Consider the following 121,896-nt stretch of genomic DNA (forward strand, 5'->3'; position numbering starts at 1 on the left):
CACTGGTGCAGCCCTTTGTGTGGACTTGCCTATTCTGGTTTAAGGGCAATGTGACCAGGTTTGCCTCTGCAGCGCCCCCTTGTGACCTATTTTGGCATGACTCAGCCAGCCACAGGTCTCTGCTGGTAGGGTCTCTTGCAAGGCCCAGCGCAGCATTGTTTGAGCCCTCCAGCCCAGTCCCTTCTGGAGTATTAATGTCCACAGAAATCTGGACAAACCGCCACTCAAACAAGGTCTTCTAAGGAACTTTTGGCAGGATGCCCCCTTCTAGAAGGGCTTTACAGAACCAGTACTTTGACTGGCTGCCAGGGTCTGGGTCAATCCCTTCCCCAGGAGGCTTGTCCACCCAGCAAACGGTCACAGCCTCTGTGCAAACAGGCTTCTGCAGAGCTCTGTTCTCATCCCTGCTTCACCCTGAACTGGGCTAGGTCTCGTCCTTCGCTGCAGGTGTAGCAGGGTGGGTCCTCAGGCTCTCATTAACCCTCTCCGTGCCAGTGTGGAGCCCTGACTGCCCCATCAAACGCAATTTAAGTTTAGCTTAAACATGTTCCCAGTGGATTTAAGTTAAACTGAACTAAGTCTGGTTTTAGGGAAATAAGAGCATCATAGAATCTCAGGGTTGGAAGGGACTTCAGGAGGTCATCTAGTCCCATCCCCTGCTCAAAGCAGGACCAATCCCCAATTTTTGCCCCAGATCCCTAAATGTCCCCCTCAAGGATTGAACTCACAAGCCTGGGTTTCACAAGCCAATGCTCAAACCACCAAGCTATCCCTCCCCTGTCTCCACACAGCCCTTTGTATTGGTTTCATTATGTTAGTTTTAAACACACACCTGTGGTTAAGCTGGCACCCTGTCATGTAGGCAAGCCCTTTGCATCATTTTCTAGCCCTACCAAGGAACACAGTCAGAAAATTAGCTGGGAAGGTGAAGGCTTCAAGAGCAAGAAAGAAAAGAAAGTGGAGGCAAGAAGTCTCTTCCTAGAGACAAAGGCAATGAAATAGTCATGGCCAAGATCTAATCTCTCTTTTGGCATTTTTCATACAATTTCATTTCTATAAAGTCTCCATCTGCCTTTGCTGTGATCACTGATGCTGATACACAAAGTTTGCAGCAGAGTGGCATATCAAGGGTAGCGATGGAGGAACCAGCTGCTGGAGTTCCATCTTCCTTTGAAGCAGACTGGGTCTTTGAAGCTGGAGGAAGAGTTCACCTGGTACAAAGATTGGCTTTCATCTACAAGTCAGAGTTCAAGTACCCTTCCCACAACCTATCAACTCCTTACCCTGTAGATTTCCCATTCCATGCTACTGGCTCCGAGCTTCATTGCAAACCAAGCGCAAGGCCTTGTCTGCACTAACAAACAGAAATGTTTGTAGTCAAACCAAACTGGTTTAAGCACCAATAGTTAAGTGCATTCACACTAGCCATGCTGAATCAGTGTCAGTTTTGAGCCTTGCCATGCTGGTGGTATCCAGAATCGCTTCAGCTGCAATCTGGGTACCTGTCCCACCAGTTTCCCAGCCAGTCTCCCAGAAGCAATGCATTATGGGAGATTTCAAAAGGCCACTGGTGTGCTCGGAGAGGATGAATTGAACTATATCAGCTTGTCTGTGTCTGCACTGGCCCTACATTAGTTCAGACTGAAGCAGCTCAGCTTTAACTGGCTATTGAAAGATCTTTTGGCATATATTTGTGGGTTCTAGGCGCTTCACTGGATTCATTTTTTTAGGATAGACCAGGCCCAAGGGTTGGACCCTTACTTTCCACTAGTAAAATCCTATTCAGTTATTTTCATAATAGACAAAGTTCTTTTCCCACATATTTTTCAACAGTTAAATTTAGCCCAGATGGTTTCTTCTGCTCAGTTCTTAGGCTGGTGTTTCCACAGGACAGCAGGTGTCTAATGAATACAATGTGTGACCATCTGGGAGCAAGGCAAAGCCATGGTGGGAGCAGAGATGAAGCAGGGATTGGGCCAAATCCATCCCTCTCTTGACTTCATCAGTGTCAAGAGGTGAATTTGGACCAGTGTTTCCCTCCAGAAGGAGCTATTATTACAGATACTGTGGGCCACCCTGCCTTGTTAGAGATGAAGTCGCAGAACATTCTGGGCTTCAGGCTGCGTTAGGTCAGCCCAGCTTTGTAACCAGGCCATTTACAATGTGAGGAGGTTTTGACTGTTCATTTCCTTGCCTGGACATTCTGCCAACCCTGCACTCAGAACATGACGACACAGATCCTGGAGCCAGCTGGAAACTGGGCCAGTCCCCAATGTAAATTAGAGCAGCCTCAGAGCTGTTCTAATTTACCCCAGCTACCAATAGCCCTGAAGGGGTCACTCTAGGGATCACAGGGAATAGGGACATCCTGGCCTTACCCCTGCACCGGAGACAAGAGGGGTGAAAAACAATAACAGAAAATGCAGAAATGGGAGAAGTGCTAAATTACATTTTTGTTTCAGTTTTCACCAAAAAGATTAGTAGCGACTGGACGTCTAACAAAGTGAATATCAGTGAAAATGAGGTGGGATCAGAGGCAAAAATAGGGAAAGAGCAAGTTAAAAATTAGTTAGACAAGTTAGATGTCTTCAAGTCCCCAGGGCCTGATGAAAAGCATCCTAGAATACTCAAGGAGCTGACTGAGGAGATCTCTGCCATTAGCGATTATCTTCAAAAAGTCATGGAAGACGAGGGAGATTCCAGAGGACAAGAAAGGGCAACTATAGTGCCAATCTATAAACAGGGAAATAAGGACAATCCAGGGAATTACAGAATCCTAGAGTATCAGGGTTGGAAGGGACCTCAGAAGGTCATCTAGTCCAACCCCCTGCTCAAAGCAGGACCAATCCCCAAATGAATCATCCCAGCCAGGACTTTGTCAAGCCTGACCTTAAAAACCTCTAAGGAAGGAGATTCCACCACCTCCCTAGGTAACGCCTTTCAGTGCTTCACCACCCTCCTAGTGAAATAGTGTTTCCTAATATCCAACCTAAACCTCCCGCACTGCAACTTGAGACCATTACTCCTCATTCTGTCATCTGCTACCACTGAGAACAGTCCAGATCCATCCTCTTTAGAACCCCCTTTCAGGTAGTTGAAAGCAGCTATCAAATCCCCCCTCTTTCTTCTCTTCCGCAGACTAAATAATCCCAATTCCTTCAGCCTCTCCTCATAAATCATGTGTTTCAGGCCCCTAATCATTTTTGTTGCCCTCCGCTGGACTCTTTCCAATTTTTCCACATCCTTCTTGTAGTGTGGGGCCCAAAACTGGACACAGTACTCCAGGTCGAATAGAGGGGAACGATCACGTCCATAGATCTGCTGGCAATGCTCCTACTTATACAGCCCAGAATGCCGTTAGCCTTCTTGGCAACAAGGGAACACTGTTGACTCATATCCAACTTCTCGTCCACTGTAACTCCTAGGTCCTTTTCTGCACAACTGCTGCCTAGCCACTTGGTCCCTAGACTGTAGCAGTGCATGGGATTCTTCCGTCCTAAGTGTAGGACTCTGCACTTGTCCTTGTTGAACCTCATCAGATTTCTTTTGGCCCAATCCTCCAATTTGTTTAGGTCCCTCTGTATCCTATCCCTACCCTCCAGCGTATCTACCACTCCTCCCAGTTTAGTGTCATCTGCAAACTTGCTGAGGGTGCAATCCACACCATCCTCCAGATCATTTATGAAGCTTTTGAACAAAACTGGCGCCAGGACCAACCCTTGGGGCACTCCGCTTGATACCGGCTGCCAACTAGACATCGAGCCATTGATCACAACCCGTTGAGCCCGATGATCTAGCCAGCTTTCTATCCACCTTATAGTCCATACTTCTTTAACTTGCTGGCAAGAACACTGTGGGAGACCATATCAAAAGGTTTGCTAAAGTCAAGGAATAACACGTCCACTGCTTTCCCCTCATCCACAGAGCCAGTTATCTCGTCATAGAAGGCAATTAGATTAGTCAGGCATGACTTGCCCTTGGTGAATCCATGCTGACTGTTCCTGATCACTTTCCTCTCCTCTAAGTGCTTCAGAATTGATTCCTTGAGGACCTGCTCCATGATTTTTCCAGGGACTGAGGTGAGGCTGACTGGCCTGTAGTTCCCAGGATCCTCCTTCTTCCCTTTTTTAAAGATGAGCACTACATTAGCCTTTTTCCAGTCGTCCGGGACTTCCCCCGATCGCCATGAGTTTTCAAAGATAATGGCCAAGGGCTCTGCAATCACATCCGCCAACTCCTTTAGCACTCTCGGATGCAGGGCATTCGGCTCCATGGACTTGTGCTCGTCCAGCTTTTCTAAATAATCCTGAACCAATTCTTTCTCCACAGAGGGCTGGTCACCTCCTCCCCATGCTGTGCTGCCCAGTGCAGTAGTCTGGGAGCTGACCTTGTTCGTGAAGACAGAGGCAAAAAAAGCATTGAGTACATTAGCTTTTTCCACATCCTCTGTCACTAGGTTGCCTCCCTCATTCAGTAAGGGGCCCACACTCTCCTTGACTTTCTTCTCGTTGCTAACATACCTGAAGAAACCCTTCTTGTTACTCTTAACATCCCTTGCTAGCTGCAACTCCAGGTGTGATTTGGCCTTCCTGATTTCACTCCTGCAAACCTGAGCAATATTTTTATATTCCTCCCTGGTCATTTGTCCAAGCTTCCAATTCTTGTAAGCTTCTTTTTTGTGTTTAAGATCAGCAAGGATTTCACTGTTAAGCCAAGCTGGTCACCTGCCATATTTACTGTTCTTTCTACACATCGGGATGGTTTGTCCCTGTAACCTCAATAAGGATTCTTTAAAATACAGCCAGCTCTCCTGGACTCCTTTCCCACTCATGTTGTTCTGCCAGGGGATCCTGCCCATCAGTTTCCTGAGGGAGTCAAAGTCTGCTTTTCTGAAGACCAGGGTCCATATTCTGCTGCCCTTTCTTCCTTGTGTCAGGATCCTGAACTCGACCATCTCATGGTCACTGCCTCCCAGGTTCCCATCCACTTTTGCTTCCCCTACTAATTCTTCCCGGTTTGTGAGCAGCAGGTCAAGAAGAGCTCTGCCCCTAGTTGGTTCCTCCAGCACTTGCATCAGGAAATTGTCCCCTACCGTTTCCAAAAACTTCCTGGATTGTCTATGCACCGCTGTATTGCTCTCCCATCAGATATTGGGGTGACTGAAGTCCCCCATGAGAACCAGGGCCTGCAATCTAGTAACTTCTGTTAGTTGCCGGAAGAAAGCCTCGTCCACCTCATCCCCCTGGTCCGGTGTTCTATAGCAGACTCCCACCACGACATCACCCTTGTTGCTCACGCTTCTAAACTTAATCCAGAGACACTCAGGTTTTTCTGCAGTTTCATACCGGAGCTCTGAGCAGTCATACTGCTCCCTTACATACAATGCAACTCCTCCACCTTTTCTGCACTGCGTGTCCTTCCTGAACAGTTTATATCCATCTATGACAGTACTCCAGTCATGTGAGTTATCCCACCCAGTCTCTGTTATTCCAATCACTTCATAATTCCTTGACTGTGCCAGGACTTCCAGCTCTCCCTGCTTATTTCCCAGGCTTCTTGCATTTGTGTATAGGCACATGAGATAACTTGCTGATCATCCTGCTTTCTCAGGAAAGCTTAACTCTGTACCAGTCAGCTTAACTTTTGTACCCAGAAAGATAATGGAGCAAATAATTAAGCAACCAATTTGCAGACACCTAAAAGATAAGGTAATAAATAACCGTCAGCATGGATTTGTCAAGAACAAATCATGTCAAACCAACCTGATAGCTTGTGAATAGGGGGGATGTGATATATCTTGACTTCAGTAAGCCTTGTGATACTGTCTCGCATGACCTTCTCATAAAGAAACTAGGGAAATACAACCTAGACAGAGCTACTATAAGGTGGCTGCATAACTGGTTGGAAAACTGTTCCCAGAGATTTCAGAGTAGCAGCTGTGTTAGTCTGCATCCGTAAAAAGAAAAGGAGGACTTGTGGCACCTTGGAGACTAACAAATTTATTTGAGCATGAGCTTTCGTGAGCTACAGCTCACTTCATCGGATGCAACTGCAGCTCACGAAAGCTTATGCTCAAATAAATTTGTTAGTCTCTAAGGTGCCATAAATCCTCCTTTTCTTGTTCCCAGAGAGTTATCAGTGGTTCACAGTCATGCTGGAAGGGCATAACGAGTGAGGTCCCACAGAGATCGGTTTTGGGTCTGGTTCTGTTCAATATCTTCATCAATGATTTAGATAATGGCATAGAGAGTACACTTATAAAGTTTGTGGATGATACCAAGATGGGAGGGGTTGAAAAAGCTTTGGATGATAGGATTAAAATTCAAAATGATCTGGACAAACTGAAGAAATGGTCTGAAGTAAATAGGCTGAAATTCAATGAGGACAAATGCAAAGTACTCCACTTAGGAAGGAACAATCAGTTGCATGCATACAAAATGGGAAATGACTGCCTAGGAAGGAGTACTGCGGAAAGAGATCTGGGGCTCACAAGGTAAATATGAGTCTATATAATAAGCGGGGGGGGGGGGGGGGGAGAGCTTGATTCACAGCCCAGAGCAGCTAGTAACAGCATCCTTACAACGATGACCTCTCTGCTGTGCAGTGAAATCATGACCTCATTGAAGTCGATGGGAGTGGTTCTACTGGACTTCAGTGGGGCCAGGGTTACACCCAGCCCTGAAACATTACACTAGTCAGGGATGTCTAGTGCAACACTACAGGACTGTGCGGTTCCATCTGGGACTCTTGGAGCGGCTGGCAAACAAGGATCCACACAGGCTCCCCTTGCAAGTGGCAAAGCAGATGCCTCATTTCACAGCTGGCAATATTATGGCACCTCTCCTAGCTAGAATTGCTCACCATACAATGAGGCTCTTTCATGAATAATTTTCAAAAATGTGCATTTTTTGACCATTTTTCCACAACAAATTCCAAAATAGTCCCATTTTTCAATGCAAAAAAATGAATCCCCCTTTTTTCTCATTCCCCCCACCCTTCTCTGACTTTTCCCCTCCTTTTTTGCCTCTTTCCAGTGGAAAAGTGGAAAAAGAGAGAAATGGGTGGGGAAAGAACCCCAGAAAAAATTTTCAGGTTTGATTTTTTGGGGGTCAAAATAACAGAAAATTTTAACAGGACAATTTTTCATTTTTGTAAAAAGGTTGGTTTTTTTGTTGACAAAAGTTTCAAACACAAAATTGATCAGTTGCGTTCCTAGTGAACCATCCATCAAGACTGGGAGGCTCCGAAGAGAAGTGGGGGTGTCCCTCCACACCTAGAGGGTGCTAGAGGGGAGAAAAGACTGAGTGATCCCAAAAGGGCTACCCACATCCAAATTATAGGATAGAATATCAGGGTTGGAAGAGACCTCAGGAGGTCATCTAGTCCAACCCCCTGCTCAAAGCAGGACCAATCCCCAACTAAATCATCCCAGCCAGGGCTTTGTCAAGCCTGACCTTAAAAACCTCTAAGGAGGGAGATTCCACCACCTCCCTAGGTAACCCATTCCAGTGCTTCACCACCCTCCTAGTGAAAAAGTTTTTCCTAATATCCAACCTAAACCTCCCCCACTGCAACTTGAGACAATTTCCCCTTGTTCTGTCATCGGCCACCACTGAGAACAGCCGGGCTCCATCCCCTCTGGACCCCCCGCTGCACCCCACACCCTTCAGGAAATTGAAGGCTGCTATCAAATCCCCCCTCACTCTTCTTTTCTGCAGACTAAATAAACCCAGTTCCCTCAGCCTCTCCTCGTAAGTCATGTGCCCCAGCCCCCTGATCATTTTTGTTTCCCTCTGCTGGACTCTCTCCAATTTGTCCACATCCCTTCTGTAGTGGGGGGCCCAAAACTGGACACAGTACTCCAGATTGTACTAGAAACACTGAAGCAAAGAAAACCTTGGACCAACAAGCCATGTTTAATTTCAATCACAAAAGGGAAAAATGTGAGTTTGAATATGCTGACAGCATTTCTCAGACCCATGAAGGAATGATCATTTATGCTGTCTGCGCATGTTTCTTTGTGCATACACGCATGTGGGCATGGGCATCTGCTTATGTTTGTGTGCAGGCATAGGTGTTTGCATGTCAGTGCATGTGTGGATCTGTGTGCGCCTGCCTGTGTGTGCCTGTGTCTACGTGGACATGTCTATGGTTGCATGTTTCTGTGTGTGCAGATGTCCCCGCACTTCAGGGCTTTGACTCTTGCTTTTGATTTCTAAGAGGCAGAGGAGATGTTTGGCAGCTGTTTCTTGACACCTGCCCTCAGTGCAGCCTCCAGCCAGACAGTAACCACAACCCTGATGATCTAGCAGACACTTCCCTCAGGGCTTTCCAACGGTGTTGCTAGTTTCTTAGAAACAAATGATATATTAACAGTAATAAATGTCACAAGAGCAACAACTGGCTTTACATGTGTCTGGGAAAACTCCCCCTCCAGAGGCATTTTCAGGAGAGGATGTTTATAAGCAATGTGCAACATGCAGGGGAAGCCGACACAAGGGAAAGGTGGTGCAGACTCAGGAACAATGCACAATAGAAATGGGCCAAATCCCATGGTAAGGTTTGGCCAGGCACTCACAGCAATTTAGGTGGGTAGTGGCAGAAATCTGGCAGAGGGTTGGGCGGACACTGGCAGAGACTCAGGCCAGCAATAGCCAAGTAGATCACACCTTTCTTACAGCAGAGGATCCACGTGAGCAGAGACGAAAGGAAAGGAATCAATCAACTTCCAGTATTCCAACACAGGGCCATAACCAGCAGGGCCTGCCTCAATCTGTGAGAAAGCCAGTGTTGCAGGTGCTACGAGCAAGGGATAGAGACGCTAATCATTCTTTTGGCCATTGACTTCAAAATGTCTGCTCATGACAACAAAGGAGGAAGGCAGCCAGGGAGACAAAACATACCGAGGGTGTCATTGGAAATGACAAAATTTTGTTTCAAACCACAATATGAATCTATCATCCATACCCCTCTATTTCCCCCCCACACTCATCTAGATTCATAGATACTAAGGTCAGAAGGGACCATTATGATCATCTAGTCTGACCTCCTGCACAACGCAGGCCACAGAATCTCACCCACCCACCCCTGCGAAAAACCTCTCACCTATGTCTGCGCTACTGAAGTCCTCAAATCGTGGTTTAAAAGTGCCAAGAATACTCCAGCAAGTGACCCATGCTACAGAGGAAGGGGAAAAACCTCCAGGGCCTCTTCCAATCTGCCCTGGAGGAAAATTCCTTCCCGACCCCAAATATGGCAATCAGCTAAACCCTGAGCATATGGGCAAGATTCACCAGCCAGATACCCAGGAAAGAATTTTCTGTAGTAATTCAGATCCCACCCCACCAGATCCCATCCCATCCCAATGATCTTGTCATTCCTCATGCTGCTTCCTCCCACATCCGTGCAGATGAGATTCCCTGATCTTTGTACTCCTCTGGGCCACTGGAAGAACATTTGTGCTCAAAGAGCTCGCATCATAGGAGATACTTTGTATGTTGAGGCTCTATCCTTCATCACTGTAGTACGTGAGCACCTCCAGTTAAAATTGAACAGTCCCCTCTCTCTTTCCTACCAGCAAGATACAGGCCTATGGCTTTAAATCAGTGAGAACGGGGACATTATTAAGCAAAAGCTTGGCAAATAAGTAGGTTTCAACCCTTGCAATATGAAATTGGGGAAGGCTGTAGACCTCATTGTGTATGTCTGCACTGCAAAAAAACAAACCACCACCCAAAACACAATCCCCCCACAAAATCACAGCAGAGTCTCAGAGGCCAGGTTGACTAACTGGAGCTTGCAGGGCTCACACTACTAGTCAGGGATGTCTTAGCAGCATCCAGAGGGGCCTGGCTCTATCAGTGGCAGCCCGCATGCGGACCAGCATGGTGCTTGGCACAGCTCCTTACCTGAAGGCAAAGCAGGGAAAACAAGAGAGCAGGGCACATTTTAGTTCCTACCCCTGACTCACTCCCATTTGATCGATCAGCAATTTGCCTAAAGCTTCCTCCCCTCACCCACCCTCTGTGCGACAGGGTCACCCCTGGGTGTGGATGTGGAGCTGCACCTTCCTTGCCTCGGAGCAAAAGGGGACAGAAACATAGTTGCTGGGCTCTCAGCAGGGTGCATGGCTGAGAGTAGCTCTGCCCCCGCGGAGAGGAAGTGCCGATAGCCTAGTCTAGAGGGACTTTCATGGAGCAGAAGGGGTGTAAGGGACAGGATGGTCTGGCCCCCTATGTGTAGGAGAGAGTTGTTTTTTGACCACAGCCTCAGAAACCCCCAATGGTTGAATGCTCCTTCTGGATATTCACGGGAAGGCCTTGCATCTTCTTCGCGCAAACATGCACAGTGGCGTCAAGTTTGTTTCAGAGTCGCAGCGGAGTTAGTCTGCATCTGCAAAAAGAAAAGGAGGGCTTGTGGCACCTCAGAGACTAACAAATTTATTTGAGCATAAGCTTTTGTGAGCTACAGCTCACTTCATCAGATGCATACCATGGAAAATACACAGTGGGGAGATTTTATATACAGAGAACATGAAACAATGGGTGTTACCATACAGACTGTAAGGAGAATGATCAGGTAAGGTGAGCTATTACCAGCAGGAGAGGAAAAAAACCTTTTGTAGTGATAATCAAGGTGGGCCATTTCCAGCAGTTGACAAGAACGTCTGAGGAACAGTGAGGGTGTGTGTGTGTGTGTAGAATAAACATGGAGAAATAGTTTTACTTTGTGTAACGACACATCCACTCCCAGTCTCTATTCAAGCCTAAGTTAATTGTATCCAGTTTGCAAATTAATTCCAATTCAGCAGTCTCTCGCTGGAGTCTGTTTTTGAAGTTTTTTTGCTGAAAAATTGCTACTTTTAGGTCTGTAATCGAGTGACCAAAGAGATTGAAGTGTTCTCCAACTAGTTTTTGAATGTTAGAATTCTTGACGTCTGATTTGTGTCCATTTATTCCAGTTTAAGTTTATTTCAGACTCTGAAGTAGCCAGTGGGGTCCGACAGTGAGTCTTACACTGAAGCATAGTGCATCCAGGTCAAATTACCAGCACCTTCCTGACACTGGAGGTTTTTAAATACAGGTTGGACAAACCCATCTCAGGTTACAAGGTCCTGCCTCAATGTAGGGGGGTGGGACTCTATGACCTTGCAGAGTTCCTTCCAGGCTGATGTTTCTATGATATAGAGTGATGCCTCTATTGGAGCAGTTCAGCTGGAAGTCTTTTTGCTTCCAGCAATGTGATTCGTACAACAATACCATAGAACAGCTCTACTGGCTGGATTCTTCCCCCCCGAGCAAACGGTTTGGTTTTGGCAGTGCCGGATGTTTCCTGGGCTCCTGAGAACAATTTTTTGGGAAGGGATATTAAACTGCCTGCTCGAGGGCTTAAGCTGATCTCCAACTATTAGAGCTCAGGATGAAACCAAGCGTGGAGGCAGATTACCCCACATCTGCTACTGTGGGGTTCCTCTGGCAGATTTGGTACTGGCCACTGTCAGGGTCAGACTAATGGACCTTGGGTTGGATCCACCCCAGCAGTTCCTATATTCCCTTTTTAATTTCCTAACTGGCCTCGGAGGAAATTTTCCTCCAAGAACAGACTTGCCTTGCCGAATCCAGCATCCTTCCCCTGCTTTAGAATTTACTCTTACTCAGCAGTTATCAAGGACTTCCTTGTCTTCTAAATAGCGCTTTGTCTCACAGCGGAGCCCAGAGCTGGCTGGGCCTCACTCCCCTCCCACAAGGAGCTGTGCTCTTTGCAAAGAGTTGCCTAGTCATGTGCTTTCTTTGATTGCAGCCGAGGTGCGAGGTGCGTTCCTTGGGTGTGGGAACAGGCGAAATAGCTGGCGGGTCCTTGGAGGTCAAGGAGCCTTTCCCCCCCGCCCCTCCTTCTCCTGTCCAAGTAGGCCAGTCCAGCTCCTTCATATTTTATACCTAGCAGTCTAAATTCTGGTCCCACTGAAGTCAATCACAACATTCTCATCTGGCTTCAATCAAACCAGAAGTGTATTACAACGCTGCTGCGAGCAGGTCTTCATTCACCAGATATGAAAAAAAAGTTACCAGATACCCACAGACCTAGCTAAAGGAGTAGCCCTGCTAGCCAGCAGTTGATAGGAAAGAAGAAGCTGGGAACCCAACAAGGTCCGGGTCAATGCTAATGAAATGCCCACGCTCAGTTGCTGAGAAGGGGGAAGGTGCTGGGATTCCTGCAAAGGCACTGTCTTTTGCATCAGCCTCTGATGTCAGATAAGTTTGATGCCCCCACTCCTGTTGGCCAGTGCTAATGAAAGAAAGAGGAGCTAAGCCAGGTTGGGGGAAAAAAAATTACCCCAGAAAATTTCAAGTTTTTGTTGAAAAATCCCAAACCAATAGATGTAAGATTCTGATACGTCACTATGGTGCCTCATGGGAGTTGTAGTTCAGATGTCTCATGTCCCCATTCTCCTCTATGGTCTCAACTCCTTGGTTGGACTACATTGCCCATGATGCATCACGGTCTCCTCGGTTGGTGGGAGGAGGCATTGCATCATGGCAGTGCTGTATAATGGGAGATGTTGTGTGAACGGGAAGCCCTGCCCATAACAGAGAATGGGGATCATGCGACAACTATAATGCCCATGAGGATCTATGACGACATATCACATTCTAAATATTTTGGGCTTCAGTTCTTCTAAAAAAAAAAAAAATTCACAACCTGCCTCTTCCCAGTATCTAAGGCAGCCTGGGGGTCATGGGAAGCATCATTCCCACCCCCAAAGTCTGGGGCACAAAGCTGGGAGTTATGGGACTTGCAGCTGGGTGGGGACTGCTGCAGGGGTGGAGCATTCAGCCGCTAACGCAGTGTTTTTCAATCAGTGTTTTGCAGAGCCTTCAGGCTTAGGCAGCCATGAAGGTCACACAGTAAATGAATGCCAGGCCAGTTACAAGCCCTGTCTCCCTCCTAGTTTCTAGCCACTGATGCCTCCCTGCACTGTCCATGTGCCTGATTAATCCTTTTCCACCACACTTTGCTTGCAAAGCTCTTCATACCATACAAAGTTTTTTCAACACGCATGTTCACTTGTTCCTCATTATATTATGTGCCAAGTGGGATCTTTTCTCAACTCCCCAGCAGTTCTTTCCCACACTCAGAGCTCTCAAGGCAACTGTGAAACAGGTAAGTTGCTTTATTTCTGGGGGTAGGCAGAGAGATGGTGGCCTATCCGTACTCCATGTGGAATGCTGTATGTATTGAGGGATGTATATGGATCAACTCTTTACACTCCACTCTTATGAAACCCAAGGAAAATACCCTCTGTTTCTCAAAGGACTGCAGAAGTACTGAGCGTCAGCGAAATTTTCATCTCCAGTGAGATTAGCTAGTGATGCATAAACATTTGTTTGACTTCCGGTCTGACCCATCTGGTCTATCTACTCCAGTATCCCATCTCCAACAGTGGCCAGCACCAGAAGCTTCAGAGAAAAGATACAAGCAGCTCACAGGAAAATGTGGGCTAATCTGCACCACATTTAGGTCCCTGTGGCTTTTGCAAATATATAAGATAGAGTCCACTGATGGAGAAAGGTGCGGATATTAAAATAGCATGGCCTAGTGGTTAGGGAGGAAGATTAGGACTCAGGAAACAATGGTTCAATTCCTGGTTCTAACTCCAGTTTGTTGAGTGACTTTGGGCAAGTCCCTTCCCCACACCTTAGTTTCCCCTTCTGCAAAATGAGACAAAGTGCTTTGAAAACGACAGGTGATATAGGGGCTAGGTATTATTACAAAAGCTCTACAGCAGGAATTCCTTTTGCTTATTCTGCAACTGTTTTGTCACTCTTTGTGACCGGTCCAGATTTGAAATGCAGCCAGAATATACAACAGAGATTCAGACTAAAGATAAGAGACAGTGCAGACCAGAATTGTGCCCTATAAATAGAAATGCTGCCTTCAAAGAAAGGAATCACATCTTCCCAGAGCCCATTTCACAAGGCTCTCCTAGTATTTTAATGGTAGATTAAATTCTAAACAGGGTTATGTTAGTACAAACTCCAGACAAGTTTCCAACAGAACACTAAAGATGGGGTTCTATTCTTGGGCCCATCACTGATGGGATGTATGATCTCAGGCAAGTCACTGCCTAGTTCAGTGTCTCAGTTTCTCCATTTGTAAAATGGGGATGACACTTACCCTCCTGTACAAAGTACTTTGAGACCTATAGATGAACAGGGAAGTGTTAAGGATTATAATGATCAGACAGGAGAGGAAATATCAAAGAATTAAAAGCCTGTGAAAATTCCAAATTTACACAGAAACAAAACTTCCTGCCATCAAAAAGCATGAAGCATCAAAGTATGACTGAGAAAAGACCCTGGATGTAATGAATCTGAATCACTCAGCAATGGGCTGTCTGCATGTTGCTCTAAGATCACTACATGCCCTAGCAAGGCCTGAAGTTTTCTGCCAACAACAACAGCCACAACCACACGCAACAGACCACTGGAGTTTCCTTAGTGCTGAAGGAAACTGAACAGCAAACAGTTCACAGACGGAGACTTCAAAGACATCCTTGCATCAGCAAACCCACCCTTTACATTTCCGTCTAGATGTATTGCAGGTTTATGGAGTTTCACACTCTACTTGAGAGGCAAAGCATTTGAGTCATGAGACGTCTCACTGACCGTTACTCCCTTTGTCCAATAGGGAAGATTGCCAGGGGCAGAAATATCTTTGCAAGTGCCGACTGCGGCACACATTGGCACCACTGAAACATTCTCACTCGAGTCCATAATCAGGGCTTACAGTATGCTCCCGTTGCTAGGCTCTGGGGAGTGTGTGTTTGGGACCCTTGACGTGATCTTTTTCAGACTGAAAATCCTGACTCATGAAGCCATGACGTGGAAGAGCTTGCTGTGTAAGCATGATCGAATTAGTAACATGACACTGGCTTGCTCCCAGGAAGCTGGAGGAAAGTAAATTTGTGTTTTGAGACATTTGTGAGACCCGAGTATTTTTTTTACTGCTCTTAAGTGAAAGGGGAAGAACAAAACCCTCCGCAATGCCTCAGTAATAAATATCACCCCATTACAGACAATGTCTCCCTGTTTAGAGCAAAATGAAGTGAAAGGAGAACTGGAAAGTGTGTTTTCCCTTTTGTGTTGCAATCAGTGGCTAATCCACTCATCCTCCTCTCTGATGAGCAGCTGCCAATTGAACAGAGAAACGAGGACTTCCCGTTTCTGGGAGCCAAATATATTGGCTCCCAAGATCAGCCTAGGAAAGAGAATAAGGCCAGCTAGCCATGTGATTCCTGTTAAAGCAGCAGGTACCTAAACTTTGAGACTGCAACTTGCCACTGGGCCAAAAATTGCCTGTGAGTTAACATTGTTCTTTAAAACCAAAAATAGATGCACAGAAGTAGAATGTTTCTGCCTTCCTTCCCAGAGATATTGCCTGCTGATTGCGGGTCAGATGTTCAAGAATGCCTGAGGGACTTCAGAGCCTCCCACCCAGAGTTCATCAGCAGCAAGCACTGGTGGATGACCTCTCTTAGGCTCACCCAGCAGTTGCAGAATGGCTGGAGGACTGACCATATTTGGTACTCAGAACCCATTTCAGACACTTCTGCCCCAGAATCACTGGCAAAACCTTCATGGAGTACTTTGAAAATGGAAAAGTGCGTGGTCCGGGATATCAGGCCAAATTTTGTTCTCAGTTACCCCAGTGCAATCCCATTGCACCTCCAGTAAAGAAACCTGGGTAACGGGAAGAGAACACAACATGGAATATTTGTGAAGGCAACAGTGATGTTGTGCTCACAGACCACTACACTTTGACTATACATAGTTCTTTCAGGATCTTTTCTGGGGCAGATCTTGGGCCTGATTCTCTCCAGTTTTACACTGGAACACCACCATTGGCATCCATGGAGACACCCCAGATTTACACCAGGGTAAATAGGAGCAGAATTTGGATTGTTGACCCTGCTCCTGGGCCACACTGCAGTCTCCATGTACTGCTCTGTGGGCAAAAAGTGTCTCCAGTTTCAGTTGATCTAGCCTCCCTTGCATAGGGGAATCTTCAGGTAGCATACAGATGTTGTATGCCACCCACCTCCCAGCTCTGTGCAGGGAGCATGGTCAGGGCTTTCCTATGCCCTGGGGATCCCTTAGTGCAATAGCCCCATGGAGATGACCATTAGCCACTGGCACATGTTTGAGCAGCCTTCATTTATTAATTTGCAGTCAGTCACACTTTTACAAACCCAGTGAAGATAATGGGACTGAAAAGGAGTCACCAAGGGAAGGGTGTGATCTGCATAACTTTTACTCTTTTACCATCGAGATAGCCTTTGAGTGCTCCTTTAGCATAAGGCCATTGCGTAGAAACTAAATGAATTCTTTGCATCGGTCTTCATGGTTGAGGATGTGAGGGAGATTCCTAAATCTGAGCCATTCTTTTCCGGTGACAAATCTGAGGAACCGTCCCAGATTGAGGTGTCATTAGGGGAGGTTTTGGAACAAACTGATTAACTAAACAGTTATAAGTCACCAGGACCAGACGGTGTTCACCCAAGAGTTCTGAAGGAACTCAAATGTGAAATTACAAGACTATTAAGTGCAGTTTGTAACCTATCATTTAAATCAGCTTCTGTACCAAATGACTGGAGGATAGCTAATGTGACGCCAATTTTTTTTTAAAAAGGGGCTCCAGAGGTGAGCCCGGCAATTATAGGCCTGAATACGGTACCGGGCAAACTATTTGAAACTATAGTAAAGAACAAAATGATCAGACACAGAGATGGACATGATTTGTTGGGGAAGAGTCAACATATTTTTTGTTAAGGGAAATCCTGCCTCACCAATCTGCTAGAATTCTTTGAGGGGGTCCATAAGCATGTGGGCAAGGGGGATCCAGGGGATATAGCGACTTAGCGTTTCAGAAAGTCTTTGACAAGTTTCCTCACCAAAGGCTCTTAAGCGAAGTAAGCTGCCATGGGATAAGAGGGAAGGTCCTTGCATGGATTAGTAACTGGTTAAAAGATAGGAAACAAAGGATAGGAATAAATGGTCAGTTTTCAGACTGGAGAGGTAAATAGTGGTGTCCCCCAGGGATCTGTACTGGGCCCAGTCCTATTCAACATATTCATAAATGATCTGGAAAAAGGGGTAAACAGTGAGGTGACAAAATTTGCAGATGATACTAAACTTCTCAAGATAAATCCCAGGCAGACTGCGAAGAACTAACTATAAAAGAATCTCTCAAAACTTGGTGACTGGGCAACAAAATGGCAGAGGACATTCAGTGTTGATAAATGCAAAGTAATGCACATTGGAAAACAATCCCAACTGTACATATAAAATGATGGGGTCTAAATTAGCTGTTACCACTCAAGAAAGATCTTGGAGTCATTGTGGATAGTTCTCTGAAAACATCCACTCAATGTGCAGCAGCAGTAAAAAAAGCCAACAGAATGTTGGGAATCATTAAGAAAGGAATAGATAATAAGATAGAAAATATCATATTGCCTCTATATAAATCCATGGTATGTCCACAGCTTGAATGGTACATGCAGATGTGGTTGTTCCCATCTCAAAAGAGATATATTGGAATTGGAAAAAGATTCGGAAAAGGGAACAAAAATAATTAGGGGTATGGAATGGCTTCCATAGGAGGAGAGCTTAATAAGACTGGGACTTTTTAGCTTGGAAAAGAGATGACTAAGGGTGAATATAAAATCATGACTGGTGTGGAGAAAGTAAATAAGGAAGTGTTATTTACTCCTCATAACAAGAACTAGATGTCACCCAATGAAATTAATAGGCAGCAGGTTTAAAAAAAAAAGGAAGTATTTCTTCACACAACGCACAGTCAACCTGTGGAACTCCTTGCTAGAGGATGTTGTGAAGGCCAAGACCATAACAGGGTTCAAATAAGAACTAGATAAATTTATAGAGGATAGGTCCATCAATGGCTAATAGCCAGGATGGGCAGGGATGGTGTCACTAGCCTCTGTTTGCCAGAAGCTGGGAATGGGCGACAGGTGGTGTATCACTTGATGATTACCTGTTCTGTTCATTCCCTCTGGGGCACCTGGCATTGGCCACTGCTGGAAGACAGGATACTGGGCTAGATGGACCTTTGGTCTGAGCCAGCATGGCCGTTCTTAAGTTCTTATGTACTAGAGTTGATGATTTGAGAAGTTAAGAGCCCAGCTCAATTCTCAAAGCCCACAGAGACTAGGTAAGGGGGAAGAGTCAGTTGCTCCCTCCATTGTGTGTGAGACAGATAGATATAAATGGAGCTCATTTGCTCTGGAATCATTGCTAAACATGGAAACCTATGATGCCATTTTATCATCATCAATATTGAGGTAGCTCCTAGAGGCCTCAATGAAGGTCAGAGTCTCACTGTGCTAGGTACCTGTAGCAGGGTGAGTACCCTGCTCCTGCCCTGAAGGGGTTAAAGCAGCCCAGGAGAGGGCTGAGAGTGGGAAAAGCAGGCTGATTGGGAAAGCAGCCACAGCTGTGGCCAGCTTAATCAGGGTCCACCTGGCCCTTTAAGAGGGCTGTGGGCCAGAAGTGAAGACAGACACTCTCACTAGCTTCTGAGAGAGAGAGAAAGCTTCCCAGGCAGCCAGGCCCTTCTAAGAAGGGTTCCTAGGGTGGAGCAGTGCTGGGGAAGGGCAGAGGGAGCTGGGGAGCTCTAGCCTAGCAAAGGCCCAGGCTGCAGGCCTAGTGAAAGGCCTATAAAAGGTACTGGGGCTGCAGAGGGGCAGCCCAGAGCTAGGCAGAGGCAGCTGGTCCAACCCCCCTTGCCGATGAGGAGTGGTTCATAGACTGCAGTCTGCCCCGGGGAGCGGGGGCTAGATTGTGACTGGCAGTGGCAGGTGAGGGTTGGGGGTTGCCCTGGGTGGGGAGACTCAGATTGTGGGTTACTGCTGGGGCGGAACCCTGATGAGGAGGGCACCGGGGTCCAGGAGGGACATGGGGGCTAGCAGCAGGCGAGACACCAGCCTGCAGAGGGTGCTCCTGGCCAGAAGAGCTAATTCCCAGGATGACAGACAGGAGGCGCTGCACCAGTGAGCTGTTGCCCAGAAACAGCACCACACAAACACATGGTGGCAGATGGTCCCTGCCCCAAAGAGCCTGCAGTGTAAATAGGCGCAACAGCCAAAGCATGAGAGTGGAAGTGATTCACTCGAGGTCACTGCAATGGGGTGCACTCACCTCGTGAGCACCCCCATTTCAGTGCCTGCACTCTCTTGCTCTGTTTGTGGTGGGTCTTTGGCAACTCAGCCCTCCAGCTGACTCTCACACAGTCTGTCTGAGATAAAAGCAAAGCAAACCCCTTCCAGGGTACAAGTCCAACTGGGACCTCTCTCACTGCCATGTGTCTCCCTCAAGCTGTCCCTGCTCAGGTATAGAGTGGTGCCCCAGCTTTCCCTCCCTGGAGGCAATGTCTTTGCCCTCTCATGGCCTTTCTGGCTGCAGCTCTCCAACTGGACCGCTACAGTTAAGTTTCCCTTTTGGGGTGTCTCCATATTCAGGCCACTTTCCCAGTGGCTGGTGGGGGGGTCCCAACCCAGGGACCCTATAGTTAGCAGCTGTCCACTGTGTCCCTTTAAATCAGGGGTGGGCAAACTTTTTGACCTGAGGGCCACATTGGGGTTCCAAAACTGTATGGAGGGCTGGGTAGGGAAGGCTGTGCCTCCTCAAAGAGCCTACCCCCCCATCTGCCCCCTGACTGCCCCCCCTCAGAACTCATCACCCATCCAAACCCCTCTGCTCCTTGTTCTGACTGCCCCCTCCAAGGACCCCCTGCCCCAACCACCCTCCCAGGACCCCACCCCCCCCATCCACCATCCCCTGCTCAGTCTTCCCACCCCCATCCACACCCCTGCCAGGTCCTCTGGGACTACCACACCTATCTAACCCCTGATTTCCCATCCCCTGACCGCCCCCCCCCACAACCTCCACCCCATCCAACCGCCCCATCCCCTGACTTCTCCCCTGCCCCTTATCCAACCCCTGCACTCCCTGCCCCCTTACCATGCTGCTCAGAGCGGCATGTCTGGCAGCCGTGCCGCCTGGCTGGAGCCAACCATGCCGCTGTGCTGCCCGGCAGGAGCTTGCAACCCCGCTGCCCAGGGCACTGCAGCACAGCAAGCTTGTGGGAGGAGGGACAGCAGGGTAGAGGCCGGGGGCTAGCCTCCCCGGCCAGGAGGCCAAGGGCCAGGCAGGGTGGTCCCACAGGCTGGATGTGGCCAGCGGGCCATAGTTTGCCCACCTCTACTTTAAATACACTCCACTACTGCTACAATTCCCTGGGCTACTTCCCTGTACCTCCAACACATTCTTCACCTTTACCTGAGGGCCGTGTCCTGGTGGCATTCCAGCAACCAGCCTGGAGCACCATCCACTCTTCTCCAGCTCTAGCGAGGAACTGAGCTCACTCTGGCCCTGCAGCTCTTCTTATACTGACCTGCTGGGCCCTGATTGGCTGCTTCCCACACAGCTGCTTTAGGCAGCCTGGGGACTCCTCTACTGCTGGTTCCTGGGGAGGGTGTGGCAGGGCCACAAGGCCTCCAACAGGGGGCCTCAGGGCCTAGTCCACTATCACACCCCTCCTCTTTCAGGCAAGATTGAGGGGATGCTCTTGCAGATACGGTCTCTGCTTACCCAGTCTTTTGCCCTAGTTTAGCAGGGTATTTACTCTCTCCAACCTTTCCTGTCAGGAGAGTTCCTTTGCACATGGCCCCATTTGTCAGGGCTCTCCCTCCCTGGCCTCTCTTACTCAGGGAGCTTTAGTAGTCCTTGCCCTCGTTTCCCTGCTAGGCCTCTCTGCCTGGAGAGATTTGGCACTCTCACCCCAGTGGATCGGTCTTCTCCCTCAGGCCTTTCTACCTGGAGATCTTTTATAATCATTGCCCCTTTCTGATCAGGGTTCCCACCCAGGCCTCTCTTATCTGAAGAGATTTTCAAGTTCAGGCTCCTTCCTTAAGTAGCTCTGGGACAGGTCTTCTACTAATTTTGCCTTGCTTCCTCAGGGTACTTCTCTCCCAGGTCTCTCTACATGGAGAGCTTTTAACAGTCCCCTTGCTGCAGTTAGTCAGGGTTCCTCTCAGACCTATTTGTCTGAAGAGGTTTTCATTGTTCAGGCTCCCTGGGAGCTCCTTCTATTCAGGGCCAACCTATCTCAAATTGAGCTCAATCAAAGTTACTGTTTGGCCATGTACCTCAGCCAAGGGAGGTGGTCTTGTTTGTCTGACATTAGGAAGTCCCACCAGGTCAATATGAAGTGATCACAGCCTGGGGTCCCCATTTTTGTAGGTAGCCCAAATGGTGCATATAACCCTCCATAGTCACTGGATCTCACTGTGCTCAATTTACAAAGTCAATTCTTGAGGGAAGACCTGCCCTGTTAAACAAAAATACACAAGGAAAACATCTTTTCAGCAGCAGCTCCCTGGCTCCCCGGGGGGTCTCATGGCTAAGGTATTAGATCTTTAATTTAGTACCACTGGCTCTGGATGCTTGAGCAAACGGGACATTCATGGATTGGATACCAGTCACAGGTCTAAGAAGATAATAGCTGAATTTAAAATACCAAATTTCCTATTGATACTATTTTCCTCTGAGCATTTTCAGCTGTCTTAGCCTGGGTATATCAGTGAAAGAGTGTGTGAGATCTGAGGCCGCTTCATTATATCAAGGACTTTGATTTCCTGTTGACAAGCCTAAACTTTCATCAGCACAAATAACCCCCCCGGCGCCTCCCATAAAACACCTGAGTATCAAGAAGAGAACAGGTCATGAAATGTTTGTGAAGGAAACAACCACGTTGCGCTTATAAACCACAGTGGTCTGACCTTATGTGAGTCTGGCCCTTAGGGCAGATCCTGTGTTGGAAAGAGTGGTAATAAATGTTAACTCTAGTGACTATATATTTATGGGTGCATGCTCTCAGAGGCACCTCATCCAGGAAAGAATCCATTAAATACAAGAGGTGTTTTAACTGCATTAGCTGGGCAGACGGAAGTGTGTTTAGAACACAGGCCTTGGAGACCAGAGAAAGCATTCTCCCTTTCCAAGAGAAGCCAGGGTTAACTGTACCATGAGTGCATCCTTATTATATATTATGATTTGTATTACAGTATCACTTAGAGTACACTACTGCAATTGTACTAAGTCAATGGAAAATTTTGTATACGAAAAGATTGCCCTAAAAGTCTTTATTTAGCATGAAAGCAATGTGCCTCATTAAAGGATATTTAGAAGACATCATGTTATGTTTGCTGGACTCTAAATGAGCTCCATAGGAAGTTACTGATGCCCAGGGAAATTATAATTTATTTATATATACACATACATACACACTGTCGTATACATTCAAGGTGAGATTTTAAACAGGCATCCAAATCCATTACATGGCTTTAAAAATTTTAGCCCATTTAAAGGAAGGGTATACTTGGCCACTTGACATGAATCAGCCTTGTAAACAGGTCATGGAAAAAGTACCATCTAAGATACAAAACCCACTCCTGACCTGTACCATGACAGTGAGAAATCTAATGTTACTTTGCTTAGCCTCCAAAAAAATATGAATTCACTTTAGTCAAGGATGTGTGTGGTCTTTTGATAGGGTAACTATGCTTCACTGTAGGAGACCTTGATCCTAAAACTTCAAGAATGCCAACCCAGTCGGGCACAACTCAGGGATGCAGTATACAGCAGCAGGCCACAATTGTCTATATTAACTTCTGATTGGAAAGGAAAGATGAAGGGCACTGGAAATTAAAGTACCATTCAAAATACAGAGATGGACAAGGAACATAGTTCTTGAGACACAATTTTATCAGTTGAACTGTACTGATGAAAGACATAGGGGGAATTCTGATCTCATTTACATTCGTGTAAATCTAGAGGAATCGCTAGATATCCTCTAGATGTTCACCAGAGGAAAGGAGAGCAGAGTTTAGTCCTTGATTAATTACTCAGGCACTATGGTGATCTGGTTTGTACTGCCACCTATGATAGTACTGTGCTTGGTAATAAAGAGCTCTGTCAAGTTCCCATTGAAATCAATGGCAAAGCTCTCATTCTCCTGTTCACTTCAATGAGAGCAGGATCTAAGTCTAAAGCATCAGCTTCTCTTACTTACAGGAGGTTAAATTTCGTTTCTTCTTGCTAGTCTATTTTGAAAGACTGAAGTGATCAGATTAGAGAAGCTTTTTTTTCCCCTTCCTCTCCAGACTTACTCCCATGGAGCTGTGGAAATCCCTAAAATTTATTCAGTTTTCTTCCGTTGAAAACCACACATTTATACCTGCTGTATTTCTACTCTGTGACGCTGCAAGTAGGTGTATTTTGTTACTGAGTGCTAACTATGCGTTATGATTAGCAGGGTCTCAAACCACATCCTTACACATATTCAGCTTGACTTCCTGGCTAAGTCACACAAAGATGGTATTCTTCTTGTTAAATGCTACCCGAATTAGAGAGTGATTTTTAGAATCACCGAGGACTCAGACGTGGCTCCCACAGGTGAAGGATTTCCACACTCACTTGGTTAAAAGGCCTGTGGTCATGACAGACCAAAAAGGGTTACCACTACTCACCAACTTTCTGAAAACCCTGTAGGAAATAGTCACTTTCACCCTACTGCACTTTCCCAATACATTGGTTTTCTAAAATAACTGGTTTGTAACATTCACTAGAATTTGTAGCTCTTTGACAAATCAAAGGGAGGATGTTATCTCTGATTCTCTGTATTACTCATAGGGTTACTAGCATGGAAGTTACCCCGTAAGCCAAAATACCAGAAAATGTACTAGTCTCCTCTCACTGCACACACAGCCTCTTTTAGCATTCATGGGGTTTATTAAATGCTGCCTAGGAGAGAAGAGACCCTTTGGAGCAAACTGTTACAGGGTAAAAAGAAAAGGAGTACTTGTGGCACCTTAGAGACTAACCAATTTATTTGAGCATGAGCTTTCGTGAGCTACAGCTCACTTCATCGGAGCATCCAATGAAGTGAGCTGTAGCTCACGAAAGCTCATGCTCAAATAAATTGGTTAGTCTCTAAGGTGCCACAAGTACTCCTTTTCTTTTTGCAAAGACAGACTAACACGGCTGTTACTCTGAAAGCTGTTACAGGGTAGTTTAGTTCATGAAGAGTCATGGACCTGGTACTACTAAGGAACTAGTTTTATGTTGGGGTGTAACACAGTTGATGACAACTAACGTAGCATATTAAAATCAGTGATGGATCATTTAACTAGAAATGTGGTTGAAATAAGCACAAGAGAAGAGAGGTTTTAGCTTTAACGGGCATGACAAATTTTCTAATGAATAAAAATATATACATTGAATCACAAAGTTCCAAGCCTGTATTGGCAGGTCCCACGCTTCTGGGCAGATTCAGTGGCCTCAAACTCGATAAGACCCCAGCATGACCTCCCTTTCTCAGTGTAGCAGCAAGGGTCACAGCCCCTTGAGTTATCTTCATCACCAGCCAGCATGGGAGATGGGAAGGGGGAATATCCCACAGTCTCTGTTTCTCCTTAGAGCTCAGGGAGTGCAGTTCAGCCTCCTGCCTAGACTGAGAGGGGAAGCAGGACTCAAGGGGATCTCCTGAAAGTAGGGGATGGAGGGGAACCCAGACTCACCCTCTACTCTGGGCTCCAGCCCAGGGACCTGAATGGTAGTAGCTGTTGGTGCCTTTCCCTTCACCACTGACACAACTTTGATTCCCTGGGCCACTTCCCCAGGGAATCAAAGGTCTCCTTTTCCTAGCTTCACCTTACCTCAGGATTCAGCAATGTTTCTTCTCCTCCAGCTCCTTTCACCTGAGCTCTCAAAAGAGAGAGAGAGCAGTGGAAAGAAGAGCTTTTAAGCAGTATGAGTGGGACTGAAATTGGTTCCAGCTGTCTCCATTAACCTAAGGGCCTTAACTGACCCTTTGCCAGTTAACTGGGGTCAGATGCTGGCATTAGCCTAATGACCTTAACTGGTTAATTGGTGTCAGCTGTCTTGATTGGCTATCCAGGGACCTGCTCCTGCCCTGGCTGCTCGCCCTGCCTTCCCCTCTGGCCTGGAGAAAGGGAGGTAGGAGGCTCCTGCTCCAGCTCCTTGCTGGGCCCTTGCTGTTGCTCCTCCCTCTCTGCTACCTGGTTGCTGGCTGGTGGATGCCCCCCGTCGGGTTATGGCTGCTCCTGCTGCAGCCCCTTGGGGGGTGGGGGCTGCTGGCCCACTCCCTGGGAGAGGGGAGTGAGGGATCCCAGCCCCAGCTGGTGCTGCTGCTGCGGACACTGACACCAACACCACCACCACCCCCTGCGGAGGGTCCCTCGTGCCTGGCCACCAGGCTGCCTGCTGGAGCCACGACTGCTGGGCTTGCTGCCTGGGAGCTGCTGGAACCTCAAGCTGGGGAAGAAGAGGATTGTTCGCCCCTTTCCCCTCCTCCCGCTCTGGTGTTTTCCCCTCCATCCCTGCTCACTATGGCTGGGAACAAGGCGGGTGCATTACCCTACAGGGGAGGCCTGGTGCTACCTCTGCTGGGTGATGGGGTACGTCTGGAGGGACTGCCCCTTGGCCCGGCATGGGGGAACGTCCAGGAGCTTGCTGGAGGAGGTGGGCTTTGTGGCATCCTTCCAGGAGTTTTGGCTGGCCTGGCGCAGGCAGAGACGGGCCTTTCCCTCAGTGCAATGGTGGTGGGATGTGGGGAAGGTTCACTGCCGACTCTGCCATAGCTACACCCAGGGCGCCAGCCAGCGGAGGGATATGGCGATAGAGCAGTTCAAACGGGAGGTCTTAGAGCTGGAGAGGCATCTGGCTGCCAGCCCTGGGGATCCATCCCTCTGGTGCTTGCTGGGAGAAGCGGGAGAAGCTCCAGGCCCTTGACGAATTCCGGGGCCCGGGATGCCTTTGTTCAATCTCACATCCATCTCCTGCGGCAGATGGATCGCGGCTCCTGCTTCTTCTACGCCCTGGAGAAAGAGGGGGGCGAAAAAGCACATCCTCTGCCTTTTGGCACTCCCCTCACGGATCCAGTGGAGACGCCAAAAGGGCCAGGGCCAGGAGGGCCAGGGACTTTCATGCTGGTCTTTTCTCCTCGAATCCAACCAAAGCCGATGCCTGTGGGGTGCTTTGGGACGAACTCCCAGCAGTCAGCGCAGGCAACCGGGACTGCTAGAGCTGCCTCTCACTCTGGCCAAGTTCTTGGAAGCCCTCCACCACATGCCCATGAACAAATCTCCAGGCATGGACAGGCTGACTATGGAGTTCTACAGCGTGTTCTGGGCCGTCCTCGGCCTGGACCTTGCCATCTTCTGGGCCGAGTCCTTGGGGAGCAGGGTCCTCCCTCTGTCATACAGGCGAGCAGTGCTCGCCCTGCTTCCAAAGAAGTGGGACCTCTGCGACCTTAGGCATTGGAGTCCTGTCCCACTCATCAGCACGGACTATAAGGTCATGGCGAAGGCCATCTCGCTGCGACTGGAGTCCATGCTGGCAGATGTGGTCCATCCTGACCAGACCTACACCATCCTGGGCCATACCATTTTCAAAAATCTTTATTTGGTCCGGTATCTCCTTGAGCTTGGGTGTAGGGATGGTCTGTCGTTCACCCTCCTTTCCCTGGATCAGGAGAAGGCGTTGGACCGGATGGACCACGGGTATCTCCTGGGCACTCTGCAGGCAGTTGGCTTTGGGCCCTGTTTCATGGGTTTTCTCCAGGTGCTGTATGCTTCCACGGAGTGCTTGGTCAGGCTCAACTGGAGCCTGACTGCACCTGTCAGCTTCGGGCAAGGAGTGCATCAAGGCTGTCCGCTGTCAGGCCAATTGTATACTCTGGCCATTGATCCCTTCCTCCATCTCCTCCGGAAGAGGTTGACTGGGTTGGTGCTCTGTGAGCCAGGGATGTGGCTGGTCCTGTCAGTGTACGCTGATGACATGCTCCTTGTGGTGCAGGACCCAGGTGATCTGGTGCAGGTGGAGGCATGCCAAGCTGTGTACTCGGCAGCCTCCTCTGCCCGGGTCAACTGGGTCAAGAGCTCTGGGCTGATAGTTGGGCCTGTGTGGCAGGCGAGCTCTCTCCCACCCGCGCTTCAGGCCATTCGGTGGCGCATGGGTTCAGTGCTGTATCTTGGTGTTTATCTTTCTGCCATGCATTAGTCTCCGTCGGAACTGGCATGATTTGGAGGGCAGGGTGGTTGAGCGGCTGCAGAGATAGGCAGGATTGCTCTGGTGCCTCTCTCTTCAGGGGAGGGCACTGGTGCTTAATCAGCTAGTTGAGCCAGTGGCATGGACAGAACACCCTGTGCCCAGCCCCGGGATTCCTGGCCCGGCTCCAGATTTTGGGCTGGGGCTGCACTGGGTCTCTGCGGGAATTTTGCATCTTCTTCTGGAGAAGGGAGGACAGGGCCTGACGTGCTTGTGCACACAGGTCCACGTCTTTCACCTCCAGGCCCTGCAGAGACTCCTTTATGGTGCAGGTGGCTCGGCGTGGAGTACGTTAGCACACACCTTCCTCCGCTGCCTCAGAGGGCTCCGATATGACCAACAACTCCTTTATCTCCATCCGAGAGGTCTTCCGCGAGACCTCTCCGGGCTGCCGGTCTTCTACCAGGACCTTCTCCAGACCTGGAAGCTGGTCTCGGTGACCAGGTCCATGGTGGCCACTGTGTGTGGGGGGGAACCTCCTCACAGAGCCCCTGCTACACAATCCCCAACTCCGTGTGCAGGTGGCGGAGTCCCCCTCGGTGTGACAGAGGTTGGTCCTGGCGGAAGCTACCAGGATCGGAGACCTCCTGCGCTACAACCTGGGGGGACTGGGTGGCTCCCTATACGGTAGACGCATGGGGCTCTCCACCCTTAGCACCCCGGCACTTACTTCAGGAGGTGGAGGCAGCCTTATTGCCCACTTCTCGGTTTTTCCTTGAGCGGGTCCTGCGAGAGGGTATCCCCCGCCCGCTGAATCTCTTCATCGGGCCTCTGCCCCATGAGCCTTCAAGACCCCAACCCCTTTGTACCCTGAGCTGGCTGCGCGATTTGCGGCCTGTTCACTTCCGAATGGCGCCATAGGACCATCTCTATACGCTCATGCTCCATGCTCTTCATTTCCCCACCCTCGTGTCCCACCCCGATACTAAGTGGTGGGACTTTTTACTAGCTGAAGGGGGTGAGGGACCCCAGTGGGCCAGCCTGTGTTCCACCTTGGTTCCACGGCCCACCAGGGACATTATTTGGCAGCTCCTTCATGGAGCCGTGAGCACTGGCGTATACCTGGCACGGTTCACCCCTCTTCCCGACGCCCTTTTTGCGGTGTGCGGGAGACCTTGGCACATGTCTATTTACAGTGAGTCAAGTTGCAGCTCCTCTTCCGGCCCCTCCAGAACCTCTTGTTGAGGTTCTGGCTGCACTTTTCCCCGCACCTTTTTCTATATGCACACCCCATCCATGGCCCCAAAGTCGCAGGACCACTTCATCAACCTCCTCCTAGCCAGAGCCAAAGTGGCCATTTATAACACCAGGGAGAGGAGGTCGGCTGAGGGGGGTGGCCTGCGACTGGGGGGCCTGTTTTCGTTCTTTGATCAGTTCCCTAGTTATGGCCCTTTGGCCCCCACACCCATCCTGTTTTCTTCCTTCGTTGTCTCACAACTCTAGCTGAGGTCTGGGCTCAGTAGAATCATAGAATATCAGGGTTGGAAAGGACTTCAGGAGGTCATCTAGTCCAACCCCCTGCTCAAAGCAGGGCCGATCCCCAACTAAATCATCCCAGCCAGGGCTTTGTCAAGCCTGACCTTGAAAACCTCTAAGGAAGGAGATTCTACCACCTCCCTAGGTCACCCATTCCCTTCACCACCTTCCTAGTGAAAATTTTTCCTAACATCCAACCTAAACCTCCCCCACTGCAACTTGAGACCTTTACTCCTTATTCTGTCATCAGCTACCACTGAGAACAGTCTAGATCCATCCTCTTTGGAATCCCCTTTCAGGTAGCTGAAAGCTATCAAATCCCCCGTCAGTCTTCTCTTCCACAGACTAAACAATCTGAGTTCCCTCAGCCTCTCCTCATAAGTCATGTGTTTTAGCCCCCTAATCATTTTTGTTGCCCTCTGCTGGACTCTTTCCAATTTTTCCACATCCTTCTTTTAGTGTGGAGCCCAAAACTGGACACAGTACTCCAGATGAGGCCTCACCAATGTTGAATAGAGGGGAATGGGGCCTTTAGCTGTGCCCACCCATTTCCCAGTACTCAATAGGACTAATCTCATATATATTGTGATAGACCAGAAGGATATAAGTGGCTTGGATAACTGCAACTTGCAGTAGAAAGTCATTGTTCTCGAATTTGATGGTAATCAGTGGTTTGTGGGGAAAAAGAGAATCAGATAATACTGTGGAAATTAATCAAGAGATACATTATTTCTTATCTAGCCTAGATCAGCGGGGACCAAAAGTCATTACCATGTAATAACTGATTAGGAGCCTATGTGAAATGAGTCAGTGAGTCTCAGTTCAAGTTTGTTGTGGTCAAGTCTCCACATCACAAAAACACAGCCCCGTAACTGCTCCCTGGGCTGACAGGGAGGCCAAGGACTGAATAGAGAAGGAGAGTGATGAATTCTACTGACTTTAGTGTCAAAACTTCCAGGTTGACACATTGGTGGAACCCATGTTATAATTGCCCTGTGGAGAAACGAAGGACTCCAGTTAAAGTGTGTGTGTGTGTGTTTGGTTAGTGGGCGTGATGGGTTGGGTCACAGAAACCCCCTTTGGGACTGCCACCTGATGTGTTGAGACTACCTCTGACCCCGTTTTCCCTGGCACCTTGGGACTTCGGTGCCCTGCCTGGTTGTGCCAGACATGCTAGCCTGCTACCCAGGTCTGAACCACGTCTTCCAAAAGCTGCAGACTTAACTGAAAACAGCTTAAGAAGTGCTCCTGTCTCTAGCACTGAGATACCCAACTCCCAATAGGGTCCAAAACCCAAATAAATCCATTTTACCCTGTATAAAGCTTATACAGGGTAAACTCATAAGTTGCTCGCCCTCTATAACACTGTGATGGGGTTGGGACTCACCACCGCAGCGCCTCCTGCTGTTCACTCTGGGAATTAGCTCAGTTCATGCAGAGTGCCCTCTGCCGGTGGCATCCCATCCATCTCTCGCCCTAGATTGGGGTATCAACCCGCACTGCTCCCAGCTTGTGGCGTCCTCTTCAGGACACTGCCCTCCAGCAGTGCCCACTGCTCCAGTCTCGCCCCCTTCCGGGGTGTTATCAGCAGTCCTTCTCTTCGCCCCAGCCACAATGGCCAACCACACCCCAAAATCTAACCCCTTTTGGCAGGGGTCTGGTGAAGTCCGTGATGGCCACTCCTAACAGCCAGGTGGAAGTGCAAGGGGGAAGCGGGGGGACCCAGGCCCACCCTCTACTCTGGGTCCTGACCCAGGGACCCTTTTGTGGCCTTCCTGCCTGCCCTCCTTCTCTCTCTCTCCCTGGGCCGTTTCCCCTTCGGCCCCTTTGCACCGGCTAGGCCCTTCTTCTCTGGGCCCGCAGCCCAGCAGGTACCAGGCGGGAGTTCCCTTCTGCTCCGCCCGCCCGCGTTGCGCTGTCCCTGGTGCTAGTCTCCTCATGCAGGAGATTGACCTTCACCCTCTGAAGGCCTGGGCGAGACTGCCTGCTCCCTTCCTGGGCAGCCTTTATATAGGGCCTAGCCTAGCCCTGATTGGCTCTCTAACAGGCCCTCCCTGATTGGCTGCCACCTTTCGCAGCTGCTCTGGCCTGTTGTAGGCCAATCTGGCCTGGGGGTGGGGCACTGCCCCACCACAAACACCGCTAGAGAGATATGCACAGCTGTTTGCCCCCCCCCCACGGTATTAATACATACTCTGGGTTAATTAATGAGTAAAAAGTGATTTTATTAAATATAAAAAGTAGCATTTAAGTGGTTCTAAGTAATAACAGACAAAGTAAATCACCAAGTAAAATAAAACACGGAAGTCTAAGCCTAATACAGTAAGAAAACTGAATACAGATAGAAGCTTATTGAAACATCTCTGAGGGTAAGATTTTATCACAGACTGGATGCCTTCCTAGTCTGGGCCTAATCCTTTCCCAGGTACAATTCTTGTTCCAGCTCAGGTGGTAGCTAGGGAATTTTTCATGACTGCAGCCCCCTTTGTTCTGTTCCACCCTCTTGTATATCTTTTGCACAAGGCAGGAATCCTTTGTCCCTCTCTAGGTTCCCACCCCTCCTTCTAAATGGAAAAGCACCAGGTTAAAGATGGATTCCAGTTCAGGTGATATGATCACATGGCACTGTAGGACTTCATTACCCAATAGCCAGGATACAGGTACACAGGAAGACTTACAAGTAAATAGAGCCATCTACAGTCAATTGTCCTGGTTAATGGGATCCATCAAAATTCCAAGCCACAATTAACAATGGCCCACACTTTGCATCATTACCATAGGACCTCAGAGTTATATTTCATATTTCTAGTTTCAGATACAAGAATGATACATACATACATACAAGTAGGATGACCACACTCAGTAGCTTATAAGCTTTGTAATGATACCTTACAAGAGACCTTTTGCATGAAGCATATTCCAATTACATTATATTCACACTCATTAGCATGTTTTCATTACATCACATAGAGTGCAACGTCACAGTGGGCAAATCAGCTAATTACAAACAAGTGCAAAGTTACAGCCACAATACAGAAGGCCAGACAAAAATTTAGGTCCTTCAGATTTCTATGGTGGCATGTCTCTTGGATTAGGCATCAGTCAGTAAAACCCAGTTGGATGCTGTTGCAGGTTCACCAATGCCTGGTATCAGCAGGCTTCTCTGTAGTCCACCTACCTTGTACAGAAGCAAGTGGAAAGAGGGATGTGATACCATCCCGTTTGTAATGCATGACTCAGCTAGCTGTGGAGATGAGTTCAGTGGAGTACTCAGTATGTTCAATTTCAGATGCCCTTCTACTCCAGTCTGTACATTCCAGTCTAGCTTCTGGCTCTTCTCGAGGATATACTGGTCAGGCCATGCAAGATCTCTTGCTGGGTTTAAATGAGAGTCAGCTGGCCAGTTTGGTCAGACTGGATTTCCCAGCAGATTTGTATATGACCAATCAAAGGTTGCTTTGGCAATTAAAAGAGGTTGCTGGATGTTTGGAACAGCTCGCAGTGGTTCCAGCAGTAGAGTCAGTTGACGGTGATGGACAATTGTGTGTCTTTGGCGAGGGAGTGGATAGGTGAGGTCCCTCACACATATGTCCCTTCTCCACTGGTCAACATACAGAAGGATGACTTCTAAACACTATGGACCAGATCCTCAGCTAGTGTAAACTGGAGTAGCACCATTGACTTTCATGGAGCCACACTTATTTACACAAGCTGAGAAATGAGCCCTGTTGCCCTGGATTTGAGGGGTGTATATACCCCAGAATGTGATCCAGCCAATTGCAACCATATTATGTGCACTCAGCCACTAAACATTAATAAAATAAAACACCACATAGTTACAAGTTAATTTAAAAACAGGCTTTCGAAAGCAAGGTCATAACTATTAGCAGTTTTGCTAATCAATATTAAAAAAAACCCCTAAAAATAAAAAAAACCCTATAAATAAATAGCCTTAAGTCTAAATGCTTCTAATAATAAACATTTAAAATTAATAAAGTAATAATTTAATAAAATTGTTAGAACCCATGTGTTTAATAAAAATTAATTATAAAAAGTTTAAATAATAAAGTGTACTTAAGCAGATCTCAGAAGCTATCCTGGCAAAGACGTTTTCCTAACATCTTTACTCCCTGGCAAGGAGGCGTTTGGCCAGAGCTAACCTGTCGTTAATTACTCAATACCCTGTCAAAATATAGGTAAATATCTAAAATGTTCTAAACCAGGGGTCTCAAACTCAAATGACCACAAGGACCACATGAGGACTAGTGCATTGGCCCGAGGGCCGCATCACTGACACGCCCCCCCTTGCTGCCCCCAGCCACGCCCCCACTCCACCCCTTCCATGAGGCCCCACCCCTGCCCAGCCTCTTCCCACCCCTTCCCTGCCCTCATTCCAACCCCTTCCCCGAAGTCCCCACCCCAACTCTGCCCCCTCCCTGCCCCCAGGGGATGGTGCAGGAGGGGTGCGGGGTGTGGTGGGGGCTCAGGGCAGGGAGTTGAGGTGCAGGAGGTGTGCAGGGTATGGCAGGGAGCTCAGGGCAGGGAGTTGGGGTGTGGGGTGCAGGAGGGGGCTCAGGGCAAGGAGTGCAGGAGGTGTGCAGGGTGTGGCAGGGGGCTCAGGGCAGGGAGTTGGGGTGTGGGGTGCAGGGGGGTGAGCGGTGCAGCGGGGGGTCGGGGTGCAGGGTGTGGCAGGGGGCTCTGTGCAGGGGGTTGGGGTGCAGGGTGCAGCAGGGGGCAGGCAGGGAGTTGGAGTGCAGGGGGCAGGAGGAATGTGGGGTGAAGGAGAGGTGTGGGGTGCAGGAGGGGGCTCAGGGCAGGGAGTTGGGGTGTGGGGTGCAGGGGGTGAGCGGTGCAGCAGGGGGTTGGGGTGCAGGGTGTGGCAGGGGGCGGGCAGGGAGTTGGGGTGCAGGGGGCAGGAGGGGTGTGGGGTGCACGCCGCAGGGACATGGTTCCAGCCGCTTCAGGGAGCAGCGCGGGGCTCGCGGCACAACGGGATAGGCAGAGGGGCAGGGGGGAGCGCGGGGGGGGGGGGGCGCAGGGAGCTTGGCGGACCCCACGAAAGAACCCCGCGGGCCACGTGTTTGAGACCCCTGTTCTAAACCTATTGCTTATGTCTATGTGTGCTTAAATCTAATAAACTGCAGTGTTAAACAAGAGCATGTTTACTTACATTACTCCTTAATTAGACAAAATCACTAAGTTCCTCTTAATTTATTCCTTACACTGCCTAAAGTAAAATAGTTAAGTTGCCCCTGTTGGGGGTTCTGACAACCCCGGGTAACAGCTCTACATTCGAGACCTTACCCTCCCCTGATAGCTGAAAGGCAGGTGGGGTGTGAGCTATCCTACATTGACTGGCATTAGACTGTGCTCATCACTATGGTATCTGAGCCGTTAAGTGGAATCTTTGCTGTGGTGGGTCCTTGGTTCTTGTCTCCATTGCTATCCATCCTAGTCTCTCTTGCTCCCCACCATGATTATAAACTGATTTAAAACCTTTTCCCCAGAAGGTGTTTTTTTTTTTAAATCGGTATGATCAGGACTGACCTCCGCTATTACATTCCTCTCCCCCCTCTATTATCTATTCATAGATTCCAGCACCAGAAGGGACCATTGTGATCATCCTAGACTGACCTCTTGTATAACACAGGCCAGAGAACATCCCTAAATTAATGTTCAGCATTGACAATGAACTCAGGGCTGTACAAGACACAAAATACAGACTCCTTACCCCAAAGAGCACAGAAACCACTTTGTATTGCTTTGGATCCTCTTACATTTGATTTGAATTGTAACCAGGGAGGCTTTTTATCATAGGAATGTTTTAAGTGTGCTATATTTCAAAATGGTTTACATCACATAACAGCCTAAGCTTCTTGGTATGAGGTGGGGTGATGCTTTAGAAATAAATTGATCATATAACTATAGCAACACTATTTGCAGAGTCAGAAGAAATTACTCAGTGGCATAAAATGTCTAGATAATTTATTTCCACAGATAATACAGATAGATAAAAACCCTCTTTTGAAAAACAAACCAGAACTATTCTCCGGAAATGGCAGGTCTGATGCAGTTAGATACAAACACTGAACCATACGACTTGTGCTACTTGCAGACGCTGGCACCTTAGAGAGATCATCCTGAAATACTGCCATTGATGCTGGGGGCCAGGTTAGAGAGTGAGAAGGAACACAGTCAGTGTGGGAATGAAACCCAGAGAAGCTGCCCAGGAGAGATCACTGGTCCTCAGCTTTAGAGCATCCAACAAGTATCTCTAATCTACAGCGCTCTGACAGTAACTTTGTTGTTATCTCTATTCAATAAAAGGTTTAAAACCAGAAGAGAGAGAGATAATCTATGTAAAAATAGAAATATGTACACTGCCTAGAGAGTTAAATATGAAGAGAAAAGATCAGTCATCTCTAAAAGAATGCATAAGGTGTGTTATAATCCAAATCAGCACATTCTAAAATATCCTATATGCCACAGAAGCCATCAGTTCCTGCCTGCTGGAAGCAGCTGCACTGGCTCACTGACCTTCCTCTTCTTCCTTGGCCCCATCGTCTCTTCCTGGCTAAATGCAAGGTCCAGGGTGTATGTCTGCAAGAACCACCAGAAAAGGAGGTCATGCTCATAGCACAGACTGCTGGGTGGTTTCTAAGCAAAATATGAGACAAGAAAACCAAACTTCAAATCCCACATCTTACTTCAGGGATCCTTTTGGTTTGGCTAGTTCAGCCTTGCTCTCTAGAAAGGAAATCGGGCAGGGAATCAAAACTAGGGTCCTGAACAACCTGGGCTGGTTGCTTTGTGAAGGCAGGAGGCTCAGCCTCACAGAGAGGGAGCACATCTGGTAGCTCCTAGGAGCAGCATCCATTCCTCACTGCTGAAAGAAGATACAGGTACCAGAGAACTTTTCAGGGAGCTGATTAGCGTTTGGGGTAAAAACTCTTGTCACCAAATTCATCTAGCCATTCAAACAAAGAGCAGAAGGATGCAGGGCCAGTGCAAGGATGTTTTGAGCCCTAGGCAAAACTTCCACTTTGCGCCCGTCCCCCCCCCAGCCCTGCAGCAGCTCTCCACCCCCCCTCGCCCTGAGGCGCTCCCCCGCGGCAGCTCCGTGCCCCCCACTCCGCCCTGAGGCGCCCCCCTGCGGCAGCTCCCCGCCACCCCCTCCCTCGGCCCGGGGAGCTGCGTGCGGCAACTCCCCGCCCCAGCTCACCTCTGCTCCGCCTCCTCCCCAAACATGCTGCTGCTTCTCCCGCCTACCAGGCTTGCGGCACCAATCAGCTGTTTGGCGTGCACTCCTGGGCAGGAGAGAAGCAGAGTGGGGTGGCATGGTCGGGGAGGATGCAGAGCAGAGGTGAGCTGGGGCGGGGAGTGGTTCTCCTGTGCGCCTCCCCCCCCATTACTTGCTGTAGGTGGCCCTTCCCGCGCCCCCCTGCCCAGCTCACCTCCGCTCCACCGCCTCCCCAGAGCACGCTTTTGGCCATCCCCAACCACTTGGCGCCCTAGGCGACCGCCTAGTTCGCCTAGTGGTTGCACCAGCCCTGGAAGGATGGTATTCTTTATGTCTGCATGACTAAACAAAAGGCAGCTGGAAACTGGTTCTTAGCAGGAGACATAGGGTATGTCTACATTGCAGTTAAACACCTGGCAGCTAGCCCGTGTCAGCTGACTCGGGCTCGTGGGGCTCAGGCTGCAGGGCTATTACACTTCAGTGTAGACATCTGGAATGACGCTGAGGATACCTAGACACCATACATACTGGAATCAAAATACCATGGGGATTGCTGTAGACAGAGACAGACAAACCAAAAACTTCCTTACTCATTTTCAGTTGCACTAGACACTTCAGTTGTACTTTTCAGAATAATGATCTCGCTTTGCACTCTCAGCTGCTTATGTAATTGTCCCTCATTGCCGATGTAAAGTGCACTCTTTAGTAATCTAGCCCTTACTGCTAGGAACTGAAGGGATGCTCCCAATACAACACATATTCAAGGCCACTAGTTGGCATGATGTGATCATTGCAGAATTTCTCAGTCATATCATCAAGACTTTCTATCTAGCCCATGTGGCTTTGGAACAGAGATTCGTAACATGTAGGTATCTATGGTCTTTCAAACACATGAAATACACAGATTACAGGTAGCATAAAATAGTCCAAACTTTCCCCCACTCCATAATTCAGTCAGTTTTTAACTTGTTTCTCTTTCCTCCTCTTCATTACCTAGCAAAGCAGAGACACACTTGCTAACAACTTCCTTTCTTAATTCAAGAATGGAAAAAACCAGAACCACAAAGTGAGGCAGGCACGCTCTAGGCCAGCAAAACTTCCACTGAAATCAAAAGGAAGTTTTTGCATAAGAAGGGAGCAATGATAGGGTTGCCAAGTTTGGTTGGAGGTATTCCTGGAGGTTTCATCAAAATGACATAATCTTTAATTCCTGGAGACTCCAGGACAATCCTGGAGGGTTGGCAACCCTAAGCAATGAACAGATCTTGAGCTTCTTAACCCCTTACAGGTAAAGAGGAATTTTAGGCTACCCTTATGGTTATGACACATACAGAGGGAAACTATTGGGTTAGTACATTCTCCCACTAGCCAGATGATGAATCAAAGGCGAGATTCCCAGTTGGCGGTGTAGGGAGACCCTCCTTCTGTGCTGCTCTTGCCATGGCAGGAATAGGAGTCACATCACTGCTGACTGGTAGATCACAAGCGTGTTGTATTCCCTTCAGCAGAACCACAAAGCATACAGGGGGAGTCAAGTTACTTCACCCAACATTAACTCTCTGCTGATCTCTGTTGCATCTGAAGAAGTGGTTTTTTTACCTATAAAAGCTTATGCCCAAATAAATCTGTTAGTCTTTGAGGCGCCACAGGACTCCTTGTTGTCTCTGCCGATCTGCGCATCTTCTTGTTGGTCCTGAGGCAGAGCAAGCTGGTTAGTGAAACTCTTCCCACTTCTCTGATCCCACCTAGATTTCCCATGTCGCCTGGACTATTTTTAGGTGGAAGAAAATGGACAGGGAGAGGAGTGTCCATGGGAGAATCCCAATGACTCCGTGCAGCTGATTTTGTCTTTACAGAGACCAGTGCAGCTTTGTTCCCTTTCACAACAGATAGCATGGGCAGCATAAGGATCTGAGTATGGAACTATAAAGATCTTTGCAACACCCCCAGAAGACAGACAAGTATTAACCCCATCCTTTAAAATGTGGAAATTAAATCCTAGTAAGGAAAATAGAAAGAAGCATAAACTCTGGAAAATGAAGTGTAAAAATATAATTAGAAAGGCCAAAAAAGAATTTGAAGAACAGCTAGCCAAAAACTCAAAAAATAATAGCACAATTTTTTTTTTAAATACATCAGAAGCAGGAAGCCTGCTAAACAACCAGTGGGGCCACTGGACGATCGAGATGCTAAAGGAGCACTCAAAGACGATAAGGCCATTGCGGAGAAACTAAATGAATTCTTTGCGTTGGTCTTCACGGCTCAGGATGTGACGGAGAGTCCCAAATCTGAGCATTCTTTTTAGGTGACAAATCTGAGGAACTGTCCCAGATTGAGGGGTCATTAGAGACGGTTTTGGAACAAATTGATAAATTAAACAGTAATAAGTCACCAGGACCAGATGGTATCACCCAAGAGTTCTGAAGGAACTCAAATATGAAATTGCAGGACTACTAACTGTGATATGTAACCTATCATTTAAATCAGCTTCTGTACCAAATGACTGGAGGATAGCTAATGTGACACCAATTTTTTAAAAGGGCTCCAGAGCTGATCCCAGCAATTACAGGCCGGTAAGCCTGACTTCAGTACCGGCCAAACTGGTTGAAACTATAGTAAAGAACAAAATTGTCAGACACATAGATAAACATAATTTGTTGGGGAAGAGTAAACATAGTTTTTGTAAAGGGAAATCATGCCTCATCAATCTACTAGAATTCTTTGAGGGGATCAACAAGCATGTGGGCAAGTGGGATCCAGGGGATATAGTGTACTAAGATTTTCAGAAAGCCTTTGACAAGATCCCTCACCAAAGGCTCTTAAGCAAAGTAAGCTGTCATGGGATAAGAGGGAAGGTCCTCTCATGGAACTCTTTGCCAGAGGATGTTGTGAAGGCCAAGACTATAACAGGGTTCAAAAAAGAACTAGATAAATTCATGGAGGAGAGGTCCATCAGTGGCTATTAGCCAGATGGTGTCTCTAGCCTTTGTTTACCAGAAGCTTGGAATAAGCGACAGGGAAAGGATCACTTGATGATTACCTGTTCTGTTCATTCCCTCTGGGGCACCTGGCATTGACCACTGTCAAAAGACAGGATACTGGGCTAGATGGACCTTTGATCTGACCCAGTATGGCTGTTCTTATATTCATTTACCAGAGGAGGTTAAGAGTAAGATCTTGGAAAGTGCTGTGAATCTGTTGCTCACATGGGAGACTATGGGGCTGAGCTGCTTCCACTAGTCCTAAGCAACTTACTCAAGTTCATGCAGCTGGGGATAGACCCCAAGTTTCCCAGTCTCCAGATCTTAGCCTTACTACATGTCTATGCTTCTTCCCCAGAACAGAGGGGCCTAAACAGTTTAATGCAGATCCTACATAAAAGTATTTTTCTTTAACTAAAAAGTAAACTGCTCTAATAGTATGGTGAAGAGCAGGAAAGCACTACCAATGAGAAAACAAACATCAAATCCTTCTGTAGCTGGTTAGTTTTAATTATTCAGATGTCTTGGAATGCATGCACTGGAATACCTGATGGGAAAGTCAGGGATATATGAATGTTATTATTGTATTACAGCAGCTTACAGAGGCCCCAAGCTTGGTCCCACTGTGCTAGGTGCTGTATAAACTGAAGAGTGAGAGACTGTCCCTGCCCCCATAAACTTACAACAGAAATAGACAAGACAGAAAATGGGTGGAAAGGGAAAGTCTTGTTCAGCAGCAGAGCTAGGACAGAACAGAGGTCTCTAGACTCTTAGTCCAGAGTCTTATCCACTAGATTATACCACCTCCTTGAACGTAAGCAAAGGCTCTACTATGTATTAACCTGCAGAATGCAATGCATTTCAGCACTGTACTGCGTGACAAGGTTGCAATATTTCTTAGTGGAATTTTTTTTGTGTAGAACTGCAGCTAAAATATGAATCATGACATTACTAATTTCAGGCATAAAATAGGGCAGCTGGATGTAGTCTGGGAAAAGGTATTACATGAAAAATAGACTAGGGCCAGATTAAAGCCTTCTTAAAGTCAGGGGGGGCCGGGGAGATCTAGCAGCTGAGTAGCTGTGATCTGAACTACCATGCAGAGACCAGGGTTGGGGTGCCATCCCCAGCCACACACTGCAAAATGAGAGTCCAGTTCTCTACACCATTTCCTGTGAACTGGTAACATTATGTCATCTTTGCCCCCCGCATATTCTAGGGTAGTCACAGACCTGCCAAGCCCTCAATGTAAGTTAAAGCAAACCTCGGGCTCCTCTAACTTATTTTCTGCTTCCCATAGCCCCCTGTGGATTATGGGAAGGAGAAAATAACTAGAGAACAGCGACATTCAGCCACACCCCCTCTTTTCCCTGGCCTGCCTGCATGCTAGGGGCTGAGAGTGTGGCTGGCACAGAGCCACCCTGTTTCATGCCAGCAGGGAAGTCCCTTACCCCGGAGTCCCAAAGTGTTCAAATCCAGGGAAGTGATTTACGGTCATCCCCTGGTAAATTAAAGAGCATATCAATGGATGCTAAGGAGAGTCATGCCCCGTCACCTAAGCCTGGAGGACAGCATCTACAACACAGGTCCCGGAAGGTGTAAAACAGCAGGATGATCCTCAGGGATCTGTCATAACAGCAGATAATTTCCAAGGGGGGAAATAATCTCAAAAGTCTTTTAATTAAAGTAAGCTGGTCAAAGTGCTATACATTCTGTGTAATCAGCCGCAATTTATCCTGATTCACTGGAGCTGGAGTGCTCAGCCCTTCTGAAAATTCCCAAGGAACCCCAAATCAATGGCCACTTTAATCTCTCTCGCTACCTCACCTCTACAACGGGGGTAATTCTTATCTGCCTCACAGACAGGGATTAATCCATGCTTGCAAAGTGCAGTCAGAGCGCTGGATGGAAGATGCTACGGAAGCAAAAAGTGGTACTGCAAGGCTCAATTCTGATCTATACCAGTTTACCCTGATGTGTCTTCACTGCCTTAGGTTCTCCTGACTTATACCAGCATGGATGGAGAATCAGGTTTATTAGTTTTTTAAACCTATTCACGCAGGGCAGAGGCGGCAGAATGAAAGCCTGTCATTGCAGCGTTCCTATGGAAACTTGCCATCCTCATGTCCCCAGTAAATTATGCCAAGACGTCACTGTCTAGAAGTGACTCTTCTTTTTTCCCTTGCTCATTGTGGTGAAAACACTATCATGAAACACGAGTTCCTCTTCCACAGGCTGGGAAGCTCACAGACCTTATCTCTACCTTGAGGTTTCTCTTGTGCCTTTTAAGGGACTAAGGAACAGAATGTTCAAATGTAAAAAAGAAAAACAGGTTCAAAAGAAAAAAGTTCCAGATCCTCTCTACTCCCTCACCCAAGCCCTGATGGGTCTCCCAAAGGCACATGGAGCTGCATTAATAATAATACCTACCTCTTATTTACCATTGTTGTTTGCAGTGGTGTTGTAGCCATATTGGTCCCAATATATCAGAGCCTAACAGACCTGAAGAAGAGCTCCGTATAGCTCTAAACGAAAGCTTCTCTCTTTCACCAGCAGAAGTTGGTCCAATAAAAGATTACCTCACCCACTTGTGTCTCCGGCTCTTACCTAGCATTTTTCATCTGTAGATCATTAGTACATCTGATTGCAAGATTGGGGCCCAGCTTTATGGTATGCTCGCCTCTTAGAATCATAGAAGATTAGGACTGGAAGAGACCTCAGGAGATCATCTAGTCCAACCCCCTGCTCAAAGCAGGACCAACACCAACTAAATCATTCTTGCTTTATCAAACTTCCATGCTGACCCACTGATGAACATTCTTCATGGCAACTTCCCTACTCAGCCCACAGGGGATATCAAAGTTAATGATGAATCAGTCATTCTTAACTTTTGAGGGTTCCTCCAGAGGGGGTTTGGGAGCCAGTGGCCAGCATGTATACCATGAACATCTTGTGGAGACAGTGCTGCTATGGGGGCTGACAGCCTGTGGCAGAAGCTCTGCGCATCCATGTGGATGTCCTTCTGGCAGATCTCAGGAGATCTGAAGGTATCAGATCTAAATCCCACCAGCTCTACCTGGGAGCAAACCTCACTTCCCATTGTACAGACCACTAGGACACTCTTTCTTGCACCATAGACAGGACTTAACTAAGGTTAAGATTCTGTCATGGGTATATTAGTAGAAGTCAGGGTCAGGTCACAGGAAATAAAAATTCACAGATGCCTGCAACCTGTCCCTGGTATTTACTAAAAATACCATGGGGAGTGGGGGGGACAAATACAGCACTGCCAGGGACTTGCAGCTGCTCCAGCCCCGCCACTGCTCCTGCAGTAGGAGCCGACTCAACCCTGGCTGCTGGTCTTGCAGGCTGCCAGCCACTGTTCTGGTGGTCCAGGGTGATGGCCAGCTGTTCCGGTGGCCCTGGGGACCACTGCTCCTGCTCCAGCAGCACTGGGGCTGGCTGCCAGCAGCGGCTCTAGCCATCAGCTCATGCCCCAGGGGCTGACAGCCACTGCTCCAGTCCCAGTGGTGCTGACTCAACCCCAGCCACTGCTTCAGCCCTGCCCCAGAGGTCCCAGAAAGTCACAGAATCCATGCCCTCCATAACAGAATCCTACCCTTAGCAATAACTCATGCAGGGAATGAATGGCCCTATCCAAGACACAGCTAAGAATCTGATGAGAACCAAGAGAAGCAGCCAGGAATTTCCTGACCTTACAGTGTTGTCTCGTTCCTCCCAGAATGGCCTAAGCTAACAGGAAGGGAAGGAAGGCAAACTCGGCTTTGAATTTCTCTTTGCACTGATTGGGTGCATGTAACCCGAGCTGTATTGGAAGAGAGATGTTCTGGGAAATTCTCATCAGATACAGCATTGTGTTGATAAGAGGACTAGAGATAAGCTTTTTTTGCAAATGTTTAAGATAATGACGTTACTACAAAAAATGTTCTTCCATCACTCAGCTGAGATGCTGCAGCAGGAAATTTTCACCTTGCAATGGCTTTCTGTCCCCCAACTCTTTAAAAACTGTTTTCGGTGGGAAGATCATAGGACACAGACATCAAGGACATTATACAAGCCCGATCCAGGCAAAGGCCCATCTGTATTAGTGGGACTCAACATAAGCACAAAAATCTGCTTTCACAGATATAACTGTAAGATCACAGCCTTAGTCACTAACAGGATGCTATCATTCTGTCTGATGGACATGGATGCTCCTCCTTATACTGTCCCATCAATGAAAGGCTGCATTCCCACTGGCTTCAATAAGGAGTTAGTCCCTCAGGCAATCAGAAACAAGTGAATTTGAAATTAAAAGTTGAATAGTTTTCAAATTACAAAGGCATAGTGCAATTTTAAAATTAACCTATTTTTGTTTGCCCAAGTTTGTATTTGATTTGTTACTCCCCTTTTAACTGTTAGCAGAGACTTCCCAGAAACAGCAGCAACCACTGTCTGCTGGGAAACGGAAACATTTCTTAAGACTAGGTGGCAGAATTAAACAACGTTTAAAAAAATTAGGCCTTCATTTTGTTTGCTAAAACTCCTCGGGTCACTAGGAACCATTCCAAGGCCCCAAGGCACAGCTTGCCATATGAGAGAAAAACATGTGGAGATGTACACTCGGCAACCTTGTACTCACCTTCTAATGAAATCTCAGTCCAAGTGGTAGATGTATATTTGGTTGGATGGCTCTGATCTATCCTGCAAAAAGTTTGCTAGGGCCTTATTAGTAGTAGATTACAGTAGGGCTTTGTCAGGGTTCCCTCCACACTCTGAACTCTAGGGTACAGATGTGGGGACCCGCACGAAACCCCCCCTAAGCTTATTTCTACCAGCTTAGGTTAAAAACTTCCCTAAGGCACAAATCCTTCCTTGTCCTTGGATGAGTACTGCTGCCACCACCAAGTGAGCTAGAAAAAGATTCAGAAAAAGGACCACCCTTTGGAGTTCCTGTTTCCCCAAAATATTTCCCCAAGCCCGTTCACCCTTTCCTGGGGAGGCTTGAGAATAATCTACCAACCAGATAGGTAAACAAGGCAAGCATAGACCAGACCCTTGGGTTTTTAGGACACTAAAAACCAATCAGGTTCTTAAAAACAGAACTTTATTATAAAAACAAAATAAAAGCAGCACCTCTGTAAAATCAGGATGGAAGGTAATTTTACAGAGTAATCAGATTCAAAACACAGAGGATTCCCCTCTAGGCAAAACTTCAACGTTACAAAAAAAAGGGATAAACCTCCCTCTTAGCACAGGGAAAATTCACAAGCTAAAACAAAAGATAATCTAATGCATTTCCTTGCTATTACTTACTATTTCTGTAAGTTTAGATGTATCATTCAGTAGGAGCTGGATTACTTGCTTGGTCTCTCTCTTTGTCTCCGGAGAGAACACACAAGCCCAAACCAAAAACAATCCCCCACAGATCTGAAAGTACCTTCTCCCCTTATTGGTTCTTTTGGTCAGGTGCCAACCAGGTTATTTGAGCTTCTTAACCCTTTACAGGTAAAGGAGGCATTTTATGCTACCCTTAGCTGTATGTTTATGACAGGCTTCAATGAAGCAAACAAGATCAGGGCCTCATTGTGCTAGGCACTGTACAACCACATTGTAAGAGACAGTCTCTGCCTCACAGAGTTTATAATATAAATAAACAAGACAGAAAAAGCATGGAATGGGAAACAGTGGCATAGAGAGCTGACACGACGTGCCCAGGTCACACAGCAGGCCTGGAACAGCAACCAGGCCTTGAGTCCCTGTCCAGTGCCCTAACTGTTAGGACAGTGGTTCTCAAACAATGGGGCAGGCCTCCAAAGGGAGGTGCAGGAATGTGTCAAAGGAGATGCCAGCTGTGTGCCCCTTTTTTTTTTCTTAAGAGCTCCAGCTGTGAGTCCTGGGTGGCTGGGGCTTGTACAGAAGGACTGTGCAAACCAGGAAGGTGGGGATAAAGAGGACAGCTGGAGCCCTGCCATCCGGCTTGGGCTTTCCTTCCCCTCCCTCAGTCCCTCACTGGGAGGTGGTGGGGCTCCGGCTTCCCTGGGTTGGCAGCAGCAGCAGCGCAGAAATAAGGGTGGCAATGGGGCGCTAAATCTGCTGTGAAAAGTGATACTGACAAATATCACTTTTCACATTGCCACTCTTACTTCTGTGCTGCTGTTGGCACATGCTGCCTTCAGAGCTGGGTGCCCGGCCAGCAGCTGCTGTTCCACTCTGCCTTCAGAGCTGGGGGTTGGTATATGTCCTTGTGGGGGTTGGAGGGTAAACAACTGTAGACACAAAGAAGGGGGCCCCGATCAAATATTTTGAGAACCACTGAGTTAGGGTATACCTACACTGAAATAAAAGACCTGCAGACCAGCTGTGGCTGGCCTGGGTCAGCTGACTCAAGCTTGCGGCGTTCAGACTGCAGGGCTACAAAATTGCTGTATAGACATTCAGGCTCAGGCTAGAAGCTCTGAGACCCTCCCTGCTCATAGGGCCTCAGAACCCAGGCTCCAGCCCAAGCCTGAATATCTACATTGCTATTTTTAGCCCCAGAGCCCAAGCCCTGTGAGACTCAGTACCACAGTTTTACAGCAACAGAAACATACCCTAACGGCCTGATCTGCTGAATGCCTCTTAAAAGCTGTTGAGCACTCTGTTGGAATTGAAAGTACCAAGCATTTTTCAGGATGAAGCCTTCAGTCTCCACAAAAGACACAAACAATAAGACAGAGCCTTGAACTTTCTGAACTTCCATTCAAGAAAGATTAGGTGTTAAACATTTAATATCAAACACACAAATGTTTCTGTCGTAATATCTTTATCTTCCTACCCCAAGATATTGCCACCAATATGCTCTATAGATAAAAAACTTCAAAGAAACACGAGCACAGAGAGCAGTCTACTAAAATCTTCAAAAACACACCTTAATTTAACTGCAAGATCCCATTTCCATTAGCAGGTGTCTATATATGAAAACACTAGGTAGAAACTCTATATCTTACCCCACTCAAAGGTTGGTATCTACTAGAACAGCAGTGGAGAGGAGCATGACATCAAAATATAGCATTGTGGACTAGATCCTCAGCTGATGTAAGTCAGCATAGCTCTATTAAAGTCAACGGAACTAGGCTAACGTGCACCAGGTGAGGATATGGTCCCATTTGTCTAACGCTGGAGGATTAAGTAGGAAGACAGCTTTGGTTGGAAGCAGCAAGTTCTTGTTTAAATCCAAGCCTGTTCAATCATTGAAAAATATAGACGCAGTATGAAAAGTAAGTGAAGGGGCTTCTGCTTTAGATTCAATATGTGTAAAAGTCCTTCTGTAAGCTTATCTTTAAGGCCTTCATTAAAAAGTGTATTTATAATCAGAAAAGTCCATCTTTTTGCTCTGTGTTTGTACAGTACCTAGCACAATGGGATCCTGGTCAACAACTGGGGCTCCTAGAGATTATCGTAATGCAAATAATAAATAAAACAAAACAACAATAACTAATAATAACAATGGTCTTTTCTTTTTCGACAGATCTGCACCCTGTATGTCTCCCTATTGACAAAAATAAGACTTTAATACTTTCTAATCCTGCTTTCCCTTTACAGCTATGGGAGGGGGAGCTGGAATCCATCCCTATGAAGAGCTCATCTACAGATCAATGAATTCAGCTTTCAGTACTTCTCACTTGCTTTTTATGAGCCCAATTTAAGCCTTAATAGGGCAGCTCAGTTGCACATTGTTACTTGTATGTGAATGTCCACTTTTCAATTGCACAAGCTTTTGACTTGGTGATGATGCACAAGACAGACAGAACGAAGCAGCTCGACTCAGATCCCAGGGTGAGTTTGTAGGACTGGCAGTTAAAAAAATAACAGCACTCTGGCCAAGATTTTCAAAAGCAACTGGTGATTTTGGGAACCTCTATTTTTGGGTGTTCAACTTGTGACATTTTAAAGAGGCCTCATCTACTAAGGATGGGTGCTCAGCACTTTTTGAATACCCAGTCCTTACAAGATGTCTCAAGTTGGACACCCAAATATTGAGGTTTCCAGAATCATGTCAGTCACTTTTGAAAATCTTGGTCTCAACTTTTAACTTGTAAAATTTGATCTGCAGTCACTGAGGGAAATCAGGAACCCTACAATACCATGTTTATGGTCACATTTATGGGCCTGGTTTATACTAAAACCCTCTCTACACCATTCTGGCAGTGTCCTTAAGGTAGGTGTACATTATATTTATAGGCCCCTTTGCATTCTCAGAGCAGTGTAAAGGGGTATTAATGTAAATGAGAATCAGGTCATCAGAGAATAACCACAATAAAGACCTCAGGATTTCTTCTACAAGAGAACTCATCCGAAAACATTTACCTGATTGTAAAAAATAATCTGTAATAAGAGACTACTAATTCTAGGAAGCTGTCTACAAAACAGGATGCCTTCATTCACTCACCAATCATTATGTCTGATAAAATGATTGTGTCTGCTCATATCACCTACACTTGACCACATCTGGCAATTCTTAACCCACAAACTTCACTCAATACTCTGGCTTCCTGATTCAAGTGGAATCTATACTGGTCATTTGGTTTGCCTCCTTTCTACTCACACATTAAGAAGGGAAAGTCCCTTTGGTATGGAAAATAATGATGAATTCAAATTAGCAATGGCTTTATCAGGACAATCTGCTTCTTCTGACTAGTGACCTGATTTCATTTTCCCCGAAATTGACCTAAAAACAAAAAATTGGCCAACTTCTAATCTTCCATGATGAATTTTTTGCCAATAAAAATGTTACTGAAGAGTCAATAAAGTGAAGAAACCCTTTGTTAAGCAGATTAGTGCAGTGCAGGTGGATTTGAGGGGTGAATATTCTTTAGATGTGTTCAATGGGTAGAGTGACTCCTCTGTTTTTTCAATCACCAACGTTGTGGTTCCAAGCACCACCTTCACAATTCCTCGCCAACACCATTGCATGCAGACTAAAGTGCATCACACTGCATGAGGTATGTGTCTGATGCTATGAATAGAACATGATGTCACACTAAGGATGTCAGAGCATGATTCAGTAGGACAAAATGAGTTACCAACAAAAAGGCTCCTGTTTTCACACTGATGATGGAATAAACAACAATCAGAAGGAAACTGGAGGCTGTACTTCAGAGAAAGATGTGGTTAAAGTTTGATAAAGATAAACCTGGGCAGAGATCTTCATCTTTGAGAGACAAACTGATGGCAAATGTTTCAGACAGGGACACTTTAGCTGCTGAAAGGCAAAGCTCTCTTGGTAGCACATTCTTATCTCTGAGTTAGAGAGTCATGGGTTCAAATTCCCACACTTTGAATGAGATGTTAAGCTGAGGTCTCCACTTGATGTGTGGGTGAAAGATGGACATCCCATGGTCCATTATGATCAGAATATGCTCGTGGAGCACTTCTTGTATCACTCAAACTAACTCACTGTGTAAGGGCTTGGTCCTGCACCATTCAAGTCAATGGGAGTTGTTTGGAGACTGATTGTTCAGTGGCTGGCACTCGTTTACCAACCGCGTTCGTCCCATGGTATCTGAGACATTGAACAGGAAAATATTAGTTTCTTAGACATTCTGGTGAGTGAATATTGATTTTTCAATGGAGACCAGTGTAGATCCCTAAGTATGAAATGTGATGTATAACATCAAATTCTAGGCTCCTGATCAATGTTCAAATAAATGGGCTTTGTAAAGAAGTTTTCTGCAGTGCTTTGACAAACCTGTTACCTAAGAGACAAAGAACCAGCAGAGCCTGTGGCCCATACACTCCCTCTTGGAGTGGGGATGGGAGATCCAATTTTGGCCAGTAGATCCAAATAATCCCCAAACACCACTTGTGGTGGTGCATACATTCTTTGAGGAATGCTGCTCCACAATGCCCAGAGGGAATGAAACCAGGTTAGGCTAATGATCCACCCAGTGTGGTATCCTTTCTCCACAATGGCCAATACTGGATGCTCCAGAGAAAGTGCTAGAGGAGCCAACTAGGGGGGGCGCTTTTCTTGACCTGCTGCTCACAAACCGGGTAGAATTAGTGGGGGAAGCAAAAGTGGATGGGAATCTGGGAGGCAGTGACCATGAGTTGGTTGAGTTCAGGATCCTGACGCAGGGAAGAAAGGTAAGCAGCAGGATACGGACCCTGGACTTCAGGAAAGCAGACTTCGACTCCCTCAGGGAACGGATGGCCAGGATCCCCTGGGGGACTAACCTGAAGGGGAAAGGAGTCCAGGAGAGCTGGCTGTATTTCAAGGAATCCCTGTTGAGGTTACAGGGACAAACCATCCCGATGAGTCGAAAGAATAGTAAATATGGCAGGCGACCAACTTGGCTTAATAGTGAAATCCTAGCGGATCTTAAACATAAAAAAGAAGCTTACAAGAAGTGTAAGGTTGGACATATGACCAGGGAAGAGTATAAAAATATTGCTCGGGCATGTAGGAATGGAATCAGGAGGGCCAATTCTCACCTGGAGCTGCAGCTAGCAAGAGATGTCAAGAGTAACAAGAAGAGTTTCTTCAGGTATGTTGGCAACAAGAAGAAAGCCAAGGAAAGTGTGGGCCCCTTACTGAATGAGGGAGGCAACCTAGTGACAGAGGATGTGGAAAAAGCTAATGTACTCAATGCTTTTTTTGCCTCTGTCTTCACTAACAAGGTCAGCTCCCAGACTGCTGCGCTGGGCATCACAAAATGGGGAAGAGATGGCCAGCCCTCTGTGGAGATAGAGGTGGTTAGGGACTATTTAGAAAAGCTGGATGTGCACAAGTCCATGGGGACGGACGAGTTGCATCCGAGAGTGCTGAAGGAATTGGCGGCTGTGATTGCAGAGCCATTGGCCATTATCTTTGAAAACTCGTGGCGAACCGGGGAAGTCCCGGATGACTGGAAAAAGGCTAATGTAGTGCCAATCTTTAAAAAAGGGAAGAAGGAGGATCCTGGGAACTACAGGCCAGTCAGCCTCACCTCAGTCCCTGGAAAAATCATGGAGCAGGTCCTCAAAGAATCAATCCTGAAGCACTTGCATGAGAGGAAGGTGATCAGGAACAGCCAGCATGGATTCACCAAGGGAAGGTCATGCCTGACTAATCTAATCGCCTTTTATGATGAGATTACTGGTTCTGTGGATGAAGGGAAAGCAGTGGATGTATTGTTTCTTGACTTTAGCAAAGCTTTTGACACGGTCTCCCACAGTATTCTTGTCAGCAAGTTAAGGAAGTATGGGCTGGATGAATGCACTATAAGGTGGGTAGAAAGCTGGCTAGCTTGTAAGGCTCAACGGGTAGTGATCAATGGCTCCATGTCTAGTTGGCAGCCGGTATCAAGTGGAGTGCCCCAAGGGTCGGTCCTGGGGCCGGTTTTGTTCAATATCTTCATAAATGATCTGGAGGATGGTGTGGATTGCACTCTCAGCAAATTTGCGGATGATACTAAACTGGGAGGAGTGGTAGATACGCTGGAGGGGAGGGATAGGATACAGAAGGACCTAGACAAATTGGAGGATTGGGCCAAAAGAAATCTGATGAGGTTCAATAAGGATAAGTGCAGGGTCCTGCACTTAGGACGGAAGAACCCAATGCACCGCTACAGACTAGGGACCGAATGGCTAGGCAGCAGTTCTGCGGAAAAGGACCTAGGGGTGACAGTGGACGAGAAGCTGGATATGAGTCAGCAGTGTGCCCTTGTTGCCAAGAAGGCCAATGGCATTTTGGGATGTATAAGTAGGGGCATAGCGAGCAGATCGAGGGACGTGATCGTTCCCCTCTATTCGACATTGGTGAGGCCTCATCTGGAGTACTGTGTCCAGTTTTGGGCCCCACACTACAAGAAGGATGTGGATAAATTGGAGAGAGTCCAGCGAAGGGCAACAAAAATGATTAGGGGTCTAGAACACATGACTTATGAGGAGAGGCTGAGGGAGCTGGGATTGTTTAGCCTGCAGAAGAGAAGAATGAGGGGGGATTTGATAGCTGCTTTCAACTACCTGAAAGGGGGTTCCAAAGAGGATGGCTCTAGACTGTTCTCAATGGTAGCAGATGACAGAACGAGGAGTAATGGTCTCAAGTTGCAGTGGGGGAGGTTTAGATTGGATATTAGGAAAAACTTTTTCACTAAGAGGGTGGTGAAACACTGGAATGCGTTACCTAGGGAGGTGGTAGAATCTCCTTCCTTAGAGGTTTTTAAGGTCAGGCTTGACAAAGCCCTGGCTGGGATGATTTAACTGGGAATTGGTCCTGCTTCGAGCAAGGGGTTGGACTAGATGACCTTCAGGGGTCCCTTCCATCCCTGATATTCTATGATTCTATGATTCTATGAAATGTGCAAAAACTCTTGTAGAAGACAGTTATGGAATAAACTGCCAATGCAAAGTTTCTTTCATTGTTGTGTGCAGTGTTGTTATAGCCATGTCTTTCCCAGACCTGAAGAAGAGGTCTGTTTAGCTCGAACCCTTGTCTCTTTCACTAACAGAAGTTGTCCAATAAAAGATGTTACCTTACCCACTTTGTCTTTGTAAACCCCATCAGTCAGGGTTTATGCCCTGGGCCATGAGAGTTTATATCCTTTACAAACTTCTATCCTATTTAATAAAATTGTTGATATTCTTAATCATATTTATGTTTCATTCTTCTTTAAAAACAATCCTACTAAGCTCCCAGACAAAATAAAAGGACTCGGTAGTGAATTCCAGTTCTCCAGAAGTTTCTTAATGCTAACCACAAGCAAGCCAGAGTGATGCTCACCTGCTGAGAAGCCTTAGTGCAGAGCAGGCTGTCTGCCCCCTTCACTCCCATGTCTTCTTTTTTACCTAAAACGTAAACATTATAATGTCAGACGTGTCAACTTTAAAGACATTGTCCAGCAGCGTGACTGGATTTGATAGATCAAAATCTCATGGTGGCTTTGAAGTTGCACTTTGTTTTCAGACGGTGCTAACATTTCATTCTCAGAAACAAACACACTGTGGTATATTCTCATCTCAATAAGAAAAGGAGTACTTGTGGCACCTTAGAGACTAACAAATTTATTAGAGCATAAGCTTTCATAGGCTACAGTCCACTTCATCGGATGCATAGAATGGAACATATAGTAAGAAGATATATATATATACATACAGAGAAGGTGGAAGTTGCCATACAAACTGTAAGAGGCTAATTAATTAAGATGAGCTATTATGAGCAGGAGAAAAAAACTTTTGTCGTGATAATCAAGATGGCCCATTTCAGACAGTTGACAAGAAAGTGTGAGGATACTTAACATGGGGAAATAGATTCAATTTGTGTAATGACCCAGCCACTCCCAGTCTCTATTCAAACCCGAGTTAATGGTATCTAGTTTGCATATTAATTCAAGCTCAGCAGTTTCTCGTTGGAGTCTATTTTTGAAGCTTTTCTGTTGCAAAATTGCCACTCTTAAGTCTTTTACTGTGTTGCCAGAGAGGCTGAAGTATTCTCCTATTGGTTTTTGAATGTTATGATTCCTGATGTCAGATTTGTGTCCATTTATTCTTTTGCATAGAGACTGTCCGGTCTGGCCAATGTACATGGCAGAGGGGCATTGCTGGCACATGATGGCATATATCACATTGGTAGATGTGCAGGTGAACGGGCCCCTGATGGTGTGGCTAATGTGATTAGATCCTATGATGGTGTCACTTGACTAGATATATGTCCACAGAGTTGGCATCGGGCTTTGTTGCAAGGATAGGTTCCTGGGTTAGTGTTTTTGTTGTGTGGTTGCTGGTGAGTATTTGCTTCAGGTTGGGGGGCTGTCCATAAGTGAGGACTGGTCTGTCTCCCAAGATCTGTGAGAGTGAGGGATCATTTTTTAGGATAGGTTGTAGATCTTTGATGATGAGCTGGAGAAGTTTTAGTTGGGGGCTGAAGGTGATGGCTAGTGGCGTTCTGTTATTTTCTTTGTTGGGCCTGTCCTGTAGTAGGTGACTTCTGGGTACTCTTCTGGCTCTGTCAATCTGTTTCTTCACTTCAGCAGCTTGGTACTGTAGTTGTAAGAACGCTTCATAGAGATCTTGTAGGTGTTTGTCTCTGTCTGAGGGATTGGAGCAAATGCGGTTGTATCTTAGAGCTTGGCTGTAGACAATGAATCGTGTGGTGTGTCCTGGATGGAAGCTGGAGGCATGTAGGTAAGTATAGCGGTCAGTAGGTTTCCGGTATAGGGTGGTGTTTTTGTGACTATCATTTAGCACAGTAGTGTTCAGAAAATGGACACTCTGACAACAGTACATCAGAGAGTGCACAACAGAGCTTTTAATGTGCGGTAGCAGGGTCCACATGGCCAGTTAGATTTACACCCCATCTTGCCATTCACTAAGTCTCCATATAGACAAGCACTAAGAAATAAAACCTTACCCACAAGAACTACTCAGACTGAAGACAGGGTGGATAAAAATAAATGATTTTAAAAAATAAATAAATAAAATTGGATTTTTATTTAAATTGGATTTTTTTGATAAAATGCTTTTTGAGGAAAAAACCTATTAAAGATAGTTTTAACTAAGATACATTATAGCTCAAAGAGATCTCATCATAGAATAGGGATTATAAATTCTAATTCTATAATATGAGACAATATATTCATGTAATGTTTAAGAAAAGTTTTGTAAATGAGTTCCAATCGTTCATGGATTAGGTACTCAATCTTATGGAGTGCTAGGGGCTTCTGTGTAGATTATTTAGGTTAATCTTTCTATCTACCCAATGGAACTCAGTGCTCAGTCTAGAAGATACCATCAGAGATGCTTAGTTTTTCAGTTCTCAAACGGTGGATTTGTGTCTCCAGAGATAACATGCTTGTTAACAGCAAAAATGTTTTAAAATAAATTAATAATATATAGAGGTGAGAAATAACAGACCTCAACCCTATTATCCCACTGCAAATTTGTGTATAGAGAGTCAATCCCTTACCTCTCTCTAAAAGTGCAAAGTTTCAAAAAGTTCAATGAATAGAAGATTGTTGAGGGCAGAATAGATCTGGAGAAGGAGAAGTCTGGAGATAAATGTGAGAAGGGAGGGACAGGCAGTAGAAACAAAAGTGAAACTATTTGAGCAGCATATTCCAGAAGTCTTGAGGTCTTTCTGAGTGTAGCCTTCATTGATTTGAGATCTATCATACTATTCTCTCACTAGAAGGGAAAACCTATAATGGCAGCAGGAACCATAAAAGAGACCCAGTTTGGGAATATTTTAATGAAGTTCCTCTACCTGTGGGTAAGACAGGCATGCATGCAAAATGCAAACAGTGCAACAAAGAAATGCAAGGCCAGGTTGCCGGAATGAAACAATATAATGAGAAGTGTTCCTTCTCAAGAGGAAGCTGCATTGAAGACGATGAAAGGAACATGCAGGATCTTCAGGTTGGTAAACTTTTTTATTTCATACTTCTTTCTTAAGGACTGCCTGCCTTCCTTCTGGACTATTCTTGAATTCTCATGTTTGAGCAAAAAATATAGTTGTTACTCTATGGTACTATCATTTTAGATACAGTTGTGATCAAAAATAAATAGCTGAAATAGGCAGATCTTCCTTTTACAATTTCACCTTTAAAGTAGTACTGAGTGTCAGTGAATGCAATGAGTAATACTAAATGAGCAGTATGGTCATAATAATTAAATAACTGCATTGACTTATTTTGTTTAGGAGAATCCATCCTCAACATACACGATTCTGAAGACTATCCACCTTCAAGATAACCATCATTTTCTATAGTTTCAGAGTTATCTGCCAATGATTGTGTTTCAGTCACATCATGTATGTCACATAGCCACAGTATATCACCTGTAGCAAAAAGAAAAAAAAATCTCCATCATCCAGAAACAACCATAGATAAGTTTGTGATAAGAACCAGCAGATTACAAAAAGAGGTAATTGATGAAAAAAATGCCCAGTTTGTTTATACAACAAACTCTCCTTTCCCTATGATTGAGAACCCACACTTCATTAACATGGTTCAGTCATTAAGACCAGGATACAGTCCATTCAACAGAGCAGATGTCGCAGGCAAATTTCTGGATAAAGTGTATGAAAGAGAAATTGAGCAGTGTGCAAAAGGTCTGGAGGGTAAAATTGTTAACCTGAGTCTTGATGGGTGGAGTAATGTCCACAATGATCCTGTTGTATGTGCTTGTGTGACAACAGAAGAAGGGAATGTCTTACAGAAACAATTGATACATCAGGAAATGCACACACAGCAGAATACTTACAAGAAGTAGCAGTAAAAGCTATAACAAACTGTGAAAAAAAAATTCAAATGTCTAGTATGCATCTTGGTCACAGACAATGCTGCAAATGTATCCAAAATGAGAAGAAATTATTTAGAAGAGAGTCCCAAGCTCATAACATAGGTTGCAGTGCTTATTTGATGCACCTCCTAGCCAAAGACTTTTGCAAAATACTTCAGTAACAACCACTTTGCAGCAGCTGCTCTGCAAAAAGCGGGAGGAACCCAAGATAACTCCCCCACAGAATGTGCGATGGAACTCAGCAGTGGACTGCTCTGAGCACTAGATCAAGAACTGGCCTAATCTGATGACAGTTTGTGAACAAAATCGTGAAAAAAATAGATGGCCCTGTCACAGCCAAAGTTCCCAACATTGGGCTTCAGAGAAATGTTGAACACGTGCTGAGTACCCTGAAGCCTATTTCTATAGCCTTGCACAAAATGCAGAGAAATCGCTGTTTTATTGATGACACTGCTGAAATTTGGAAGGAACTGAGTGAGATCTTAAAAAGAGAAATATGCAATGACAGAGTTAAATTACAAGCATTAAAAAAACGACAAGCACTATCTCTAGCTCATTTTCTTGCAGATGTAAACAGAGTCAGAATGAGCTCTACCCTGACATCTGGTGGTGAGCTGTGGAAAAGGACTTCAGGGTCTGATCTCGTTTGCATGGGCACACCCACCCTGCCTAGCATGATGGACTGCTTGCCCAAATGGTCACTTTGGCTGCTGTGGGATCCCCAGTCTCTTTGTTTTTGGGGCAGGAGTAATAAAGTGTTGTTATCCTGGTTATGTGACACAAGGACAGTAGAACTGTACTTGGCATTTTATGATGGCGGGACTTGCCCTCACCTAAGTAGCACTTGCTAGGTGAGGGACATGGGTTCCAAAACCCAGTGAATTGAGAGAGGCTGGGGATAGGTATGTGTACCTGGTAGTGTGGCCCCCCAAACACTCCCAGTATCCCCCCAAATACTACTTTGACCCCTCCTCTCTCCACTGTGTAATAACAGAGCTAATTTTGGCTCCATTAGGAGTCTTGTTACATGCTGCAGAGCTGAAATTATTGATATCTAGGTCTAAGCATTAGACCTACTTTGAGCTAGTGGTGCACCAGCACTGAGGCTTCCCTACTACCAGCTAAAAATCACTGAGAGCTGAAATTGCTGAGAGCTGTGTTAAGTAGGGGGAGGGGCCTGAAGCCAAGTTGGTGAGAGGACAGCAGGATGGCTAGCACTGAGAGCAGAGTGGAGCAGATAGCAGGGCAGTGGCGGAGAGGCGCAGCTGGTGGTGAAGAGTGCAGCAGAACCCATGGAGAGGAGTGGCATTTGGCTGTTTACCCTGAGCAGTGGAGCATATAAGATGCCCCCCATACCTTCCTCCACTTCCACCCACACTGGGAGGTAAACTCTGCATATGAACTTCTGAACTCGGGGGGGCTGCACTAACCAAGGACAGAAACTGGGAGTGGGGGGGTGACAATTGGGTTGTTGGACTTAAGATCCTGAGGGGAAAAGGACACTACCAAACTTACTTGGGGATGGGACTTTTGCTCATGGTTGGTGTTATGAATCTTGTTTGTGGTGTTTCCCCAACATAATGCCGCATTGTTTCCCTCCTTTATTAAAAGGCTTTTGCTAAACTCAGACTCCATGCTTGCAAGAGGGGAAGTACTGCCTCTTAGAGGCACCCAGGGGGGTGGTATGTAATTGTCCCAGGTCACTGGGTGGGGGCTCGAGCCAGTTTTGCATTGTGTTATAGAAATGGAACCCCTAGATACTGAACCCGGCCCTTGTTGCTGTCAACTCTGACCGGCAGAAGGGTTATACAAATTTTCTTAATACTTGGTACCAGAGTCAAACTTTAACTGCTGAAGAAGAGGAGTTGCTATGACATGGACATCCAGCAATCATCCCTCCATAATGCCAACTATAATAAACTTCAGAGCTAAGGGTGATGATGTTGGAAAGAAAGTCACACCAGTGAACTGGTGGAAATCACTTAAGCACTTGGATTCAGAGACCGGTGAAGTGATAATCTCACTTTTAACAGCAGGAGCTTCTTCTGCCAGTGTAGAAAGAATATTTTCTTCCTTTCAACTAATTCGTTCCAAATTGAGAAATCATTTGAGACCTGAAAAAGCAGGAAAGGTTATTTTTCTTTTCCAGATTATGAACAAACAGGAAAATGAAGGTAAAGATGCCTGAGTTAGCAGCAGAAGCCAATATTTAAAAAAAAGGAGTACTTGTGGCACCTTAGAGACTAACCAATTTATTTGAGCATAAGCTTTCGTGAGCTACAGCACACTTCATCGGATGCATTCAGTGGAAAATACAGTGGGGACATTTATATACATACAGAACATGAAAAAATGGGTGTTATCATACACACTGTAAGGAGAGTGATCAGTTAACCCACACACCACACAACAGAACCACTAACCCAGGAACCTATCCTTGCAACAAAGCCCGTTGCCAACTGTGTCCACATATCTATTCAGGGGACACCATCATAGGGCCTAATCACATCAGCCACATTATCATGCCATGTACATTGCCATGTACAGTGCCATGTACATTGGTCAGACTGGACAGTCTCTACGTAAAAGAATAAATGGACACAAATCAGATGTCAAGAATTATAACATTCATAAACCAGTCGGAGAACACTTCAATCTCTCTGGTCACTCGATTACAGACCTAAAAGCGGCAATTCCTCAACAAAAAGACTTCAAAAACAGACTCCAACGAGAGACTGCTGAATTGGAATTAATTTGCAAACTGGATACAATTAACTCAGGCTTGAATAGAGACTGGGAGTGGATGGGTCATTACACAAAGTAAAACTATTTCCCCATGTTTATTTCCCATCCCCCACTCCCACCCCCCACTGTTCCTCAGACGTTCCTGTTAACTGCTGGAAATGGCCCACCTTGCTTATCACAACAAAAGGTTTTCTCCCCTCCGCCCCCCGCTCTCCTGCTGGTAATAGCTCATCTTAAGTGATCACTGTCCTTACAGTGTGTATGGTAACACCCATTGTTTCATGTTCTCTATGTATATAAATCTCCTCACTGTATTTTCCACTGAATGCATCCAATGAAGTGAGCTGTAGCTCACTAAAGCTTATGCTCAAATAAATTGGTTAGTCTCTAAGGTGCCACAAGTACTCCTTTTCTTTTTCCGAATACAGACTAACACGGCTGCTACTCTGAAACCAATATTTTAAGTTTCTCATGTTGACCTGGCTGACATAGTCTATTTAATTTTTGTTTTTTGTTTTTAAATATTTCATTTAACTATTTTAGTTAAAAACAACTTTAACAAAAACAAACCTGATTTTAAAAACTTGAATGTTTAACTAAATTCACAAAAAGAAAAGGAGTGAGCTGTAGCTCACGAAAGCTTATGCTCAAATAAATTTGTTAGTCTCTAAGGTGGATACAGACTAACACGGCTGCTACTCTGAAACCTAACTAAATTCAAAAATTCATATGCTTGTTTTGTTAAAATATTATATGTTTGCTATTGAAGAAAAAAATCCAGAATACATAATGTTGTTGTTTTAGTTAAATAAAACAATTTAAATATCTGTTTGGTGATGTTCTCCTCCTAATACAGCATGGCAAGAAAATCCTTCAAATATTAATGATTAACCTGTTGAATTGGAGATAGTCCACCTCCCAATGACTTCATAAATATCTCCTTCAATTACCTTTGGTAAATAAAATAACCAAACAATCATTCATTTTCTGATATAGCTGTAAAACTAATCTGAAAAGTTTTCAAAATAAATCACTGTTTAAAAATGTATAGTGTGTACCTTCTAAAAACGAAACCTACATCTATTTCTGAGTTGTAAAGAATACATATTAAGGTTATAACAACCAACAAGAATGCACTTTTATGTAGAAATCCATGAGTAAATCAAGTCTTCCTGACTAGTGATGTAAATCAATTTGATTTAAATCAAATCCACCCTGATTGAAGATCACTCATTCTGAACTTAAATGCTTTCAGTGCTTTCCCAATCCCACTTGCCCATCCTCAACTACATGCCCTGCGTGGAAATGTAACAAAGGGAAGATTTTCAAAAGAGGTCAGGGCCAGGTTTTTAAGAGGGCAGCACCAAAAGCTGGGGCCAGATTTTCAAAATTGCTCAGCTGCCAGCAGATTCCACCGTGACATTCAGAGGCAGATTTTCAGATCAACGTGCACTGAACTGTGACAGATTTGAGACCTGGGAAGTGTACGGAGTTCAACCAGTGATGCTGGAATGTGCCAGATGGGCATGGACTTTTGGGACAATAAGCTGTTTGAGTTCCCTGGGAATCCTTGGGGAATGGTTAGTGCAAATTCCACAACTGCATTTATGTAAAAAAACAGCCTTTTGAAGCTATGCCCTGAGGAGAAAGCCATTGACTGGTGACTACCTGTTCCTAGAGATCAAAGGCCTGAGCTGTATAAATAAGCTGCTGAACTGTCCAGGTGGGTCTGGTTCCTGATCTAAAAACTGACAAACATGTAACCAAAGGGGTAAACTCAGCGTAGGATTTGAAAGACTGACACATACCAGAGCCCTGTGTTGGAGCTGGGGGTGACCTCTGATAAGCTTTCAGAATGCATGTAGGTTCTTAAATTGTTTTTTATGTTTTCTCTGTAATGCTTTTTGCCCTAAGAATAAATGCAGTTTGTTTTGTGAAGGCTGGTTGGTGACTGGTGAGCACTGTTATGGTCCCTAAAGAACGAGTAAACCACAGGTGCTGGACCCCAGTCAGACCTGCAAAAAACCACAGTGAGGTGCAACAGGACTGCAAGCCCAAACCCCCATCTGAAGGGAGAGAGTGGCAGGTCTCTTCCCCAAGGAGAGGTAATGACTGCGTGCCCTCGAAAAAGACCAGGGGTGGCTAGGTGGGTGGGGGACAAAGGTGCAGTTAACCCAGAAAACTGTGACACCATACATATTTTGATTTGACATGAGGCTTCATAACTTTGAAAAGGTAATTATTTGTACACATTGGCCTCTCTCTTGTTTTAGGTCTTTGGAAGCAGAACAGCTATACCAGAATAAAGTCACTTTTATTTCAAAAAGAAAAGGAGTACTTGTGGCACCTTAGAGACTAACCAATTTATTTGAGCATGAGCTTTCGTGAGCTACAGCTCACTTCATCGGATGCATACCGTGGAAACTGCAGCAGACTTTATATATACACAGAGAATATGAAACAATACCTCCTCCCACCCCACTGTCCTGCTGGTAATAGCTTATCTAAAGTGATCATCAGGTGGGCCATTTCCAGCACAAATCCAGGTTTTCTCACCCTCCACCCCCCCACACAAATTCACTCTCCTGCTGGTGCTAGCCCATCCAAAGTGACAACTCTTTACATAATCAAGTCGGGCTATTTCCTGCACAAATCCAGGTTTTCTCACATCCCCCCCACCCCCATACACACACAAACTCACTCTCCTGCTGGTAATAGCTCATCCAAACTGACCACTCTCCAAGTTTAAATCCAAGTTAAACCAGAACATCTGGGGGGTGGGGGGGGGTAGGAAAGAACAAGAGGAAACAGGCTACCTTGCATAATGACTTAGCCACTCCCAGTCTCTATTTAAGCCTAAATTAATAGTATCCAATTTGCAAATGAATTCCAATTCAGCAATTTCTCGCTGGAGTCTGGATTTGAAGTTTTTTTGTTTTAAGATAGCGACCTTCATGTCTGTGATTGCGTGACCAGAGAGATTGAAGTGTTCTCCGACTGGTTTATGAATGTGATAATTCTTGACATCTGACACAAATCAGATGTCAAGAATTATCACATTCATAAACCAGTCGGAGAACACTTCAATCTCTCTGGTCACGCAATCACAGACATGAAGGTCGCTATCTTAAAACAAAAAAACTTCAAATCCAGACTCCAGCGAGAAACTGCTGAATTGGAATTCATTTGCAAATTGGATACTATTAATTTAGGCTTAAATAGAGACTGGGAGTGGCTAAGTCATTATGCAAGGTAGCCTGTTTCCTCTTGTTCTTTCCTACCCCCCCCCCCCCCCCCCCAAGATGTTCTGGTTTAACTTGGATTTAAACTTGGAGAGTGGTCAGTTTGGATGAGCTATTACCAGCAGGAGAGTGAGTTTGTGTGTGTATGGGGGTGGGGGGGATGTGAGAAAACCTGGATTTGTGCAGGAAATAGCCCGACTTGATTATGTAAAGAGTTGTCACTTTGGATGGGCTAGCACCAGCAGGAGAGTGAATTTGTGTGGGGGGGTGGAGGGTAAGAAAACCTGGATTTGTGCTGGAAATGGCCTACCTGATGATCACTTTAGATAAGCTATTACCAGCAGGACAGTGGGGTGGGAGGAGGTATTGTTTCATATTCTCTGTGTATATATAAAGTCTGCTGCAGTTTCCACGGTATGCATCCGATGAAGTGAGCTGTAGCTCACGAAAGCTCATGCTCAAATAAATTGGTTAGTCTCTAAGGTGCCACAAGTACTCCTTTTCTTTTTGCTAATACAGACTAACACGGCTGTTACTCTGAAACTTTTATTTCAGAATCCAGTAATCATACAGGGAGTTATTCCAGAATAGCTACAGGGGAATAACTATTACCTATGTTGGCCAATAGCCCTGTGTAGACAAGCCCTTGTATTTGGACTGCAGACACTCTGGGGCAGGGACTGTCGCTTCTTAGGTGTTTACACAGTAACTAGCACAGTGGGTCCCTGCTCTATGTTTGAGGCTTCTAAATGCTATGTGGCAAATTGCTGGCACGATTATGATGGGTCCCACGCTTCTTGTTCTTGTGGAGGGGGGTTCAGGGCGCAGTTTCCTGCCCCTGAACTAGGGTATCTACTGTTGTAACCCAGAGAAGAGTAGTGGAAAGAGAGGGACCCGGGCCCGCCCTCTACTCCAGGTCCCAGCCCAGGGGCCCTAGGGATAGTGGCAAACCACTTGAATTAGTGCTTCCTTCCCCTGGGCTAATTCCCTCTCCTGCTCTTCAGCTTGTGGGGTTCCTGCCCTCTCTCTGCACAAGCCGGGTGTCTCTTTACCTAGGGTCTTGGTCTTCTAGCCAGCCACAGCACTTCTCCAAACTCTCCTCTACTTCAACTCCTCCATACTGCACTCTGCTCCAACTCCTTCCCCTGGCTGATTGAAGCAGGGGGTTTTTATCAGATGACTGGCTTCAGGTGCTTTTAATTAAGCTATAGAAACCTTTCTTCCCTCTACAGGGAATAAGGCTTCTCCTCATCCTGGGACTTACATATCTCTCCTATATCACTCTCCTGCTGCCTTCTGGCCATGCTGAATCACAGCTACCAGAATAAATATAACAACAATAATGTTTGTGACACGGTTAGGTCTGAGCTGTACAAGACACTAATGTGGAGAGAGAGACTCTCCCAGAAGATCTCATGATCTAGAAGACAGACTTTGGAGAAGTAAGGACATGCTGGGAAATACAAAGAAGAGAACACTTTTTAAAAACACCACCACCACCTAGCCTTTATATTGTACTTTTCATCTGTAGATCTAAAAGCACTTAACAAAAGAAGTGATCATCATTATCCCCATTTCAGAAATGAGAGAGCCAAGGCACAGGGAGGTGAAATGACTTGCCCAAGATCACCCAGCAATCCAATGGCAGAGCTGGGCATCGAAGAGCAAGTCTCCTGAATCCCAGTTGAGTGCTCTAGCCACAGTAATGAGATGGAGAAGAAAATTATGTTATTTACCCAAGGAATTAAGGTTTTTCAAATTCTAAAGAAACAGGAGGTCAGTGGAAGAAGTAGAGACTAATGAGAACCAGGCCAAAATCTATTCTCAGTTATGCACATGTAATCCCACTGGCACTGGGCTCAAGAGAGGTAATTTAATGCCAGAAAAGGTACATGAGACAATTCTGATATGATAGCATTTTAATGTCCACTTTGCACTGATGGAAACGATGCCACAAGGTTCAGCGTAACGGAGACTCAGATCCCATGGATTTTAAAAAAAGATTTTTCAATCTGTTTACGGAAGGGGGTGAAGACAATCCAGAAAAGCTAGATTACTCGGCTAAAAACAATTAGCTCCCTGAATTGATCTCCTTCACAGATTCTCATGCTCAGATTGTGCACTCAGAACAAAAACCTGGTACAACTTACAAATCAACGTTAGGTCACTGTACTACTTGGAAAATTTTAAAACACTAGTCCACACCTAGACCCAATGGACAAGAAGAACCAGGATGGGTCTATGGAGAAGTCACATTCAGAGACCATAAATTACAGCTATGTAACCCAGTTCCCCATCATTCTGCCTTCCTTCCTACACTGCCAGCATGCAATCCTAGGAGTTGTACCAGTGATTTCAATGAGGCCATGATTTCACCCCCAGTGTTCAAGACTAGAGACATTATTACAACGTCCAAACCAAGAATTTTAGCACCAGCAGCCGTTGTACAGGTTTTCACCCATAGATTGTAAAGCTCTTTACAAGGGTGGGTTAGTGTCTTTAGCCTCGTTTTGCAGATGGGGAAAATGAGACACAGAGAGAGGATGTGACTTGCCCAGTGAGTCAGTGCAATGTTGGGAAAAAAACGTTAGGTCTACTCACGTCTAGCACCCTGCTCATGGTACTACTGCACTGCTGCCATACCTCAGAATACTGCTAAGCAAGAACAAGTTAAAGCTGGAATTCTTAGAAAACATCTCTCTTTTCAGGGGAGACTATAAAGGCAGAGCCCACTCCCCACAGTAACTGCTGGTGACTTGGAGCCATTTCCTTACCTTGGTACTACCCTCTTCTTCTTCGTCACAATCCAGCCCTTGATGGGAGATCTCAGTAGGGCCGGTCTCCTGGATCAGGCTGCTTCCCAATGTCCTCATCCTCTTGCTCTCAGTTGTCACTCTTACTTTCAGAATATGAAACCCAGTGGATATGGACCCAACTTTCAGGTTGACAGGATCTCCATCAAACAACAGGTTATCTGGGCTGCTGTCTTCCTTAAAGCCAGGGGGCTGGTAATCATCAGGAGTTACTGTGCAGGAAAGAGTGTCCTCGGTTGATAGAGAGACTAAATTCTAAGCCACTTTAATCTGCAATAATGGACAAATCCAGAACCTAGCCCAAGTAATTAGGCATGGCTCTGGATAGATTCAATTGGGGTGTGAAGTGCAAAGGAAACATCGTCCCCAGGACATCAAAGCTTCTGCAGCCCAATGGTGAGAGAAGCCTCCACAAGTCTTTCTGCAGCCCCCTGTTGCCCAGATATACGTGGGTAACCCCACTATCTTCATATTCTCCCCTCATTTACATCATCTAACCCAGCTGAAGGCAGTGAGGTTGAAGAGGTGCAACTGGGCAGCATTTGCTCTACAGAATCTTTATTATTAGTGAAGATACACAAGAAAGAAAGAGACCAGTTTAACGTCAGATCGAAGTTTGTGGGGCTGGCACCTAGGAGGAAAAAATATCTTTTTATGTGTAAACTTGCAGTGGCTTGGTGGTCTAGTGGAAACCTCCTGCTTTGTATGCAAATTCAAATCCTGGCTAATCTCTTACAGAAGTAATAAAAATTCTGTCCTACGATCTATTATGAAAGATGTCAGACTAGATTATCATAACAGTCCTTTCTGGCTTCAAAGTCTATTAACAGAGCACATTTGATCCAGAGTCACTCAGAGATAATAAACTTGGGCCTCTGTGTTGCCATTTATACACTCACTTTCTGGAGAAATACCAACCTAGCCAAGTATGTTTGCGCCTCATACTGAGGTAAAGGGAAAGGATGTGTCCCTTTTCCATTGCCCAGCTGTATTTCTTACACAGTTTGTGACTATTTCCTTAAAAAGCAGGTGCCACATCTTTATGCACTGAATGGCACTATTCTATTTTGCATGCTGTCTCAACACAACAGCTTTCTGGGTCCAGATTTCACCTTTCTAGTCTTTGTTCCCTTTTACGGTGGCATGCGTTGCTCATGGGAGCTAACAGGAGGGGAAATCAGCTCGACGGGGCAGACTGTTCTCCACTTACCATCACTGTAGTAAAAGAGTTTCATGGTGAGGGTAATGTCATTGGGAAGGGGCCCGAGGTTCTGCATTAAGAGGTACAGCTTACGGATCAGCAGGATGCTACCTTTCTTAATCTCTTCACTGCTCACCCCCTTTGCAAAGCTCATTTTGGTGCTGTAACCAAAACAAAAGAGCAACTGAATCATTAATGTCCAAACCCCAATTAAAAATATTCAGCTCCCACTGGTTTGTCTTGCACTACAGTAACAGAGCTTCAGTGCTTTCATGTAGGCCTAACATGAATAGGGAAGTGACGCAGACTTTCAACAGTGGGAGATGGCATGAAGGAACACAATAGTCCAGAGTTAAGAATCGTGTAATTGACAAGTGAACAGATATTGTAACTGGGGCAATAAACTTCATTATACAAGCGTCATGATTCACTTGTTAGTACATGACTAAATTGGGCACAAGCAGCCACAATGCAAGTGCCTTTCACCTACTTGACTAGCTTCTAAATAATTTTCCTCTAAGGAATGGGGGGAATTGGGTGAGAATCACATGTACAACAAACTCAAAGAGGTTATGTTCAAGTCCGTCCTGTTCTAATTGAAGTGCGTTGAATGCCCTAACTTCAGTCCTAACATGACATGCTAGTCCAGGGATAAAATTTTCAAGCGTGCCTAAGAGACACAGGACCCTAACTCCATTGATTCTCAGTGAGACTTAGGCTCCTACATGTAGTTTATTCAAAGAACAGGACATTTTAATGAGGCCTGTAACCCATTTAGAAAGTCTTTGAGGGCATACAGGCTTGCTACCAAAAGTTACAAAAAGTTGAGATGATTTAAGAAAAGGCTTTTTTCTGGAAAGATAAAAGGACGTAGCTCTAAGTATGTCTAGTGAGTAGAGTTTATTGTCTGTAGGAGAATCTTGAAGCTTATGAAAACATATTGGTAAGGCAATAAATTATATGGAAGACCAAAAATGCTTTTGGTAAAAAATCTGGATGATGCCTTAGGAAACAAAGCATACAGAGAATGAACCATCAAATCTTGAATTTTGGTTATCCTGCCAGCCAAGGTGATGACTACCAAACACACAGTTTTAACAGAGAAGTAAAAATAGGAGCTGCAGGAACGGCGAACCGTTGACACTGGGAGCTGCGGGGAGCCGTGCCTGCGGACGGTCAACATAAACAAAATGTCTCGCGGCCCACCAGGGGATTATCCTGACAGGCAGCGTGCCAAAGGCTGCCGACCCCTGTTTTAGTGACTGCAGCAGTCACTGAACATACTGCAGCGTCAGACATCCAGTGAGGCTTGCAGAGCTGTCTTGGCCACCAACTGGCCTTCTGTAGCCACTGCCTTCAGTTCATCTATGGTCTCCCGAGGAGGTTTTTCAGACAGATGTAAAACCTTTCCCCTGAAGAAAATTGTTGTTAGCCAATAAGGTTGATCATCAGCTATGCGAGTCTGCAAACTAGCAGATGAGTAAACTTTTCTCCCCAGAAGATCCATCTGCTTCGGCTCCTTGTTCCTGGGTTTAGTTTAGGGGGCCCAGGCAGCTTAGAGCTTTCCTAAGCTATCACTACAACCAAAGACCCATGGCCTGGCTGTGTGACAAAGTACTCAAACGCCTCAAAAAGTACAAATGATCTGCCCTCTTAGATGGCAAACTCGAGAATGCCTTTCATTAATAGGCATGGTCCAACAACCCTGGGATACCGGGTGCAGGATGTCAATAAGTTATGTGACCTCTCCTGCACATTCTCCAGGAGAATCTCTAAAGTACCCACCATTCTTTTAAGGAGGTCCTTAAATGCCCTGACATTGCGTATTGTGGACATATCAGACAGAGTCATGGTCTTGTCAGATGGCCAGGGAACAGGCTGGTCCTCATAGTCCTCCATGAGGACTTCCTCACCAATTTTCAGGAGTTCCTGATGAGATGAATGAGACTCCCTAAAAGAATCCCTAAGGGAAAAGGGCAATTTTACTCTGGATCTCGATGAATCTCTTGAAATCCTGGGAGTGGGTTGGCTTCTGAAGGCCTCTCCCTTAGCCTAAAGGGACAAGCCAATAAACCCAGGGTTCACGTAAAAGCAGAGGATAACAAATGATTAAACAGGAATGGGAGTGAGGGTCACAAGGTCAAAAGCAGGAAGCCAGAGTAGGACGCTGAGCAGAGAACCCCAGACAAGGCCCACTGCTCCTCGAAGGCGTCCAGGGAGCCAGTGGATGCGGCCAAGAGGAACTCTGCGTGGATATGTGAGCAAAGCAAGAAGCGGAAGAACCCCACAGTCACAGGGCACCTCTCTGTCCAGCATCCTCCTCTTGGTATGGTGGATGGCCACTTTGGTCAGCACCAGGAAGAAGATGACCAGGAGGTCTTGTAACTTCATGGGGCCACGGATAGGATGTGCAGACATCAGAAGGTCCGGGGAAAAGTGCAGCCAGAAGCTGAGGAGAAGGTTCTGGAGGAGCCAGAAAAGGGGCTGCAGCCTGGTGCATTCGAGATAGATGTGCACCAGGATCTCCCTCATGCCACAGAAGGGGAAAGTGTCAGGAAGGGGGCTGTACTGCACCAAGTACATGCCTGTGCACACGGTTCCATGAAGGAGCCACCAAAGAATATTCCCAGCGGGCCATGGAACCAAAGCGGAATACAGACTGGCCCAGCAGGGCTCCTCACCGTCCACAGGTGGTAGGAGGCCCTGCCATTTGGTGTCGGGGCAGGAGACGAGGGTGAAGAAATTAGAAGTATGGAGCATGAGCAAGTGCAGCTGTGTCCTAGGCATGGTTCAGTAACGCAGAGAGTGCGGCCGGAGCTCGCGGGGGCAGGCACCGATGACAAGGTCCAGAGGGCCAGGGGCAGGCGGGGAGCATCCTCCCACAGGCTGGTTCTTGACACACATAAATAAGCAGTCGATGGAAGAGGCTGAGGTCTCCACAGAGACCAAGAGGGCCAGGTTTACAAACCACATGGGAAAGGCATATGATACTACAAATGCGGAAACCAGGGCATGAGACCTCTCTGAAGCACTCCTTCCAAGGCCATTCACATGTTGCTAGGTGAGGTGGAGACTTCCTAGAAGGGCTCCTGATGCTGTGCAAAGATGAGGATGCAAATGTATAAAATTCCTTTCACAGAGGTGGTGATTCCTGAGGTGTAGGAAGGGGAAGAGCCTCACATCTGACAGCATAAGAGATAGTCACCAACACCACAGAGGTTGGACATGGAAAAAATTTCATCTTCGGAACATTCGGCTGTGGTACCAAAAGAGTCCTGCATACTGGAGAAAAAGGACAGAAATCTAGCAATGGGGACTCCTGTTCCAAAGTGATAGAAGGTGATGTCAAAGCAACTTTAGTGGATGAAGAAGGAAGCACCCATGACTCCAAGATGCCCACAGTACCGAGATAATGTTGTCAGTCACCGAAGGTATAGGATGCAGTACCATAGCTAAGGAACATGAGCCTCCCAGTCTTTGAAGGCTCACAATACCAATGTGGTTTCAAAGGAGCCATTTTAGACAAGTCCTCTTCTTTGTTGGTACCAGGGATGGCAATTGATGCTGAGCCCTGTCTGGAGATCTTTCTTCTTTTCTGGCTCCGGCAGCAGGAACTACTGATTGACCTGAGGAGGACTGACAAGAAGACTCAGAGTGCTTGACAGCAGCATGAAGTCTTCTGAGGACAAAGATCTATCTGCCAGAGAGATGTCTCTTATAGCTGAAGCACTCATTGAAACTGGTTTCAAAGCCAGAAGAGACTGTTCCCAAGGGGGTACCTCAGAGTCAGACACACTCCACGTAGATCTTTCCATTAAAAATAATTTTACACTGGCATCATGAGCCCTCTGTATGTGCTTAGAAAGAGCTATAAATGGCACACTAGCTAGGGATATGAGACTCCCTTAAACACTTTCTAGATGCATCATGGGCAGGCAGAACAGTCTTGCAGGCAGGGCAGATTTTAAAGCTCAGAGACCTGTTCTCTGCCATCAGACTTATTCCTTGGTACTGAGGAAAGACTCATAGAAAGCAAAATTGCTTTAATTTATGTTTGTTTGTTTTAGCAGCAAGCTTAACTAAAACTTACCAAGAAAATACACTAACTCCAAGCTAACTACCTACAACCCTAAAACTACTAAAATGCTAAGAGGAAGCAGGAGGACACTGGGCTGTGACTTGCTACCATGGGCAGTGAGAAAGAACTGAGTAGCTGTTGGGGCTGCCCCTCCTTTTACACCCTGCCGTAGGGGGCAGATGGGGCACATGTACAGCCCCAGCAGACACTGCCAGCTAAAAGATTCCAGGCTCACGCACACAGGGCACATACACCTACAGTGGGAGCCGAACAAATGTGGCAGCCAGAGATTGAACGAGGGACCTCTGAATTTCAAAGCACGACACTACTGCCTAAAGTACAACACCCTGCTCAGTTAGCCGAGGCTGCAGTAGGCTCATCAAACTCTATGTGTGGCCCAGCTGCCACCAGCAGAGTGCTACACAGAGTGAGTGTGGGATACATCAATCTTGTCCTTAATTCAGCTCTGCTGCATCTAGATGTTACAGCACGTGTACTGTGATATGTAAGCTCATCAGCGCAGGAGTTCAGATCCTGCAGGATGCTGAGTGCCCTTAATTTCCACTGAGTTCAATGGCAGATGAAGCCATTCAGCACCTCGTGATATTGGAGGGGTGCATGATACAATCACAAGGGACAGTTTTCACTTTAAAAATGTTTTGATGAAGCAAATTTATCACTGTGTATTTTTCAGAAATAAAACAGAGCCATTACCTGAGGATGTCCATCTGGGGCCCGTCCTTTGTATACTTGAATTTGAACTGATACAGCTCAGTCACCCTCTAGACATTCACAAAGGGAGCAGAAAAAAACAAGTCTTTCAGCAACATGCTGCCAAAGAAAGCTCAATAGATTGTGCAGGAAACTCTCTGGTGTCCATGCTTCCTCATTCCTATGCCTGTCTAGCAGCATCAAATTATTGACTAGGCTCCATTTTGATCTCAAAAATCATCTGCAGATTTTCTTAAAAGAAGCAAATACAAACCCACTTCTGGGCTGAGAAGAAACATGAGAAACTCCAACTCAAAAGGAAGTTGGGGGAGAAAAAGCAGGAGCCACTTAAAACAGGAGGTCATAATGCAAACGGCATGCGAACTAGAGCGTACACCAGTGACGCTACGGTTCGGGCTGGTTGAAAATTCCGCATCCAAATGGGTTTCCGATGGAACACTGGGTTTCTGACTAAATAATTTTTTGTCAAAATTTTTTGCCTGAGCACAGAAAAATGTCGATTTTGAAATGCTGCTGCAGGGTCTCATGGGAGCTGTAGTCCAGGTGCCTCTTGCTCCCATTTTCCTCGAGGGCCAGGCTCCCCAGCCAGACTACATCTGTGTGATGCACCCGGGCCACGCAACTGCCATTGCCAAGAGGGACCTGTGGTGCACCCTGGCCATGCCCTTCCCTTGCCAAGAGGGGGCCTGTGGTGCATCATGGGAGATGCAGTCCTTCCAGGGAACTCATACAGGTGAATGGGAGCGTGAGGTTTCGGATCTACAACTCCTGTGGGACAGCGGCAGCAGATCAGAATGAAAATATTTCCGTTTTCGATATTTTGCTGAAAACTCAACATTTTCTGAGGAAAATAAGAAACCATAAACAGCTCTGGCTATAACACATTTAAAGGGCATTTTGGTAAGGTTTTGGAGGGGGATACTAATCCCAGCCTTGGTAGCCAAGTATATGGAGTAAATTCTTGCTCTTCTTCCATGAGCCGCATTGCGGGGCAGTGGAACAGTAGTGGATGGGCAGAGGTTCCGTCTTTACAGGACAGATGACGACATAAGGAACAGTGTGCATTATCCTCAGCTCCTGCTTCTGGTCTTCAGCAGAAGGGAGCAAGGTCCTACCTATGCCCCTAAGCTACCCAACAAGCAACACCAGGTGCAACAGACAGGCCCACAGCCTAGTACTCAAGAGGAGCACTGGATCACCACTCTGCCTGGCATCCAAGTTGGTCTGCTGGGGTGAAGGAATAAGAGAAAGAGGTAGCTTATGTCTCCTCGCTCAACCATGCATACCTGTCAAATCAAGGCAGAATTTAACCCTATGAGCCCATTCCAAATATAGTACAACTCACCCCTGCAATTGATTTCCCCCTAAGTAGAGCTTGACTACTCCTTACCTGTGGCTCCTTGGGATTGGTGTAAATCTGTTTTAAGAAAGTACAGTGAATGCATCTTTCTCTCTGATAAAATGTAGAGGTGAGACGTAATCAAACAACTGAATCTCTATCATGCCCTAAGAACACGGGGTATGTCTAGACTGCAATCATGGGTAGTGATTAGGGTGACCACCCATCCCTTCGCTTAAGCGATGTCTCCTGACCATTTTAAACATTAAATTGATGCTTATCATAATTGCATGGTATACTGGAGGGTAGCAGAAATCTACACTTGATACACTAAGGTAAATTGTGTTTCCCTAAAATGTCCCTTAAAATAAAGCGCTGTCCCTTATTTTTCGTGTGGCTTTCCCTTATTTCCATCCAACAAAGGTGGTCGCCCTAGCTGTGACTGCAGCTTGAGCTGATATACCCAACCTAGCTTTAATCTCACTAGCTTGGGTATGGGAACAGTGAAGCTGCTGGTTTGGGGCTGACTTGTATAGCCCAGGCCAATGCTTGCAATGACGCAACTTCACTGCTCCAGGGGCAAGCGCTCCATAAAAGATCAAACCATATGACCGTCTATACAATAGCCTTCCTCTGGCAGCAGCCAATACCTGTTGCTGCAGAGTAAGGTGGAAAAAACATCCATGATGTGAAATTTTGCAGGGCTCAGGGGAGAGCCCATCCTGACCCTCACCAGCGATCAATGAATGCCCTCATGCATGAGGATTAGTTACCCGGATCTTCGCTATGGTGTCTAGAATACCTACAAGTGCTTTACAAAGGTACGTGTCAGAGGCTGGCCGTGCACAATCTCTGCAACACCAAGGGTGCCAATGGCAACTTGCCAGAAACCTGAGGGCTAAAGGGTTTGTCCCATCAATGGTAACAAGAAGGCAACTGAAGAGAATGCTCATTGAGATGGGAAGGGAAGGAGGCAGTTGCCCATTTCTGTTTGGGGCACAGGCAGAAAGAAGCAGCAATGCGAAGCACATGGCAGTGCTTGTAATCAGTATCCTAGACCTGGGCTCTGATTACGCTACAGACTTCTGCTGGCACAGGTACATCAGCCAGGGGTATAAAGAAGCCTCTACAGCAGACGCAAATATACCAGCAAAACTGTGCTTTTACTGGGATAGCTTGCTTTGCTGGTAGGGGGTTGTTTTACTTTAGTTGGATCCACACTGGGAGCACTCTGCCAGTATTATATGCTGGTGTTCCTATACCAGTAAACTGTTCCTAGTGTGGACATGGCCGTAGTGATTTAAGGATGAATATTCTGCACCACTGATGGAAGTGAAAGCTGCATCCAGCAAATGTTCCCATGCAACCTAAGACATTAACATTTATCTTGTGAAGAGAGAAGCTATTGCTCCAAACTGAGGTTAACTCCATTGCCATGAGCTCTTTAACGCTCCCTAAGTACGGACAGAGATGGGCAGAAGGGCCCTTAGTTTAACGTCTCATCCAACCACCGTGGGGGAAGGAAAACACCTTGCATTCATTTAACGGATGACTTACTGCCAGGACAGCCATATGTAACTGGAAGAGAAGATAAGAGCCTAGTCAAAATCTAAGTGCCTCGAGTAATGAAGGAGTAAATACATTCAATGGTTTGCAAGTCAGGGCTTTTCATACATACTCTTGCTAATTCAGATGCACTTGGGTGCAACATCAGTGACACCCTGTGGCCAGTTTTATTAACTACATCAGGGGTCGGCAACCTTCAACGCAAGGCCTATCAGGGTAATCCGCTGGCGGCCGCGAGACATTTTCTTTATGTTGACCATTTGCAGGCACAGCCCCCTGCACCTACCAGTGGCGGCGGTTTGCCATTCCTGGGCAATGGGAGCTGCGGGAAGCGGCGGCCAGCAGATCCCTGCAGTCTGCCGCTTTCCACAGCTCACATTGTCAGGAATGGGAGCTGCGGGGGGGTCGCATCAACGTAAACAAAAAGTCTCGTGGCCCACCAGCGGATTACCCTGGTGGGCCGCATGCTGAAGGTAGCCGACCCTGAACAACAATCACATTTTTCGAAAGATCTATAAATAAGGCCCTACCAAATTAACGGCCATGAAAAACACATCACAGACCATGAAATTTGTCTCCCCCAGTGAAATCTGGTCTTTTGTGTGCTTTTACCCTATACTATACCGATTTCAAGGGGGGAGACCAGCATTTCTCAGATTGGAGGTACTGACCCAAAAGGGAGTTGTGTGGGGGTCGCAAGGTTATTTTAGGGGGGGGAATCATGGTATTGCCACCCTTACTTCTATGCTGCCTTCAGAGCTGGGCGGCCAGAGAGTGGCGGCTGCTGACTGAAGGCCCAGCTCTGCAGGCAGCAGCACCCAGGAGTGGCAATCCCAGACCAGGCCATCCTTAATTCTGCACTGCTACTGGCGGCGGCTCTGTCTTCAGAGCGGGGCTCCTGGCCAGCAGCCGCCGCTCTCCAGTTGCCCAGCTCTGAAGGCAGCACTGCTGCCTGCAGCAGTAAGCTTAGCAGTACAGCACCACCCCCTACAATAACCTCGTGACCCTCCCCTCACCTCCTTTTTGGGTCAGGACCCCTACAATTACAACACACTGAAATTTCAGATTTAAATAGCTGAAATCATGAAATTTACTATTTGTTAAATCCCATGACCATGAAATTGACCAAAATGGACTGTGAATTTGGTAGGGCCCTATCTATAAAATAGCTGTACATCCAGTCTTGCCTCTCAGTGTTCTCGCTTAACAGATTCCTTCTATTTAAAGCTCCTTGATACTGGCAGCCTTTTCTATTCAAGTCCAATGTAAGATCCCTTTTTTATTATGAATCTCACTGTTTTTACCCCACCTGCCATTAGCAACGAGGTTTCAGTCTTTGATCTCTGATATGGACTTCATCACAGACACCTAACACCTTGTTCACCTATGGACTGCACTATGGCAAGGAACTGTACTTGACACTAGCCTTGTAAACCACTCGAAAGCTTTGGCTAGAGAAAGCATTAGTTCACTTGCTGACTGAAACAAAGGAACTGCCTCAGTAGATCAAACCAGTGACCCATCTGGCCTAGTACCATCTCCATGACGCTGACTAGCACCAGATGCTTCAAAGGAATGTGCAAAAAACCTGGAGGAGTGGATAATTATGGAATAACTGCTCACAGGAGTTTTTTCCTAATCCCTGTCAGTTAGAAGTTGATTTATGTGCTGAAGTATGAGGGTTTGAATCTCTTCTAAATGGTGGAGACCATTATCTATTTAAAGCTGACTGTTTGATTTGTCGGTAAGCAAGTATTTGAGTTCAGAACATTTCACATCATTTCATCTACAACAACAGTAGAATTGACATAGACAAGCGTCAGTCTGATCAGCAGTGCAGATATTGACAAGAATCCATCTGATTTAGGTAAGAGTCATTCAGATATAGATCACAGTCTGATGAACAACGCTGATACACAGAGAGCAATCAGCACTTTATATTTACAGGTCAGATTTTCCTCAGATTGCGTAAGTGAGGGCTGGGATTACTTAAAAATGTGCATTTATTCTGAAACCACGTACTCAAGCCTTGTATTTGAAAGAATACAAAAAGGAAAGGAAATCTAAACTCAGGGCAGGTCTACATTTAAAAACGTTGCATTAGCACAGCCGCACGCCGCCGTAGTATTTAAGTGAAGACGCTCTTAGGTCTTCCGTTGGCAGAGCTAATCCACCTCCGTGAGAGGCAGTAGCTCTATCAATAGGAGAAGCTTTTCTTTCAGCATAGCGCTGTCTGTCTACATGGGGTGGGGGGTGGTTGGTTAGTATAACGATGTTGCTCGGGGGTATGGATTTTTCACACCCCTGAGCAATGTAGTTACACCAATATAAGTCTGAGGTGTAGACCTGACCTCTATATGGAAAACAGAGATGACAACAAAATGAAGAAAAAGGAAAAGAGGAAAGAAAGGCAAGGAGACGGTAAAAGAAGGGGTGAAGGAAAGAGGGAGCAGAGAAGAATATGGGAAAGAACAAAGGCAGGGAGAGAGATTTGCTTTGACTGACAGAATCTGCATCCATCCATTAAAAGATGTGAATGTAGAACAGAGAATGCAGGGGAGAACCCTGCAGCCTGCAAATTAGTGTGGAAACCATTCACAACAAGCAGGTCTAGACACTAATAATGGTTACTACGCTACGGCATGTTACAAAGGAGTAAGAGTCCACGTCACAAACACACAGAGCAGCTTTCCTTCGTCCCCTGTGGCACAGATCTCTATTGTGTACTTGTTCTGTATGTACAGTTTCCACTGGGATCACTGGCGAATATATAGCAGAGATGCTCCCTGCAGGAATGCACAAGGAAAACTGGAGCGGAATTTTGCCCATTGTTAGTGAAGAAAGATAATATTACCAAAATATCAAACAAAAACTTACATAGTTCTTTTCCAAAGCATCAAAACAGCCCTGAATCCTGCCAGGAAAGAAATGTTAGTAACTAGTCATGCCAGTCTAGCAGCATCACTTATGAGATGGAGTTTAGAGTGCACATTTACAAACATTAAGCAGTATGGAGCTGACAGCATTTTTAGCTTGTAACGCCCTCTTCAGGTCACTCAGCAATTAAGTGATTCTCCCCTCCATATGTGTGCACAGTTTATACACTAAGGCTCTGGTCCTGTGAACACTTCTTACCAGGCGTCCTGGGACTACTCAAAATAGTAAACCCTAGACTGGGTAGTAATGGCCAGATCGTTGGCCCCATTCTGGCCTCTTTGTGCTGATGGATCCAGCCAGCTGGGTGTTCCTTTGGCATAGCTATGAGGAAGGAGGCATGGCTGGAGTGCTGCTGCAATCATGACTTTAGGCTGCTCTAAACTATCCTGAGACAGTGCAGAACTGGCCCCAGGACTGGAGAACTGCATATGGCTCCTCTGCAGCCTCCTCATCTGAGCCTGGTGTTTACAGGACACAGCAGATAGCTGAGCCATAAGTATTTGCAGGATTGGGTTCTTACAGTATTTAAGCAACACAGAAGTGCTGAAGTGAGCTGTAGCTCACGAAAGCCTATGCTCAAATAAATGTGTTAGTCTCTAAGGTGCCACAAGTCCTCCTTTTCTTTTTACAGAAGTGCTACACTCCCTATAACAACTCCCTCTGCAGATAGGAAGGAGTAATGCCATGTTTCTGAAACCTGAAGAAGAGCTCTGTATACGCTTGAAAGCTTGTCTCTCTCACCAACAGAAGTTGGTCCAACACAAGATATTACCTCACCCACCTTTCTCTCTCTGTTTCTGAAATGCATTTATTAACTAGAACTCTAGAAAGCTAAGGGCCTAGTTATGCCCCCAGAAACAGACACAACTTCCACTGAAGAGAAAAAACGGCACATATTAGTTAAAAATCAATCAAGCATATAAAATCACTTTAAGAACTAGAAATAGCAAATATGTAACCTATGGAAACAAGTAACCTCACAACTTTGTTTAGAGTGAGCCTCATTCCTCCCTTACCTGCTTTGTTTGTTCAATTGAGGGCCTGATCCCGCTCTTATTGAGGTCAATGAGATCACATTTACATTGGAAGCTCGTTGGCGAGGGACCATGTCTTCGTTATATACGGTGCCAAGCACACACAGCTTTTATAATAAATCAGTGGGCACTGCTTTGGCAAATCCAGTATCATTGGCCCTGAAGGATTTCAAATTTAGGAAGTAAAGGCCTGTGGTACAATGCCATATTGCTGTTCAGCATAAACTTATCATAGGACTTGTCTACACGAACAGTTAGACTGCGGAAAACTGAGATTAAATCAACCCCACGCAAGCTTGCTGCAGACTAACTGCCTGAGTGCACCCTGCTGACGTGGGTTAACAGCTCTTTAATGCACCTTGAGCTCACCCATTTCAAAGAAGACTAGTTGGAAGCGCTCCAGCAAACCGTCAATGGGTACCAGCAGGGTGCACACGGACATTGGAGTGCAGCAGACTAGTCCAGGATAGATTTATATCCCAGCTTGTCGTGGTCTAATTGTTCGTTTAGGCAAGCCCTAAGTTTCACTGTTATTCACTTACCACTTGACTATCTGCAGTGACCCCAGGCAGCTCTTATCTTCCCGAAGGATTTTTAGACAGAGATCTGCAAAACAAAAGTTAGCATCTAGTTACAAAGTGTATCTGGAGCCACTGGGCAAACACTGAAATCAAGTCAGTCATCAACGTATGAAGTATTTTATCTGGAAACACTTCCTGAGCTGGAAGAATGGTTTTAACAGCATCCCAGGTGGGCTGACACAGGCTCACTGCTGTAGTTTACAATGCCAAAGACCTTTGCTGAAATACACTGAACTCTTCCAGGAAAAAGTACTGGGGTTACGGATTTATGGAGTGTGGCTTCATTTAGAAATGCCAGCAACTTCCTTTCCCCTCAGTCCCCATTCTCATCTTATTCTGGCACTTCCCAACAGCACCCTCTAGTTCTGCACTCTAGTGTTCACTAACACACAAATAAGCTAAACAACTGTGCTCAAAATAAGCTAACGCTGTGACGTTTCCCCACCGGGCTCCTGTGGCCCTTTCGTCCTCCAAGTTTAGGAGTTAGGATCCACAAGCAGAAAACTCCTAAAGTTGAAGCCAATGCTGATAGGCCAACCACAAAGGTGAATTAATGCCTTGGGGCCCAATCCTGCAGCTCTCTAAGGAATGAGTGGGTCAAATGTCAAGATTCTTGCGCAGAAAGGCACTTGAAGATCTGAAATCTGATCAGAAAGACTGATGACCTTTCGGATGGAAAAATCAAAAGTCAAATTTGGGATTTCCTCTTCCGTCCTCAGCAGGCCATAATGAACAAGTGACCAGATTTCAAGATACAACTCTACGAGAACACGGAAATGAACTGTACCCCATTTCAAGCATAAATCAAGGATGATAAATCTATAGAGCTGGAAAATATGGAGTCACTCCCTCTCCCCACCTTCAGATCCTAACTTAATATAAAGATGCAGATGAATCAAAGTTTCATCATATGGTGTGACCTTGCCACAAGTCTCACAATACCTTGTGTTTTTCTTAAAGCCTCATCTCTGAAGCCACGTGATTATGTGAGAATCTCAGTTTTCATTTACAAAATCTCCAGATTATAGAGAAAAGCTTGAAAATCTGACCCCTATGGCTCAAAAACAGAAGGCAACAATAAAAAAAACCCTGACATTTATTATTTCTAAAAATCTAATGATTTTTAAGCCAGTCTTGTGATTTTGGGGGAGCCTGACACATGGTTTTGGAATGCTTGGGATTGGTAATATTGATGAAATTGCTGAGTAATGAATGCAACTGGAAAACAAAACAAACATTGAGAGAAACAGCTGATGGTTGCCACTAGCTCTAAGGGTATGTCTACACTACAAAATTCGGTCAATTTCATAGAAGTCGATTTTTAGAAATCGATTTTATACAGTCGGTTGTCTATGTCCCTACTAAGTGCATTAAGTCAGCGTAGTGCATCCTCAATACCGTGGCTAGCATCGATTTATAGAGCGGTGCACTGTGGATAGCTACTTTTATTTTTAAAAATCTAATGATTTTTAAGCCAGTCTCGCGATTTTGGGGGAGCCTGAGACATGGTTTTGGAATGCTTGGGATTGGCAATACTGATGAAATTGCTGAGTAATGAATGCAACTGGAAAACAAAACAAACATTGAGAGAAACAGCTGATGGTTGCCACTAGCTCTAAGTTGTCTTCCTGCCATAGGAGCTTTTCCTGTATCAGGGCTGCTGGATAAGGCCCATAGGCTCACATCCTGAAAGATATTTAGGTGCCTAATTCCCACTGATTTCAATAGAAATCTGGCACCTACATACCGCACGCTGAGGATTTGGGCCACGGTCAGCAATGTTCCTACAAAAGACTGAACTTGTCAAATATGTGAACAGCACTGGACTAATCTGTACTGGGCAAAGATAATGCATAGAAACATAGTAGCATGCATTGAAAACATTACCATCTAAATAGCGAGTTCCATATGAGCTCTCTGGGAAGAGCCCTCTTAGGTACGTTATACAGGAGACAGAGATGGCCAAAAGCCTTTTCACCAGCACCATGGACTGCTGGTCAGTGGCAATTTTGTGTGGAAACAACACTGATTCCTGAAAAAAGACAAAGACAAAAATATTACTGGTTTTAGACCCGTGCAAAGGCCCAGCGCCAGAGGGGAGAATCAGCAGGTTTAGAGGTAGTCTAAATTGGGGTAATTTTACCCTTTCTTTTGGTTTCCATAGTGTGTATGCCACTCACTTACATGTTGGTGGACTAAGTATAACTAGCTCAAGGAGCATCTAACACACTTAGCCCAAAGTTTATTGCTACACAAAAGCTTTTGCTCACAGTATTAATACATTGTCATACAGGCAGAGAACTATTGCCACAGTTCCACAGGGCTGGTGTCACTGAATTCCAGTGACAAAAAAGGGCTCTGAGGTCTACACACTGGAAAAGAAGCACTATTCTGCGGGTGGACCGGGGGGGGGGGGGGGGGGGCGCTTCTCAACTGCTCAGATATTTTGAGTCCAGAAGGCAGACACAGCCTGCAGAAAGGCTTCCAACAAAACCAGAGGTTATAGGCAAATCCGGTTTCTAAAAGAATGTGGGATTTTGCTTAGTAAGAGCTAAGCACTCATACACTTTTCCATGCCTAGAACTCTATTTATTATGAATAAGGCTAAGATTTTGCCATGGGCAATAAATAAAAATTCATGGGGCCCGTGACTTTTCCTAAAAATAACCACACACGCCACGGCAGAGACGCACAGCCCCAGCTGCAGCCCCCAATGCGGGGCAGGGGCACACGGCCCCAGCAGCAGCCCCCGTCGCAAGCCGCAGGGCAGGAGCATATGGCTCCGATGGCAGCTCCCACCGTGAGGCTCTGTGGGGAGCATAGCCCCAGCTCCAGCCCCAGCCATGGCTCCAGCTGCTGACAGCTGAAGAAGTCACGAAGGTCCAGTAAAACCACGGAATCTGTGACTGCCGCGACCTCCATGACTAAATCGTAGCCTTAATTATGAATACTAAACAGCAAGTAGTGGTGACGATCTAGCAGTCCCTTCTGATCTTCATGACACCTGGTATTAACATGCAAAATCTCTGTGAAAAGGAGTCCCACTACCAATTCATTGTCTTTTTCTCCTCCAGGGCGGCTCTGCGTGCCCTAGGACTTTTACGTAGCCAAGCACCAGTATCCAGCACCTCAGCACCGACTCGCCTACAAATCCTCAGGCTGCTTAGCCAGCATCTTCTTGGCTACCCTGGCCTGGAGACAACTGTTTTCAAAACCCAACAAAGACACAGTGTAATCAGCACTGAGCACACTGCCTGCCCTGGGAGCAAGGGATGGGAACGGTAATCAAAGCTAGGTTTCCAGCTCTGCAGGGCTGAGTACTACTCGGCCAGCACGTTGATCAGTAACATTAAGTCCTAAATCCTGTACCTTGGAGGTTTTATGCTTCTGCCCAGTGTGTGAGAGCTGAGCCATGGCCATAGCATCTCAAAGTGCTGCCTTCCATATGCAATTAGAACCTGCAGAGAAATAGACATTAACCACTTGGCAAATACAGGATTCCTGAAATTTCTTATCTTCCTGAGCATAAGAACCAGACTGCATAAGAACTCTCTCCAGGACTGAAAGCCGAGCTCTTGCCAGGACAGCTAAATGGTGTCAGACTGATGTCACTCTGTGCCACAGTTTGGAAGTTCACATGGCAGGAAGAACACCTCATTATCTATAAACAAACTGTCAATAGTACTGGAAATTCAGGGCCAGATCCACAGCTGGTGGAAATTGTTGTGGCTCCAGAGACTTCAATGGAGCTAGGCCAATTTACATCAACTGAGGATCTGGCTCTCTCTCTCTTTGACAGAGGTGCTTTTAATCCTCATGCTGGTGCACAGAACAGTGCTACTGCTCAGAAATGCTGAGCCGACTCCCAGACAGCTGTTTTAACAATCCAAAGAGCATTGTGCTTTTAAAAGAGCACTGTTGAGCTGAAAGCAAAATATTAATCTTGACCCATTTTAAGCCTCTATCTGAAACATCCCACACATTTTTAAAATAATACTAATCTCCATTTATCTTCCATAGAAATATAGGGATTTAATCCCCTTTTAAGTGAGAATTTTATCGGAGCCTGCCTACTGAGCCACTATAGATGTCTTCATAATATAGCATTTTTTACCTTCAAAATTCTTGACAAACATTAACAAACTAATGCTCACTACATTCCCCAAAGGTAGAGAAGCATCATAGAATCATAGAAGTGGAAGGGACCTCGAGAAGTCATCTAGTCCAGTCCGCTGCACTCAAGGCAGGACTAAGTATGATCTAGACCATCCCTGATAGGTCTTTCTCTAACCTGCTCTTAAAAGTCCCCAATGATGGAGATTCCACAACCTCCCTAGGGAATTTATTCCAGTGCTTAACCACTCTAACAGTTAGGAATTTTTTCCTACTGTCCAACCTAAACCGTCCTTGCTGCAATTTAAGCCCATTGCTTCTTGTCCTATCCTCAGAGGTTAAGAAGAACAATTTTTCTCCCTCCTCCTTGTAACAACCTTTTACATACTTGAAAACTGTTATCATGTCCCCTCTCAGTCTTCTCTTCTCCAGGCTAAACAAACCCAATTTTTTCAATCTTCCCTCATAGGTCATGTTTTCTAGACCTTTAATCATTTTTGTTGTTCTTCTCTGGACTTTCTCCAATTTGTCCACATCTTTCCTGAAATGTGGAGCCCTGAACTGGACACAATATTCCAGCTGAGGACTAATCAGTGCAGAGTAGATCGGAAGAATTACTTCTCGTGTCTTGCTTACAATACTCCTGCTTAGACATCCCAGAATGATTTTTGCTTTTTTTGCAACAACGTTACACTGTTGACTCATATTTAGCTTGTGATCTACTATGACCCCCAGATCCCTTTCCGCAGTGCTCCTTCCGAGGCAGTCTTTTCCCATTTTGTATGCGTGCAACTGATTGTTCCTTCCTAAGTGCAGTACTTTGCATTGTCCTTATTGAATTTCATCCTATTTACTTCATACCATTTCTCCAGATTGTCCAGATCATTTTGCATTTTAACCAAAGAACCATAGAAGATTAGGGTTGGAAGAGACCTCAGGAGGTCATCTAGACCAATCCCCTGCTCAAAGCAGGACCAACACCAACTAAATCATCCCAGCCAAGGCTTTGTCAAGCCAGGCCTTAAAAACCTCTTAGGATGGAGATTCCATAGAATCATAGAATATCAGGGTTGGAAGGGACCTCAGGAGGTCATCTAGTCCAACCCCCTGCTCAAAAGCAGGACCCATACCCAATTAAATCATCCCAGCCTGGGCTTTGTCAAGCCTGACCTTAAAAACTTCTAAGGAAGGAGATTCCACCACATCCCTAGGCAACGCATTCCAGTGTTTCACCACCCTCCTAGTGAAACAGTGTTTCCTAATATCCAACCTAGATCTCCCCCAATGCCACTTGAGACCACTGCTTCTTGTTCTGTCATCTGCCACCACTGAGAACAGCCTAGCTCCATCCTCTTTGGAACCCCCTTGGGGTAATTGAAGGCTGCTATCAAATTCCGCCTCAGTCTTCTCTTCTGCAGACTAAATAACCCCATTTCCCTCAGCCTCTCCTCGTAACTCATGTGCCCCAGCCCCCTAATCATTTTCGTTGCTCTCCGCTAGACTCTCTCCAATTTTTCCACATCCCTTCTGTAGTGGGGGGCCCAAAACTGGATGCAATACTCCAGGTGTGGCCTCACCAGTGCCGATTAGAGAGGAATAATCACTTCCCTCGATCTGCTGGCAGTGCTCCTACTGTGACAGTTCAGCCCATAAGGCTTTATGGAAATATGCTTATGAATGTATATATGACATAACTGGAATATGTTTTGTGCTACTTATGCCATGTAACATATCTCTGTAAAGGTTATGATCTACTGAATCTATTAATCCTGTTTGTATGCATGTATCATTTTTGTATTCAAAGTTATGAATATTGGCTGTGTACTTGCTTGATTTTTAAGTAGCCTTAGTAAAGCATTTGGTCAGCTTCTTGAGACAGGAACGTGCAAATTAAGTGCCCAACCAAGAAACACTTAATGAACAATGGATCTTGGAAGGCTCCAATCCACATAAAAAGTCTTCTGGAGACTTTCAAGATAGCATGTGGGCAATGGCTGCTGCCTGTAAAAACTGAGTCATGCATGGACATGTGACTTGCCCAGGTGACTCCAAAACTCCATCTTGGAGCTGGACTTTGCATAGGAGAGAGAAGGGGGTTCTCCACCCACAAGAGAAAGTCTATTTAAGCCCATGGGAGACCCTTCCATTTGGACTTCAGCTGGCTAAAGAGAGAGCCTCTCCACCCCCAAGGATACCTGTGAGAAACTGGAACAAAGGACAGTAACTACAAGGGATGTGAGTGATTGCTGGACCCAGACAAGAAGGAGACTAGTCTGTAAAAGGAAGCTTACTGGAACACCTCTGAGGGTGAGGTATTCAGTTTTCTTACTGTATTAGGCATTGGCTTGCGTGTTTTATTTTATTTTGCTTGGTAATTCACTTCGTTCTGTCTGTTACTACTTGGAACCACTTAAATTCTACTCTCTGTATTTAATAAAATCACTTTTTACTTATTAATTAACCCAGAGTATGTATTAATACTGGGCAGGGGGGGGGGGAAGGAACAGCTGTGCATCTCTCTCTATCAGAGTTATAGAGGGCAAACAATTTATGAATTTACCCTGTATAAGCTTGATATGGGGTGTCTAGGTTCCTTCCCCACTCTGAACTCTAGGGTAAGATGTGGGGACCTGCATGAAAGACCCCCTAAGCTTATTTTTACCAGCTTAGGTTAAAAACTTCCCCAAGGTACAAACTTTGCCTTGTCCTTGAACTGTGTGCTGCCACCACCAAGAGTGTTAAACAAAGAACAGGGAAAGAGCCCACTTGGAGATGTCTTCCCCCCAAAATATCCCCCCAAGCCCTACACCCCCTTTCCTGGGGAAGGCTTGATAAAAATCCTCACCAATCTGCATTGGTGAACACAGACCTAAACCCTTGGCTCTTAAGAACAAGGAAAAAGCAATCAGGTTCTTAAAGAGAATTTTAATTAAAGAAAAAGTAAAAGAAAAACCTCTGTAAAATCAGGATGGTACATATCTTACAGAGTAGTCAGATTCAAAACATAGAGAATCCCTCTAGGCAAAACCTTAAGATACAAAAAGACACAAAAACAGGAATATGCATTCCCTCCAGCACAGCTTATGTTACCAGCCATTAAACAAAAGAAAATCTAACGCATTTTCTAGCTAGATTACTTACTAACTTAACAGGAGTTGGAAGGCTTGCATTTCTGATCTGTTCCCAGCAAAAGCATCATACAGACAGACAAAAGCCTTCTCCCCCCTCCAGATTTGAAAGTATCTCGTCCCCTCATTGGTCATTTTGGGCCAGGTGCCAGCAAGGTTATCTTAGCTTCTTAACGCTTTACAGGTGAAAGGGTTTTGCCTCTGGCCAGGAGGGATTTTATAGCACTGTATACAGAAAGATGGTTACCCTTCCCTTTATATTTATGACATGGGGTAAAATGGATTTATTTGGGGTTTGGACCCCATTGGGAGTTAGGCATCTGAGTGTTAAAGACATGAACACTTCTGAAGCTGCTTTCAATTAAGCCTACAGCTGTTCGGGGACGTCGTTCAGACCTGTGTCTGGGTTTGCAGCAGGCTACCGGGTCTGGCTCAAACCAGGTAGGGCACTGAAGTCCCAAGCTGCCAGGGCAGGAAAGCAGGGGCAGAAGTAGCCTTGGCACATCAGTTGGCAGCCCCAAGGGGGTTCCTGTGATCTAACCCGTCACACCTACTAATACAGCCCAATATGCCGTTGGCCTTCTTAGCAACAAGGGCACACTGCTGACTCATATCCAGCTTCTCGTCCACTGTAATCCCCAGGTCCTTTTCTGCAGAATTTCCACTTAGCCAGTCGGTCCCCAGCCTGTAGCACTGCACGGGATTCTTCCTTCCCAAGTGTAGGACTCTGCACTTGTCCTTGTTGAACCTCATCAGATTTCTTTTGGCCCAATTCTCCAATTTATCTAAGTCACTCTGGACCCTAACCCTACCCTCCAGCGTATCCACCTCTCCCTCCAGTTTAGTGTCATCTGTGAACTTGCTGAGGGTTCAATTCTTCCTATCATCCAGATCATTAATAAAGAGGTTGAACAAAACCACCCCCAGGACTGACCCCCTGGGGTACTCTGCTTGATACCAGCTGCCAACTAGACATTGAGCCGTTGATCACCACCTGTTGAGTCCGACAATCTAGCCAGCTTTTTATCCACCTTATAGTCATCCAATCCATACTTTTTTAACTTTTTTAACTTCTTCTCCACATGGGCACCAATGATACTGCCAAGAATGACCTTGAGCGGATCACTGCAGACTACGTGGCTCTGGGAAGAAGGATAAAGGAGTTTGAGGCGCAAGTGGTGTTCTTGTCCATCCTCCCCGTGGAAAGAAAAGGCCTGGGTAGAGAACATCGAATTGTGGAAGTCAACGAATGGCTACGCAGGTGGTGTCGGAGAGATGCTTTGGATTCTTTGACCAGGGGATGGTGTTCCAAGAAGGAGGAGTGCTAGGCAGAGACGGGCTCCACCTAACGAAGAGAGGGAAGAGCATCTTCGCAAGCAGGCTCGCTAACCTAGTGAGGAAGGCTTTAAACTAGGTTCACCGGGGGAAGGAGACCAAAGCCCTGAGGTAAGTGGGGAAGTGGGATACCGGGAGGAAGCACGAGCAGGAGCGCATGAGAGGGGAGGGCTCCTGCCTCATACTGAGAAAGAGAGGCGATCAGCGGGTTATCTCAAGTGCCTATACACAAAAGCACGAAGCCTGGCAAACAAGCAGGGAGAACTGGAAGTTCTGGCAAAATCAAGGAATTATGATGTGATTGGAATAACAGAGACTTGGTGGGATAACTCATATGACTGGAGTACTGTCATGGATGGATATAAGCTGTTCAGGAAGGACAGGCAGGGCAGAAGAGGTGCGGGAGTTGCACTGTGTGTAAGAGAGCAGTATGACTGCTCACAGTTCAAGTATGAAACTGCAGAAAAATCTGAGAGTTTCTGGATTCAGTTTAGAAGTGTGAGCAACAAGAGTGATGTCATGGTGGGAGCCTACTATACACCACCGGACCAGGGGGATGAGGTAGATGAGGCTTTCTTCCGGCAACTCGCAGAAGCTATTACATCGCACACCCTGGTTCTCATGAGTGACTTTAATTTTCCTGATATCTGCTGGGAGAGCAATACAGCGGTGCACAGACAATCCAGGAAGTTTTTGGAAAATTTAGGGGACAATTTCCTGGTGCAAGTGCTGGAGGAACCAACGAGGGGCAGAGCTCTACTTGACCTGCTGCTCACAAACTGGGAAGAATTAGTAGGGGAAGCAAAAGTGGATGGGAATCTGGGAGGCAGTGACCATGAGATGGTCAAGTTCAGGATCTTGACACAAGGAAGAAAGGAAAGCAGCAGAATACGGACCCTGGACTTCAGAAAAGCAGACTTTGACTCCCTCAGGGAACTGATGGGCCAGATCCCCTGGGAGAATAACATGAGGGGGAAAGGAGTCCAGGAGAGCTAGCTGTATTTTAAAGAATCCTTATTGAGGTTACAGGGACAAACCATCCCAATGTGAAGAAAGAATAGTAAATATGGCAGGAGACCAGTTTGGCTTAACAGTGAAATCCTTGCTGATCTTGAACACAAAAAAGAAGCTTACAAGAAGTGGAAGATTGGACAAATGATCATGGAGGAGTATAAAAATTTTGCTCGGGCATGCAGGAGTGAAATCAGAAAGGCCAAATCACACCTGGAGTTGCAGCTAGCAAGAGATGTTAAGAGTAACAAGAAGGGTTTCTTCAGGTATGTTAGCAACAAGAAGAAAGTCAAGGAAAGTGTGGGCCCCTTACTGAATGAGGGAGGCAACCTAGTGACAGAGGATGTGGAAAAAGCTAATGTACTCAATGCTTTTTTTGCCTCTGTCTTCACGAACAAGGTCAGCTCCCAGACTACTGCACTGGGCAGCACAGCATGGGGAGGAGGTGACCAGCCCTCTGTGGAGAAAGAAGTGGTTTGGGACTATTTAGAAATGCTGGACATGCACAAGTCCATGGGGCCGGATGCGTTGCATCCGAGAGAGCTAAAGGAGTTGGCGGATGTGATTGCAGAGCCATTGGCCATTATCTTTGAAAACACGTGGCAATCTGGGGAAGTCCTGGACGACTGGAAAAAGGCTGATGTAGTGCCCATCTTTAAAAAAGGGAAGAAGGAGGATCCTGGGAACTACAGGCCAGTCAGCCTCACTTCAGTCCCTGGAAAAAGCATGGAGCAGGTCCTCAAGGAATCAATTCTGAAGCACTTAGAGGAGAGGAAAGTGATCAGGAACAGTCAGCATGGATTCACCAAGGGAAAGTCATGCCTGACTAATCTAATTGCCTTCTATGACGAGATAACTGGCTCTGTGGATGAAGGGAAAGCAGTGGACGTGTTGTTCCTTGACTTTAGCAAAGCTTTTGACACGGTCTCCCACAGTATTCTTGCCAGTAAGTTAAAGAAGTATGGGCTGGATGAATGGACTATAAGGTGGATAGAAAGCTGGCTAGATTGTCGGGCTCAACGGGTAGTGATCAATGGCTCCATGTCTAGTTGGCAGCCGGTATTAAGCGGAGTGCCCCAAGGGTCGGTCCTGGGTCCGGTTTTGTTCAATATCATCATAAATGATCTGGAGGATGATGTGGATTGCACCCTCAGCAAGTTTGCAGATGACACTAAACTGGGAGGAGAGGTAGATACGCTGGAGGGTAGGGATAGGATACAGAGGGACCTAGACAAATTGGAGGATTGGGCCAAAAGAAATCTGATGAGGTTCAACAAGGACAAGTGCAGAGTCCTGCACTTAGGACGGAAGAATCCAATGCACCGCTACAGACTAGGGACCGAATGGCTCGGCAGCAGTTCTGCAGAGAAGGACCTAGGGGTGACAGTGGACGAGAAGCTGGATATGAGTCAACAGTGTGCCCTTGTTGCCAAGAAGGCCAATGGCATTTTGGGCTGTATATGTAGGGGCATTGACAGCAGATCGAGGGACGTGATCGTTCCCCTCCATTTGACATTGGTGAGGCCTCATCTGGAGTACTGTGTCCAGTTTTGGGCCCCACACTACAAGAAGGATGTGGAAAAATTGGAAAGTGTCCAGCAGAGGGCAACAAAAATGATATGGGGACTGGAACACATGACTTATGAGGAGAGGCTGAGGGAACTGGGGATGTTTAGTCTACGGAAGAGAAGAATGAGGGGGGATTTGATAGCTGCTTTCAACTACCTGAAAGGGGGTTCCAAAGAGGATGGCTCTAGACTGTTCTCGTGGTAGCAGATGACAGAACAAGGAGTAATGGTCTCAAGTTGCAGTGGGGGAGATTTAGGTTGGATATTAGGAAAAACTTTTTCACCAGGAGGGTGGTGAAACACTGGAATGCGTTCCCAAGGGAGGTGGTGGACTCTCCTTCCATAGAAGTTTTTAAGGTCAGGCTTGACAAAGCCCAGGCTGGGATGATTTAATTGGGGATCGGTCCTGCTTTGAGCAGGAGGTTGGACTAGATGACCTCCTGAGGTCCCTTCCAACCCTGATATTCTATGATTCTATGATAACTTCCTGGCAAGAATACTGTGGGAGACCCTATCAAAAGCTTTGCTAAAGTCAAGATATATCATATCCACTGCTTTCTCCATATCCACAGAGCCAATTATCTCGTCATAGAAGGCAATTAAATTAGTCAGGCTTGACTTGACCTTGGTGAATCCATGTTAACTGTTCCTGATTGCCTTCCTCTCATCCAAATGCTTCAAAATGGATTCCTTGAGGACCTGCTCCATGATTTTGCCAGGGACTGAAGTGACGTCTGTAGTTCCCCGGGTTCTCTTTTTTCCCTTTTTTAAATATGGGCACTATATTTGCCTTTTTCCAATCGTCCAGGACCTCCCCAGATTGACACAAATTTTCAAAGATAATGGCCAATGGCTCTGCAATCACATCAGCCAACTCCCTCAGCACCCTTGGATGCATTAGATCTGGACCCATGGACTTAACCTGTTCTTTGACCACTGAGGGCTGCTCACCTACTCCCCATGCTGCGTTGCCCACTGCAGCAGTCTGGGAGCTGACCTTGTCTGTGAAGACGGAAGCAAAAAAAGCATTGAGTACTTCAGCTTTTTCCACATCATCTGTCACTATGTTGCCTCCCCCATTCACTAAGGGTCCCACACTTTCCCTGACCTGCTTCTTGCTGCTAACATACCTGTAGAAACCCTTCTTGCTACCCTTCACATCCCTTGCTAGCTGCAAGTCCAATTGTGCCTAGGCCTTCCTGATTACACCCCTGCATGCTCTGGCAATATTTTTATACTCCTCCCTAGTCATCTGTCCAAATTTCCACTTCTTGTAAGCTTCCTTTTTGAGTTTAAACTCACCAAAGATTTCACTGTTAAGCTACGCTGGTCGCCTGCCATATTTACTATTCTTTCTGGACTTTGGGATGGTTTGTTCCTGTGCCCTCAATAAGGCTTCTTTAAAATACAGCCAGCTCTCCTGGCCTCTTTGCCCCCTCATGTTAGCCTCCCAGGGGATCCTGCCTATCATTTCCCTAAGGGAATCTAAGTCTGCTTTTCAGAAGTCCAGGGTCCGTATTTTGCTACTCTCCTTTCTTCCTTTTTTCAGGATCCTGAACTCAACCATCTCATGATCACTGCTGCCTAGGTTGCCACCCAATTCTACTTCCCCAACCAATTCTTCCCTGTTTGTAACCAGCAGGTCAAGAGGAGCACAGCTGCAGTTGGTTCCTCCAGCACTTGTACCAGGAAGTTGTCCCCAACACTCCCCAAAAACTTCCTGTATTGTCTGGATCCTATCTTCCAAAGCACTTGCAACCCCTCCCAGCTTGGTATCATCCGCAAACTTTATAAGTGTGCTCTCTATGCCATTACCTAAATCATTGATGAAGATATTGAACCAAACCAGACCCAGAACTGATCCCTGCAGGAGCCCACTCATTATGCCCTTCCAGCATGACTGTGAACCACTGATAACTACTCTCTGGGAATGATTTTCCAACCAGTTATGCACCCACCTTATAGTAGCTCCATTTAGGTTGTATTTCCCTAGTTTCTTTATGAGAAGGTCATGCAAGACAGTATCAAAAGCCTTACTAAAGTCAAGATATACCACATCTACCACTTCCCCCATACACAAGGCTTGTTACCCTGTCAAAGAAAGAATCATAGAATCTCAGGGTTGGAAGGGACCTCAGGAGGTCATCTAGTCCAACCCCCTGGTCAAAGCAGGACCGATCCCCAATTTTTGCCCCGATCCCTAAATGTCCCCCTCAAGGATTGAACTCACAACCCTGGGTTTAGGGGGCCAATGTTGAAACCATTGAGCTATCCCTCCCTCCCAAGCTAGAAGATTGGTTTGACACAATTTGTTCTTGACAAATCCATGCTGATTGTTCTTTATCACCTTATTATCTGCTAGGTGTTTACAAATTGACTGCTTAATTATTTGCTCCATTATCTTTCTGGGTAAAGAAATTAAGCTGACTGGTCTGTAATTCCCCGGGTTGTCCTTATTTCCCTTTTTATAGATGGGCACTATATCTGTCCTTTTCTAGTCTTCTGGAATGTCTCCGGTCTTCCATGACTTTTCAAAGATAATTGCTAATGGTTCAGATATCTCCTCAGTCAGCTCCTTGAGTATTCTATGATGCATTTCATCAGGCCCTGGTGATTTGAAGACATCTAACTTGTCTAAGTAATTTTTGACTTGTTCTTTCCTTATTTTAGACTCTGATCCTACCTCATTTTCACTGGCATTCGCTATTTTAGATGTCCAATCGCCACCACCCTTCTTGGTGAAAACCGAAACAAAGAAGTCATTAAGCACCTCTGCCACTTCCACTTTTTTTGTTATGGTCTTTCCCAGCTCATTGAGTAACGGGCCTATTCTGTTCTTGGTCTTCCTTTTGCCTCTAATGTATTCCGTAGAATGTTTTCTTGTTTCCTTTTATATGCCTAGCTAGTTTGATCTCGTTTTGTGTCTGAGCTTTTCCATTTTTGTCCATACATACTTGTGTTATTTGTTTATATTCATCCTTTGTAATTTGACCGAGTTTCTACTTTTTGTAGGACTCTTTTTTGAATTTTAGATCACTGACGATTTCCTGGGTAAGCCAGGGCGGTGTCTTGCCATACTTCCTATCTTTCCTACACACAATTCCCAGATTGTGCCTCAGTTTCCCTGAGCAGTTAAAGCCTACACCTTCCAACTTGAGGATGCCTACACTTACTCACCTAAGCCCATAATTAGATACCTGAGTAAGTGACCTGGAGCCTGATTCTGATCTCAGTTCACCATGAAAATCCAGAGTCACTCACTGTAATCAATAGAGTTATTCCCAATTTACACTGGTATAAATAAAATCAGAATCTGGCTCCTGATTTTTAGCGCACTTTGATTTACTGTAGGGATGTCTTAGGTGTCTCAAATTGAGACAGTACTGGCTACTTTTGATAAGTGACATACCCAGGCCACATATAGTCAATTGCAGAGCAAGGATCGCAACCCCAGAGTTGCTGGGTCTCAGCCTTAGCATTTCACCACTTTTTCAAAAGTTATCATTCCCAGCTCCAGATATACGAAGGAAAAGGCAGATGGGGATTTCTGTGAAACACACGCTGGATCATATTGCCAATGGAACTACTCCTGATTACATCAGTAACGTGAGAAGAGAAGCCCAGTAAATGAGGCACATGCTCTTGGACCACAGGCTCATGTAGATTTTCTTTTACAGGGGGTAATTATTGGGCTTGGATGATCTGTGTAAAGTACGGTGCATAAAGGCACATGGCCAGATTCTGCTCTATCACAACACTTGGCCCACAGGCCACACAAGTTGGGGGGCTTGAAAATTTGGCACCAATCCTCTAAATATTCAACTATGAAGTTCTTCCGATTGTCAAGGCCAAGTATTAAAGCAGGAAGGACTATTAGGCTACCTATTAACGCAGCAAGGATTAACCATGTGTCCACAGAGAGCATATGGAGAGGGACAAAAGGGGCTCCAAGTACAGCTCCCATCCAACATATAGGTGTGTGTGCAGATGGGGAGCTGGGAGAACACTGCCCCCCCACGGAGTGCAGTAGAGTGGGACGGGTGGGGATCTAAGGGGGAATATCACCCCTCTCTGGGTGTGTTTGGGGGCTGAGAGGGATCCGGGGGACGCCGCCCCCTCAGAGCGTGGTTTGGGGGGGGAGGCTGAGGGGGATCCGGGGGACGCCGCCCCCTCAGAGCGTGGTTTGGGGGGGGAGGCTGAGGGGGATCCGGGGGACGCCGCCCCCTCAGAGCGTGGTTTGGGGGGGGGAGGCTGAGCGGGATCCGGGGGACGCCGCCCCCTCAGAGCGTGGTTTGGGGGGGGAGGCTGAGGGGGATCCGGGGGACGCCGCCCCCTCAGAGCGTGGTTTGGGGGGGGGAGGCTGAGCGGGATCCGGGGGACGCCGCCCCCTCAGAGCGTGGTTTGGGGGGGAGCCTGAGGGGGATCCGGGGGACGCCGCCCCCTCAGAGCGTGGTTTGGGGGGGGAGCCTGAGGGGGATCCGGGGGACGCCGCCCCCTCAGAGCGTGGTTTGGGGGGGGAGGCTGAGCGGGATCCGGGGGACGCCGCCCCCTCAGAGCGTGGTTTGGGGGGGGAGGCTGAGGGGGATCCGGGGGACGCCGCCCCCTCAGAGCGTGGTTTGGGGGGGGAGGCTGAGCGGGATCCGGGGGACGCCGCCCCCTCAGAGCGTGGTTTGGGGGGGGAGGCTGAGGGGGATCAGGGGGACGCCGCCCCCCCAGAGCGTGGTTTGGGGGGGGGAGGCTGAGGGGGATCCGGGGGACGCCGCCCCCCCAGAGCGTGGTTTGGGGGGGGGAGGCTGAGGGGGATCCGGGGGACGCCGCCCCCCCAGAGCGTGGTTTGGGGGGGGAGGCTGAGCGGGATCCGGGGGACGCCGCCCCCTCAGAGCGTGGTTGGGGGGGGAGGCTGAGGGGGATCAGGGGGACGCCGCCCCCCCAGAGCGTGGTTTGGGGGGGGGAGGCTGAGGGGGATCAGGGGGACGCCGCCCCCCCCAGAGCGTGGTTTGGGGGGGGGAGGCTGAGGGGGATCCGGGGGACGCCGCCCCCCCAGAGCGTGGTTTGGGGGGGGAGGCTGAGCGGGATCCGGGGGACGCCGCCCCCTCAGAGCGTGGTTTGGGGGGGGAGGCTGAGGGGGATCCGGGGGACGCCGCCCCCTCAGAGCGTGGTTTGGGGGGGGAGGCTGAGGGGGATCCGGGGGACGCCGCCCCCCCAGAGCGTGGTTGGGGGGGGAGGCTGAGCGGGATCCGGGGGACGCCGCCCCCTCAGAGCGTGGTTTGGGGGGGGAGGCTGAGGGGGATCCGGGGGACGCCGCCCCCTCAGAGCGTGGTTTGGGGGGGGAGGCTGAGGGGGATCCGGGGGACGCCGCCCCCCCAGAGCGTGGTTTGGGGGGGGAGGCTGAGCGGGATCCGGGGGACGCCGCCCCCTCAGAGCGTGGTTTGGGGGGGGAGGCTGAGGGGGATCCGGGGGACGCCGCCCCCCCAGAGCGTGGTTTGGGGGGGGAGGCTGAGCGGGATCCGGGGGACGCCGCCCCCTCAGAGCGTGGTTGGGGGGGGAGGCTGAGGGGGATCAGGGGGACGCCGCCCCCCCAGAGCGTGGTTTGGGGGGGGGAGGCTGAGGGGGATCCGGGGGACGCCGCCCCCCCAGAGCGTGGTTTGGGGGGGGAGGCTGAGCGGGATCCGGGGGACGCCGCCCCCTCAGAGCGTGGTTGGGGGGGGAGGCTGAGGGGGATCAGGGGGACGCCGCCCCCCCAGAGCGTGGTTTGGGGGGGGGAGGCTGAGGGGGATCAGGGGGACGCCGCCCCCCCCAGAGCGTGGTTTGGGGGGGGGAGGCTGAGGGGGATCCGGGGGACGCCGCCCCCCCAGAGCGTGGTTTGGGGGGGGAGGCTGAGCGGGATCCGGGGGACGCCGCCCCCTCAGAGCGTGGTTTGGGGGGGGAGGCTGAGGGGGATCCGGGGGACGCCGCCCCCTCAGAGCGTGGTTTGGGGGGGGAGGCTGAGGGGGATCCGGGGGACGCCGCCCCCCCAGAGCGTGGTTTGGGGGGGGAGGCTGAGCGGGATCCGGGGGACGCCGCCCCCTCAGAGCGTGGTTTGGGGGGGGAGGCTGAGGGGGATCCGGGGGACGCCGCCCCCCCAGAGCGTGGTTTGGGGGGGGAGGCTGAGGGGGATCCGGGGGACGCCGCCCCCTCAGGCTCTGTGTGTGGGGGGGGGTCTCGATGAGCCAGGCCCCTCCCGCAGCCGGTACCTCACCAGGGACTCAGGAGCCTTGCGCCGCCCCGCGATCGACCGAGCAAGAGCGGAGCCCGCCTGGCCCCACACCCCGCCCCCAGCTCCCCGCGCCCAGACCCCGCCCTCCAAGGCCCGTGCTCAGGCCCCGCCCTCCCCCGCCCCGCTCTGAGGCCCCGCCCCCTCCAGAGCCTCGCGCTCAGGCCCCGCCCCCTCCTCCTCCAGCACCCCGAGCTCAGGCCCCGCCCCCTCCCCCCAGCGCCCGCGGTCTCGGTTTCCCGCGCGGCGCGCGCTGCGCCCTGCACCCGCCCCCTCAGCAGGGTCGCCCCCGGCCGGCAGGCAGCGGCTCCCCGGGGGGCCCGGCCCGGGGGGCGCGGGCAGAAGCAGCCTCCCAGGGCTCCCGCTCCGGGCGCCGCCCTGCCTCGGACCCCAGGGCGCCCTGAGTCCGCCTGCGGTTCCTTGCCCGCACCCCGCCACAAAGGGGGTGAAATGGGGGAGGGTTCGAGCCCTGGCCCCGGGCCTCCGGCCCGTCTCCCCAGCAGCCCCGCAGCAGCCCCTGGGGCGCCTGGCCTGGGAAGCGCTGGGACGGGCTGGGTGCGGCACCCTTGGGCCCAGCTTCGTCCCTCACCCCCTGCTCCGGTGGCCGCCGGCTCTGGCTGCTCGCCTGCCCTCTCGCAGCCCGGCTGTGACTTCGAGCCCCGGGCTCGGGGCTGGAGCCGCCGACGCCACCGTCGAGGCACGTTGTTGCTCTCCTGTTTCCTGGCTGACCCGTCCAGACCCCTGGGCCGGAGGACGGGTAAAGGGGGAAGGCGCTCGAGGCCTTTCCCTGCGGCCTGAAGTCCGGGCGGGCTCATCAGCTTCATGCCCAGATGCGCAACTGGCCCCGGGAAAGATGCAAACGCCCGGGCGCCCGCCACAGCCCCGAGAAACAGGCCAACGAGCCTGGGAACGAGTTCACGCTGAGGGTGGGTTTTTGGTTCAGTACAGTGGTGGTGGTGGTATTTCCCCTCCTCGTCTCTCCAATTGTGTGCACTTTGCGTTATTACTTGCAGACTATCACATCACATCCTGTTCTCCCTAGTCCCCAGCTCTGAGAACTTCTCCCTAGTCCCCAGCTCTGGGAGTGTCACAAATAGGCGGGTTCAAATCAGTGGTTTGACAGACAGGCAAGAAGAGCCAGCATAAATGTTGCCCACATGCACTCTTATTGGTGCTTCTCTCTCCTCCCTCCTGGACCTTTGCTCCACTCGGCAGCCAGTGGCTGCTGGAACCTCAGCCCCAGAGGGAGGGGAAACAAGAAGAGTTCCTTGAGTTGCTTTCTGAGCTACTGAAGGGCTCCTGCGATTAAACACAGACACAGTCGTGGACTCAGGATTGAACCCAGGGCAGTTCTGAACACCAGCAATTGGACTAACCCCCTGTCATGTTCTGCAGGGTCAGGCGTGTCAATCATTTATCTACGTGGAGCCCTGGGACCAATCACAAGCGGTGGAAGCTGGGCTGCCTCCTGCCTCGGTGCCCAAAGCTGAGCTGTAGAGGAACCAAGATGTCGGCGGGTCAGAGTCAGAAAGTTGAGACCTGGGACAAATGCACCTTGCAAGAGCTGAAGGTGCCATTTGCCAGGACTGAAATTGGGACCTTTTTCCAAGAGCAGCCCAGGATTGGAAATCAGTACCTAGAAGATGCTTTCCTTCAGCGTTACTTGAAAACACGCCTGCCACCCCAGGTTTGACCTGTGTGTGTATGTGTTGTGTGCGCAGCACAACCCCCTGTTGCTGAGATTGTGGACACCTTTTCAGGCTCTCGGTATCGTCGCAGAGTATAGGTGCTGGAATTAGCAGTGCTGGGGGTGCTGCTCCACCCACTGGCTTGAAGTGGTTTCTGTTATATTCAGGGTTTACAGTTTGGTTCAATAGCTTTCACACCCCCACTATACACATTTTTCCAGCTTTCCTGCTCAGGATACTTAACATGGGGAAATAGATTCAATTTGTGTAATGACCTAGCCACTCCCAGTCTCTATTCAAGCCTAAGTTAATTGTATCCAGTTTGCAAATTTATTCCAATTCAGCAGTCTCTCATTGGAGTCTGTTTTTGAAGTTTTTTTGTTGAAGAATTGCAACTTTTAGGTCTGTGATTGAGTGACCAGAGAGATTGAAGTGTTCTCCAACTGGTTTTTGAACGTTATAATTCTTGACGTCTGATTTGTGTCCATTTATTCTTTTACGTAGGGACTGTCCAGTTTGACCAATGTACCTGGCAGAGGGGCATTGCTGGCACATGATGGCATATATAACCTTGGTAGATGCGCAGGTAAATGAGCCTCTGATAGTGTGGCTGATGAGATTTGGCCCTGTGATCGTGTCCCCCGCATAGATATGCGGACACAGTTGGCAATGGGCTTTGTTGCAAGGATAGGTTCCTGGGTTAGTGGTTCTGTTGTGTGGTGTGTGGTTGCTGGTGAGTATTTGCTTCAGGTTGGGGGGCTGTCTGTAAGCGAGGACTGGCCTGTCTCCCAAGATCTGTGAGAGTGATGGGTCGTCCTTCAGAATAGGTTGTAGATCCTTGATGATGCGTTGGAGAGGTTTTCGTTGGGGGCTGAAGGTAATGGCTAGTGGCGTTCTGTTATTTTCTTTGCTGGGCCTGTTCTGTAGTAGGTAACTTCTGGGTACTCTTCCGGCTCTGCCACTCCTCTGTTCCTATGTGTGGTTATTTTTGGTGCTGGGGGAGCCCATCTCCCTCTAGGGAAGCCGTTGCGGTTCAGTGACAAGACAGCACAAAGCTTTAAGCAAGCAAGCAAGCTGGTATGCCAACGGACTTCTGCCTGTCAGCTTTCCACCCTCTCCTTTGTTCTTTTTGTCTCCCGCCGCGCATTACATTCTCCAACAGATAAAAGGAATACACTGGCTTTGTTTAACATTCTTATTTACCAATTTCTATCTACCACATTCCTTGCTCTCGGGCCTTGAGCCCAGTCCTGGGAGGCTTCCCACGGTTCATGTCATCTGGGCGAGATTCCAAGGTTCATGCCCTTGAGAGGAGCTGTGTGTGCACAGCTCCTATACAACACTCCGGGTGTGCCCTGAATGTTGCCAAGCGCATGAACCCTGTATGAATCCTACAGGAAGCGTCTTCTGTTTCTAGTCGTGAAAACAGGTCTGACTGTAGAAGTGATAATACAGATTTGTGAACACTTGGTTTCTGCATTGCTGAGCTTCCCCATCACTGAAAGAGATGGAACTCCTCCATCTCTCTGTAAAATGCCCTGTAGCGTAAGGGATCATCTCTCTATCATCTCTGTGTTAAAACATTTCTAACACACCGACCACTGGGCTATCCGAGCACTGAATACAGTTAAGCACTGAATGAGGCTGCATGGCAGTTAGCGAATTCTGCTTTGGACTAGATGGTTCGTGGATGATCCTAGTGGAAGAGCACCATTAAGATGCTGCTGGGATGTTATGTTCTGTGGTCACAAATGCAGGGACAGTGATCTCTTTCTACCAGGTGGTAGGCAACACGCCTATTAGAACTCTTGGGCAACATCCTGAATTACAAAGGTAATTGTGGCAGGTCCATTTGGAGTGCGTGTGAATTACCAGGCAGGTTGCCAGTCTCTCCCCTCCTGGAGGGTGGGGACACTTTGCTTGGAGGTGAACAAAGCACAGCACTCTGGGTTTGCTGCAAGCTCATGATCATGTTTTACCTCTGTAACCCTTCTGCCCATCAGCGTTGGTAGCAACAAGGGCCGGGTTCAGTATCCAGGGGTTCCATTCCAATAACACAATGCAAAACTGTCTCGAGCCCCCACCCAGTGACCTGGGACAAATATATACCACCCCCGCTGGTCACCTCCAAGAGGCAATACTTTCCCTCTCGCAAGCACAGAGTCTGAGTGTAGCAAAGCCTTTTAATAACAGAGAGAAACAATGTGGCATTATGTTGGGGAAACACCACCAACAGGATTCATAACACAACCCATGAGCAAAAAACCCACCCCAAGCAAATTGTGGCGTGACCTTTCCCTTGGGTTCTTGAGTCCAGCAACCCAAAATCACCCAAAGTCCCAAAAGTCCAACACCCCAAAAGTCTTTGTCCCTGGTCAGTGCAGCACCAGAGTTCGAAAGTTTAACTACAGAGCTTTACCTCCCAACCTGGGTGGAGATGGGGGGGGGGTGTTAAGGGGCACCTTACGTGGTCCAAAGCTGATTGCCCCATCTCTCCATGGGGCTCTGCTCCGCTCCACCAGCCGTTCCAGGCATTGCTCCTCTCTGCCAGCCATCACCATGAGCCGCTCCAGGCATCCCACAAACTGCTCTGCTCCAAGAGCTGCTCTGCTCTGCCAACCGTCCCACAAACTGCTCCGCAATATATCTTCAGACTCCCCCACTACTTAACACAACACTCAGTGATTTCACCTCTTAGTAAGTTTAGCTCTTTTATGATTTCAGCTTGTAGTAGGGGAGCCTCAGTGCTGGTGCACCATTAGCCCAAAGTGAATTCAGCTCAGCAGCCTGTAACTAGACTCCTAATGGAATCAAAATTAGCTCTGATATTCTACAGTGGAGAAAGGAGAAAATGCAATTAGCATGTAAGACCCTCCCCATGAGGCCCATGCTACCAAGTATTAATGCCTCTCTTTATTCACTGGGTTTTGGAACCCATGACCCTTGCCTAGCGAGTGCTGCATAGTTGATGGTGAGTCCCTCCATCATAACAAAAGAACAAGTACAGTTTCACTGTCCTTGATTCACATAATCAGGATAATAACAGTTTATTCCTGCCCCAATAACAGAGAAACTGGGGCTCCTACAGCAGCCAAAGTGACCATCTAGGCAGGGTGGGTGTGCCTATGCAAATGAGTTCAGCCCCTAAAGTTCTTTTCCACAACCCACCATGACTCACCACCAGATGTCAGGGTAGAGCTCATCTTGACTCTGCTTACACTTTGTCACCGTTTGGAGACTTACCTACTGAGGTCATGCTCTGCTTCTCGACTGAGATTAACAGGTCGGGAGGCCCCGGGGCTCTTGCATTTTCAGGGAAAATTCCAGAACAGTTAAGCACATGCAACTTGGACTCTTAGACTGTGCCTGTAAGGCACAGGCCTGTTTTGGGGTCATGGAAGCCACCTGGCCCTACGAGGCCCTTGTCAGGGGCTGCCTGGGTGCCCTAAGCTGGCAGTACCACCTAGTGGCAAGTGTCCAGGGCCACTCTGCCTAGTGGCTATAGTCCCCGGTAGCATTGCCCAAAGGCAAGAGTCAAAATCCACTCTGCCTAGCGGCCATAGTCCCAAGGCAGGGGGCTAGGGGAACCCAGGCTCACCCTACTCCACTGGGTTCTAACGTAGACCATATCTGTGGCCTAGGGTCTGGTACCCTTATTTACCCCTCCAAGTTACTTCCTGTCCCTGATCTCTGTACTTCCATTGGGGTCACAGTGTCTTGGGATCTCTCCTGGCTTCTCTGGAGCCCCTTCCCCTAGTGATAGCAAGTTGTCACCCTTGGCTCCTACAGCTGATGGGCTTCCAGCGACTTGGCTAGGAGGCTCCGTCCCAGCGGCTTCTCAGCAGGAGGTTGCTGCACCCGGCTGCTCTCCTCCTTGGTCCGGCGAGACGGAATGGAGTTGCTCCTTTTCAAATGCTCCCGCCCCTGGGAGCCTGCCCAGCTGAGGCGAGGGGGCGTGACTTCCCGTGTCCAGAGCAGCTCCTTAACCCTTGCCTCACCACTGTGGGATTGATACACAGACCTCCAGGAGGTGTTAGCTCTCCCCTGATCCCCCGGGCACACAGCTTGATCTTTTAGGATGGGGTAGCCTGGGAGAAAACTGGTTGATATGAAGGATGGAGTATTCAAAGAGTTAACTGGAAAATATATATTGTATCCTGGTTATCCAGTTTGAAAGGAAAAATGAGAAAGAAGGTGATCATCTAGGGTGTTTTTTAATGAAAAGACAATATGTACTTTGGTACCAAGGAAAGGAAAAAGTAATGTTTGTATTTCATCAACATCCAATGGGAGGATGTCTTATAATCTCTCTACTCCGGCCCAGCAACTAAAGTCAGGTCTACGCTGTAAAGTTTTGTCACCTTAGTGAAGTTGGGCAGGGATGTTTAACACCCTCCCCTCTCCCCCAGCTGATATAACTCTGCTTACAAAACCCCAGTTTATACACATCTGTGCTGACAAAGCTAATGTTGTTCAGAGAGATGGTGCTGGCAGAATTCTTCCTTCTGTCAGCATACACTGCATCTGCTCTAGGGAGCCCTGCTGTTACGGTGGCTGCTGTGACCGGATGCCCAGGGGAGCCAGCCGAGGTCACTCTACTAGGGTGAACTGCAAAGAATGGGGCAGAGGACTCCAAAGCTGGTGGAAATCTTAATACTTAGATTTACCAAGCCAGCACTAAACAGTTTCTGTTATACCTTTCTGGTCACTCAAAGTCCAAAACACAGTTCCCTTAAAGTGACCCAGCCTCAGGCCTCCACCTAGTTACCCAAGTCAGATAGGATGAAAATTGATGAAAATCTTATTTCGTCATATAAAAAGGTTCTACCAATCCCAAAGGATCAGACACATTATCTCCCAGATTAATGAATATTCCAGATCTTATCCAAATGTACGCTTACAGCCAATTCTTATTAACTAAACTAAAATTTATTAAAAAAGGAAAGAGAGAGAGTGTTGGTTAAAAGATCAATATAACATACAGACATGAGTTCATTTCTTGAGGTTCAGATTTATAGCAGGGATGGTGAGCTTTGTAGTTGCAAAGAGTTCTTTTAGAATTTAGTCCATAGGTTATAGTCCAATGTCCAATATCATATCCAGGGTGTACCAGCATAACTGGGATCTCATCTTGTGACTCAAACTTCCCCTGATGAAGTTTAAGCAGATCTGAGATAAAAAAGATTGGGACCCAAGGATATTTTATACAATTTCAAGCTGCCTTTGACAGGTTGGAGTCCCTCGGGGAACAACAGGCCCTCATGTCCTAAGCATCGTCGTTAATTATTCACACAGATTAACATAAGGCAATTGCCCGTTTTTTCCACCATTCACTGATGATTTGCTATAAACTTTGAAGAGAGATGAATACAGCGATTTCCTATGTTTACAATTCATTTAAATGCTAGGATTTTCTTTTGATCTCTGAATTAACAGAATACAGCATAGACAGGGACTGTTGATTATATTGTTGACCACTACCTCATATATGTTTAAATATACAAAACCACAAACATTCTCTTCCCATATGGCTTTAAGTGTTGCATTTGAGTCATTTATTTTGCAGGACGCTTAACCCTTTCTGGCCATGCGTCACAGCAGCAGAGCCTGTGTAGTGTCAGGCCTCAGGAACTTCATCTCCATAACTATGTCCCTTCTGATAAAAGAGCCTTGCCCCATATTGGAGGGAAGAGAGATCCCTGCAAGGGCAGTGTCAGGTGTCATGGTTAGGAGTACAGAAAAGATCAGCTCTTAGCAGGAAGAAGTCTTAGCTACTTCTATGGCCCCTGTTACCTAGTACCAGCGTGTCTCACAAGCTTGGCAGTACTTAGCCTCACTACACTTCTGGGAGATAGGGCATCCTGATCACATGTTATAGATAGGAACTGAGGCCCAGAGAGAAGTGACTTGTCCAGGTCCACACAGGGAGTCGCTGGCGGAGCAGAGAATGGACCCTGGGTTCCCCAAGTCCCAGGCTAGGGCCCAAACTACTGAGCCATCTTCCTTTCCTCATCGAATGGAGCGGTCATTACTCCTTCCTCTACAGATGGCTCTGGCAGACTCTCCCGCTAGTGTCCCTGTTATCAGTAAATGAGTGCCTGTGTGCTGCTCTCTCAGGGTCTGGTGGACGTTAAATCTCTGTTGCCGTCTGGAAAATCCAGAGGGGTGGGTGATTTGCTTTGCAAAAGGAGAGGAGAATGTGGAGGCAGCGTGACAGCGGAGTGACCCTCTGATCCCAGGCTAAGGGAGAGGCTGCTGTCCCAACTCATAAGAGATGCCACCGAAGGAGCAGCCCAGAGGGGACAGGGTGGGCAAAGAGATGGTTAGTGCCATCCAGGAACAGGGTCCATCCTTTGCCTTGACGGACATTTCAGGGACTGCCTGCAGGTTCCTCACCCCACCGAGTGTGTTCTGAGGTCTCCTCGGGGCTGTCTTGCAGGTGCTGGAGAAGGTGAGTCTGGATCTGGAGAGGTTTGGGGCCCGTGTGGCAGCCGAGATTGACGCTCTGGGGCATGAGTGCGAGTTGAATCCTCCTGCACTGCAGCACTATGATGCTTGGGGGCGGCGTGTGGACCACATTGTCACTTGCCCAGCCTGGAAGAGGATGAAGGAGATTGCAGCAGAGGAGGGGCTGATTGCTGAGGCCTACGAGAGGAGATACTCCAACTGGAGGTAACCACATGGGTATCAAAACCACTACACAGGCTCAGGCATGTGCATTGTCCAGGGCCCAATCCTGTGCATGGTGCAGGTTAAGCCTCAAAAGTTGATGTTCAGCACATCGCGGGATTGGGTCCCCCGTCTTCTCATGGGTAATAAATGCTGTATAGGCAGACTCACCCCTACCCCACTGGAAAGAACAGCAGTGTTTCTGCCCACTGTAACACACCACATCATCATTAATCAGTCCTCACTGCCTATAATTTTTCATAATCTTCTAACATGTCACCATGTTCCTTCATCACTCTGGGGGCCTAACTCACTCACTCACTCCAGCTTGTCACACACATACACTGCACTGGAATACCCTGACATAAAACTGGAATAACACAGGGCTGGATCTGGCTCACCAGCAATTTTGAGGAGCTCTCAGTTATTACTGTGCTCTAGAACTGCACTCCCTGCATGCTGCCTACCAGGGCACAAGCCTGGGGCTCATTTGTGTCCTGGTTCTACTAGCCCTTGGGCCAGGACTCCGGTTCCTACCCTGCCATAGACTGGTTTGGATTGGAGACTGTTCCTCTTGTACTCACAGAGCTGGGTGGTCCTGATACTCTCCAGTTTTTATGGCTGCACCCACTTCTCTCTCCAAACCGGGAACCTTCCTCCTCACTACGGCTGAATTGCTGTGCGGCACGTTCATTCCTGATCTCTTTCTTCGGTAGCCGTGTGTACCAGGTTGCCAAGCTGTACTTATACGCGCCCTCCGCTGGCCTCTTTACCTGCCCACTGGCCATGACTGATGGAGCAGCTAAAGTCATTGAGGTAAGAACACAGCCAGTCACTCATCAGCACAGGCTACTTCATTGCAGGTGTCTACATTTGTTGCAGAGGCAGCATGGCATCGTGGCTAGGGTGCTGGACGAGATCCAGAAGAGCTGGGTTCTGTTCCTGGCTCTGCCACAGACCTGCTCGGTGGTTCTGAGTAAGTCAGTTCCCTGTTCTGTGCCTCAGCCCTGGTCTACACTACAAAGGGCCATTGGTGTCCCCACATCCCTCACGGGTGTGACTGATCCCCCCCGCATGCTGTAGTCACGCCGACCTGCGTCCAGTGTGGGCAGTGCATATCCCTGGGAGAGCACGGCAGCAGTGCAGCTGCACTGATGCAAGTTTCTTGCGTAGACGAGTCATTGGTGTCCTGTCTAGTGAGATTTCAAGCTCATTGTGCCGAGAAGTGCCCGTACTACATTTGAATTCAGCACAGAGCACAGTGGGGTTCTGCTCTCCGACGAAGCCTCTAGCTCAGTGGTCTCCAACCTTTTTATGCCCAAGATCACTTTTGGAATTTAAGGGCAACCCAGAATCTACCCCGCCCCTTCCCCGAGGCCCCACCCCTTCCCCAAAGCCCCGCCCCATGCACTCCATTCCCCCCCTCCCGTCACTCACTCTCCCCCACTTTCACCGGGCTGGGGTAAGGGTTTGGGAGGGGGTGCGGGCTCTGGGCTGGGGCCGAGGGATTCGCAGTGTGGAAGGGGGCTCTGGGCTGAGCCTGGGGCAGGGGGTTGAGGTGCAGGAGGGGATCAGGGGTGCAAGCTCTGGGAGGGAGTTTGGGTGCAGGAGAGGGCTCTGGGCTGGGGCAGAGTGTTGGGGTGCAAGAGGGGGTACAGGGTGCTGGCTCTGGGAGGGGGGTCAGGGCTGGGGTTTGGGGTGCAGGAAGGAGTTTGGGGTGCAGGAGAGGGTTTGGGGTGCTGGCTCCAGGAGGGGGCTCAGGGCTGGGGGTTGGGGCGCAGCCTCCTGCTGGGCAGCATTTACCTCTGGCAGTGCAGCAAGGCTAAGTCAGGCTCTCTCCCTACCCCGGCCCCACGTCGCACCCGGAAGGGGCCAACACGCCCCTGTGGCCCCTGGGAGGGGGCAGGCGGCACATGGCTCCACGCGCGGCCCCTCTCTGCAAGCACCAGCTCCCCATTCCCAGCCAATGGGAGCTACAGGGGCGGTGCTTGCAGGCAGGAGTAGCGTGCTGAGGGAGACACCCCCCACCCCCAGCTCCCAGGGCTGCGGGGCACGCTGGCCGCTTCCGGGAGCGGTGTGGGGCCTGGGACCCACACTGTTCTAGCTGTTACTGTAATGCAAATAATAAATAATTACAATAAATGGCCTTCCAGGTACTTTCACTTCAAGGCCACAAATGCCTGATTCTCCATTTCCTTACACCTTGTTCAGTCACTTACACTTGTGCAAAGTGGGTGCTAAACGCCATGGCCAGATCCTCAACTGGTGTAATTAGCTGAGCTCCATTGACTTCCCAGGGCTGAGGATTTGGCCAGGTTTGCACAGGTGTCTGTGCCTACACAAGGTACAGAGCAGGGGAGAATCAGGCCCTGAGCCCACCAGCATAGCTTGGCCTTTGTACAGTGAGCAAATAATCCTAAGGGCCTTGTCCTCCCTCCAGCTTGCTGTGCACTGGCGATGTACATTGTACCCTGGTGCATAGGCTGCTGCGGAAACTCTTGGGCCAAATCTCTAGACGTGCTGAAGTCAGGGGGAGCTGAGGGTGCTCAGCATCTCCCAGGACGTGTACCTGTGTAATGGAGTCTGGATCTTATCTCTGTACAATGCTACTCTCAGCCCTCTCCCACGGACACGCTGGGCCATTTCTGAGACTCAGCAGCACTCACCAGACACACAGGGATTCAGGACATTGAAAGATTCCCTGCCCTGTCTAGAGTTTGCCTATTCTGACCCAGGGACAGGTTCCTGGATGACCCTCTGCAGCTTGTGAAGACAATTGTTTTGCAGCGTTTAAGGCCAGAAGGGACTATTAGATCATCTAGTCTTACCTCCTGTATGTCCCAGGCTGCCACCACCACCCAGAGATGCCTCTATGGAGACTTTACTTAGACTAAAGCATTTCAGTCCTAAATTGTGTGTCACAGTGAGAGAACTGAAGACATTGAGGTGCCACCAGTGCCCAAGGCTCTGCAATGGCAGGAAATTGATTAGGTGGGATATGCCTGGGTGGTCCCAGCAGGTGATCCATGTGCCATGCTGCAGAAGGAGGTGGGAAAAAAACCATGGCCCTTGCCAATCTCACCTGGGGAAAAACTCCTTTCTAACCCCAAATCTGGATATCAGTGTGACCTTGAGCACATGAGCAAGACCCACCAGCCAGGAATCTGGAAAGAGGATTCTCTGTACCACCTCAGAGTGCTGGTCCGCCTGTTTGGTGTCCTGTCTCTAGCTCTGGCTGATCTCTGATGCCTCAGAGGAAGGTGGAATCCTCTCCCCGTTGAGTCCATGAACGTTGTCAGTGAAATGTGTAGCTGGCCTTTCTGGATCTTTCTCTCAAGAAATTCTTGGTTTTCTCTCCCGCTCCCGCCCCCAGTCTCTTGGTCTTTCAGGGCCTCTAGTGAAAGCTTTTGGCCACCTGACATCACGCGAGCCCAGGAAGTTCTGGACCTCTGGCCAGTGGATGACGGAACGCAAAGGAGGCTCTGATGTCGGTAGGCGTCACAGGTTGAAGGCATCTCCAGCGGCAGCCTCCGTAGGGCCACATTTCTTTGCTGACCGGCAAGGCCAGTGCGACCAGAGTGGGTCGTGTTAACAAGGACGTAAAACAACTGGGGCTGTTTTCAAAACCACGCAGTGGATTAAAACCAAGGGAAGCCATACATTTCCTCCTCCCCCCCCCCCCCCCCCCACAGATGGTCTGACAATCTGTCCTGTTGCCACAAACACACAACAGAACAGATCTTCCAGGCCACTACCACACACCCACTCAGCTGTCTAGAGCCATTGACCCTCCACAGAGAATGCCCTGCGCCCACCTCTGGAAGTTCAGCCCTGAACACGGGCAGCAGAGGTGTTCCAGCCAGCATCTGCTGTGATGGGACAGAGGACTCTGGAAGACGCTGTTTCCAATGCTAGTCCCCCGCTCTTGTTCCCATGCAAATGTTGGCGATATGGGGGTTTAAGCACGCAGGGAAATCTCAACACTGCATATTGGAGACAGAGGACTCTGGGAGGGGAGTGTTCCCCTCAGCAGGATCCTGGAAGGCGAGGTGTAATTCCCTGTGGGGAGAAATTAAAGGGCCAGCTGAAGAGTGAATGCTGTTGGGTGAGGCAAGACTGCAGGACTCCTGGGTACAGAGCGCCCCTTGCCATTCTTGGTGGAATGGGAGCCCTGATGGCGTTGCATCACTGTGCCTATAAGTCATGCTGCATTCCTCTCCTATCAGCGCTGCCAGTGTTTGCTGTTAGCCTGGAGCAATTGCTGTGGGCTGCTCACACTCTAGCTGGGCTCCTTTTCTAGGGAGGCGTGGGTATTCTACCCTGCTTGCACTTCACCCAAGGACAGTGAAGGGGATTAGTTGCTGATCCATGTTTCATCTTGACAGCGTAGAGCAATTTGAGGAGGTGCTGCTTAAGCCACAAGCCAGCATTGCCTGTCACAGATGCTTCCCCTAAAGTCAAGATTTTGTGCTCTTTTTTTGCAGCTAGTGGCACAGAGTCAGTGGCCAGAGAGCAGCCAGATGGCACATATTGCCTCTACGGTTTTAAATGGTTTACATCAGCCACTGATTCAGACATGACGCTGACCCTGGCAAGGATCATGGATGCTCAGGGACGTGTAGAACAGGTTAGTTTCCCAGTGGAGCCCAGGGAGGTGGCAGATAAATTGTTTTCCTCCCCTTCCATTCTTCATCACAGCCAAATCCTCCTCCTTCAGCCTATGTAGAACTCCCTGCAGTGAAGGGATCTTACATGTGCTTCTGTGCAGGGCTCCAGAGGCCTGTCCCTGTTCTTCTTGGAGGTGCGAGATAAGGAGGGGAAGCTGAATGGCATTGAGGTGCAAAGGCTAAAGGAGAAGCTGGGGACGAGGCAGGTGCCAACAGCTGAGCTGCTGCTGGATGGAGCCCAGGCACACCGGGTATGCCAGGGCAGCAGTGGGCAGATCGCAATCCACGAGATCAGGTGGCTCTCCCCTACTCAGTGCGCTGAGCTGGCAGACACACACATGGTAACATGGGGGGGAGTTCCAGGCAAGAAGTCAGATTTTTCAGGTGACTGAGCCAGATTGGGGGAGGGATAGCTCGGTGTGGGGGGACGGATATAGCTCAGTGGTTTGAACATTGGCCTGCTAAACCCAGGCTTGTGAGTTCAATCCTTGAGGGGGCCACTTAGGGATCTGGGGCAAAAATTGGGGATTGGTCCTGCTTTGAGCAGGGGTTTGGACTAGATGACCTCCTGAGGTCCCTTCCAACCCTGAGATTCTATGATTGAGATGGAGGGAAGAGTCCATTTCCACCAGCCCATGGACACACTCCGCTCCCAAGAAGATTCATTGTGGGATTTATTCTAGCCTTTGTTCCTTGATGCTTTCAGATCTCTGCAGAGGGTCGGGGTGTGGCTTCCATTGCCAACATGTTGACCATAACTAGGATCCACAATGTCATCTCAGCAGTGGCTGGCATGAGGAGGTGAAGCCCACATGGATCTCCAGGCCCCTGGGGGAGCAGCCAGGCGGACAAAGGGGCTCCGCTTTGCGTTGCTGCTATGAGCCACACTGGGCTGTGGTGTGGCTGCATCTGGGAGCTAAGTGCTGCAGGGAAGTGGGAGGAGAAGGTTGTTTCTATCTCACAACATCCTGGCTTTCAAACTTCCTGTTTGCAGTTTTTGTTTCAAGTAGGACTTCCTAATTTTGGCTCAGCTTGTGAGCTGCTCTGGGCAGGGTCCGCCTCTTAGCTCTGTGTTTGTAAGTGCCTAGCATAGGGGGGTCCTAGGCACTACAGCAGGGCAGATAATAATTTCAGCAGAGCCTATGCAAAAAGAAAAGGAGTACTAGTGGCACCTTAGAGACTAACCAATTTATTTCAGCATAAGCTTTCGTGAGCTACAGCTCACTTCATCGGATGCATTCAGTAGAAAATACAGTGAGGAGATTTATATACACACAGAATATGAAAAAATGGGTGTTACCATACACACTGTAACAAGAGTGATCAGGTAAGGTGAGCTACTACCAGCAGGAGAGCGGGGGGGGGAGTCTGTTTTTGAAGTCTTTTTATTGTAATATTGCGACCTTTAGGTCTGAGATCGAGTGACCAGAGAGATTGAAGTGTTCTCCGACTGGTTTATGAATGTTATAATTCTTGACATCTGATTTGTGTCCATTTATTTTTTTACATAGAGACTGTCCAGTTTGACCAATGTACATGGCAGAGGGGCATTGCTGGCACATGATGGCATATATCACATTGGTGGATGCGCAGGTGAACGAGCCTCTGATAGTGTGGCTGATGTGATTAGGCCCTGTGATGGTATGCCCGATGCATCCGATGAAGTGAGCTGTAGCTCACGAAAGCTTATGCTCAAATAAACTGGTTAGTCTCTAAGGTGCCACAAGTACTCCTTTTCTTTTTGCGAATACAGACTAACACGGCTGCCACTCTGAAAAGAGCCTATGCAAGAGGCCACACTTGCTGGGCAACCTCCTGTCTTAAGAGTCGCAAAGAATGCCCCCAAATGTACGTTGTTCCCCTCAATAGCTCTCCAGGTGAAGAAATGTAAATTGACAAAGCTCCATTGACCTTCCACCCGTAGGGGCTCTGAAGTGTTCCTCTGGCAGCTGCTCCCCCTCCCAATTCAGCAGGACATGTGGTGGCTCAAGCTAGATCCTGAGCCACTCTGGCTACTGTCGGTGTTATAGCAGCACCCCGGGGCCCCAGTCAGAGATTGACGAGCATCCAGCACAACAGGGCACCAGCCACCTATGAATACGTGAGCCCGGCTGGATCCAAATCGGGGGATAGTGGAGGTTCCACTCGTGTCCCCACAGCTGGGGAATGGTGGAGAGAAGATGCTGCTGTCACCACGAGCTCAGGGGTGAGGCTGGGAAGGGAGGTGTGCAGCAGCACCAGGGATGAACGTGGCATGTGTATGCGGGTGTGGGGAGCCAGCAGTGGTTCAGGGACTGGTGTTTCTCCTAGTGGTGTTGCTGGGGCAGCCAGGGAGTGCAAGAGAAGGGTTTGTCGCTGCTGCCCCTCTGGGTGGGATGGGGGAGGCGCATCAGCATCCACTCAGGGTAGGAGCTCAGGAGGTAGTGGGAAGGTGTGAACTAGCAGGGGTGGAGGGAAAGACCATGACAAACTCCCCAGGGACCTGAGGGATGGTTGCAGCAGGTTTGTCCTCCTTGAGGATCATGCCAGCATCACATGGGCAATTCTTGCCTGAGCTGGCATTGAGACCGACATGCCAGAGCCATGTTAGACCCTCCCAAAGCATCCACTGGGGCAGGACTGGGGGCCAGAAACATCCTACAGAGAAACTTTGTGCTAGGACCCAGGCGGTGCCTCCCCCCACCCCTGCCATGTGGCCTTGGGGAGAAGACAGCCAGCCAGAGACTCCAGTGGGCATGGGCAGAAGCCGCCAAGGCAGGCACCTCTGGACATTCCAGTTAACGCTGTAGGACCTTTGCTGACTTTCTCTGCTTGGTGCTGATTGGTTGTTTGCTCCAGCCCTCCCCTTCCCCTCCCTCACCATCTCTTCCCCGTAGCGGCACTTCATGCCTACCATTTACTCTCCTTCCCCTGCCCTGCCCCCTCTCTTTCACGGCACTAACATGCCATGTGCACTGGCGTGTTCTGCCTCCTCCCAGCCCACATCTGTCTGATCTACTGAGACTGGACGCAGTTCAGGGCAGAGACTGTCCACTACTCAGGACAGCGCCTAGCAAAAGGGGCCCCCCTTCGTAGCTGGGCCTTTGGCAATACCACCCTAAACATGATCACGAATAATAACTGGGAGCTAGGCGGTGTAACAGAGAGAGAGCCTGGAGCACTGCGCCTAGTGCCAGATTTGAGGCCTGAACCAAAGGCTGTAAACCAAAGTAGGCCTGGCCTTGGCAAAAGAATAACACACTAAATATTTACGCAGATACCTTTCAGAAGGCTAGTACAGATACATCCCAATCTTGCACAAGAGCCGATGGTTTAACAGAACAATGAATAGGGATGTTGTGTCTGAGATATCAGGCACAAGGGGAGGTAACAAACATGTCCTGAAACTGGCAGGGTGGTAGGTAAGTTGTTTGTCTCAGGCTGTAAATGCCAGGGTCCCTCACCTTAACCCTTCGTGTGGCCTAGGGGACAGCAGAGACTCTTGCTGTTGACTGAGCCACTCCTTGCCACATTTCAGAGTAGCAGCCGTGTTAGTCTGTATTCGCAAAAAGAAAAGGAGTACTTGTGGCACCTTAGAGACTAACCAATTTATTTGAGCATAAGCTTTCGTGAGCTACAGCACACTTCATACTGGTGTTAGCATTCCTGTAACCATGGAGCCAGGGTGCTAGGACTGCAACTTGAGGGTAATACACCAGGCCGAGTGCCTCTGTCACCGTAAGCCTCTCTTTATAAGTGACATCGAGGTCTGCTCAGTTGGCAGGCTGCATTAGCTGCTAGTCCAAGGACAGATGCGCTGAGCAGCCTAAACAGTATTACCAAGGCAACAGCATTCCAGCCTTCAGCACTTGACAACAGGCGGGTGAGCGGGAAGAGGTTTGCTGGGGTGATGGGGAAAAGTGAGCACTGCTGCGGGTTAGCTGTCTCCTAGGCTGACAGTACAGTGTCACTTCCATCTGCCATGGCGGGGTTATTCTGCAACCCCAAGCTGTGAATGGCTCAAAGGGGAAGTTAGGAAATGGGTTTAATATATATGGGAATGTAAAGGCTGCAGCCACTAACCATCCTTGCCTGACTGCCCTTTCGTCCCTAGGATGATTAACCTGGCCAGAGAGTATGCCAGCAAGCGGGTTGTCTTTGGGAAGCTCATCAAGGACCATCCCTTGCACATGCAGACCGTGGCCCGGCTGGAGGTAAGGCTTCCTCGCACTCAGCTGGCTCGCCACTCACTCATACGCAAGGCAAAGATTCAGCACTGCCGCAGGGAGCTGTTAATCAGCAAGGCCAGCCCACCACTGGTGTTCATAACCAGGCTGGTCTGAGCTCTGTGGAGTTTTGTTACCGCTGCTCTCAAACCTAAGGTGACCAGACAGCAAGTATGAAAAATCGGGACGGGGGAGGGGGGGGAGGGGTAATAGGAGCCTATATAAGAAAAAGACCACAAAATCGGGACTGTCCCTATAAAATCGGGATATATGGTCACCCTACTCAAACCTGCTTAGGCGTAAGGGCTGCCAGAACTGGCTAATATCGATCTATGGCATATTAGACAGGGATGTAACACGCACTCCAGCAGGGTTTGAGCTGAGCAGGAATCCAGCCTCTCTACAGGAGCCTGGATTTACGTAGGTAGCAGGCAGGTGTAGTGCTGTTCCTCACAGAAGTGCATGGATGCCCATGTAACCTCAGTGCAGGCTATACCTTGCCTTAGGGCACGTAATGGAGCCTGGGACCTCTGGATCTCAAAGCATGAGCCTCAGCGGCCTCAGAGGCTCAGCTCCATTAGCCAAGGCCATAGCTGGCTCATTAACTTTGACAGGAGACCCAGCCACCAGTAGAGGTGGACAGAGCACCCCCGAGTGGGTTTCAGCCATGTCCAAAATGGTCCCTGAGCAATTTGTGGGATCCCTGGTGCAGTACATGGTGCTGTATTATTTAAACTCTATGGGGACTGTAAGCACTTCAGAGGGTGGGTGCCTCCCACTCTGTCTGTGCAGCACCTGGCACAATGGGGCCCTGATCCTGCTCAGGAGCTCTAGGCCCTGCTGTAATAGAAATAAATAATAACAATACACAGACAAACAGGACTGAGGATCTGGAGTGAGCTGGGAGCGAACCTGCACTCTGGCTCTGATGGCTCAGTCGGGCTGTGGAAGGGGTTTCAAACCTGGGTCTGGATTTAGCCGCTTGGTCCTTCTCTGCTTTACAGAGATCAGAGGAGAAAATATTGTTTGTTATGGCAAATCACCAAAAAACAACCTGCAGCAACGTATGGCCCTGCTCACTTCCCCAAACCCAACCAAACCTTCTGTTCCCTTCTTGCCCCGAGCAATGTAACATCATGCAAATGCTTGTCGCCGTGGTGGGACAAGTTTCTCTTTCAGGGGCTTGGTAGTGATTCAGCGTAATTCTCCTGGTACAAGGTCAGTTGTGGCTGATGCATGCCTGTGCCCATAGGGATTGCACATGATTGCTCCCTGCTTCTCTTTTCCCTGTAGGTGGAAACTCGAGGGGCCTTTCTCATGCTCATGGAGATAGCCAGGCTGCTGGGATTAGAGGAGACCAAGATGGCCAGTGAGCAGGACCTGCATCTTCTCAGGCTGCTGACACCAGTCGCTAAGCTCTACACTGGGAAACAGGTATTGGGTGGCCACATTCGATCAGCCTGGGATGGGCTCTGTGCAGCATGTCACTGACCCCGGGCTGGACGGCGGAACGAGTTACAGGGAGAATACAAATTGCAGCTGCAATACAGTGTCCAGCGCTTGGGGTAGAAAGAGGAAAACCTGCTCCTGCAAGGCTAGCTGAACAATGAAATGATTGCTGCCATTTAGAGCAGGTGAGTTAATTAACTGCTCTGCTGGGGGGAGTGGAGGTCAGCTATAGGGCAGGGGAGAGGCATGTTTCAGTCAGTGATTGGTGAATGAGGCACATAACATTTCTGATCAGAACAGATGGAATAGTGGTGTGGGTTTTTTTTAAAGTGTGTGTACACCTGGCTGAAAAGATTTTGCTAAAATTAAAAAAGAGAATTCTCCTTTGGGCAGAGACCAAGCAAAGACAGTTCATTCCCCAGAGGAATTTGTTTCCTGCAGTTATGAGCAATTGAAGAAGTGGCTTGAGTTTGTGTAGAAATTCAGTTTCAACCTTAACTCTAGAGGTCTCTCCCGCTATTTCTCTCTCTCTCTAAATGTGTGCAGAAATTTGAATGGATCCACTTATCCAGGCAGGGAAGGAGGGAGGAAGGTAATTGTGTTTGTCTTGAAACAAATTTCTTTACTTCCAGGCACTATTTTTTGTATTATTTGTTAATGGAGCATGGGGATTACTGTCTGCTTCTCAGGGCAACTTGCTGACCTCATACAGTTGAAATTATAAGCTGCTGAACTTCAAGGTTTTGACCAAGTGGCCCTTTGAGTAGGTGCCTTTCCCAATCTGCTCTACACACAGATCATTTCATGTACCATGTAAAACCCAAACTTGTCTCCTCCCAGGGGTTTGGCTTTATTAACACAGAAACCCTCAATAAGATGTTATGAGAATCCTATCAAGCCTACTCCCCAGGTCTGACTGCTCAGCCCACACCCTAGATCAGTGGCTTTCAACCTTTCCCGACCATTGTCCCCCTTCATAGAATCATAGAATATCAGGGTTGGAAGGGACCTCAGGAGGTCATCTAGTCCAACCCCCTGCTCAAAGTAGGACCAATCCCCAACTAAATCATCCCAGCCAGGGCTTTGTCAAGCCTGACCATAAAAACCTCTAAGGAAGGAGATTCCATCACCTCCCTAGGTAACGCATTCCAGTGCTTCACCACCCTCCTAGTGAAAAAGTTTTTCCTAATATCCAACCTAAACCTCCCCCACTGCAACTTGAGACCATTACTCCTTGTTCTGTTATCTGCTACCACTGAGAACAGTCTAGATCCATCCTCTTTGGAACTCCCTTTCAGGTAGTTGAAAGCAGCTATCAAATCCCCCCTCACTCTTCTCTTCTGCAGACTAAACAATCCCAGTTCCCTCAGCCTCTCCTCATAAGTCATGTGCTCCAGCCCCCTAATCATTTTTGTTGCCCTCCGCTGGACGCTTTCCAATTTTTCCACATCCTTCTTGTAGTGTGGGGCCCAAAACTGGACACAGTACTCCAGATGAGGCCTCACCAATGTCTAATAGAGGGGAACGATCACGTCCCTCGATCTGCTCGCTATGCCCCTACTTATACAACACAAAATGCCATTGGCCTTCTTGGCAACAAGGGCACACTGTTGACTCATATCCAGCTTCTTGTCCACTGTAACCCCTAGGTCCTTTTCTGCAGAGGGTTTCTTTCAAGGGTCTGATTTGTCTTGCATACCCCAAGTTTCACCTCACTTAAAAATTACTTGTTTACAAAATCAGACATAAAATACAAAAGTGTCACAGCCACACTATTACTGAAAATTTACTTTTTCATTTTTACCACAATTATAAAATCAATGGGAATATAAATATTGTACTTACATTTCAGTGTATAGTATATAGAGCAGTATAAACAAGTCACTGTAGGAAATTTTAGTTTGTACTGACAATGCTAGTGCTTTTTATGTAGCCTGTTGTAAAACTAGGCAAATATCTAGATGAGTTGATGTTTCCCCCGGGGGCACACAAAGCCCTAATTGAGAACCACTGCGGCTTAGATCCTCTCCCCAGAGAGTCCCTCCAAATCGCTTTATGTCCATGTAGGGTAACGAGTCACCTGCCTCACTGAGTCAGTATAACCCACTTAACCCCTTCCCCGCAGGATCAGCACCCAAAACTGTTTGGATGCAACGTGGTAATTAGCATGGAGGACAGCATGAGCAATTTCTCCTTCTGGGTCATTTGGATTTTGTAGTTCAAATCCTGGAGTCTTTTACTTTCTGATTTGCAGGCAATTGCTGTTATTTCTGAGGGACTGGAGTGTTTTGGAGGGCAGGGCTACATGGAGGACACAGGCTTGCCAGTTGCACTTCGAGATGCCCAGGTAAGAAAACACGAACAAAGCACGACAGTCCTTCTCCATAGCTCCTCACTTGGTGCCCCTCAGGCATTCCCTCTGCAGCGCTGCACCACTGTCTGGCTCTCTGCCAAAGACAGATTTCCAAATGTGTATGCTCATGCAGCCAGGCCTTCCCTACCTGCCTAATGTCATGGCTGTTCTCTGCCCATTTGCCAGCCCCTGTCGGGCTCCCCTCAGCCTTGCCTTTGGACCCCACATCACCACAGAGCTCTAACACTGTGATAAAACAGACCAGTCTGTCATTGTTCTTCTCGTCCTGATGGGCCATTCCCTGTCCTGTCACTCGTGATTGACTTCTGCTCAGGGGCGCTATTGAGCTGTCGGCCACATACTGACTTCCACTCATATGGGTTCACCCCTCCCTTAGAGAACCGACTCCTCCTGCTTCACACCCCCCCCCCCCGGGCTGCTCCCATAAACTTGGCCTCCCCCTCTCACCTCCCCTACAAGCCCTCCTCACCTCCCTTCACAGTTCATTCCCTCTCCAGCCTGCGTCTCCTCTTTGGGCTTTGCCATGCCACCCTCCCATATCCCATTCAACCTCAGCCTCATCTGCTCTCACAGCCCTCTTCTCTCCCTCCCTTCCACTCTCACAGCACTCCATCTGCCTAGCCACCAGCCTTTAGCCCCGTCCTCCTTCCCCAGCCTTTAACCTCGTGTTCTGCAAGCACTGTGAAGCTCCGGCTTGTTCTCTCCCCCCCAGTCCTGCACATCGGCTCTTTCTGGCTCAGCAGTTCCACTTCTTCTTGCTCATCCACTCCCCTGACTCCATGCCTGACAGCTCTACCTATGGTCCCTATGGGATGTGTGGATGAGACCAGTCTGAGAGCTCCTGTCATTGGTAAGAAATCCAGATAACGGCTGCTTTTCCTGCCTGTCCCTCCCCCTTCACAGGTGCTGACCATCTGGGAGGGAACGACAAATATCCTCTCACTTGACGTGCTGCGCTCTCTCACCAAAAGCCAAGGCCAGGTGCTAGATGCATTCTGCTCTGGAGTGCAGGTTTGTTCACTTGAAGCAACATTGATCATCCAGAGGTACCACCTCCCTGGACCCTCGTTCTTGGCTTCTTGCTCCTACAGCAAGACCTGCTGGGAACATCACTGGCTTCAGAGTGCTGAGTTGATAGCATCCAACCAGGCATCTCCCCGACTCTCACTCAGTGCTGAGGCTGCTGCCGCCTGGCATCCCATGTTCCTTTCTTATGGCTGTGATTTGGGAAGTGAAAGACCCTGGGGGGATTTGACAGCTCTCCAACTAAGGCTCTTGGTTTCGACAACCGTGCACTACTTTATCCGTTGCATCCTTGAGCTGTAGGTGGTGAAAAAGGTTTGACTTACTGAACCAATTCTCCTGTCAACATTCCCCATGCCTGCATAGCCATCCCACGGAAGAGCCTCAACAAACAATGTGAAAAATGCCCCAAAGCTTTCTCTGGAGTGGACTGAAGCCCTTAAAAAGCCCACCCAGCTTTGCATTTCATTTGACACTATTCCAGTAGGTTTGAGTGACACCAAGCAAAGCATGGCTAAATGGCTGTCTTATTGCATCTCTCCATGCTGCAGCCAGCTGGGCCTGTCGAGGCTTATTCCACTTGGGGCTTCCAAGCTCAGATCTGTCTAGTCAGGAGACAGCAGGTCTTCTCTGCATCCAGGTACCAAGCACTATTGCATAGACTGGGCTTCTAGACCAAAATCCTGGTTTGACATATGGGTGTTACACAACCTGTTTCTGAGCTGCCAGTGCCCCAACTCTCCTGGCCTCTAAAAATTGGGTTTATTTTGGGTTGTCTTTATATTACCCACTGTTTCCACTCACTGTCATACCACTCCCTGGCATCAGAGTGTGGGGCTGCAGAGATCTTCGCCTTTCATGCCACATGTGGACTACCACTTTGACCTGTGATGGCCTGTTTCTGTCTTCATCTTCCATGGCCTAGCCCTCCAGCCAGGTCACCTCTTAGGGTCAGTCCCCTTCCAAGGTAATGAAAGTCCAAGTGAAAATTCCAATAAACATCCAAACAAAGATTCTTCTTCCCCTCCTGGGCTCTGCTGCAGTTCCCTGCTCCGGGGCTCTGTGCACTTCTTCAGCAGAGCACAGCCTCCCCTCCCACAGTGCTTCCCCTGCAGGTTCCGCGCTGCCTCCCCTCCTGGGGACCCCGGCAACTTCTGCTAGGGACCTCCCTACTTCCAGACTGTCACTTCAGCCTGCCTTCCCCAGGGCCTTCCCAGGGAGAGGGAGCTCCTTCCTCTGCAGTCCACTCTGACCTTTTCACAGCAGGGGTCACTAGTTGTAATGAAGTTCCCAGATCAGAATCAGCTGGGCGATAACTTCTACCTCACAGGCAAGGCTGAAGACGTCTGTTAAAGGGCCAGCCAGCATGTGACACCCGCCTTTCAGGGAGATAGTTTAACCTCCATAAAAGTAATGGATTGTTACCATTCTAGGCACAAGTCTTGTTCCCTATTGTTACTGCCTCTCTTGCTACCCGGTACCATTTGGTTTAGCTCCATCCCTCACGTAGTTGTCTATAGGAGTTGGAATCCACTCCGAGGGGCATCTCTGGAGGAAGGAACATTGCTGGGAATCAGAGTAGCAGCCATGTTAGTCTGTAGCCGTAAAAAGAAAAGGAGTACTTGTGGCACCTTAGAGGCTAACCAATTTATTTGAGCATGAGCTTTCGTGAGCTACAGCTCACCAGTAGGAGAACACTTCAATCTCCCTGGTCACTCAATAACAGACTTAAAAGTGGCAATTCTTCAACAAAAAAACTTCAAAAACAGATTCCAATGTGAAACTGCAGAACTGGAATTAATTTGCAAACTGGACACCATCAAATTAGGCCTGAATAAAGACTGGGAGTGGATGGGTCATTACAAAAACTAATTTCCCCATACTAATTTCCCCCTACTGTTACTCACACCTTGTCAACTGTTTGAAATGGGCCACCCTCATTACCACTACAAAAGTGATTTTTCCTCCCTTGGTATTCTACGGTTAATTGAATTGTCTTGTTAGACTGACCCCCCACTTGGTAAGGCAACTCCCATCTTTTCATGTACTATGTATATATACCTGCTACTGTATTTTCCAGTCCATGCATCTGATGAAGTGTGTTCTAGCCCATGAACGCTTATGCCCAAATAAATTTGTTAGGCTCTAAGGTGCCACAAGGACTCCTCGTTGTTTTTGCTTCTACAAAATGCTACTCTAAAATACCAGCTCCTCTTTGCATATCTAACCATTGTAACCCTTCAGTCATATTGTACTACAGCAGAGAAGCACAAATTGCAGAACTACTGGGGTAAAGATGTACAGTTCTGTAAAACATAGCACCCCAGACGCTTGGGCCGAGACCCAGTGTGAAATCTTGGCTTCACTAAGATCCATGTCAAATCACCCATTGCCTTCAAAGGGGCCAGGATTTCACACACACACACTGCAAGTTTTTCAACCCAATGACAATGGAAATGCAGATCGAAACTCAGTCTCATTAATATGGCGTAGTGATGTTCTAATGACATTTATATATTGGATACAAATACATGTAACGTGAATCAAGGGCCCTTCTGAGAGCTCACCATGCGACAGCATGGGAAACCCAGATTAAAGGCTACACTCGATCTCACACACCTAGGCAGCAATGAGCACACTGTATTATTAACAGGAAGCCAGTGTAGAGTGGTATTAGGCTCTCACCGCTGACCTTCTGTCATGTTTTCCACAATACAGCTAGGCCACTGGGGAAATAGCAGCTTAATCAGAGGAGCCAGCAAAGTCCCTTGGAACAACCAGAGCTCTGCCGTCCATGCTCAGGGAGTTGAGCACAGGCCAGCTGCTTTGGGCTTTCCCACATATATGTGGCTCGTAAGGGATGGATTCTTCAAACCTGCCTTTTAACTCAAGGGGAGCTGTAGCTGCAGTCACACGCTGAGCACAGCTCTAACATCTTCATGAAAGTGGAAATATTTGGATGTAAGACAGATAAAATGCAGTGGTGATCGGCATGTATAATTTCTGCCTGATACAGATATGTAATTACAGGGTAGCGTGTACATGAGTTGGTCTCCACATCTTGCTGGAATGCCAGCATGGTGGATCTAGCTCACCGTGTTTTTCAGTTATTAAACTAATGCTGCAAGTTTCCTTCAAACAATGTTCTCCTAAGTGCAGCTGAGCAGCGTTCTGTCAGTGTTGGCTGGCGTGGTATTAGCTTCCCTGTGGAAGCCTCAGCGAGAATTGCAGTGGTTTGATCTCTTTCATTAGGATTTCAGCAGCTATGTTTCCCTACAGGAGGCACTCGATAACTTTTCCTGTAACTCCTTTCTTTGCAGGGGAAGCTAGAGCTGGCTTCCAGCATTTCAGAACTGGAATCTTCTGTGCAGCTACTTCAGGATGCTCTCAACAGGCTTGGCCAGTTCACTCAAAGAGTTGGCTCCAAGGGGGCAGTTGCAATGGAGCTAGCAGCAAGAGACTTTGCCTACACTCTGGCAAGGATCTACACAGGTAATGGAGAGAACTGACAAACAATCCCCTGCAGAGACTCCAAAATGACTCTGAATTAGTCCTGGGATGTTCAGTTTCAGGGATGCTGGGGTAGGTTTCAGCTGGAGGAGATTGGTTTTCAAATGTTGTTGAACAGTGCTGGTGTAAAGAATGCTGGTCACTGCCTCCTTTTCGAGCAGAAGCAGATTCAGGTATGAACCAGCAAGATGCTGTGCTGGAGTAAGGAACACCTGACCCTTCCATTACACTTTGCTATCGGGATGGGAGTCTGGAAACATTTAAACCTGATGTGTGCTTTTTGTAGGGGCTCTCTTACTCGAACACGCAGCCGGGCCTGACGCCTGCTCCACAGACACCTACGCAGCTCAGAGGTAAAGAGAACCCCTTTCTCCAGCCCCTTTCTTCCAAGTAGATCCCCTAGGTATATTCAGCAGGCTAATGTGATCCAATCCCTTTCTAGTAGTCAGTCACCCCTTGTACTGAGACAGACCCAGAGCTCAACATCCGCTGCTGATGGAGACAAGTAACAGTCCTGCTGTGGTATCAGTGAAATCTGATCAATCCACTCCATGATGTTCCTGGGAATTGTCTGTCCACAGCATGCCTTTCTAGAGATTGTAACACTACTAGGGGCTAGGTTGCAACAGGTATTGTCTGTACAATGGCTTTGGTTAAAAGTTATTTGCATCCCCTACTCAGGTGGTGTAAACAGGATCTTTGCCCAGTAGACTCAGAAGAAAAAGCTGGCTGTTATGATGCCAAGGCAGCTTCCCGGGATATCTCCTTGGTTTATGAGAGAAGCCCTGTTTTGAAAGGAAAGCTATGACTTCACTGAAGCTAACTGAGAAAAACTGTTGAAGCTAACTCACTTTGGAAGAGAAATTGGATTACAATCCTGGCCAGCGCCTGGGGCATCCAGTACAAATTGCATTTGCTTATAATATGCTTAATATTTAGGGTTATGCTAAACAAATTGACTATGACCATCTGAGTATCACCGATAGTCTCTTTCAGGAGGAGTTGAAAAGAAACGTGCTTAGAATGTTTTAGCAAACACCTGGTGGTCAAATGTAGATCATGAATTTAATAAGCAGACTCTGAAGTGCTAATGAGTATTCTTTTCAACACTGAGACAAAGAAAAAAACCAAAGCTACATCTGAAGCCTGGTCTCAAACACAAAAGTCGCAAAAGTTTATAAAATGGGATTTTAACTTTGCAACACCACTTCCCTGCCCCCTCTCTCTGAGCTAACACCCTACATCTGCAATGCTGCCTCCAGCAGCTTTGTGTCAGTGGAGAGTTCCCCTCCACAAGGGCATTCTCCACTGGCCACTTTAGCCACACGAATCTGGCTCCAAGGCTCTAGCATAACTTGAGAACATAAGTCCCATCTACACTGTGATGTAACTAGGTTTCTCAACTCAGCAGTTTTCATCTTAACATATGATATGGTCCTTTGTAATAGGTCCTGATTGCAGCTGGGTAGGAC

The 121,896-nt window shown here is 47.7% G+C and overlaps 2 protein-coding genes and 1 long non-coding RNA gene across 13 annotated transcripts; 2 read left to right on the forward strand and 1 right to left on the reverse strand.

Annotated features, from left to right (window-relative positions):
- Positions 1-33,368: 33,368 nt before the first annotated feature.
- On the reverse strand, positions 33,369-94,893 carry HORMAD2 (HORMA domain containing 2). Of its 8 annotated transcripts, none has more exons than XM_048821302.1 (12): positions 94,825-94,893; positions 80,801-80,889; positions 79,319-79,463; positions 77,393-77,456; positions 75,757-75,793; positions 72,871-72,891; positions 71,365-71,391; positions 69,957-70,024; positions 65,174-65,325; positions 63,925-64,175; positions 51,649-51,713; positions 35,165-35,282 (listed from the first exon to the last, which is right to left on the reverse strand). In XM_048821302.1, exons 2-11 carry the CDS (start codon positions 80,849-80,851, stop codon positions 51,690-51,692), a joined length of 840 nt encoding a protein of 279 aa, XP_048677259.1. In that variant the 5' UTR covers positions 80,852-80,889; positions 94,825-94,893; the 3' UTR covers positions 35,165-35,282; positions 51,649-51,689. The 8 variants fall into 8 exon arrangements, with proteins under 8 accessions (XP_048677257.1, XP_048677259.1, XP_074976250.1 ...); XM_048821303.2 differs by lacking the exon at positions 35,165-35,282 and adding an exon at positions 37,531-37,615; XM_048821300.2 differs by lacking the exon at positions 51,649-51,713 and having other exon boundaries at positions 33,369-35,282.
- On the forward strand, positions 53,716-56,821 carry LOC142069339 (uncharacterized). Its single transcript, XR_012665125.1, has 2 exons — positions 53,716-54,278; positions 54,562-56,821. It is a non-coding gene; the product is annotated as an uncharacterized LOC142069339 (long non-coding RNA).
- A 1,166-nt stretch (positions 94,894-96,059) lies between the features above and the next one.
- Positions 96,060-121,501, forward strand: LOC125622821 (acyl-CoA dehydrogenase family member 11-like). 4 transcript variants are annotated; one of them, XM_075120153.1, is made up of 14 exons: positions 96,060-96,526; positions 102,967-103,199; positions 103,913-104,012; positions 106,570-106,687; positions 107,681-107,823; positions 107,965-108,204; positions 108,570-108,664; positions 111,957-112,056; positions 113,362-113,502; positions 115,772-115,864; positions 116,795-116,902; positions 120,235-120,406; positions 120,711-120,777; positions 121,106-121,501. In XM_075120153.1, exons 1-14 carry the CDS (start codon positions 96,224-96,226, stop codon positions 121,230-121,232), a joined length of 2,040 nt encoding a protein of 679 aa, XP_074976254.1. In that variant the 5' UTR covers positions 96,060-96,223; the 3' UTR covers positions 121,233-121,501. The 4 variants fall into 4 exon arrangements, 3 of the variants coding, with proteins under 3 accessions (XP_074976254.1, XP_048677230.2, XP_074976256.1); XM_048821273.2 differs by having other exon boundaries at positions 107,965-108,114; XM_075120155.1 differs by lacking the exon at positions 116,795-116,902.
- The last annotated feature ends 395 nt before the right edge of the window (positions 121,502-121,896 follow it).

Source organism: Caretta caretta, chromosome 15, assembly GCF_965140235.1.
Source record: "Caretta caretta isolate rCarCar2 chromosome 15, rCarCar1.hap1, whole genome shotgun sequence".
Taxonomy (NCBI): domain Eukaryota; kingdom Metazoa; phylum Chordata; order Testudines; family Cheloniidae; genus Caretta; species Caretta caretta.

What these genes read in the sequence shown, in the direction of transcription:
- HORMAD2 (XM_075120148.1), bottom strand. Translation starts at nt 80,851, where the DNA reads ATGGCCATGGCTCAGCTCTCACACACTGGGCAGAAGCATAAAACCTCC. An exon ending in TACATATGGCTGTCCTGGCA is followed by an intron (nt 71,392 to 72,870) that starts GTAAGTCATCCG and finishes TTCTTAAAACAG; the next exon opens with ATTTACACCAATCCCAAGGA. An exon ending in CCCCAGATGGACATCCTCAG is followed by an intron (nt 65,326 to 69,956) that starts GTAATGGCTCTG and finishes TTTTGGTTACAG; the next exon opens with CACCAAAATGAGCTTTGCAA.
- LOC125622821 (XM_075120153.1), top strand. Translation starts at nt 96,224, where the DNA reads ATGTTCTGCAGGGTCAGGCGTGTCAATCATTTATCTACGTGGAGCCCT. An exon ending in CAAAGGAGGCTCTGATGTCG is followed by an intron (nt 106,688 to 107,680) that starts GTAGGCGTCACA and finishes CTTTTTTTGCAG; the next exon opens with CTAGTGGCACAGAGTCAGTG. An exon ending in AGCTGGCAGACACACACATG is followed by an intron (nt 108,205 to 108,569) that starts GTAACATGGGGG and finishes TGATGCTTTCAG; the next exon opens with ATCTCTGCAGAGGGTCGGGG.